Source organism: Delphinapterus leucas, chromosome 4, assembly GCF_059928025.1.
Source record: "Delphinapterus leucas isolate spDelLeu-1000000601 "Yukka" chromosome 4, BTC_Dleu_Yukka2, whole genome shotgun sequence".
Classification (NCBI taxonomy): Eukaryota; Metazoa; Chordata; class Mammalia; order Artiodactyla; family Monodontidae; genus Delphinapterus; species Delphinapterus leucas.
Window position 1 is genome coordinate 139,743,685 of NC_143132.1, and position 107,595 is coordinate 139,851,279.

Consider the following 107,595-nt stretch of genomic DNA (forward strand, 5'->3'; position numbering starts at 1 on the left):
GAAAGATCCCATTTATAAAGCAGGCAGTCAGTGGACAGTGCTCCTGGACTAATCTGATCTTTGTTCAGACTGACCTCTGCTGGTCAGTCTATTAACCTGCCAACTTTTTTTCTCTCTTGAGATAATATGACTAGAGAAGGAGCCTTTTCCCCAAATTACATCTAGTATCCAGATTTATATAGTTCAACCCACAAATGTTCATCAAGCCCTCAACCTTTCAGCAAAATCTTATGTAGCACTTGGCCGCCAGAGGCCAGTGTCCACGGGCAGAGTAGGACACTGATGAGATTACATAAGCCGCCCACTCTCTGCCCTCCTTGGATATTCCCTACTTCCGCAGCCCAGGCTCTCTAGTCTGTATCTCAGAATACATAAGAGAACCTGCCAGGGGGCCTGATCTCAAGGGCCTGTCAGGCAAAGCCACAGCTCCCTGCAAGTATCTCCTGGGTTCCCACCTCGAAGCTGGAGTCCACGACATTGTGGAGGTCACTCAGGCCCCTAACTAGCCAACGGATATAAGTCTGATATGTACGGTACAGTCAAACTAGCTGAACTTGGATATAAAGTCCTATACTCCAACTCATCTATAAAACTGCAGATAATAAACAAGAATGACCCTGAAAGTAGGTGATACTTTTCCATTTCTAATGTTTTCTTAAAACAATGTCTGTTTCTGGTAATACAATTACATAATTATTTTTACTTTAAAATCTTATAAAAGTAGGAAAAACATGAGGGAAATAAAAATTACTTAAATCCCATCACCAAGTTATATTAAAACTTTGGTTTATTTTGTGCCCACCTTTTTTCTCTAAGTATGTATTTGTGTATGAGTAAAGATGTATATCCTGACCTGGACCCATCCATTTTTGTAGCTGTGATTATTTTTCCATTAATAAATATTCATTCTTTAACACAATTTTTATTTTATGATGTTGACAGATCATAATTTACATAACCAATGTCTTATTATTAAACATTGTGGTTGTTCCTAAATAAAACTATGCTGAATGTCCTTATATATAAATATTTGACCAAATGTTTTATTATTTCTTTAAAATACATTTTTGAAATAGGCCCACTGGGTCAAAAGTTATGGGGTATGAACATTTTATGATTGCAAATACAAGCAACGCTAGAATTCCTCTATGGAATTTGTACCAATTTCATCTTCCGCCCCAGCACAGCACTCCTCTCCTCACTTCACCCTCACCAAACATTGAAAATTATAATTTAAAAAGTTCTTTGCTAAGTGGCTGGGGTAAAAAAAAGGTTTTTCTATTTAACTTACCTACTCATTTGTATTCATACTCATACTTTTATTGATCATTTGTGTTTTTCTGTTAATTATGCATTCATGCCCTTTCCCCATTTTTCTACTAGTGCATTAATATTTTTCTTATTTATAAGAGTTCTTTACATATTAAGGCTGTTGATTCTGTTGGTCTCAATGTGGTACACATAAACTAAGGTTGATAATCCAAATATACCCTGAAATTATTACTTTGGGTGTGGTGTGACTTCTCCTTTGGCTTAATAAGTTCTTTCCTGAAAAACTAAACAGAACAAAAACCTAGCTCATAAGATGTAGAACAAGCCCCATTAAATACTGGGTAGACTAAGGTTGGGTAGACTAAGGTATGAAGTGGTCAACGGATAAACTATGAAGGAGAGATAGTCTAGATACTCCAACTTACTGAACATGCCTCTACATTGCATAGTTCTGAAGCTTTTTTCTTCGAAGATGTTATTAAAAGATATGTGACTTTAAGAATGGATTTCCTTAGAAGAATACTGATGTGTCATTCAATAAACCAGTTATGATGCTATTTAATAAATCCCTCTTTCATCTGTAAATGGTTATTTCTGTGGTAGAATACTGGTATCTTTTTATGGTTTTAATCAATTCCTGCACTATAAAATGTCATTTAGAAATGTTTTTTATTTTTCTTTGCAGAACAATTTTAACATTATAGTAATTTTGCTGTGGAAAATAAAATTCCATCTTACAGGAAAGAGATGCCAAGTCACTCACTGGCATCTTTATTTACATATTAGAGCGGGTCAGCCAGTGAAAATCCTAGAAAAAGAAAAGACAACAAACATTCAGTCAAAAGAAATAACTGTGTCAAACTATATCCTGTTTTGCTTGCTCTAAAATCTAAAAGTCCCATTATAACCACACTAGCCACAGTGGTGGTAAAGTGAAGTTTGTCTTTGGTCTAGAGCTTTTCCCAAAAAGGAGCTAAAAATCCATTAATGAATCTTGCTGTCTTGTCCTACAAAACAACCTAACATCACTTTCTGGATCTTCCCTCATTAACAATAATCAGGGCACAAAAAAACTAGCGTCTGAAAGAACCAGAAGTACATGCAAAAGAAGAGAGGAATTTACAAAACAGAAATTAGAGTCACAGATGTAGAAAAAAAACTTATGGTTACCAAAGCAGAAAAGGGGGAGAGGGATAAACTGGGAGATTGGAATTAACATATATACACACTATTATATATAAAATAGATAACTAATAAGAACCTACTGTATAGCACAGGGAACTCTACTCAATACTCTGTAATGTCCTATATGGGAATAGAATCTAAAAAAAGAGTGGATATAAGTATATGTATAACTGATTCACTTTGCTGTACAGTAGAAACTAACACAACATTGTAAATCAACTATACTCCAAAAAAAATTAATAAAAAAAAAAAAAAAGAGAGAGAGGGAATGAAGGAGGCCCAAAGACGACCACGAGCTCCCATGTCTAAGAAGAGCTTGAGGAGAAAAAGCAGTGCATGGAAGCCTTGCCCAGGACTAAAACCATCCTACCCACGTGGCCTGGACACAGGCAACTGCAGAGATTAGGTCTTCCCTGTATTTATAGCAGGAAGCAGCCAGCTACACCATGAATTGATGACAAATGGTAACCATTTATAGTTTGTTCTCTATATCTGTGAGTCTGTTTCTCTTCTGTTATATTCATTTGTTTTATTTTACATGCCACATATAAGTGATAATATACAGTGTTTTTCTTTCTCTGTCTGACTTATTTCACTAAGCATAATATCCTCTAGGTCTATCCGTGTTGTTGCAGATCACGGAATTTCCTTCTTTTTATGACTGAGTAGTATTCCATTGTATACCTATACCACATCTTCTTTATCCATTCCTCTGTCGATGGACATTTATGTTGCTTCCATACCTTGGCTATCGTAAATAACGTTGCTATGAACACTAGGGTGCATGTATCTTTTCAGACTCACAGATACAGACAACAAATTAGTGGTCACCAGTGGGGAGAGGAACAAGATACGGGTATGAGATTAAGAGACGCAAATTACTATGTATAAAATAAATAAGCTACAAGGATATATTGCACAGCAGAGAATATAGCCAATATTTTATAATAACTTTATGAATAATTTTATAAAAGTATAATCTATAAAAATATTGAATCACTATGCTGTACACCTAAAACATGATATTGCAAAATCAACTATACTTCATTTTTAAAAAATGACAAATGGTAATGGACACACAATCAATCAATGAAAAATAAACAGTTTAGAAACTATAATATATGGGGAATTCTACTGGAATGAAGATAAATAATGTTGAAGTGGTAGATGCAAAAAATACAAGGATAATCCTCATGGAATTATACAAGAGGAAATAAGAACTTGTATTCTCCAGCAATAGCCCCCAAATTCAGAGAATTCAGAGAATAGACCATTAGAAGCAGATCATTTAGACAGGCATTAGCAGAGAAGGGACAATCAATTAGGGCCCTTCCGTGACTAACACAGGTCTCAAGTCTATTTTGTCTGTGTGTTCTGAATGTGCTTACCAAGACCCTTGTGGCTTTAGTTTCCTTAGTGCTCTGATGCCCTGATGCCAGGAGGAGGGCATTCTGGTTGCAAAACTGACATCCCAGCTATTGAAAAGCATATACTCAGCTACAGATAAAATGACATGCGATTTTAAAACCTATCTATTGGGTGTCTAGCTTGCAGAAATCATTTCAACAAATAGTTTCTTTTTTTTTCAAGGCAATCAGTAAACCTACAAAGGTACTGAGTAGGTTCTGAAAGTTGTTAATCCTACCTGAAAACAGTCTGCCTGCTTGCTCCACATAAATCCCTGCTAATGCCACCTACGCCATCACCTTTCTGGCCTAGCCTTTCTGTGCTCATCATCCCCATCACCATGCTTCTTCTTAAGTATCTCTTCTCTCTGCTATGAGAAGAGCCTGAGAGGCTATGCCAGAGCCTCTCTCTTTCTCTCTTTCTAAATTTTAACTGAAGTATAATAGGCATACAACCTTATATTAGTTTCAGGTATACAACATAATGATTTGATATTTGTACACTTCGAGAAATGATCACTACAATAAACCTAGTTAACATCCATCACCATATATAGTCACAGAAATTTTTCTTGTAATGAGAACTTTTAATATCTATTGTCTTAGTAACTTTCAAATATGCAACACAGTATTATTAACTAAAGTCACTATGCTGTGCATTACATCTCCAATGACTTTATAACTGGAAGCTTATACATTTTGACCCCCATCACCCATTTTGCCCACTCCCCACCCCCCAACTCTGGCAACCACCAATCTGTTTTCTGTATCTATGAGCTTGGTTTTTTTGTTTGTTCTAGGTTCCATAAGAGAGATTATATGATACTTGTCTTTCTCTGTCTGACTTAAGTCATACAGCATAACGCCCTCGAGGCCCATCCATGTTGCTGTAATGCTAAGATTTCATTATTTTTTTATGGCTAAATAATAATCCATTGCGTATATATACAACACATTTTCTTTATCCAGTCATCCATTGTAGACTGTTTCATATCTTGGCTACTGTAAATAATGCTGCAATAAACAAGGAAGTGCATGTATCTTTTAGAGCTAGTGTTTTAATTTTCTTCCCATAAATACACAGAAGTGGAATTGCTGGATAACATGGTAGTTTTGCATTTAATTTTTTGAGGAAACTCCATATTGCTTTCCATAATGGCTGCATGTATTTATATTGCCACCAAGAGAGCACAAGGATTCCCTTTTTCTCTACATCCTTGCCAACACTTATTTCTTGTCTTTTGATAACAGCCATTCTAACATGTATGAGGTGATACCTCACTGTAGTTTTGATTTGCATTTCCCTGATGATTAGTGATGCTGAGCATCTTTTCATGTACCTGTTGACTATCTGTATGTCTTCTTTGGAAAAATGTCAATTCATATTTTCTGCCCAGTTTTTAATTGGATTGTTCTTTGCTATTAAGCTAAATGAGCTCTTTATATTTTTTGGATATTAAACCCTTATCAGACAATATGATTTCAAATATTTTCTCCCATTCAATAGGTTGCCTTTTTGTTTTGTTGATGATTCCCTTTACTATGCAGAAGCTTTTTAGTTTGAGGTAGTCCCGCTTTATTTTTGCTTTTGTTGCCTTAGCTTTTGGGTCAAATTCAAAAAATTATCTCCAAGACCAGCGTCAAGGAGCTTACTGTCAGTTTTCCTCTAGGAATTTTATTGTTTCAGGTCTTATATTCAAATCTTTCATCCATTTTAAGTTAATTATTGTGTATAGTGTAAGATCGTGGTCCAGTTTCATTCTTTTGCATGTGGCTACCTAGTTTTCTCAACACCATTTAATGAAGAGATTGTCCTTACCCCACTGTATATTCTTTTCTCCTTTGTCATAAATTAATTGATCATATATGCATGGCTTTATTTCTGGGGTCTCTGTTCTATTGATCTATATGTCTGTTTTAATGCCAATACCATATTGTTTTGATTAATAAAATTTTGTATTAATTTTGTATTTTTGTATTGAAATCAAGTAATTTAATGCCTCCAGCTTTGTTCTTTCTAAGATTGCTCTATTTGAGGTCTTTTGTGGTTCCACACAAATTTTAGGATTGTTTGTTCTATTTCTGTGAAAAATGCCATTAAAATTCTGATAAGAGATTGCACTGAATCTGCATATTGTTTTGGGTAGTATGGACAGCTTAACAATATGAATTCTTCCAATCTGAGAGCATGGAATAGTTTCCATTTCTTTGTGCCTTCTTCAATTTTTTTCATTAATGTCTTATAGTTTTCAGTGTACAGATCTTTCATCTCCTTGGTTAAATTTATTCCTAGGTATTTTATTCTTTTTTTTTTTTTTTTGCGGTACGCGGGACTCTCACTGTTGTGGCCTCTCCCGTTGCGGAGCACAGGGTCTGGACGCACAGGCTCAACGGCCATCGCTCACGGGCCCAGCCGCTCCGCGGCATGTGGGATCTTCCCGGACCGGGACACGAATCCATGTCCCCTGCATTGGCAGGGGACTCTCAACCACTGCGCCACCAGGAAAGCTCTATGCTTTGTGATGCAGTTGTAAATGAAGTCGTTTTCTTAATTTCTCTGATAGTTTGTTGTTACTGTATAGAAACACAACAGAACTCTGTGTGTTAATTTTGTATCCTACAACTTTACTGAATTTATTATAATAGTTTCTCAGTGGAGTTTTTAGGGTTTTCTATATATAATGTCACACCATCTGCAAATAGTAACACTTCTACTTCTTTGCTTCCAATTTGTATGCTTTTCATATCTTTTTCTTGCCTAATTGCTCTGGATAGGACCTCCAATACCATGTTGAATAAAAGTGGTAAGACTGAGCACCCTTGTCTTGGTCCTGATCTTAGAGGAAGCTCTAGCTTTTCACTGTTAAATATGATCTTAGCTGTGGGCTTGTGACACATGTCCTTGATTATGTTGAGGTATGTTCCCTCTATAACCACTTTGTTGAGATTTTTTTATCATAAATGTTGGATTTTGTCAAATGCTTTTTTCTGTATCTGTTGAGATGATCATATGATTTTTATCCTTCATTTTGTTAACGAAGTGTACCACTTTGATTGATTTGTAGTTATCGAACCATCTTTGCATACCTGGAATAAATCTCACTTGATCACAGTATATAATCCTTTTAATGTATTGTTGAATTTGGTTCGCTAATGTTTTATTAAGGATTTTTACATCTACGTTCATCAGGGATACTGGCCTGTAATTTTCTTTTCTTGTGGTATCTTTGTCTGGTCTTGGTTATCAGGGTAAGGCTGGCCTTGTAAAAATGAGTTTGGAAGTGTCCCTTCCTCCTTTAATTTTTGGAAGAATTTGAGAGGAATTGATATTAATTCTGCTTTTAATGTTTGGTAGAATTCACCAATGAAGCCATCTGGTCCTGAACTTTTGTTTGAGAGGTTCTGATTCAATCTCCTAACTTGTAATCGGTCCGTTCATATTTTCTATTTCTTCATGACTCAGTCTTGGTAGGTTATATGTTTCTGGGAATTTATCCATTTATTCTAGGCTGTCAAATTTATTGGTATATAATTATTCATAGTAGTCTGTATGAAATTTTGTATTTACATGGTATCAGTTGTAATGGCTCATCTTTCATTTCTGATTTTATTTATTTGAGTCCTCTCTCTTTTTTTCTTGGTGAGTCTAGCAAAAGCTTTGTCAATTTTATCTTTTTAAAGAATCAGCTCTTAGGTCCAGTGGTCTTTTCTATTGTCTTTTTAGGCTCTATGTCATTTATTTGTGCTCTGATCTTTGTTATTTCCTTCCTTCTACTAACTTTGGGCTTTGTTTTTTTCCCTAGTTCCCTCAGGTGTAAAGTTAGGTTGTTTGATTTTTGTTGTTGTTGTTTTTTGAGGTAGGCTTTTACTGCTATGAACCTCCTTCTTAGAATTGCTTCTGCTGTGTCCCATAAATTTTGATATGTTGTATTTCCATTTTCATTTGTCTCAAAGACATTTAAAATTTTTTCTTTTGATTTCTTTTTCGACCCCTCAGTTGTTCAGTGGCATGCTGTTTTATCTCCACATATTTGTGAATTTTCTAGTTTTCTTCTTGTAATTCATTTCTAGTTTCACACCACTGTGGTTGGAAAAGATGCTTTTAATCTTTTTAAATATATGAAGATTTGTTTTGTGGCCTAACATATGATCTATCTTGCAGAACATTCCATGTGCACTTGAAGAATGTGTATTCTGCTGCTTTTGGATGGAATGTTCTGAGTATATCTGTTAAGGCCATCTGTTCTAATGTGTCATTTAAGGCGAATGTTTCCTAACTGATTTTCTGTCTGGATGAGCTATCCATTGATGTAAGTGGGTATTAAAGTCTCCTACTATTATTGTATTGCTGTCTATTTCTCCTCTTAGGTCTGTTAATATTTGCATATATATATGCACTCCTATGTTTTGTGCATAAATATTTACAAATGTTATGTCCTATTGTTGGACTGACCCCTTTATCATTGTGCAATGCCCTTCTTTGTCCCTTATTACAGTCTTTGTTTTAAAGTCTATTTTATCTGATATAAGTATAGCTACCCCAGCTTTCTTTTGGTTTCCATTTGTATGAATTATCTTTTTCCATCTCTTCACTTTCAGTCTCTTTGTGTCCTTATATCTGAAGTGAGTCTCTTATAGGCAGCATATAGATATGCCTCATTTTTATGCACTCAGCCACTCTATTTATTTTGATTCAAGAATCTAATCCATTAATACTTAAAGTTATTATTGATAGGTATGTACTTATTGCCATTTTGCTGTTTTCTGGCTGTTTTGTAGTTACCCTTTGTTTCTTTCACCAACGTCCTTGATATCTGTCTTATAGAAACAGAACTTCAGTAGAATTCTATATATTTCATAGTTTCCAAATTAATTTATATTTCATTGATTGTCCAGGTATCTGTTCTGCCCATTTGTCCACTGCCTTGTTCAAAAAAGAAAAGAAATCTAACAGCAGATACATGTATAAAGAACCAAGACAGAAAATACTTGAAAAAAAGTAAAACACTGAAAACAGCAGCTGATATGTAAGGTGCAGGCATGGAGGCCAGGTATATAAGAGAAAGCAAAAGTAGCTGGATCAGAATCAGAGTACAAAGTATGAAAAGCAACTTAATCTGGGATGGGAGAGGAACATACTACACACTTTGTCATTTATTTTACTGCTATAGTCTACCCCGTAGTTTTGCTTTAGAGGCCAAAGTAACTAACTCTGAATATAATTGCATAAGTTACTCTATTATAGTCTCATATCCCATTGTGCTTCCTCCTCCACTCTCTGTCTTCCAGCCACTTTGGCTTTCTTTCAATTCCTTGGACTTGCCGTGTTCCCTCCTGCCAAAAAGCCTTTGCACATCTTTTCCCTCATTTCTTTGCTGAATTTGTCCCTACTTATCCTTCAGCTCTCGGTTTAAGCATCACTTCTGAGAAGTCTTCCTTGTGACTCCAATATAAATTGAATTCCTTTGTGGGGTTTTTTGTTTGTTTGTTTAAATTTATTTTATTGAAGTATAGTTGATTTACAATGTTGTGTTAATTTCTGCTATACAGCAAAGTGATTCAGTTATATATGTGTGTGTGTGTGTGTGTGTATACACACACACATTCTTTTTCATATTCTTTTCCATTATGGTTTATAATAGAATTTTGAATATAGTTTCCTGTGTTATACAGTAGGACCTTGTTGTTTACCCATTTTATATATAATAGTTTGCACCTGCTAATCCTAAACTCCCAATCCATCCCTCCCCCACTCCCTCTCCACCTTGGCAACCATAAGTCTGTTCTCTATATCTGTCTGTTTCTGTTTCATAGATAAGTTCATTTGTCATATTTTAGATTCCACATACAAGTGATATCATATGGTATTTGTCTTTCACTTTCTTACTTCACTTAGTATGATACTATCTAGGTCCATCCATGTTGCTGCAAATGGCATTATTTCATCCTTTTTTATGGCTGAGTAGTATTCCACTGTATGTATATGTATATATATATATATATATATATATATATATATACATACTACATCTTCATCTGTCATTGGACATTTAGGTTGATTCCATGTCTTGGCTGCTGTAAATAGTGCTGCAGTGAACAATGAGGTGTGTGTATCTTTCCAAATTATGTTTTTTTCCAGATATATGCCCAGCAGCAGGACTGCTAGATCATGTGGCAAATCTGTTTTTAGTTTTTTGAGGAACCTCCATACTGTTTTCCACAGTACGGAAATTTATATTCCCATCAACAGTGTAGGAGGGTTCCCTTTCTCCACACACCTCCTGGGTTCCTTTGTTTTATGTTCATTCAGAACTGGGTTTCTTTAATTCAGAGGAATTGCCTCACTCTATTGTGATACATTCAGTTGAGAGGTGACTGCACTGCACTCTCCTTCTGGACAGTAAACTCCATGAAGTGAGGTCCGAGCCTGGTTTGCTCACTATGCTATTCTTAGCACCTGACACAGCACAACTAACACATACCTCAACAAATATTCATTGAACAAACAAATGAAAGTGACAAGCTCAGAAACAGTTTAGACAGAACTCAGTAAATGACAGGGTGTTCTATTTGGTAGATACTTTTGGGGGTGGGAGGGGAGATGCATTTCTGCTTTCTGCTTAGCAATCATCTTTACCTGGGCTTTCCGCATGGCTTGCGGCTCAATCATGATGTTGATAAGAGAGGGTTTAGTTGTGTCTGCCAGGCTCTGCCTCAGGGATTTCTGGAGTTCTTCTGGTGTTTGTACAAAATACCCTTTGCCTCCAAATGCAATCATGACATGCTCGTAATGTGAGTGTGGCAGAAGACACATTGGAGGGGCCCTGAAAAAGAAGGTCACAAGTCAATAGAAAAAATTCTCTAAAATAATTTGTGGAAAAATTTCATCTAAAATGAAGGCATGCTTTTACGTAAACTGAGATGCCAGTATATTAAACTTTCCATACACTTTTTATTGTATGTATAGCAATGTGCAACAGAACTTTCTGTGATGATGGAAATTTTTATATCTGTGCTGCCCAGCACAGTAGTTACTAGTGACCTGTTGCAGTGAGCACTTGAAATGTGACTAGTTAAAAAGAGGAAGTGAATTTTTAACTTAAACAGCCACATGTGGCTAGTGGCTACTATACTGGGCAGTGAAGGCTACACCATCAACTATTATGAATCCCCCCTCCAAAAAAAAAGAGAAGAAAAGGAATGGTTACTACAAAACAGCAAATAACAACAAAACAACAAACAGAGTCAGCGAGGCATAGCAAACATACCCACAGCCTCTCCCCTGGGGCTGACTAACAGATTCACAACTTCCTCATCCCACAGCCAGCCACAAAACTGTCTCAGTTTGGCTCTGTCATCAAATGACCAAGATTTAGCTAAGTGGTAAAAGGAAGGAAGACCTCTATATCATAAACAATATGTAAGCATCTATATTCCTACATGGTGTAGTAGGAATAGTAGGACTGGCAGCATTTGCAATAAGCCTTTTCATTAACAAGGCTCAGACATGAAACTGATTCACCTGAGCCTTCAGTGGCTCCCTGATCATAAACTATTCATTGAAGTGCCAGTCAAGGATGGTTGTGCAAAAAGGAACCATGCACACAGGGTTCCTGTCCTTTAGAGCAGCTGACCATGAAAACAAGCAATACTGACACCACAGAAGCAGGTTTCCAGTATAGCAGACTTTTTAAAGAGAGATTAAAATAGATGAGAAAACATAAATATACACTGTTCTGGGTTACTTACACTGTAGTAGCATCTCCAAATTTTAACATTTCCTTCCAAGTATCTGTATCAAAACCTTGGTAAATTCCATTATTATTCACCACCAAAAGTATGATTGGCAAGTTGTACCTAAAATTGACAGCAAAATATAAAGGAAATCATTTTTCATTCTGAAGCAATTTCTTTTCATTGGATTGAAATTTTAACTTGAAAATGGATAGTTTTCTATAAGCTTTTTTGTAATATTATGGTAAGACCAAAAATTAAGCATTTGCTATCCTAATAAAGACTATCAAATTATTAACAGAAACATCATGGAGCAGTAGAAAGAATGCAAGGTTAGTGGTTGGCAGACCTGGTCCCACCACTATGCAGCTACGGACCTCAGGCAAATGACTGAGCTTTTCTGACCCTTGGTTTTCACAGATCTGGGAGTTAATAAGAATGACACCTTCCACACTTAATTCCCTCTGAAGCACTTGTTCCTCACAACTGTCCTATAAGGTAGGAACTAGTACGACTCCTATTCCTACTTTAGAGGAGACTTAGGTTTGGTTAAGAGACTTAACCCTAGTCACCTGGGTCTGATGTGGTCAAGCCAGTATTTAAATCCAGGCCAACTGACCCAGAGGCCGTTCTTTTAACCACCAAGCTCTGCTATCTCCCTGCAGAAAACAAGCTTTTATCAGACCAGAACTTTTTTTTCAGTGACCTAAAAACTACTCCCCAGTTTTGCAGGTTTGGGGCATATGGTAGAGAGATCATGAACATGCTGTCCTGGATGAGACAGACCCCACGGTATTTATACTAGTATTCTCAGGACACAGCACAGTGCTGTGCACGGGGCACCTGGCACATGGTGAACGCTTGGTAACTATTTGTTAGGCAAGTGGGTCTTGGGTATAATTTTTCATATTTTGGAGAAAGAAATGCTGACTCAAGATGCTGTTTTACCTGCAGATGGTTTCCACTTCCATGCCAGAAAATCCAAATGCACTGTCTCCTTCCACACAGATGACCTGCTGCCCTGGGTTTCTATCTTTAGCCACTAGAGCAGATGCAATGGCAAAACCCAAACCGACTCCCATTGTTCCAAAAGTACCAGCATCAAGCCTGTTGGGGAACAGAGCTACAATGAAACCCTCTGGGGCATATCACAGATGGTGGAGTTGGCACAAAATCTAGTCATTTTTACATGGCTCATGGAAAAATAAAGAACAATAAAACATTCTCCTTAATATTAAGTTTTTAGACTGTGAGGAACTAATTTGTTAAGGATAAGCAAATGAACAGGAGAAATCGCTCATGATTTCTTGGAAGACTGTGAATATATCCTCCGAACACCGCGTCTACAAATTACCACATGATCTCGGACATACCAAGCATAGAAACACTACAAAACGTTACCTACGAATACTTTTATGAAGTATGTCCTTACACTGGCTGTGTATAATTTTCAAATATTTTCTCAATCTGCTTTTTGTAGTTTCTAATTTAACACGTTCCAATTCATTATAATTGCCTTTACCTGTGACGAGGAAGGTAGTTTTGAAGCACAGTGCGCCCAATATCCATAGTATTTGCTCCTTCGCTCACCACAAAACAGTCTCTGGGCAGTTGTTCTTGAATGTGGTAGAATACTGTGTAATAATTCATAGGCAGGGATTTTTTGAAAGCTAATTCCTAAAATATCAGAGGGAAATAGAATCAAATTAAATTAATATACAGTGAAAATAAACAGCATCAATAAGCTACTTTCAAACTTACTTGCAACAGCCAAAGGCTATGAAATTCCCAAATGGCCACTAGATGATGACTCTGAGAAGCTAATTGATCTGTCAACAGTCCTAGGGGACAGGCTATGAAAAACGGGTCCCAGTCCCAATTTGGGACACAATCAAATAAGGCAGGAAATATCCCTCTTCCTGGAGATCCACAACGCACACTAGCATATTAAAGACTAAGACGTCCTATAGTAAAGATAGCTGAAGACACTAGGTTAAGCAAAACTAAACAGTCTTATTTGAGCACTTTCAGGGAAACACTGCCTTAGAAAAAGTGAAAATTTTATTCTAGAATATTTTCATCTAAAATATGACCCTACATTTAAAATTAAAAGTGAAGTCGGGGTTTTAGAAAATCTAATCTTTCCCCACATATACTGGAAAGGGGATATGCTTCACCCACTATTCTGGAGGGTCTCTAAATGGAGGGGAAACAGAAAGGTTACTGTCCTTGTCTAGCCAAATGCCTTTTAGAGCTTCAGCAGCAAAGCCCCACTGCCTCTTCACCTGTACTACTTTGGTCTGCTGGAGATTATACCCAAGATGGATGAGGGACCCTCCTATACTCATGCACCAGAGAAGAGAGGCAAGATCCTTCCATCTTAAACTAAGGTGATTCCTACGGAAAAGAAGGAATTAATCACTATACCATTCAGGAAAGAGAACAGAGACTGGCTCCTGATAGGAGAAAGTCATTGATTAAACTTCCAAAAAAGAAAGAATCATATAGAGACAACTCTACTTGTTTGGAAAATGCAAATTTATTCCAAGACGACTGATATATTAGGGAACAATATGAATATAGCTGGAATTTCGTATTTGCTTATGCATGATTCCATCAGTTAGAAACACTACATGAACACAGAAAACTACACCCAGCTGAACCAAGATACAGAGGAATACACAAAACAGCAAAAAAAAAAAAAAAAATCCGAACAGCTGAAGAGGAACTTCAAGACGGCAGAAGAGTAAGACGTGGAGATCACCTTCCTCCCCACAAATACATCAGAAATACATCTGCATGTGGATCAACCCCTACAGAACACCTACTGAACGATGGCAGAAGACCTCAGACCTCCCAAAAGGCAAGAATCTCCCCACGTACCTGGGTAGGACAAAAGAAAAAAGAAAAAACAGAGACAAAAGAATGGGGATGGAACCTGAACCTCGGGGAGGCAGCTGTGAAGGAGGAAAGGTTTCCACACACTAGGAAGCCCCTTCGTGGGCGGAGACTGCAGGTGGCAGAGGGGGAAGCTTCGGAGCCACGGAGGACAGCACAGCAACAGGGGTGCGGAGGCAATTCCCGCACAGAGGATCGGTGCCGGCCAGCACTCACCAGCCGGAGAGGCTTGTCTGCTCACCCGCTGGGACGGGCAGGGCTGGGAGGTGAGGCTCGGGCTTCAGTCGGATCACAGGGAGAGGACTGGGGTTGGCTGCATGAACACAGCCTGAAGGGGGCTAGTGCGCCACAGCTAGCTGGGAGGGAGTCCAGGAAAATGTCTGGAGCTGCCAAAGAGGCAAGAGACTTTTTCTTGCCTCTTTGTTTCCCGGTGCGTGAGGAGAGGGGATTAAGAGCGCTGCTTAAATTAAATTAAATTAAGAGCGCCAGAGACGGGTGCGAGCCGCGGCTAAAAGCGCGGACCCCAGAGCCGGGCATGAGACGCTAAGGCTGCTGCTGCCGCCACCAAGAAGCCTGTGTGCGAGGACAGGTCACTATCCACACCTCCCCTTCTGGGGAGCCTGTGCAGCCCGCCACTGCCAGGATCCCGGGATCCAGGGACAACTTCCCCGGGAGAATGCACGGCGCGCCTCAGGCTGGTGCAACGTCACGCCGGCCTCTGCCGCCGCAGGCTCGCCCCGCACTCCGTGCCCCTCCCTCCCCCTGGCCTGAGTGAGCCAGAGCCCCCGAATCAGCGGCTCCTTTAACCCCATTCTGCCTGAGTGAAGAACAGATGCCCTCAGGCGACCTGCACGCAGAGGTGGGTCCAAATCCAAAGCTGAACCCCAGGAGCTGTGCGAACAAAGAAGAGAAAGGGAAATCTCTACAGGCAGCCTCAGGAGCCACAGATCAAATCTCTACAAGCAACTTGATGTACCCTGCATCTGTGGAATACCTGAAGAGATAACGAATCATCCCAAATTGAGGAGGTGGACTTTGGGAGCAATGATATATTTTTTCCCTTTTTCTCTTTTCGTGAGTGTGTATGTGTATGCTTCTGTGTGTGATTTTGTCTGTATACCTTTGCTTTTACCATTTGTCCTAGGGTTCTGTCCGTTTTCTTTTTTTTTTTTAGCATCGTTTTTAGCACTTGTTATCATTGGTGCATTTGTTTTTTGGTTTCATTGCTCTCTTCTTTCTCTCTTTTTTTTATTACTTAAAAAATTTTTTTTAATAATTATTATTTTAATAATTTTACTTTATTTTATTTTATCTTCTTCTTTCTTTTTTTCCTCCCTTTTATTCTGAGCTGTGTGGATGACAGGCTCTTGGTGCTCCAGCCAGGCATCAAGGCTGTGCCTCTGAGGTGGGAGAGCCAAGTTCAGGACACTGGTCCACAAGAGACCTCCCAGCTCCATGTAATATCAAACGGCAAAAATCTCCCAGAGATGTCCATCTCAACAACAAGACCCAGTTCCACTCAATGACTAGCAAGCTACAGTACTGGACACCCTATGCCAAACAACTGCAAGACAGGAACACAACCCCATCCATTAGCAGAGAGGCTGCCTAAAATCATAATAAGGCCACAGACACCCCAAAACACTCCACCAGATGTGGACCTGCCCACCAGAAAGACAAGATCCAGCCTCATCCACCAGAACACAGGCACTAGTCCCCTCCACCAGGAAGCCTACACAACCCACTGAAACAACCTTAGCCACTGGGGACAGACACCAAAAACAACAGGAACTACGAACATACAGCCTGTGAAAAGGAGACCCCAAACACAGTAAGTTAAGCAAAATGAGAAGACAGAGAAACTCACAGCAGATGAAGGAGCAAGATAAAAACCCACCAGACCTAACAAATGAAGAGGAAATAGGCAGTCTACCTGAAAAATAATTCAGAGTAATGATAGTAAAGATGATCCAAAATCTTGGAAATAGAATGAAGAAGATACAAGAAACGTTTAACAAGGACCTAGAAGAACTAAAGAGCAAACAACAGTGATGAACAACTCAATAAATGAAATTAAAAATTCTCTAGAAGGGATCAATAGCAGAATAACTGAGGCAGAATAACGGATAAGTGACCTGGAAGATAAAATAGTGGAAATAACTACTGCAGAGCAGGATAAAGAAAAAAGAATGAAAAGAATTGAGGACAGTCTCAGAGACCTCTGGGACAACATTAAACGCACCAATATTCGAATTATAGGGGTTCCAGAAAAAGAAGAGAAAAAGAAAAGGACTGACAAAATATTTGAAGAGATTATAGTTGAAAACTTCCCTAATATGGGAAAGGAAATAGTTAATCAAGTCCAGGAAGCACAGAGAGTCCCATAAATCCAAGGAGAAACATGCCAAGACACATATTAATCAAACTATCAAAAACTAAATACAATGAAAAAATATTAAAAGCAGCAAGGGAAAAACAACAAATAACACACAAGGGAATCCCCATAAGGTTAATAGCTGATCTTTCAGCAGAAACTCTGCAAGCCAGAAGGGAGTGGCAGGACATATTTAAAGTGATGAAGGAGAAAAACCCACAACCAAGATTACCCAGCAAGGATCTCATTCAGATTTGATGGAAAAACTAAAACCTTTACAGAGAAGCAAAAGCTAAGAGAATTCAGCACCACCAAACCAGCCTTACAACAAATGCTAAAGGAACTTCTCTCGGCAGGAAACACAAGAGAAGGAAATGACCTACAATAACAAACCCAAAACAATTAAGAAAATGGGAATAGGAACATACATATCGATAATTACCTTAAGTGTAAATGGATTAAATGATCCAACCAAAAGAAATAGACTGGCTGAATGGATACAAAAACAAGACCTGTATATATGCTGTCTACAACAGACCTAGGGACACATACAGACTGAAAGTGAGGGGATGGAAAAAGATATTCCATGCAAATGGAGATCAAAAGAAAGCTGGAGGAGCAATTCTCATATCAGACAAAATAGACTTTAAAATAAAGACTATTACAAGAGACAAAGAAGGACACTACATAATGATGAAGGGATCTACCCAAGAAGAAGATATAACAATTGTAAATATTTATGCAACCAACATAGGAGCACCTCAATACACAAGGCAAATGCTAACAGCCATAATAGGGGAAATCGACAGTAACACAATAATAGTAGTGGACATAAACACCCCACTTTCACTAATGGACAGATCATCCAAAATGAAAATAAATAAGGAAACACAAGCTTTAAATGATACCTTAAATACAATGGACTTAATTGATATTTATAGGACATTCCATCCAAAAACAACAGAATACACTTTCTTCTCAAGTGCTCATGGAATATTCTCCAGGATAGATCATATCTTGGGTCACAAATCAAGCTTGGTAAATTTAAGAAAACTGAAATCGTATCAAGTATCTTTTTTGACAACGTTATGAGACTAGATATCAATTCCAGGAAAACATCTGTAAAAAATACAAACACATGGAGGGTAAACAATATACTACTAAATAACCAAGAGATCATTGAAAAAATCAGAGAGAAAATTAAAAAAATACCTAGGGACAAATGACAATGAAAACACAACCACACAAAACCTATGGGATGCAGCAAAAGCAGTTTTAAGAGGGAAGTTTATAGCAATACAATCTTACCTCAAGAAACAAGAAACATCTCAAATAAACAACCTAACCTTACACCTAAAGCAATTAGAGACAGAAGAACAAATAACCCCAAAGTTAGCAGAAGGAAAGAAATCATAAAGATCAGATCAGAAATCAAAGAAAAAAGAAATAAAGGAAATGATAGCAAAGATCAATAAAAATAAAAGTTGGTTCTTTGAGAAGATAAACAAAATTGATAAGCCATTAGCCAGACTCATGAAGAAAAAAAGGGAGAAGACTCAAATCAACAGAATTAGAAATGAAAAAGGAGAAGAAACAACTGACACTGCAGAAATACAAAGGATCATGAGAGATTACTACAAGCAACTCTATGCCAATAAAATGGACAAACTGCAAGAAATGGACAAATTCTTAGAAATGCACAACCTGTGGAGACTGAACCAGGAAGAAATAGAAAATATGAGCAGACCAATCACAAGCACTGAAATTGAAACTGTGATTAAAAATCTTCCAACAAACAAAAGCCCAGGACCAGATGGCTTCACAGGCGAATTCTATCAAACATTTAGAGAAGAGCTAACACCTATTCTTCTCAAACTCTTCCAAATATAGCAGAGGGAGAAACACTCTCAGACTCATTCTACGAGGCCACCATCACCTTGATATCAAAACCAGACAAAGACTTCACAAATAAAGAGAACTGCAGGCCAATATCACTGATGAACATAGATGCAAAATCCTCAACAAAATACTAGCAAACAGAATCCAACAGCACATTAAAAGGATCATACACCATGATCAAGTGGGGTTTATCCCAGGAATCTTCAATATATGCAAATCAATCAATGTGATACACCATATTAACAAATTGAAGGAGAAAAAACATATGATCATCTCAATAGATGCAGAAAAAGCTTGTGACAAAATTCAACGCCCATTTATGATAAAAACCCTTCAGAAAGCAGGCATACAGGGAACTTTCCTCAACATAATAAAGGCCATATATGACAAACCCACAGCCAACACCGTCCTCAATGGTGAAAAACTGAAAGCATTTCCACTAAGATCAGGAAAAAGACAAGGTTGCCCACTCTCACCACTCTTATTCAACATATTTTGGAAGTTTTAGCCACAGCAATCAGAGAAGAAAAAGAAACAAAAGGAATCCAAATAGGAAAAGAAGAAGTAAAGCTGTCACTGTTTGCAGATGACATGATACTATACATAGAGAATCCTACAGATGCTACCAGAAAACTACTACAGCTAATCAATGAATTTGGTAAAGTAGCAGGATACAAAATTAATGCACAGAAATCTCTGGCATTCCTATACACTAATGATGAAAAATCTGAAAGTGAAATTAAGAAAACACTCCCATTTACCACTGCAACAAAAAGAATAAAATATCTAGGAATAAACCTACCTAAGGAGACAAAAGACCTGTATGCAGAAAATCATAAGACACTGATAAAATAAATTAAAGATGATACAAAGAGATGGAGAGATATACCACGTTCTTGGATTGGAAGAATCAACATTGTGAAAATGACTATATTACCCAAAGCAAACTACAGATTCAATGCAATCCCTATCAAACTACCACTGGCATTTTTCACAGAACTAGAACAAAAAATTTCACAATTTGTATGGAAACACAAAATACCTCGAATAGCCAAAGCAATCTTGAGAATGAAAAACGGAGCTGGAGGAATCAGGCTCCCTGACTTCAGACTATACTACAAAGCTACAGTAATCAAGACAGTATGGTACTGGCACAAAATCAGAAATATAGATCAATGGAACAGGATAGAAAGCCCAGAGATAAACCCACACACATATGGTCACCTTATCTTTGATAAAGGAGGCAGGAATGTACAGTGGAGAAAAGACAGCCTCTTCAATAAGTGGTGCTGGGAAAATTGGACAGCTACATGTAAAAGAATGACATTAGAACACTCCCTAACACCATACACAAAAATAAGCTCAAAATGGATTAAAGACTGAAATGTAATGCCAGACACTATCAAACTCTTAGAGGAAAACATAAGCAGAACACTCTGTGACATAAATCACAGCAAGATCCTTTTTGACCCACCTGCTAGAGAAACGGAAATAAAAGCAAAAATAAACAAATGGGACCTAATGAAACTTAAAAGGTTTTGCACAGCAAAGGAAACCATAAACAAGAATGAAAAGACAACCTTCAGAATGGGAGAAAATATTTGCATATGAAGCAACTGACAAAGGATTAATCTCCAAAATTTACAAGCAGCTCATGCAGCTCAATATGAAAAAAAATCAACCCAATCCAAAAATGGGCAGAAGACCTAAACAGACATTTCTCCAAAGAAGATATACAGATTGCCAACAAACACATGAAAGAATGCTCAACATCATGAATTATTAGAGAAATGTAAATCAAAACTACAGTGAGATATCATCTCACACCGGTCAGAATAGCCACCATCCAAAAATCTACAAACAATAAATGCTGGAGAGGGTGTGGAGAAAAGGGAACCCTCTTGCACTTTCAGTGGGAATGTAAATTGATACAGCCACCATGGAGAACAGTATGGAGGTTCCTTAAAAAACTAAAAATAGAACTACCATACAACCCAGTAATCCCACTACTGGGCATATACCCTGAGAAAACCATAATTCAAAAAGAGTCATGTACCACAATGTTCATTGCAGCTCTATTTACAATAGCCATGACGTGGAAGTAACCTAAGTGTCCATCAACAGATGAAGGGATAAAGAAGATGTGGCACATATATACAATGGAATATTACTCAGCCATAAAAAGAAACGAAATTGAGTTATTTGTAGTGAGGTGGTTGGACCTAGAGTCTGTCATAGAGAGTGAAGTAAGTCAGAAAGAGAAAGACAAATACCGTATGCTAACACATATACATGGAATCTAAAAAAGGAAAAAAAAATGGTCATGAAGAACCTAGGGGCAAGATGGGAATAAAGACACAAACCTACTAGAGAATGGACTTGAGGATATGGGAGGGGGAAGGTTAAGCTGGGACAAAGTGAGAGAGTGGCATGGACATATATACACTACCAAACGTAAAGTAGATTGCTAGTGGGAAGCAGCCGCATAGCACGGGGAGATCAGCTCGGTGCTTTGTGACCACCTAGAGGGGTGAGATAGGGAGGGCTGGAGGGAGGGAGACACAAGAGGGAAGAGATACGGAGATATATGTATATGTATAATTGATTCACTTTGTTATAAAGAAGAAACTAACACACCACTGTAAAGCAATTATACTCCAATAAAGATGTTAAAAAAAAAACAGGAACAACTTTCTCACAAAGAGAAAACACTATCCATATACAAAGACTTTAAACAAAAATTGCCAAATCCTGCAGAAGTGGCTCATTTTAGTGCTAACAGTGGATGGTTTGGTAGTTTCATACATTACTATAAATTTCAAAGCCTTCAGCTATCAGGCAGAGCCATGAGTGCAGATAAGGAAGTTGCAAAAGAATTTCCAGCAGTGATACAAAAGTTAATTGAAAAAGAAAGCTACAAATGGTCTCACTAACATAAAATGAAATGAAATGAAATGAAATAAATGTGAGGGGATGGATGTGTTAATTAACTAGATGGGGCGAACTCTTTCACAGTGTGTTTATCAATGCACCATGATGTACCTTTAAATATCTTACAATTTTATATGTCAATTACACCTCCACAGGGACTTCCCTGGTGGCTCAGTGCTTAAGAATCTGCCTGCCAATGCAGGTAACACGGCTCTGAGCCCTGGTCCGGGAAGATCCCACATGTCGCAGAGCAACTAAGACCGTGCATCACAACTACTGAGCCTGCGCTCTAGAGTCCATGAGCCACAACTACTGAGCCCACATGCCACAACTACTGAAGCCCAAGCACCTAGAGCCTTGCTCCGCAACAAAGAGAAGCCACCACAATGAGAAGCTCGTGCACCACAACGAAGAGTAGCCCCCACTCACCGCAACTAGAGAAACCCCACGCACAGCAACAAAGACCCAATGTGGCCAAAAATAAATAAATTAATTAATTAAAAAAATTATACCTCAATAAAGTGGAAATTAAAAATAAACGAAAAAGGTGGCTATACATTAGATCAAATTTTCAGTTTTGATGAAACATCTATTATAAATGCATGCCTTGGTGGACTTATATCTTACAGGACAAACATGCCCCAACATGCCCCAGGATTTAAAGTTCCAAAAGATCTCTTGTGATTTGGTGCCAAGGTCAAACTGAGGACAAGGAGCCACATCCATCCACATTGGCTCTTACGACTCTCTGTCCAATGTCAGATCCCCTCTTTCCACGGCTTCACGGTAACTCACGAGCTATAACCTTCCCAATGCCCACTTCCACAAGAAACTTCAGGTGCCATATTTATTGTAATACATATATGAATGTGTGTGTATCTTACATGTTATGATTTTAGGAATGCAAATGTCATGCTATGACAGAACTAACTGAACCATGGCCCTGAAGTATTCTTGAGTTTCAGTGGGTCCCATATTACCTTGGATAAAGCTTCATTGCTCTTCATTTTTTCTCTCAGAATTTTCCACCACTTGCTCTCAGGAGGATACTGCCATGGTGTTTTATCAAATTGTTCTAAAAGCTAAAAAGCAGAAACTTTTTCTTTCCTTTTTGAAAATAAATCATATTAGCATAAAAATCTCTTCTAAAAAAGACAACACAGCTACAGTATCCTACCTTTCACATCACTCATACTCTGTTTTTCCTCTGGGCAGTAAACAACTGATAGAAGATAAATAGGTACCACAGAAAGCTTCTGCTTGGTTCAGTGACGACTTCTACCAGAAATTGGGATCCCACAAGACAAAGCAGAACTGTAACCCCCTCCATACTTCACAGGCAAGGGGGCTTGTAAGCCTTCCTCTGCCTCTGACAACAGAAGGAAAATCACCCTGCCAAAGAACCCCTGCAAGAAGACTCATAGCCCCAATACCTAGGGATTCCCATGATACAGATACCAAATGCTCCAGAGTGTTTTAATATTGGGGATTACATCCTAATTTTGTATAATCATGATAATGATACCAATTTGTATCCAAAGTCATGTAACAAATGTGCCTATATTTTATCTGTCACAGTGAAATGTATAAATTATATACAAATAATAAGAATCTGGATAAGTCACTGATTACAGTTTGAAGAGTAAAAATCTCTTTATTGCCTAAAGAAATACTAAGTTAGATTTTTTCCAGTACATAAAGCCATTTCTTGGCTGTAAGTTCAGTTCCTCTGGAAGCTGTATTATAATCTTTCAGACAGCTGAAATCAGTTTGCCGACTGAATGCCTTTAAATTTTCGATCACCTTTCAAAAATGCTTAACTTACCCACATACAAATTATCTATACATAAAGGAGTTGAATTTACCAAGTTCCATAGTTATATTTAAGAATAGCTTTACATCATAAATTTTATTTAAAATAGATATTAATAGACCTGTCACCAAGTGAATCAAGATTTAAACATTTTCAAGAACTGACTTCCCTAAAGACCAAGCCACATAAACTAAAACCCAGGCAAAATCTCTCACCTGTTTAGTGACAGCATTTATGTCTCCTAGCAAGGTCACCGCAGGTCTTACATTATTCCCCAACTCTTCTGCACAGATATCAACCTAAAAAAGAGGCAAGGCTAAAGAACAAACTGTGTTTATTCTTAAAAATCTTTGAGAGTTAAGACAGTAAATGGACTGCGCGTGTTACACATAAGCATATGATTAAGATTTGATATTCAAGAAGTTCCTTGATAAAAGTATAAATCCGCGGAACTATATGAGTATCATAGCTAGTATAGAAACCTCACTATCATCACTTCAAGAAGTAAAATGGCTGTGTGTCAGTTAGGCTTGAACATTTAAAATTTTATTAAACCTTGTGTAATTGTTCATTAAAAACAAAGAAACCTCACTATCTTCTTTCATTTTAAAATCTACTCTGGGGACTTTCCTGGTGGCACAGTGGTTAAGAATCCACCTGCCAATGCAGGGGGATGTGGGTTCGAGCCCTGGTCTGGGAAGATCCCACATGCCAAGGAGCAACTAAGCCCGTGGGGCACAACTACTGATCCTGCGCTCTAGAGCCCGTGAGCCACAACTACTGAGCCCACGTGCCACAACTACTGAGCCTGCGTGCCACACCTACTGAAGCCCGCGCGCCTAGAGCCCGTGCTCTGCAGTGAGAAGCCACCGCAGTGAGAAGCCCGCACACCGCAACGAAGAGTAGCCCCCGCTCGCCGCAACTAGAGAAAGCCCGTGTGCAGCAACGAAGACCCAACACAGCCAAAAATAAATAAATAAAAATTAAAAAAAAAATCTACTCTGTAGAACTTTACTATTGTTCCACTATACTCACAGGAATGCATTTGACCTGATCAATTACAGTTTTGAATGTAATGAATAATAAGGTTCTACTTAATTACCCTGGAATTCTTATTCAGAGCAGGAGTTCTCAAATTTCAGCATATATCAGAACCTCCCGGTAGGCCTGTTAAGCCACAGACTGCAAGAATCCACCTCAGAGTTTCTGACCTCAAGAGGTCTGGGGTGGGGCCCAAAAATATACATTTCTAACAGGTTTCCCAGGAGGTGCTGATGCTGCTGGTCCAGGAACCACATTTTGAGACCCACTCCCAGGGAACGGCATGATTTCATCCTATTTACTCAGAAGCTCCATTTCTGGATGGCCATGGGCAAGTGAAAACAGCTTCTTGAGGAAAAGTAATTTAGGCACCCCAAAGGGGATGCACTTCATTCTGTAATCAAGAGGCAGCATCCTCCAGTACAATCCAGGTCTTGCTTGTTTGTGGTTTTAGTTTTCAATGGCCCCTATTAGAAGTTGATTTAGGAAGTAAAAGGTAAGCAGGGAGAAGACAGCAATTGCAGTGAGGCCATTAAAATACCTTTACACAATCTGTGTAGGGCAAACAGGTTTCTGGGAAGTACCTTTCACATCAGTAAGGAAACTGGTTTATAAAGAGGGGTCATAAAGATACAAGAGCTTATTCCAAACACATAGTTTTAGCACCATTGTTTAGATATTTCCATCCAAAGGGTGTTTGACGGTTTTGGAATCTAAAAGAATAACTTGATGCCTAACAATGCTGAATGTTTTGTTCTAATCTACCTCCTACTTGAACCTCTTTTGTCTACCTTTAAATATACTTGAACTATGAAGAAGAGCCAAATTATGCTTTTCAAACTATTGAAAACTTGATTTTGAAAGGTTTTCTGGTAAGCAGTAAAGTGGTACATTATGTTTCATAGGCTTGAAAAGGCAGCTTACTTTGGTACCTGTAATTATGCCAGACAATTTATAAAATTCTACTTTTGTAAAAAGAGAAACAGTTCTTTACAAAAGCCGAGAAGAAAGTGGAGCTGATAATGGCTGAGAGAACAATAAACTACACATAGCTCTGATTTTAAATCTCTCCTCTTAGGACTTCCCTGGTGGCACAGTGGTTAAGAATCCGCCTGCCAATACAGGGGACGTGGGTTTGAGCCCTGGTCCGGGAAGATCCCACATGCCAAGGAGCAACTAAGCCCATGTGCCACAACTAATGAGCCTGAGCTCTAGAGCCTGCAAGCCACAACTACTGAGCCTGCGTACAACAACTCCTGAAGCCTGTGCGCCTAGAGCCTGTGCTCCACGACAAGAGAAGCCACTGCAATGAGAAGCCTGCGCACCACAATGAAGAGTAGCCCGCGCACCGCAATGAAGAATAGCCCCCGCTCACCACAACTAGAGAAAGCCCAAGTGCAGCAATGAAGACCCAAAAATCAATCAATCAATCAATTAATCTCTCCTCTTTGAGTACCTGGATAAACTTCACATCCGGCTGATATCTTGGAGGCAATCCAAAATGTAAAATCCAATTTAATCTGGCACCAAATAACACAATTACATCAGCAAATTGCAAAGCCCTATTAAAAAGAAAAATCTGATATAACAAAAGGGATATCTACATTCTTATTTGAATTATTCTAAAGTATTTGGAAAAGTCTAAATAATTTGGATCTTGCACTGTTCTTGAGAATCAGCTTATACGGTAAATTTGATCTTTCAAACTGAAATAATTTATGAAGCCATTCTATTTAAATGGTAATCCAAAAGATGAAATAAGTAGAAAATACTACCATAAGACTTTATCTATACTCTATAACATTTATTACTTTTTTATCATTAGAAAAATTAATATAAGTATACTGTAGATAATCTGGAAAAAGCAGAAAAGTATAAAGAAAAAGCCAAAATTTCCCAATAATACTACCAACTTATAAACTATTATTAATATCCTGGCATAATTTCATCTAGTCTTTCTATGCATGTGTATTTTTATATAGTTGAGCTTATACACTAAATGTCTCATGCGCTTTTGCTTATCATAAATGTTTTCCTTTATCATTAAGTTCTTCTTAAATACAAATTTTAAAGGCTACACATTTTGTTGAACACAAATTTATTTCACCTCTTCTCAAATGCTGGATATTTTTCTTTGTTATTAACAGTACTGGGTTGCACATCTTTATTTGAATCTTAATATATACTTCATATTGATTCCTTGAAGCAGGTATTTTTATGATGATTGATTCACTTTCCCCAACTGCTTTAAAAAAATACTACACCAAGTATATTTCTAAGAGTTTTATATATCTTAGTATTTTTGTCAATATAACTTCAAGTTTTTGATATTTACTTTGATATCTACTCTGATATTAATAACCCTTGCTTTCCTTTTGTTTACCTCATACATCTTTGCTTGCTTTTACACTGTATCATTTTGTTTCAGATGTGGCTCTAATGATGCATACAACTGTCATTATTATTGATCCAATTGAAATGTCATGCCTTTTTCCAGGATAATTTTTATTATAATAACTGCCGTGGGTTTTCTTTTTTCTACTTCTTGGCTATTTCCCATTTTTCTTATCTTTTGCCCAAAGAGGATCTGTTTTGGTTTTTTTTTTTTTTGCTTTTATCTTCTGCAGTGGCTTATGCTATTTTTCACAGAAATTCAGTTATTATTTCAACTATATAGTCAAAAAAGCTATCCTCATACTGTTTTGGTCCTGTGGGACCCAATTTAATTAACAGATAAAAACTGAAAATGGAGGCTTCCCTGGTGGCAGTGGTTGAGAGTCCGCCTGCCAATGCAGGGGACATGGGTTCGTGCCCCGGTCCGGGAAGATCCTACATGCTGCGGAGCGGCTGGGCCTGTGAGCCATGGCCACTGAGCCTGTGCATCCGGAGACTGTGCTCTGCAACGGGAGAGGCCACAACAGTGAGAGGCCTGCGTACCACAAAAAAACCCACAAAAAAACAAAAAAAAACTGAAAATGGAAGGACAGATTTGCTTATAGATACTCCAAAACCCTTGAAATTGTTGATACAATTATTTACAGCCCCTTACAACCTTTTTTATATTATTAATGTCATCAATATTATCTTCTTAAAATTCAACAGGAATGAAGATAAACTTCATCTCAACCCAAGTTAAAGTATATTAAAAGAAAAAAACAGTGTAATAATTAATTTGGCTACTGTACAATGTATACTAATATGAAAAAAGTAAACATATAAGCTTATTAAAATAGCATTAAATGAGCAACATTAAAGATTGAACAGCAAACATGACATTTAAAAACCCCTCAAAATTAATTTAGTGTGTGCATGACAACATGAAAATTACCAAATGTAGAACAGTGGTAAACTGTGGAGAGGGAGGGAGGCAGTGGGATCAGGTAAGATATGCAGGGACTACAAACAAATCTGTAATTTTTTGTTTCTTAAAAAAAAAACCTTAAAGCAACAACATATTACTTAATATTATATTTGATAAAGTTGAGTGGTGGTTACATAGTGCTCATTGAATTACTCTCTCATTTGTATATTTATAATATTTCATAATAAAGAAATTAAAAGAAAAAAATACATGGTTTATCAGGAAGTGTGTTTTAAAAATTTAAAAAGAAGAGGGGCTTCCCTGGCAGTCCAGTGGATAAGACTCCAAGCTCCCACTGCAGGGGGTGTGGGTTTGATCCCTGCTTGGGGACTAAGATGCCGCATGTGGCAGGGCAAAAAAAAAAAAAACAACAGTAAAAAGAATGAGGTGAAGTCAATTAGAAAAAAAAATCTAAGAAGAGACTTCCAGTGCCAGCCAAGGCTGGGTAATCCCACTCCAGCCAAGCTCTCCCACTGATACAGTGGAAACTCTGAACCAAGCATAAAAAGCAACTACCTGAGGCTTCTGAAAAGTAAACAACAGTAGGTGGACTGGGATGAGATCAAAGAAGTGACCCATGCAGGCGGTGAGTTTTTAAGGTTTTCCCCTCTTTTATCTCTTCGCTTTGATTCAGAGCAGTCCTAGTTGCAGAACTAAAGGAAAGCAAAAACTTGGAGAGAAACCGTGTCTTTCTGGCCAGAAGATCAGGAAAAGGGACCGTGCATGTCTGAGAGCATGGGGGGAAAGCTCCAAAATTTTCTTTTTCTCTATTTCTCTCTCACAGCTGTGCTCTGACGGCAGCACAGTGGCATTGTGGTAAGTCCTAAGCAGCTAAAATCCCAAGAGAAACTTCATTTTTCAGGCAAGAGGAACTGGGAAAAGGGGCCCCTGTGGTCTGGAGAGTATGGTGGCATCCCCCTTATCTTTCATCTTTCTTTTTTTTCCTGCCACTTTGCCTCAAAGGCAGCACCTGTTGTGTGGTATGATAAGGTAGCAGCAAGGGCCAGGAAAAGGGACTCTGGGAAATGGGTGGGCTATGTCTTAAGAAAGAAAAGGAATCCCTAGTTCTGGATATGAACCAGCATGTTTGTATCCAGAACTGGGGCTGGGGCTCACCCCTGGGCTGGGCATGTGTGGACAGATCCAAAGGAGCATAGCAAAGGCTTTGGAAATCAACTGACCCTGGAACCATGCTCACAGTGAGTGAGTCAGAACCTGCACTCTGAATCTAACCAAGCTAACTGCTTGCTAAAACAAACAAACAAAATCAGCATTCTACAGAGGATTTTGGTATGACCTAGAATCTCACAACACAGTATTCAAAATTCTAGGATACAATCCAAAACTACTCAAAACACAAAGAACCAGAAAAATTCCAATTTCAAAAGAGAATATAATGAATAGATGCCAATTGTACTGATGACCCAGATGTTAGAATCAGTAAACACATACTTTAAATCAGCTATTATAACTATGTTCCATAAGGTAAACAAAAATACTCTTGAAATAAATGGGAAGATAAACGTTCTCAGCAGAGAAATAGAACATATAAAGTAGACAAAAGGAGTAAAAAGAATTAAACAGTTATTCAGGGACCTATGGGAGAATATCAACATGCCTAATATTTGTGTTACTCCAGAAGGAGAAAGAGATTGGTGTAGAAAAAAATATTTGAAGAAATAATGGCCAGAAACTTTCCAAATTTGGTGAAAGGTATCAATGTACAGATTCAAGAAGATTAGAGAAACCCAAACAGGATAAACTAAAAGTAAACCGTGTCCAGACACATCATAATCAAACTGAGAAACAAAGATAAAAAAAAATTCTGGAAGGAGCCACAGAAAGACAACTACATCGGCGGACAGAGATTCTCATGACTACAGATTTCTCATCTGAAACCATGAGAGTCAGGAGATAGAGGACAACATCTTTAAAGTGTTGAAAAGTCTGAAAAGAAACAGATGTACTTAAAATTATGTGATTCTTTCAGAACTTCTCCTAGATTCATTAAAGTCACAAAACAATTTAAATTAGCCTGGAATCTGCCAAGCCATTGTATTTAAAATCTGGAGCGCCACGTACCTGGATCTGGCAGCACCTACACAGTTTGGATGGTTGTCAGGGATAACACCCTTTCCCATGGGGGTGGGCAGAAATGGCAATTTACATTGCTCCACCAACTTCCTGATACTCTCCTCTGCACGGGCATAAGCAGCACCTACAAGAAATTGAAATGTATTGGACAAGTCAGTTAAGCTCCAGACACTGTGACCCTTAAAATAGTTCATGTGAAATTGCTTTTAGAACTTCTCAAACATTCTCCTGCTCAGGGCTTAAACTCAAAACAAATTGTGACTATGGTTTTTGTTTGTTTTTTGGCCATGCTGCGCGGCATGTGGGATCTTAGCTCCCCGACCAGGGATCAAACCTGTGCCCCTGCAGTGGAAGCACAGAGTCTTAACCACTGGACCACCAGGGAAGTCCTGTGACTATGGTTTTTATCTTTGGTATTTTAAAATGTTTAAGAAGGCGCTTTCTAACCTCACCTCTCTTTCAGAGAGGTGTACGGCGCTGTACGGCGGCGGAGGTTCAGACAGTCCCAGGCCTGTGGCCGCTTGGCCTCCAACGGCTGGGGCGCAGGGCAGGAGCGCGCGGCCGCCCTGAGTGTAGTGAGGCTGGCGCCGCGGCTGGGCCGGTTCCGAGGCTCCCGGTTCCTGAACGCGTGTAGGACAGCGGCCTGGTCTGGCCTCCGCCATGTGTCGGTGAAAGATGGACGCTTGAAGCATAGACTGCTGCTAGCTGACTACTTACTATCTGGGAGCACAAAGATGACCTAAGGATGTCCTCGGTGAGGAACTTGACAACTTGATCTTCGGGAGTTGCTTAGAGTATTTAAAATTCCCAGGATTGCTAAAAAAAATACTGCTTTTGGATAGTCCATAAATGTACATCTGAAACAGTGGGACTATAAATAAAATAATTTAATGTGCAAAAAAAAAAATGTTTAAGAAGGCAATAGTTCTAATTTCCCCCCCAAGTAATATTATCAATTATTCTGAAAGATGTCTACCCCTAAACAAAAGTTGCACTTCACACCTCTTGCTGCTCTTAATTGTCAGTTCTATGCTACCTTCCTACTGGATTACTACTCACAGTTCCCCGGACACACATCTACTGGTAGGTGCAGGTAGGAGAGGAAGGACTCTGCCCTGACAGGGAAGAGCAACCTCACACTTTGCTCCCCACCACCAGCTAACCAGGACTGCACCGTCATCTAGTCTGTGTATGGAAATTCTAACAAGGGGTCTACGTTTCTAAAGCTCTGTAGATCGCTTCATAGGCTCTCTAATCCTGTGATCACAACCGGACTAACTCGAATGGGTCACATCATTTGTTTTTACAGTTGTGTGCCTGTAGAATAACCATATACTTTATGCCCTCAATGGCACTGAAAACAACTTACTGTTTGAATATAGAAATGATTTCGAGGGAGATGCAAGAGGGAAGAGATATGGAACATATGTATATGTATAACTGATTCACTTTGTTATAAAGCAGAAACTAACACACCATTGTAAAGCAATTATACTCCAATAAATATGTTTTAAAAAAAAAGAAATGATTTCGTTTCTAATGTCATCAAGGCCATCGTTTTAGCTATTTAACTTTATGCTCTTTCTCAAGATTAGTAGAATATTACTCCGTATCCAGAAGTTATAATTCTCTACTGAGTCTCAGTAAATAGTATAGTATGTTCAGATTCAATTTAATGCTCCCCACTATAAAACTACCTTAGAATCTTTTGTCATCCATGTAGGATGAAAAATAATCCCTTTTTTTTAATCCAGAAAGTTTCCTTATATTCTCCTTCTTGCCTCAATATTTGTCCATTCAGTTCCCTCTTCCTGGAATGCGTGGGTTCTCTGTGTCCACTCAGTGACCGGTCACCCATTATTTCAAGGGGTGGCTACAGCATCATCTCTTCTGAATGGTCTTTCCACACCACCTACACAAGAACATTGTTGCTGCTTCCCCTGGGAATCCACCTCAGCTCTCTACACACACCCCACTTATTTGTGACCAGGTCTGTCTACTTATAAGTAGGAACCATTATTTCTCTATATATCCCACAAATGTTTTCTATAATCCCTGCCTTATCATAAGGACTCATTAAATGGTGGTTAAAGGAAGTACAAAAACTAGCATCCACTGAGCTCTTTCTATTATTTTGTTGTTTAATTTTAACAGTACTGTTGAGGTAGCTAACCTCTATTTTACAAGTGAGGTAACTGAGACTCAAAGCAGTTTTTGCCAAGGTCACAGAGCTAATATATCACATAGCTGTACACAACTCAGCTCTGACTTCAATTTTTTTCTGTTGTCCACCATTTTTACTAAAACTGTTTTTAGTTTCTATGTAGTTATCTCCTAAGTAGTTGACAACTGACTAGCATGGTCATAGATGATTCATAGCCCCTTTAGGTCTAGAACATATAATGGATACTATAATAAATTGCTGACATGCGTATAAATTGGTACAATACCTTGGAGAAAGCAATTGGACAATATGTTCCAAAGGCCTTAAAATATGAATACATTTTAACTTAATTAATTTTCTTTCTGGGAATCTATCTTATATCCTAAATATGGAAAAAGCTTTAAGTACAAACGAGTCTGTTGCAGCTATTCTAAACACAAACAAAAACTGGCAAAAATTTAAATATTTGCCAGTAAAGTATTAGTATATACATGAATGGACATTAAAAATTATATTTGGGAAAAAAATTTAAGACCATGAGAACATGTTATTCTAACATTAAATGAATTAAGTATAATACGAAACTGTCTAATAGAGTGGCCATTTGACCCAGCAATCCCACTCCTAAGTACGTACTGAAGAGAACTGAAAACATACATCCACACAAACATTTGTACATGAATGTTCATAGCAACATTTTTCACAGTAGTTCAAAAGTGGAAACATCCCGAATGTCCATCAATTATGAATGGATTAAATTAAATGTGGTATGTCCATACAATGGAATAATAATAATAATAACTATGAATTATATTTATTATATTATATATAATTATAGTAACTATATTATCATTATTATTCAGCAATAAAAAGAAATGATGTACTGATACATGCTACAACGTGGATGAACCTTGAAAACATTACGCTAAATCAAAAAGGTCAGTCACAAAGGACCATACATTATACGATTCTATTTAAAAGAAGTGTCCAAATAGGCAAATCTATAGAGACAGAAAATAGATTCACGGTTGCCTGGGGCAGAGGGCTAAGGAGGTTTGGGGTGACAGCTAAGGGATGTGGGATTTGGGGGAGGGTAATAACAATATTCTAAAATTGACTGTGGTGATGGATGCACAACTTTGTAAATATACCAAAAGATATTAGATTGTATACTTTAAAAAAAACTGTCTAGGGCTTCCCTGGTGGCGCAGTGGTTGAGAGTCCATCTGCCGATGCAGGGGACACTGGTTCGTGCCCCGGTCCGGGAAGATCCCACATGCCGCGGAGCGGCTAGGCCCGTGAGCCATGGCCGCTGAGCCTGCGTGTCCGGAGCCTGTGCTCCACAACGGGAGAGCCCACAACAGTGAGAGGCCTGCATACCGCAAAAAAAAAATAAATAAAAAACTGTCTATACAGTATGATCACAAGGTATAAAATATACATGCAAAAAGGAATACAAAAGTACTACATGTTAAAATGATCTTCTTTGGATGAAGGGATTTCTTCTTTCTAATCTACTGGATTTTCCAAATTTTTTATAATATTCATGTGTAATCTTCATAATGGAAAGAAACACATTTTACTCATAAGAAATGTAATAGGGACTTCCCTGGTGGTGCAGTGGTTAAGAATCCGCCTGCCAATGCAGGGGACACGGGTTCGATCCCTGGTCTAGGAAGATCCCACATGCCAAGGAGCAACTAAGCCCGTGTGCCACAATCACTTAAGCCTGTGTGCCTAGAGCCCACGAGCCACAACTACTGAGCCCACGTGCCAGAACTACTGAAGCCCGTGCACCAAGAGCCCATGATCTGCAACTAGAGAAGCCACCACAATGAGAAGCCTGTACACCACAACGAAGAGTAGCCCCCACTCGACACAACTAGAGAAAGCCCACGTTCAGCAACGAAGACCCAATGCAGCCAAAAATAAATAAAATAAATAAAATAAATAAATTTACAAAAAAAGAAAGAAATGTAATAGGTGATATTCCAGGCATTCTAGAATAATTCTATGATTTCAAAACTAATAAATAATGCTAAATGAATAAAGAGAATTTTTATTTCAATTTCAAACATTAGAGCCAATGCTAATAAATAATGAAGACAATTTCTAAACAGAATCAGCATTCTTTTGAAAGCCTAGCAAGATTTAGAGTTCCATTCAATGCTACCTTTCCCGATGATAAGAAGGGGCTGTTTGGCATTCCTAATAACAGATGCTGCCATACATACAGCAGAGCTTTCTGCCATACTAACAGGAGGTGGCATGCAGCACTCCACGTACCTGGAAGTAAAGAGCTCTGTTAATTAGGAGGCCAACTTTTAAACTTTTTTATTGTGAAAATATCAAATACACAAAAAGGTAGAAAAAATAGTATAATAAACTCCATATGCCCACCCTGTAAATTCAACTACTAATATTTTACCACATTTGCTTCACACATACACACATAAATATACATATACATTTCTTCCTAAACCATTTGACAGTAGATTACCACAGCAAGACTTAAAAATTAAAAGATAAGGACTTTCTCCCATATAACCATAATATCCTTATCATACCTGGTAAATTAATATTTATTCCCTAAGATCATCTAACAACCAAAGGAGCAATTCACTGACAGGAAATCTGAATTAATGGCTTCACACTGTGGTAGTAGTTGTTGTTGTAGTAATAATAAAAAAACATACTAAAAGTTAATATTTCATACCTACTATGTGCCATTTATCCGTATTTAATTTTCAAAATAATGAGATTAGGTATTACCATTATCTCTGTTTCACTACTGTGAAAAAAAAAAAACTCAAAAAGTAGGTAACTTGCCTGGGGTCCCCAGATGGCATGTGGCAAAGGCTGGATTGAAATCGGTTTTTCTGTCTCCAAAGTCCATGCTTTTAACTACCTCACTATATTTCCACTCATTGAGTAAGTCAATGTTTTAGTATCACAATATGCATTAGTAAAATAAATATTAAATATTAAAACTGTCATAGTTAAGTATTTCTAGACACCAACTCCTCAGTGTTTTAGTTCATTTATCCTAATTAATAAACATCATACTGTATAAAACTTGGACATATAATACCAAAAAAGGACATCCAAATCTTTACAAAAATTTTAAAGAAGGCTTACAGAGTTAACTTACCTAAGGCACATCTCCCCCCAACCCCAATAATATTATTTTGATTGTCATGTTCAGGTATTATGAAGAATAGATGTCCTTTTTGTCTGACTCTCCCAAATAGAAACCTCTACTTGGTATCCTGAGTGAACAGAAATGCCCACTGTCTCTCTGCAGTCACTAGGTCCATGACAGCAGGAATGCGCTAAATGGTACTCAGGGTGATGCAGTAACCCAAGTACCCATCCTTACCAGGAGAGACTTAGATACCAGTTTGTTGTACTTATTGTTCACTCAGTGTTTATTTATGGAATAAGGGAATTTGGCAAATCATAGTAACATCTGGTGTTTAAATATTTTTAAATCACAGAGACAGGCTGAAATTTTTTATGCTGAGTTCTTACTAGAACTATTTGAAAATTACTATTTTTCAATAGTCACTTCAACTCTTGGTTTATACCATGAAGACTCTAAGTAACCATACTACATGAGGATTAGTTTTTTATGGTTACTGAAAGAATAATTTCAAATGAGGAGTTTGGGAAGCTCCAAGTATTTGATTTAGTAATTAAACCCCAAAATAATTCCTAAATAATGCCATTTTAATTAAGAGAGTTAAGCCCTTTGGCCAGGATTCAGTTTAATTACTAAATCTTCAAAAGTTAAGACAAATTGAAGATTAACTTATAAACTGCTAGGTAAATTCTTTTTAAAAGGTAAGCATTATGGTAACACAATTAAGAAAGAACTCCAGTTAACTATTACTCACCTTACAGAGTTCACATTCACCTGGAGGTTCACAAAATCTGCAGGTATGTCAACATAGCAAGCACCTGGACGACCATAAATACTGCTTCTCACTGCCTAAGTTCATTACAAATGGAAGAAAATATTTAAAAAATCTCAATCCTTATTATCACATTCCACTCAAAGATAATTTAAAATTGTGAAATGAACACTATTTTGATTTTTCTCAACATCCTTAGTTGATGCAACATCCTTAGAAGTAACCAATTTTAATTACATTGAAATGCCCTCTATTGATTCTATACATTTTAAAAGATATTTTTGTTTAAAAGGGGAGAGATAAGAAAAAAATACACACTTAGGGCTTTAAAATCCATTTTCTATTACACTTTAGTCCTAGAAATTATCTACTAGGTTCTGCCTTCCAAGTCTTTACTTTATAACATTACTTTCACCTGCTTCCTAATCCTAATGATTTAGCAAAGGTTTCAGAAACTGTGATGTCGTAACATGTATCAAATGGTTTCTATAACACATGGTTTTTGAAACAGCTTAAAAGTAACTTCACATATAAAACTAACTTATAATATGCTGTTTAATCAACTAAGAGATGGTCTTACATTAATACTAATATAAGTACTAATTTTCAAAAACTTAAAGTAAATTTAAGTAATAATACTTAAATAATTTAAGTAATAAGTACTAATTTTCAAAAATTTAAGTAATAATACTTAATAATATAAGTATTATTTTCAAAAATAATCTTGCAAAAGTATAAGAGAAAGGGTACCCAGGGTTTCAATATATCCTTCTTTTTATTTTTCCATAATTTAAAAAAATTTTAAAAACTAAAGTAGAGGGGAAATTTTTTCCAAAATAATTTATTTTATCGGTTTCTTTAATTAAGTTAATGACAGTGAATATTAAAATGTACATAGCTATTTATCAATATCATTGCTAACTGCCTGAATATATTCCAAATTGCTACTCATTCTATGGAGAATAAAAGTAACACAGGTAATAAGCAACTGAGAAAAACCAGCTGACTTGGAGAGCTTGTAATTAAATACTGTACCTTTTCGATAATAGAGGGAATAGCTTCTATGCTACTTGGCCGGGCAGAGAACTTGCTATATAATCTACAAGCTTCAACCTATATGCGAAAAGAAAATCACTTAAAATTCAGCTCATGTATCATATTACTCTTCTGAAAGATGACAAAATGTTAAGCCATTACTTTCTATTATGTTTAGAGGCAAGATGGAGAAAAATGCATTACCTAGATTGCTTCTTAAAAGCCTATTCAGGGGCTTCCCTGGTGGCGCAGTGGTTGAGAATCTGCCTGCTAATACAGGGGACACGGGTTCGAGCCCTAATCTGGGAGGATCCCACATGCCGCAGAGCAACTAGGCCTGTAAGCCACAACTACTGAGCCTGCACGTCTGGAGCCTGTGCTCCACAACAAGAGAGGCCGCGATAGTGAGAGGCCCACGCACCGCGATGAAAAGTGGCCCCCGCTCACCACAACTAGAGAAAGCCCTCGCACAGAAACGAAGACCCAACACAGCCAAAAATAAATAAATTAATAAACTCCTACCCCCAACAACTTCTTAAAAAAAAAAAAAAAAGCCTATTCAAAGTACAACCAAATCTCTGCCTTGGTGTGATTCAGGAAGAAAAACAAAACAAGCCACAATTTTCATTTCTTAGATTGGCAAACATAAAAAAGTTAGATAATACCCAGCATCTATCATAATACAAGAAAACAGGCACTCTCATAAACTCTGGTGAGAATATAAATAGGAAGGGGAGTTGACAATGTCTCCTAAAAATGTAAGTAAGTATATCCTTGGACCCAGAAATTCTAAAGCCAGGAATACACAACTTCATCTGTTATATCTCATTACAATAATAATCTATTTTTACATTTCTGCCAATTTTCCTGTTATATATTTTGTTGTTATGCTGTTTGACATAAATTCAGTAGTGTTAATTTTTCACTGTTTAATGTACTTTGAAGCACTGTATATTCAATAGAAACTGTTTCTCTTAATACTTTTTGATATAAAATCTACTTAACAGTTGGTAGTCTTAGTCCCATAGGTATGAGTAGGAGTTTTCCTCTCAACTTTTCTCTTCCTCAAAGTCTGATAGTCCCAAACCATTTTTATTCCTGCATTTTCTTGACTCTTTGAAGAGATTATTTTCAGAGTTTAAATTTCTGTCAAAAAGGTGTATTTCTTGGAAGATTGCTCCTAAACAGAGCCTAAGCTTTCTTAATAACCACACTGAGAGTTTCTTGTAGTTGAGGAAAATTACCTTTAAAATATCTCAGGTACTTTTATTTTAATTGTTTATTTTGCAGACAGGAGTTTTAATTTCTTCTCCATAAATCTTAATGGAGTATACTTACGTTACTAAAATGATAGAGGGATGATCTTAGAGTTGGGTACCTGAGGAAACTCCTGGAAGGCCCCCATTGTTTCCTGACTTCTTTCAGAGGAACCACCAATCACAATCAAGGGCCTGAAATATTAATTTTTTTAAAAGAGAATTACAAATGAGATCAACATGTAAAGTACTCAGCAAGTACCCAATAAATAATAAACACTCAATGAATGTTAAAAAAGAGAGAAAGAGAGAGAATTACATTTTCCCTTAAAAACTGCCAATTTAGAAGGATTTAGGAAACAACTTGGTGTGAGAGAACACTTCCTCAATTTTGGAAAAATCTGTAATTTGTGGTAAATATTTTTCCTCCATGCCCCTCTCTCCCCTGCCTCTTTTGGATACTGATACCTCTGGGTGTGATGATGTAAAATGAATTGTTATGCCCTTCCTATTATTCTTGAAATTAAGAGAAGAAAAAAACTTTTGTCACACTTTCCTAAATGAGTCTATTTGGAAATGGCAGAATGAAAAAAATTCCTCAGCAATAAAATTCTTATGCTTTGGGGAGAAAAAAAAAAAAGATACAGCAAAGTTAAAGTTACTCAAAAATTATCAGACACTAAAGTAGATAAGAAAGAGAAAGTGTAGGAAGGATGAAAGAAAAGAAGTCAAACCCTAAAAAGTAGGAAACACATGGCAAGAAAGAAAACAATGTCCTTCCCACAGGAAATTTAAACATTTTATGAACTGATCAAAACATATCCCCCTTTAACATGATCTTATGAGTAAAGAACCAGAGATGGGATTAAGGGCAAGAGCGACTAATCTGCTTATAAAGCCAACTCAATAAATGTAAGATTTCAATTGTCCTGCTAGTTATGCAAGACAAGGTGAAAAATTAAATACATTCTTGCATATTGAACTGGGATCTTTGATAAACAGTTCTTCACTTAAAGAGACTTATACACACATTCACACATATATATATATAGATAGATAGATATGGAATATACACATATTTATTCCAAAATATTAATAGTCTTTTTTTCTAGGTAAAAGAGCTGTTGATGTTTTTTTTCTTATTTTCTTCCTAACTCTCTTAATTTTTCACTAAGCCATTTCCTTAAGCACCTGACCCCTGGTCTTCCCACCACAGATCAGTGGTTGCTCCACTAGGTAAAATCATGCATTGAGATTTTTAAGAAAATGTTTTAAGTAATTACCAACAGTTCATGTTTGCATTTGCCATACCACCCAAAGCATGGATGAGACCTGGGCCAGAAACAACAAGGCAAACTCCCGGCCTAAAAGCAAAACAGAATTAATTTTATTAAAAGCAGGTCAAATGCAACACTTGATTCATATCACTTTAGGGTGAAATGTCACCTTCTTGAACTTCAAAGGCAGGATATATAGATCTTTACTACAACTGTAAAACAATTATTAGAATATTTTTTTAATTAGAATAAAAAAGGTTATATCAGTCTTCCTGCAAGAAATAAGGTACCTACCATCCTCACACTGTATTTCACTAACCTCTTTATACTTTGCTCCTATTATATTTGGGCTAAATCAAGTTGACTGCATACAGAAGCAAATTTTTGGCTACTGAGTACATTTCTATATGGAAAAAAAGTGTTTTTAAAAATTTTCTTAACAAATATATAATGTAAATTGGTCTTTGCCAGGAAGTAATTCTGAAATGTAGTGCTCTGCCCCAATTTTTTAAATTGAACTTGAAAGCTTTACCTTAGATGACTTTCTAAGCTTAAAGCACTGAAAAAAAGGTATCTCCATATAATTCAACTTGCCATTTTCAATTTATACAGTAATTTCTTAAGAACCTCTATTTAAGACAGCCTTTAAATTGGTGCAGCCACTGTGAAAAACAGTATGGAGGTTCCTCAAAAAACTAAAAATAGAACTACCATACAATCCAGCAATTCCACTCTGGGTATTTATCAGAAGAAAACAAAAACACTAATTCCGAAAGATATATGTACCCCTATGTTCATGCAGCACTATTTACAACAGCCAAGATATGGAAGCAACCTCAGTGCCCATCCATGGATGAATGGATAGAGAAGATGTGATTGATACACACACACACTGAAATATTACTCAGCCATAAAAAAGAATGAAATCTTGCCATCTGTGTTGACATGGATGGACTCGGAGGATATTATGCTTAGTGAAATAAGTTAGATAGAGAAAACCAAATACCATATGATTTCACTTATATGTGGACTCTTAAAAACAAAACAATGAACAGAAAATAAACTCAGAGACAGAGAAAAAACTGGTGGTTGCCAGAGGGGAGGTGTGTAGAGGAATGGATAAAATAGGTGAAGGGGATTAAGAGGTACAGACTGCCAGCTATAAAATACGTAAGTCATCGGGATGAAATGTACAGCATAGGAACACAGTTAATAATATTTTAACAACTTTATACGGTGATAGATGGGAACTGGTCTTATGGTGGTGACCATTTCATAATGTATAAAAATACTGAATCACTATGCTGTACACCTAAAACTAATATAATACTGTATGTTAATTATAACTCAGTTTAAAAAAAGAAGTTGAGATAAAACATAGACTTGAGTTTACCTGCCTGTCAGATATCCAACCGCAGAGGCAGCATAACAAGCCTACAAAGAAAAAACACTGGGACTTAAGCATTTTGGGACTCTTATAGTATTAAATTGTATTAAGTATTATTATTATACATGTATAAAGTATGTATATAATAATTCACTCTCAAGTAAGGGGGAATTGGAACATTTTTCATTCTAACAAGTAATGTTCTACCTGTAAATTTTAAACAATGGTTTAAGCATCTAATTCTAATTTTGAGTTTTTCAAGGAATTTGTCCATATCATCTAGTTTATTCATAACATCATCTTATAATTGCTTAAACGTCTACAGGATCAATAGGACTGTCCTCTTTTTTATTCCTAACATTGATAATTTGTATTTTTTCTCTTTTATTCTTCATCAGTCTTGCTAGGGATTTACCAAATTTATTAATCTTTTCAAAGAACCAATTTTTGGATTTGTTGATTTTTTTCTGTTGTTTCTTTGTTTTCTCTTCCATTGATTTCTGCTTTTTTTAAAAAAATAAATTTATTTATTTTTGGCTGTGTTGGGTCTTCATTGCCATGCGTGGGCTTTTTCTAGTTGCGGTGAGCGGGGGCTACTCTTCCTTGCAGCGCGTGGGCTTCTCATTGTCGTGGCTTCTCTTGTTGCAGAGCACGGGCTGTAGGCACACAGGCTTCAGTAGTTGTGTCACGTGGGCTCAGTAGCTGTGGCTTCCAGGCTCTAGAGCTCAGGCTCAGTAGTTGTGGCACATGGGCTTACTTGCTCTGCAGCATGTGGGATCTTTCTGGGCCAGGGCTCAAACCCGTGTCCCTTGCATTGGCAGGCAGATTCTTAACCACTGTGCCACCAGGGAAGCCCAATTCCTGCTTTTGTACTTATTATTTTACTACTTTCAGTTTGGGTTTACCTTGGTTTTCTTTTTCTAGCTTCTTAATATGTAAGCTTAGAGCACTGATTTTTGATCTTCTTTACTAAGTATAGATTCATTTAAAACTATTTCCTCTAAGTACTGCTTTAGCTATAGCTTACATGTTTGAGATCTCATCTTCTCATCATCATTCAATTCAAAATGTTTTCCATTTTCCATTGTGATTTCTTCTTCACCCCACTGGTTATTTAGGGTCCATGGTGACATCCCCTTTTTCACCCCTGACACTGGTAATTTGTATTTTTTCTCTTTTATTCTTAATCAGTCTGCCGTGAAGGTTATTGATTTTATTAATCTTTTCAAATATTTACAAAGGATTCAAACATACTGAATTTCCAAATGTTTGGGGGATTTTCTATCTTTCTGTAATTGAATTCCAGTTTATTTCCATATGGTCAGGTCACATATACTGTTTGTTTCCAATCCTTAGAGATTTGTTGAAATTTCCTTCATGGCCTTCATATGGTTAGTTTTTATTTTTAAACTGCACTTCAGCTCACTATAGGAAGACAAGGAAGGTGCTAAATTAAATACAAGATAATCTGGAAAAATGCTAAATGCCCTTTAGGAAGAAATGAGACTGGGTTGGCAAAATGTCCTAACTTCCTTTCTTGTGCTTCCAAATAAGCCTCCGAGAAGGGTGGCAAGGTAATGAGGTGGAATGAGCACTGGACTGGGGCTTAGGACACCTCTGGAGTCCAATCACGGCTTTACCATTTGTGATACCTGTCACTTTGCAGAGCCACCTACTATACAACATGAGACTTGGCCTTCACCCATTCACCTTGCAGGTACTACCGGACCTCCTATCAAGTGCAGGCTCTACCTACGCACTGGAGATACAGATGTGTCAAGAAAAAATAATATCCGTGACCCCCTGAAGCTCAGAGCCTACTAGGGAAGTCAGACCGGACAAATAATACACAGACACATAATAATAGTTAGTTACAGAGTGAAGATCAGAGGACAGGATTCAGACCAGGTAAATGTCCCTGCCAATTCTGACACTCTAGACTGGGCAGAGTACAATACTGTATACTGTAAGAGCATGGACTCCAGACCCAGAATACCTAAGTTCAAATCCTGGCTCTGCCAATACCAGCTGCCTCCTTGAGCAAGTTTCTTAACCCCTCTGGGTCTCACTTTTCTCATTTGTAACTAGGATTAACAATGGTTCTTGCCTCCTAGGATTGTTGTGATTGATACGTGTGAAGTATTAGAGGCGAGATAAGCGGCGACTGTCCACAGTGAAAATTTGCCATTATTATTACTCATCCCCAATGCTGCATTCGGCTCTCCAAGTCCATACTTACCGCCTGCTCGTTCCTCATCCCGATGTATCTGATGCCCACCTCCTGGGCAGCAAGGGCGATTTCGGTCACCGGGATGCCTACGATGCCAAACATGTAATTCACATCCTGTGGGCCAAGAACAGAGAAATGAGGCCGCTAAAAGGAAAGCCTCCAGCAAAGCTCCCCCCTGCCCTCCCCGCCGCTCTCCCGTTTCCAAGACAACGTCTCGGCCCCCGTCGGCCGCCGTAGGAGCCTTTCAATCAGGAAGGTCCAGCACACCTGTGTTTTCAGGGCCTGGGCGACGACTTTAGCACCAGACACCAGCCTCTCGCCTCCGTCGCTGCGCTCTGCCAAGTTACTTTCCGACATCTTGCACCTGAAGTGCGAGGCCCTCTCGCAGTGGACAGCAGGCTAACGCGAAGTCACCCAGCCAAACCAACGCCGGAGACACCAACAGTGGGGCCGCTTCTCTGAGTGAGGAGGAGGGCGACCCACCGCTTTAAACGGCGGAGAGGAGAAGGCGGGGCTGAAACCAGCCCGCTCGGGGTGAGGTGAGATGTAAACACACTCTCTCTCCTGCCACAACCAGGCCCTTTCCCCGGGCCCTCCATTAGCGGCCGGCAGAGTGTCAGGAGGAGGCGGGACTAGCTGGAGGCGGAGGCCTGTGCCGAGCAGGTGAGAGGTCGAACCGCGGAGGCCTGTCGCCTTAGTCCACCACCCGGAGCCATTTCGAGACTGCGTAAGGCGGGTGGTACTTACGCAGAGTCCGGGCGGAAGGGGGCTAGGGGCTTGGGCAGAAGGGGACGTTGCGCGCGCTCCCGGCCCCGCCCCCGGCCTCGGGGCTCTGGGGGCTGCGGGCTGGTTTCGCAAAGGCTGCTGGGATGCGGGTGGCTGGAAGGTTCCGGTTGTACGGCGAGGTCGTTTTTGGGTTGCGTGGTCATTCTTCCGCGTCCCTTAGGTTCGAGGATTTGACTTACACGCTTTCTGATTTGTACGCTCATATCTTTGTGGCTTTGCAGTCCGTGAAGATTAATACCCGTCAGTTAAATCCGTAAGCGGATGTGTACTCTACGTCGTGTCTTAGAGGAGGACACGGAATCTCCCAAGCGAGAGATAAAAGTAACTTACCCAGAGCCATTGGACCAGACCGTGCTTCAGACTAACAATCTTGGGCTCTATTCACTGATAAGCCCTTTGGCCACAGGAGATAAGAGGAGCCCCTTGAGCCTAGTTACTTTTGACCGTTATTTTCTCTAACCCTAGCCAATAACCCTCCACTCTTGTCTTTACAGTCAGGAAATGGGGGGTGGGTTGTGATTCTTAAGAGTCAGTCCCGCACCACAACCAGCTCCTGCAGCTCAGAACCTTTTTTTAAAAAAAAAGTTTGATTAAAAAAAGAAAATCAGTAGTTGATTTACAATGTGTTAATTTTTTCTGTACAGCAAAGTGATTCAGTTATACATATATATGAATTCTTTTTCTTTTCCATATTCTTTTCCATTGTGGTTTATCACAGGACGAGAACCTTTTAAAACACATTTTTGAGTGAAAAAATGGCCTTACAATGTGTGATTTATGAGGCTATGGCCTCAGGGTCATTAGACCATCTGCTCGGTAGCAAACAAAATCGCCAATGGTAAGGAAGAGTGGAACTTTAAATTTTTGACGATCTGGAGTGTTTTAAAGCAAAAAGACCAGTAATATGTGGAAAGTAAAAAAACAAGAAGAGAGAGGAGTGGGTCATGGGTAGTAAAATGAATGAAAAGCATTAGAAGTGAAAGGATTTCTAAAGCCAGTGGGACCTTCCAAAAAGGTTTCCCCTCGAATTTCAAGCCCTAATGCCCACCCTGGCCCCCTTGGATATGGGGGCCTAGCCTAAGGTAGTCCATTTAAGAGGGAGATTTCTTTGAAGTCTCAGAGTTCATCTGGAAAATAAATGCAGATCTTGCATTGTATTCCAGAATCTATCCATATTTTAATATAAAAGTGATCTTTTTATTGAGGTAAACATACACGTAAATGTACAGATCTTAAATGAGTTTTGACAATTGTATATACCTATGTAACCACCACCCAAAATACAAATGACATTTTAAAATATTTACCTGTGAAATAAAATTGACATTCCAGAAAGATGCACAGTGCTCTTTGTGTGGCTTTGAATAGTCCTTGGTACAGTGTCTCCTGTCCCTGTTTGAGAAGCATAGACCCTATACCTCTCTACCATGTGGGATTGTTTATATCAGTACCTGTATGACAGTTTCTATCCCCAAGCATCAGAATCACTAGGAAAGCTTTTTAAACAAACAGTTGCTTGGGCACTACCCCACATCTTCTGAATCAGCATCTTAAGACAAATTAGGCACCTGTATTTTTTTTAAAGCTGCTACCTAAATTTGATTTGCAGCCTGACTTGAGGACCACTAGCTCTGTACTCATGCTAGAGGCATGAGTTAATAATTAAATGTGTGATTGCATTTTACCAAAAACTGTTGCTTAATTTGGATTTATGGGTTCAAGGCTGGTTTGACATCAGTAGCACAGACCATGTAGATGGCAGTTAGTCAGTTCATGTGGACTTGTGTTCAAAGAAGAACTGTGTTCTTCTGTCCCAAAAGAATCACTGACAGAATCACTCAGTATAAAGTGAGAAAACTAAACTATGAATTGGAACAAATCCCCTGAATTCAGAATAACCAATTGTGCAAAGGGACAAATTCTCAACTGACTGGACTCTGCCCTTTAGCAGAGGGAGTCGGTGAGACTGTTGAAATTTGCTTCACCTTACAGCTTTGAGTTCAGGGCCCAACATTCCATGGTTCACTTGGGTCTGATGATTCAGCAAAAGTGCTGAGAGTCTCACCCCAAGATTTGCAGGCACTTGGAGCAACTGCTTTCAATCCAACAGCAATGACAGGATTCCAGGATTCTTTTGTAACTTACCCAAGGCCTTTTGTGCAGACATTGTAAGCGTTAACCACATTCTTTATTACTTTCATTGGTGGTAGGCATGGAATTTTATTTGTTTTGCCTTGTTTGTTTATTCGTGGAAAGAGGTCAAAGGAGGAGTAAGTCTAGGGTTTTTTTTTAACAGAAAAGGCTAAAGTAATGATTACATGCTCTCCAGAGAGCATACTGGTTACTGTATTTGTGGGCTCTGGACCTGAGATTATGAGGGAGATATTTGGTGGCTTTCTTACATCTGGGCGAAGAGAACATCTAGGCAACCAGGTCATTTCCTTAGAGTTGCAAAATAATACCTGGAGAAAATATACTTGCTAAAGATTTAAAATAGGCAGCTTCTACAGTAACTTCTTAGGCCCCAGAATTATGTTTTAATGGGTAAACTAACTGCTATGAGGACATAAGTGACTTATGTCAAATGGCTTAGAAGTCATAACGTAGTATTTCTTCATATGCAAGTACTCCACACTCGGAGGTGGCCTGTGGCCCAGGGGTTGGTCAACCATCACATATGAAACATGGTATCAGTTTTTAAATGTTTTCTGTTTTCATTTGTTTCTTCTGTTTTGCCATCAGCTTTCATTACAGCCCCTTCCTTTAGCTTTTTTTTAAAAATAAATCTATTTATTTATTTATTGGCTGTGTTGGGTCTTTGTTGCTGCCTGAGAGCTTTCTCTAGTTATGGCAAGCGGGGGCTACTTTTCATTGCGGTGCGCGGGCTTCTCATTGCGGTGGCTTCTCGTTGCGGAGCATGGGCTCTAGGCACACGGGCTTCAGTAGTTGTAGCATGCGGGCTCAGTAGTTGTGGCTCATGGGCTCTAGAGCGCAGGCTCAGTAGTTGTGGCGCACGGGCTTAGTTGCTCCGTGACATGTGGGATCTTCCCAGACCAGGGCTCGAACCTATGTCCCCTGCATTGACAGGTAGTTTCTCAACCACTGCACCACCAGGGAAGTCCCGATATTTTTTTAAATATATTTTTTATATACTTAAAGATGTCATTTATGACATCTTTCAGACACATGAATAAGAACAGAGATTAACACACACCCATGTGTCCAGCGCTAGCTTAAGAAACACTTAACAAATAGAACGAAACCCCTATTGTTTCCTTCCCCCATCACATCTCCTGCCCTGTGCCATAGAGGTAACCACTATCTTGAATTTGGTGTTTATAATTCCCACCTGTGCATTCTTTAGGTGATTGGCATTTAGGTTGTTTTAAGCTTTTTAGTGTTATAAACAGTTTTCTTTGAATATTCTTGCATGTCTCCTTGTGCACTTGTGTGAGTTTTTATGTATATGTATCTAGCAGTGTTATCAGAGGGTAGGTTCTTATCTCATAGCAGAAAGAATTCAGAGATGAGACAGGGAGGTCAAGAAAGCAAAGTGAGGATTTATTTAAGAGAAAGTATGCTCTCAAGGGGAGAGCAGCCAGTCTCAGGTGAGTAGCTGCACTGAGTTTCTTCAGCAAGCTGCTTTGTGGGGCATAGAAATGAAGGGGTGGAATATTCACTGGGGAGGGAAGGGGTGGGTTCATATTCCCTGATTTTCCTCCCAGCTCCACCTTCCCGAGGGGAGGAGGGATTTCTGTCCTTATTTAGCCTTGATCAGAAGTGTCATGACATTGGTGCATGATGAGTACTTCTTATCTGTGAGGCTAATTTTATTGTAATGAGGGCACCGCCTTTCCCCACCTTTCTTTGTCTACAGGACACTTATCACCCCCCAAATGTGTAGTTTCCTGTCAGTCTGGAGATTCCTGCTTTTCTTTGTCTGACCAGGGACCCCCATTGTTTACAAGATATGTGGTTTCCTGCCATTTGACCCCTGCCCCTCCTTCTCTGCTCGTATCTAGCTAACTGCCTGCTTTAACAGGGGTGGGTCATCATCAATTTTATTAGATATTACCAAATTGGTCTCAAAAGTTATTGTACCAATTTATACCCCTAACTTCTGTATATAAGAACTCCCCTTTCTCTGCACCCTCAATTGTGGAATTTAAAATTTTTTGCCAATTTGATGGTTGTAAAATGGATTTTCATTTCCATTTCTCTGACTACTAATGAAGATATCTAGGTATAGATTATATAGTTATATATTTGGATTTACCATTGGGATTTCTGCTGTGAGTTACCTGTTTATATCTTTTGTCCTTTATTGGATTGTTTATCTTATTTATCTTTACATGTTCTTTATATATCCTTGATACTTATTCTTCGTCTTTTACCTTTGTTTATAGTTACTTTTGAGGTACAAAATTTTGTGTCTTTTCGGTGTGTGGTCACAACTGACAATTTTGTTTTTTGGCTGTGGCGCACAGCTTGTGGGATCTTAGTTCCCCAACCAGGAATTGAACCCACGTCCCCTGCAGTGGAAGTGTGGAGTCCTAACCACTGGACCACCAGGGAATTCCCACAACTGACAATTCTTTTCCTTTATTTTATACTCTTTGTATCTTGCTTGAGAAAACTTTCCCTAAACTGAGGTTATATGGAGTTTTTTTTCTATATTTTCATTAAAAAGTTTAGTTTTTTTTATATTTAAGCCTCTTGGTCTACCTGAAATTGATTTATATATATGATGAGAAGTAGCAATCCAGGGTTTTTTCCATATAATATATATATCAATTAGATTTTGATGTGTAACTAACCACTCTAAAACTCAGTGACCTAAAGCAACCACCATTTATTTAATTTATAATCCTGTGAGGCTGGGCTCAGCTGGGCTCCTTCATGTGTCTGTGATCAGTTGCTAGTCAGCTAGGTCACTCTGCCACTGGAAGTTGACCCCCGGTCCCCAGCGGTGGCAGGCTTATCCCCACTGTGCCATATATCTTTCATCATTCAGCAGGCTTCCCTGGGCTTCTTTTATTGGCAGCAGGTTGCAAAAGGGGACAAATCCTATGGCAGAAGCCTTTGTGTGCCCATGTTTGCTAACATCGCATTAGCCAAAGTAAGTTATAGGTAGAGCTCAGTCTCTGAGTGGGATGGCATTAATGTTACATGATAAAGGAAAATGAACACACAGAGAGGAATAATTGCTAGCCATTTTTATAGTCAATTTACTAAACTACTTGTTGTCCAAGCACCTTTGATGGTATAGTTCATTCTTATCCCACTGATCCATGTTATCTATCAAGTTGCCATATATGTGTGGTCTGTCTCTGGACTCTGTTCTTTTCCTGTCCCAACACCAGTCCTACACTATCTTAATTTCTATATTTTTAAAATAAGTCTTTATTTTAGGACAAGTCCTTCTACTTCGTTCTTTTGAAACCATCTTATCTATTGTAATTAGTTTCCTATCACTGCTGTAAAAAATTACTACAAAATTAATGGCTTAAAACAACATAAATTTATTATTTTAACAGTTTTGTAGTTCAGAAATCTGAAATGGGGTTCACTGGGATAACAGCAAGGTGTTGGCAGGAGCACGTTCCTTTCTGGAGGCTCTGGGAGAGAATCCATGCCTTTCTCCTTCTAGCTTCTAGAGGCCTCTCAAGTTCTTGACTCCATCTTCAAAGTGAGCAGTATCACGCCAAGTCCTTCTCATGCTGCCATCCCTTCTTCTGCCTCCCTCTTTCACTCCCAAGGATACTGGTGATTACATTAAGTTTACCGGGATAATCTCCCTATCTCAGAGTCAGCTAATTAGCACCTTAATTCCCCTTTGCCATGTAACCTAACATACTCACAGATTCTGGGGATTAGGATGTGAACATCTTTGCGGGGCCATTATTCCGCCTCTAGGTTTATTCTTAGCCTTTTTCTCTTTCGTACATATTATAGAATCAGTTTCTCGAATTCCATGAAATACTCATTGGAATTACATTGTTCGTAAATTAATTTGGATAGAACAATATCTTTATATTGAGTCTATCTTGCCATGAGCATTATATATCTCTCCATTTATTTTACTCTTCCTTAATCTTTTAATTGAAATCTTTCCTTATGTTTATTTCTAAGTATCTTACTGTTTAGTTATTTGCATTTTCTAGTTTTGGGGGGCCAATGTATTAGAATGCAATTAATTTTCTTATGCTTGTCTTAAATTTAACTACTGTATTTTCTTATTAATTATAATTTGCTTATAGATGCTCTTGGGTTTCTTTGTAGATAATCATATCATTAATGAAAGTTTTGTTTCTTCTTTTCCTATTCTTATATCTTTTATACTTCTTTTTCTTTTTTTAACATTCCTAAATTTATTTCATTTTATTTTTTGAAGGTTAGACTCCATTTATAGTTATTATAAAATATTGGCTATATTCCCTATGTTATACAATATATCCTTGTAGCTTACTTTATACATAATAGTTTGCACCTCTTAATGCCCCTTCCCTCTTCCCTCTCCCCACTGGTAACCACTAGTTTGTCCTCTACATCTCTGAGTTTTACTTCTTTTTTGTTATATTCACTAGTTTGTTGTATTTTTTAGATTCCACATATAAGTTATATCACACAGTATTTGTCTTTCTCTGACTTATTTCACTTGACATAATACTCTCCAAGTCCATCCATGTTGTTGCAAATGGCAAAACTGCATTCTTTTATATGGCTGAGTAGTATTCCATTGTGTGTGTTTGTATGTGTGTATATACATACACACACACACCACATCTTCTCTGCCTGTTCATCTGTTGGACACTTAGGTTGCTTCCATATCTTAGCAACTGTAAATAGTGCTGCTGTGAACACTGGGGTGCTTGTATCTTTTTGAAATTAGCGTTTTTGGGTTTTTTAGATATATACCCAGGAGTGGAATTGCTGGGTCATGTGGTAGTTTTATTTTTATTTTTTTGAGGAACCTCCCTACTGTTTTCCACAGTGGCTATACCAATTAACATTCCCGCCAACAGTGTACAAGGATTCCCTTTCTCCACATCCTCACCACATTTGTTATTTGTGTTCTTTTTGATGATAGCCATTCTGACAGGTGTAAAGTGATATCTTATTATGGTTTTGATTTGCATTTTCCTGATGATTAGTGATGTTGAACATCTTTTCACGTGCCTGTTGGCCATCTACATTTCTTCTTTGGATATACTTCTTTTTCTTATCTTATTGCACTGGCTAAGACCTCCTGTACAATATAGATAAGAAGCGCTGATAAGTCACATTTTAATTTCCTTTAATTTATTAATGTGGTGAATTAAGTTGATACACTTTCTCATATTAAATGATCCATCATTCTTGTGATAAACCCAACTTGGTCACGATGATTTTCTTCTTAGACATTGCTTAGTTAGTTTGCTTTTGTTTTTTTTGCAGTACGCGGGCCTCTCACTGTTGTGGCCTCTCCCGTTGCGGAGCACAGGCTCCGGACGCGCAGGCTCAGTGGCCATGGCTCACAGGCCCAGCCGCTCTGCGGCATGTGGGATCCTCCCGGACCGGGGCAAGAACCCGTGTGCCCTGCGTTGGCAGGCGGTGTTTGCTATTATTTTTATTTAGGCTTTCTGCATTTGTGTTTAAGAGTGAGAGTCAACCATTATTTTCCTTTTTTTTTTTTTTTTTTTTGCTGTACGCGGGCCTCTCACTGTTGTGGCCTCTCCCGTTGCAGAGCACAGACTCCGGACGTGCAGACTTAGCGGCCATGGCTCACGGGCCTAGCCACTCTGCGGCATGTGGGAACTTCCCGGACCGGGGCACGAACCCATGTCCCCTGCATCGACAGGCGGACTCTCAATGACTGCGCCACCAGGGAAGCCCATGTCTGTGAATTTGAATCCTAAACCCACATAAGGAAACCTTTGTTATAACTTCTCAGGGGATACGTTTTCCCCCCTTCAAAACCCAAGATGAGATGTACAAGTTTCTATGTCAGATAGTTACTTTTGCTGGCAGGCAGGTGTTTATATGTTTGTCTGACATATCATTATTGCATTAGTGCACTGGGTATTGCATTATTATTTGGATAATATCATTATTACCCAAAGGTTGTAGTTTACATTAGGATTCACTTAGTGTTATATGTACATTTTGTGGGGTTTGACAAATGTATAATGAAATGTATCCCCCACTATAGTATCATACAGAATGGCTTCACTGCCCTAAAAATCCTCTGTGCTCCACCTGTTTAGCCCTCCCTTCTGAACTTTTTACTGTCTCCACAGTTTTGCCTTTTCCAGAATGTCATATAGTTGAAGTCACACATATATACCCTTTTCAGATTGGCTTCTTTCACTTAGTAAAATGCATCTAAGTTTCCTCCATGTCTTTTCATGGCTTAATAGCTCCTTTCTTCTTAGTGCTGAACAATATTCCATTGTTTGGATGGACCATGGTTTATCCATTCACTTACTCTCAGTTGCTTCCAAGTATTGGCACTTATGAATAAAGTGGGTGTAAACACTTGCGTGCGGGTTTTTGCATGGACATAAGTTTTCAACTCATTTGGGGAAATACAGGTGTATGGCTGCTGGATCACATGGTAAGAGAACTGTATGTTTAGGTTTTAAGGAACTACCAGTTTTTTTCCCAAAGTGGCTGTACCTTTGTATTCCCACCAGCAGTGAATGAGAGTTCATGTTGCTCCACATCCTTGCCAGCATTTGGTGTTGTCAGGGTTCTCAATTCTCAGTTTTGGCCATTTATTAGGTGTTTAGTGGTATCTGTCATTGTTTTAACTTGCAGTTCCCTAATGATACATGATGTGAAGCATCTTTTCATATGCTTATTTGTCATCTATATATCTTCTTTGGTGAGGTAATTGTTCAGATCTTTTGCCTATTTTAAATTGATTTGTTTGTTTTCTTATTGTTAAATTTAAGAGATCTTTTTTTTTTTTTTTTTTTTTTGCGGTACGCGGGCCTCTCACTGTTGTGGCCTCTCCCGTTGTGGAGCACAGGCTCCGGACGCGCAGGCTTAGCGGCCATGGCTCACGGGCCTAGCCACTCCGTGGCATATGGGATCTTCCCGGACCGGGGCACGAACCCGTGTCCCCTTCATCGGCAGGCGGACTCTCAACCACTGAACCACCAGGGAAGCCCTAAGAGATCTTTTTATATTTTGGGTAACCATCTTTTATCTTTTGCAGATATTTTCTCCTAGTCTGTGGCTTGTCTTATTCTCTTGACATTGTCTTACACAGAGCAGAAGTTGTTGTTTTTTTTTTGTTTTGTTTTTAATTTGAGGTATAGTTGATTTACAATGTTGTGTTAATTTCTGGTGTACAGCAAAGTGATTCAGTTATACATATGTATACATTCTTTTTCAATATGGTTTATTACAGGATATTGAGTATAGTTTCCTGTGCTATACAGAAGGACCTTGTTGTTTATCTATTTTATATAGAGTAGTTTGTATCTGCTAATCCCAAACTCCTAATTTATCCCTCCCCTACCCCCTTTTCCCTTTGGTATTCATAAGTTTGTTTTCTATTTCTGAGTCTGTTTCCTAAATAAGTTCATTTGTGTCATATTTTAGATTCCACATACAAGTGATATCATATACTATTTGTCTTTCTCTGACTTACTTCACTTAGTATGATAATCTCTAGGTCCATCCATGTTGCTGCAAATGACATTATTTCATTCTTTTTTATGGCTGAGTAGTATTCCATTGTGTGTGTGAATATATATATATATATATATATGTTTGTATGTATGTATATATATGACATCTTCTTTATCCATTCATCTGTTGATGGACATTTAGGTTGCTTCCATGTTTGGCTGCTGTAAAAAGTGCTGCTATGAACATAAGAGTGCATGTATCTTTTTGAATTAGTGTTTTCTTTGGATCTATACCCAAGAATGGGATTGCTGGATCATATGGCAACTCTGTTTTTAGTTTTTTGTGGAATCTCCGTACTGTTCTCCATAGTGGCTGCACCCATTTACATTCCCACCCGCAGTGTAGGAGGGTTCCCTTTTCTCCACACCCTCTCCGGCATTTATTTTTAGACTTTTTAATGATGGGCATTCTGACCGGTGTGAGGTGATACCTCACTGTAGTTTTGATTTGCATTTCTCTAATAATTAGCAATGTTGAGCATCTTTTCATGTGCCTGTTGGCCATCTATATGTCTTCTTTGGAGAAATGTCTATTTAGATCTTCTGCCCACTTTTTGATTGAGTTATTTGGGTTTTTTTGTTATTGAGTTGTATGAGCTGTTTGTATATTTTGGAAATTAAGCCCTTGTCAGTCGCATCATTTGCAAATACTTTCTCCCAGTCCATAGGTTGTCTTTTCATTTTGTTTATGGTTTCCTTTGCTGTACAAAAGCTTATGAGTTTGATTAGGTCCCGTTTATTTTTGCTTTTATTTCTATTGCCTTGGGAGACTGACCTAAGAAAACATTGGTATGATTCACGTCAGAGAATGTTTTGCCTATGTTCTCTTCTAGGAGTTTTGTGGTGTCATGTCTTATATTTAAGTCTTAAACACTTTTGAATTTATTTTTGTGTATGGTGTGAGGGTATGTTGTGACTTCATTGATTTACATGCGGCTGTCCAGCTTTCTTAACACCATTTGCTGAAGAGACTGACTTTTCTCCATTGTAAATTCTTGCCTCCTTTATCGAAGATTAATTGACCATAGATGTGAAACTGCACACCTCAGATTGGGACTCGAACCCAGCCAAAACCCAAATTGGGACTTGAACCCACTCTCTTTTAATTGCGATCACACACCTGGTCCCAGGACTTAAGCTCAGGTTCTTTATGTCTCATCGCAGAAAGAATTCAGTGAGAGACTTTCAGTGAAAGTGATAGGTAAGAAATGGAATTATTTAGAGAGATACACATTCCATAGACAGAATATGGTCCATCTCAAAAGGCGAGAATGGCCCTGGGAGAAACACACTACACAAAGTGTGGGCCATCTCAGAAGGCAAGAGACCCCAAAATATGGGGTGGTTAGTTTTTATGGGATGGGTAATTTCATAGGCTAGCAAGTGGAAGGATTACTCCAACTATTTTGGAGAAGGAGTGGGGATTTCCAGGAATTGAGCAACTGCCCACTTTTTGACCTTATATGGTTAACCTTGGAACTGTCATGGTGCTGGTGGGTGTGTCATTTAGCTTATGCTGATGTATACAATGAACATATAATTAGGCTCAAGGTCCCCTGGAAGTGGAATCTTTCTCCATCTTGGACCTAGTTGGTTCTAACCGGTTTATTTTTTATCCAATAGCTATGTCATTCTTTTACAGGTTGTACCCTGCCCCCTTCCCTCCTGTTTCAGGTGTGTGAGTTTATTTCTGGGCACAGGGCAGAGGTTTTTAATTTTAATGAAGTCCAGCTTATCATTTATTTCTTTCATGGATCATGCCTTTGGTGTTGTATCTAAGAAGTCATCACCATACTCAAGGTTATCTAGGTTCTCTCCCATGTTATCTTCTAGGAGTTTTGTAGTTTTACACTTTACATTTAGGTCTGTGATCCATTTTGAGTTAATTTTTGTGAAGGGTGTATGTGATGAAATTTATAATAACAAATATATGTTTAGTATTCATCCCCATTTCTATCACAGCGCTCCTAAAACCCTTGGAATTTCCGAAGTGATAAGGGCAATATGTGTCTTTTGATATTCATAACAAGCCCCTATCAACCACACCTGAGTTTATGTTAATGTGTTAAATTTTGGAAAGCCCCTAAGTATGGGGTCTGATTGCCGGGGTAATCAACCATGTGATTGAAGGGTTGTAATTTAGCCCCTGACCTCCTGGGAGAGGGGAGGGGATGGAGTTTGAGTTCAGTCACCAATGGCCAGTGATTTAATCAAGGATACCCAAAAAGACAGGATTCAGAGAGCTTCTGGGTTGGTGAACATTTAGAGATACAGGGAGAGGGCACCCCTTCCCATATACCTTGCCCCTATATACCTCTTCATCTGGCTTTTTTATCTGTATCTTTTATCGTGTCTTTTATAATTAACTGTTAATGTAAATAAATGTTTCTGAGTTCTGTGAGTTGCTCTAGCAAATTACCAAACAGGAGGAGAGGGTTGTGGGAATCTCTATAACTAGTCAGTCAGAAGCACAGATAACCTGGATTTGCAATTATCATCTAAAGTGGGGAAGGAGTGAGCCCTTAGGCTGTGGGATCTGACACTACCTTTAAGTAGATAGTGTCAGAACTGAGTTAATTGTTTGGTGGTATTGGACAAAACACATAGGGGGTAAGAGCTCTGTCTAGACTGATTTTCTTGCATGTAATGTCTACTTGTTCCAGCACTATTTGTTGAAAAGACTGTCTTTGCTTCAGTGTATTGCCTTTGCTCCTGTCAGAGATCAGTTGACTGTATTTATGTAGATCTGTTTCTGTGCTCTCTGTTTTATTTTATTATTGATGTATTTGTTTATTCTTTTGCCAATACCACACTGACTTGATTACTGTAGTTTTATAGTAAGTCTTGAAGTTGGATAGTGTCAGTTCTCAGACTTTGTTCTTCTCCTTCAGTAGTGTATTGGCTATTCTGGGTCTTTCGTTTCTCCATATAAACTTTTGAATCAGTTTATCGATATCCACAAAATAACTTGCTGGGATTTTATTTGGGATTGGATTCAATCTGTAGATCAAGTAGGGAAGAACTGACATCTTGACGATATTGATTCTTCCTCTCCATGAACATGGAATCCTTTCATTTCATTCTTCAGAGTTTGGTGATTTCTCTTATAGATCTCTTACATATTTCATTAGATTTATACCTAAGTATTTCATTTTTGGGGTGCTAATGTAAATGGTATTGTGTTTTTCATTTCAAATTCTACTTGTTAATTGCTGGTATATAGAAAAGCAATCGACTTTTTAAAAAAAATATTTATTTTATTTTTGGCTGCATCGGGTCTTAGTTGCAGCATGTGGGATCTTTTGTTGCGGTTCATGGGCTTCTCTCTAGTTGTGGCACATGGACTGCAGAGCACGTGGGCTCTGTCGTTGTGGTGCACGGGCTCCAGAGCACATGGGTTCTGTAGTTGCAGCACATGGGCTCACTAGTTGTGGCGTGTGGACTCAGTAGTTGTGGCGTGTGGGCTTAGTTGCCCCGTGGCATGTGGGATCCCAGTTCCCCGACCAGGGATCGAACCCACATCCCCTGCATTGGATCCCTGCATCCTCTTAACCACTGGACCACCAGGGAAGTCCCTAGGAAAGCAATAGACTTTTGTATATTAACATTTTATCCTGTAACCTTGCTATAATCACTTATTAGTTCCAGGAGGGTTTATTTTTATCAGTTCTTTCAGATTTTCTACGTAGATAATCATGTCATCTGCAAAGAAAGACAGGTTTATATCTTCTTTCTCAATCTGTATGTCTTTTATTTCCTTTAATTGTCTTATTGCATTAGCTAGAACTTCTAGTACAATGTTGAAAAAGAATGGCAAGAGGGAGCATCCTTGTTTTATACCTGATCTTAGTAGGAAAACTTAGTTTTTCTCACCATTAAGTATGATGCTAACTGTAGGTTTTTCGGTAGATGCTCTTGATCATGTTGAGGAAGGTCCCCCCTCTATTCCTAGTTTACTGAGAGTTTTTATCATGAAGGTTTTGGATTTTATCAAATGCTTTTTCTTTTTTTTTAATTTAATTTTATTTATTTATTTTTTATACAGCAGATTCTTATTAGTTATCTATTTTATACATATTAGTGTATTCAAATGCTTTTTCTGCATCCAAGTTTTCTTTTTTAGTCCATTGTTGTGATGGATTACACGAACTTATTTTCAAATGTTGAATCAGCCTAGCATGCCTGGAATAAATCTCATTTGGTCATGGTGTATAGTCCTTTTTATAAATTATTGGATTGGATTTGCTAATATTTTGTTGAGGATTTTTGCAGTTTTATTTTCTTGTAATGTCTTTGTCTGGTTTTTGCATTAGGGTAATGCAAGCCTCATAGAATGAGTTTGGAAGTACAGTTGATCCTTGAACAACACGGGTTTAAATTGCATGAGTCCACTTATACGTGGATTTTTTTTTCAATAAATACTACAGTACCACACAATCTGCAGTTGGTTGAATCCACAGATGTGGAACCTTGTGTACTGAGGGCTGGCTCTGGGACTGGAGCATCCGTGGATTTAGTATCTGCAGCAGATCCTGGAACCATGGATACCAAGGGATGACTGTATGCTCTCTGATTCTGTCTTCTAGAAGAGATTGTTAAGAATTAGTATAATTTCTTCCTTAAGTGTTTGGTAGAATTTACCAGTGAACCTATCTGGGCCTGTTTTACATGTTTTGGAAGGCCTGCTGTTGGACAGGGCTGGGTCCCAGGGTGGCTGGCTGTGTGGCCCTGGGGGATACAGGGCTGGTGCCCATCTGCTGATGGGCAGCTAAGCCCCCAGCACTAATAGGGTAGAGGGAGGACTCCGGAATGGTGCTTGCTAGCACTAGTGTCCTCGTGGTAGAACAAGTACCTCAAAATGGCTGCCATCAGTATCTATGTGCCCTGGGGGACCCCATTTGCCTCTTGCCTCTCTAGGACTCTCTAAGATCAGCAAGTGGGTCTGACCCAGGGTCCTTTCAAATTATGCCTCTGCCCTGGGTCTAGGAGCCTGTGAGATTTTGCTTGTGCCCTTTAAGAGCAGAGTCTGTATTTCCTTCAGCCCTCTGGATCTCCCCTATGCAATCCGCACTGACTTTCAAAGCAAAACTTTCTGTGGGCTCATCTTCTCTATGCAGGACCCCTGGGCTGGAGCCCAGTGTAGGACTCAGACCCTTCACTCCTTGGGGAGAACCTCCACAATTGTAATTACCCTCCAGTTTGTGGGTGTTGACTAAACTGCATCTTTGCCCCTCCTACCAGCTTCCTGTGGCTCCTTCTTTATATCTTTAGTTGTAGAAAATCTTTTCTGCTAGCCTTCAGCTTGTTCTCATATAGTTGTTTTGTAAATAGGTGTAATTTTGGTGTACCCAAAATGGGAGGAGGTGAGCTCAGAGCCTTCCTACTCTACCACCTTGGTCACACCAAAGCTTAGATTATTGATCTTAGATCTCTTTTCTTTCCTAATATATGTATTCAATACTGTTCAAAATATCCCTCTTTACACTCCTATCACTGCATCTCACAAGTTTTCATAAGTTGTATTTTCATTTAGTTCAAAATATTTTAAAATTTCTCTTGAGATTTCCTCTTTGACCCATGTGTTATCATAGAAGCAAGTTGTTCAATCTCCAAGTATTTGAGGATTTCCCAGTTACCTTTCTGTTATTGATTTCTAGTTTAATTCCATTGCAGTTTGAATGCAGACATTGCATGATCTCTGTTCTTTAGAATTTGTTAAGGTATGTTTTATGGCCCATAATGTTTTCTATCTTGATGAATACAGCATATTTCATGCAAGCTTGAGAAGAATGTGTATTCTGGTGTTATTGGATGAAGTAGTCTATAATTATATCCAATTATTTTTTTGAATTTTTGAAATTTATTTAATTTATTTTTTTATACAGCAGTTTCTTATTAGTTATCCATTTTATACATATTAGTGTATACATGTCAATCCCAATCTCCCAATGCATCACACCACAACCACCCCCCTGCCACTTCCCCCCTTGGTGTCCATACGTTTGTTCTCTACATCTGTGTGTCTATTTCTGCCTTGCAAACCGGTTCATCTGTACCATTTTTCTAGGTTCCACATATATGCGTTAATATACGGTATTTGTTTTTCTCTTTCTGACTTACTTCACTCTGTATGACAGTCTCTAGATCCATCAACGCCTCTACAAATGACTCGATTTCGTTCCTTTTTCTGGCTGAGTAATATTCCATTGTATATATGTACAACATCTTCTTTATCCATTCTTCTGTCGATGGGCATTTAGGTTGCTTCCATGTCCTGGCTATTGTAAATAGTGCTGCAGTGAACATTGGGGTGCATGTGTCTTTTTGGATTATGGTTTTCTCTGGGTATATGCGCAGTAGTGGGATTGCTGTGTCATATGGTAGTTCTATTTTTAGTTTTTTAAGAAACCTCCATACTGTTCTCCATAGTGGCTGTATCAATTTACATTCCCACCAACAGTGCAAGAGGGTTCTCTTTTCTCCACACCCTCTCCAGCATTTATTGTTTGTGGATTTTCTGATGATGCCCATTCTAACTAGTATGAGGTGATACCTCATTGTCATTTTGATTTGCATTTCTCTAATGGTTAGTGATGTTGAGCAGCTTTTCATGTGCTTCTTGGCCATCTGTATGTCTTCTTTGGAGAAATGTCTATTTAGGTCTTCTGCCCATTTTTGGATTGGGTTGTTTGTTTTTATAAAAATTGAGCTGCACGAGCTGTTTATATATTTTGGAGATTAATCCTTTGTCCGCTGATTCATTTGCATATATTTTCTCCCACTCTGAGGGTTGTCTTTTTGTCTTGTTTGTAGTTTCCTTTGCTTTGCAAAAGCTTTTAAGTTTCATAAGGTCCCATTTAATTTTGTTTTTATTTCCATTACTCTAGGAGGTGGATCAAAAAAGATCTTGCTGTGATTTATGTCATAGAGTGTTCTTCCTATGTTTTCCTCTAAGAGTTTTATAGTGTCTCATTTTACATTTAGGTCTCTAATCCATTTTGAGTTTATTTTTGTGTATGGTGTTAGGGAGTGTTCTAATTTCATTCTTTTACATGTAGCTGTCCAGTTTTCCCAGCACCACTTATTGAAGAGACTGTCTTTTCTCCATTGTATATCCTTCCCTCTTCTGTCATAGATTAGTTGACTATATGTGCGTGGGTTTATCTCTGGGCTTTCTATCCAGTTCCATTGATCTATATTTCTGTTTTTGTGCCAGTACCATATTGTCTTGATTACTGTAGCTTTGTGGTATAGTCTGAAGTCAGGGAGTCTGATTCCTCCAGCTCCATTTTTTTCCCCTCAAGATTGCATTTCTATTCAGGGTCTTTTGTGTCTCCATACAAATTTTAAGATTTTTTGTTCCAGTTCTGTAAAAAATGCCATTAGTAATTTGATAGGGATTGCATTGACTCTGTAGATTGCTTTGGGTACTATAGTCATTTTCACAATATTGGTTCTTCCAATCCAAGAACATGGTATATCTCTCCATCTGTTCACATCATCTTTGATTTCTTTCATCAGTGTCTTATAATTTTCTGAGTGCAGGTCTTTTACCTTCTTAGGTAGATTTATTCCTAGATATTTTGTTCTATTTGTTGCGATGATGAATGGAATTGTTTCCTTAATTTCTCTTTTTGATCTTTTGTTGTTAGTGTGTGGGAATGCAAGAGATTTCTGTGCACTAATTTTGTATCCTGCAACTTTACCAAATTCATTGATTAGCTCTAGTAGTTTTCTGGTGACATCTGTAGGATTCTCTATGTATAGTATCATGTCATCTGCAAACAGTGACAGTTTTACTTCTTCTTTTCCAATTTGTATTCCTTTTATTTCTTTTTCTTCTCTGATTGCTGTGGCTAGGACTTCCAAAACTATGTTGAATAATAGTGGCGAGAGTGGACATCCTTGTCTTGTTCCTGATCTTAGAGAAAATGCTTTCAGTTTTTCACCACTGAGAATGATGTTTGCTGTGGGTTTGTTGTATATGGCCTTTATTATGTTGAGGTAGGTTCCCTCTATGCCCACTTTCTGGAGAGTTTTTTTTTATCATAAATGGGTGTTGAATTTTGTCAGAAGATTTTTCTGCGTCTATTGAGATGATCATGTGGGTTTTATTCTTCACTTTTGTGGGGGGGCATTAAAGGTCACCAGGCTTTTTATTGCCATTAAAGCAGACTCGGACAGGGTGGTCCCAGCCTCGAGAGGGGACAGCCTGGCGGTCATGGGAACACTCATCACAGAAGCCCTGTCTGCAGGCCCAGCAGTGGTACTTGGAAAGCTTGACGCTGAACTCCTTCTGGCAGTTGTGGTAGTGCAGGACCTCATGGTCTGGTACCCAGTACACCGGCCTGGCCTCATCCTTCACCAAACCTAGTGGTATGTCATTGGCCGTCACCACGGCTCCCAAAGTGTCCTGCACGGACTTGCCCACCTTCCAAACAATCAGCATTCCACCCTCACTGAGGTACCCTGTGCCTCAGTGGCATCTAACTGAGAATTCCTGGCTTCATAGCAGTTGTCACACACCCGCACGGGTGCAGGGCCCCAGCCCCACTCCGGCACTGGCCGGGTCATGGGTGAACAGCTGTCTCAGAAGCCCTCCCCCCAGGCCCGGCAGTGATGCTTGATGTCATTATCTTTAAAGGATGTAGCACACTTGTTGCAGCTTAGGATCTGGGAGTTGGGCCTCCAGTAGGCAGGGGCGATCTGGTATGTCAGCCAGGATGTCACAACCTTGGTGGGCCCAAGGCTATAAGCTCAGACACCGACTGAGCCATGAAGTTCATCCCATCCAAGAGGCGCTGGGCAGCATTGTTGTTGTCCTTCTGAAATCCATTAGTTCCAGGCCACACATGCACAATCTCTGTCTGCACCACTGTGTCCACAGGATATTGGTTCCCAAACCAGTACTGCCGGCTACAATAGACCACGCTGCAGTTGGGACATTCGATTACGTACCCAGACCAGGCATATTTTGCGAGACCCATCCAGGGGGAGTCGGTTGAAGCAGCCGTCTTGGGCACCACGCTGACTTCATTGCCTCTCTCGTAGCAGGCCTTGCAGGTAAAAACCCGGTTGTCATACTGGTGAGAGTATCTGCAGTGGCTTTTGGCTTCATGAGGTACTCCTTCTTTCCCGTGATTCATGCTGTTCTTACATCCAGCCCCACAGCTGAGGCACAGGACGGAGCAGGTGAAGTACTCATCTGGAAAAAGGGAGCTGTGTGCCATCTCATCATCGGGGATCTCACCGCTGAAGCGGTCGCTGAGGGCCTTCAGAGCTTTGAAGATGATCCCCAGGTGCCGGGGAGAACGGGTGGTGTTATTCTCTAGTTGTTGCTCCAAAGCACGCCGAAGACCAGAAAAGTCTGTGGGAGGATTGTATGTCCTCGTTCCCTTGTAACGAATAGAACTGGAGACTTCAGGGAAGCGGCCCAGCTTTTGGAACCGGTCCTGGATGAGCTTCTCGGGCACCTCGGAGGGGTGATCAGAGCCCAGCAGCTGAGTGTGCACAGTCTCGTGGAAAACGATAACAGCAGGGCCCAGGGTGGACAGGGGGACATCCAGGCCACAGCGGGCAGTGGTAGCCTTGAGCTCCTTGGTGAAATGCTTCAGATAAGCTTCTGAGGCGTCCCCAAGGAACTTGAAGAGGTCATTGTGCAGTCGGTCTGCATGAGTTCGATAGATGACGAGGCCTAATGGCCAGGACCTTAAGCAGTACCCGTGTTCTCTGGCTTATATTCACTGTAGCCCCCAAGAGCCCTTCTGTGTCTATCACTGCTACTTTGTGGACTGGGTCATATGCCGCCCACACTCCAACAGTGCAGGACTCCTGGGCAGGGGAGGTTTTGAAGACTTCCTGGCCACAAAAGAAAGTGTGGTTGAGGGTATGAGACTTCTCATCCCCAGTATTTCCAAAAATGGAAACCACTTTCAGATGCTGATAGGGTTTGCAGTCCAATTTCCTAATAAAGTCCTCTTCATTCGTTACCTGAATTTCTTCATTCTCATCTACTAGGAGGAAACTCACAACCTTCTCAGTCATCTTCTTCGTCTTGGTGTCCTCATCCATCCCTTCTTCCTCCAGCAACGCCTGTACCTTAGCCACATGGTACACAGTAACAGGTTGCCTCCTTTTGTTACCCCCAGAATGAGTCCTCTCTGGCACTCCAGGAACAAGTTGATTTTACAGGTCTGGCACCTCACGTCTGCCATCTGCTTCATACCTGGAGAACGCCCACTGGGGCCCTTGCAGGGGTCACAGTAAGGGACGTGGCCAGCTTTGAGTCTGATCCGCTCATGGTTTCTCAGGCGCTCCTGCCGCTGGAGCTTCTCCTCGCAGTGGAGACACTGCAGGCTGCAGCACTCATCACACTTGGAGACGGCTTCGTCAGTCCCGCTGCAGGTGTAACTCTCCTGGCACAACAGCCCAGGGTTCAGGCCCTTCTCTGCTGGGGAAGTCTGCGCACTCATATTCAGACTGAGAAGGAAAGCATCTACAATATAACGGTACCTGGGCTTTCCCCAGAAGTGAAGACAAAGGCGTTGAGTCTGAAGACTGAGCACAGCCTCCACAGGGTTCTGAACACCCTTAAAAAAATGTTTTTAAAAAAACATTCGATGTCCTATCAGAATTCTTCACACATTTACAAACGTTCGGATGTTTAATTTTCTGCTGCCAAGCCTCCTGGATCAGCAGCAATGTTGACTTGGCTTGATAGTTTCATCCTCCATAAAGTGCAGGCAAATATATGGTTAAAATTAACTTGAGAGGGTCTGTTATGGCTATCTGAGAGAGATCTGATGGGTTCACTGAGGTGGGCGCATGCATGGGGCCTCAGACACAAGGTTTTGGTAATGAAAGAGAGTGGTCAGGAACTTTTCAATATTATCCAGCTTAAGTCAGTATTTCAGAGGATACCTCGACGCCTCTCTCCAGCCGGGGATTCCTCACCCTTCCTTCTTTCCGGACAACACCACCACAACCCGAGGGGCAGCAGCAAGGTCTAAGAACAAAGAAGGGCACCCCAAATCCCCCCCACGCTGGCAGAGGCCAGAGCCGCATCCATTGTTTATACCACGCCCACCGCCTCCGCCCCCCCCTTCCTTCCCGGGGGCAGAGGGAGCTCCAGGGCTATCACTCGTCCGGTGCAGGGCTATGCCCTTCCCTCCCCGACCGCAGCATCCCGGGAACCCTACCAAGAAGCAGCTCTGCTGTGGCGAGGAAGTGTCAGGGGATCCCGGGGCCCCGGTGGAGGTGTGGGCTGTTCCTCAGGGCACCAGTGGATCTATCCTCATCTCCATTTCCATCCCCCTCCTCCTTCACTGCCTCCTGGGGTTCCTCCTCTCCTGTTGTCAGTTAGGATCAGCTGATGTGAGTGAACTTCTCCCTGCTCCCAATTTGTTAATATGGTGTATCACACTGATTGATTTGTGTATATTGATGCGCAATATAAATATTTTGCATCCCTGGGATAAATCCCACTTGATTATGGTGTATGATCCTTTTAATGTGTTGTTGGATTCTGTTTGCTAGTATTCTGTTGAGGAATTTTGCATCTATATTCATCAGTGATACTGGTCTGTAATTTTCTTTTTTTGTAGTATCTTTGTCTGGTTTTGGTATCAGGGTGATGGTGGCCTCATAGAATGAGTTTGGGAGTGTTCCTTCCTCTGCAATTTTTTGGAAGAGTTTGAGAAGGATAGGTGTTAGCTCTTCTCTAAATGTTTGGTAGAATTCACCTGTGAAGCCATCTGGTCCTGGACTTTTGTTTGTTGGAAGATTTTTAATCACAGTTTCAATTTCATCACTTGTGATTTGTCTGTTCATATTTTCTGTTTCTTTCTGGTTCAGTCTTGGAAGCTTATACCTTTCTAAGACTTTGTCCATTTCTTCCAGGTTGTCCATTTTATTGGCATACAGTTGCTTGTAGTAGTCTCTTAGGATGCTTTGTATTTCTGTGGCGTCTGTTGTAACTTCTCCTTTTTCATTTCTGATTTTATTGATTTGAGTCCTCTCCCTGTTTTTCTTGATGAGTCTGGCTAATGGTTTATCAATTTTGTTGTTTATCTTCTCAAAGAACCAGCTTTTAGTTTTATTGATCTTTACTATTGTTTTCTTTGTTTCTATTTCATTTATTTCTGCTCTGATCTTTATGATTTCTTTTCTTCTACTAACTTTGGGTTTTGTTTGTTCTTCTTTCTCTAGTTCCTTTAGGTGTAAGGTTAGATTGTTTATTTGACATTTTTCTTGTTTCTTGAGGTAGGCTTGTATTGCTATAAACTTCCCTCTTCATCCCATAGGTTTTGGATCATCGTGTTTTCGTTGTCATTTGTCTCAAGGTTATTTTTTTATTTCCTCTTTGATTTCTTCAGTGATCTCTTGGTTATTTAGTAATATATTGTTTAACCTCCATGTGTCTGTGTTTTTTAGGATTTTTTCTCTATAATTGATTTCTAATCTCATAGCATTGTGGTCAGAAAAGATGCTTGATATGATTTCAATTTTCTTAAATTTACTGAGGCTTAATTTGTGACCCAAGATGTGATCTATCCTGGAGAATGTTCCTTGCACACTTGAGAAGAAAGTGTAATCTGTTTTTGGATGGAGTGTCCTATAAATACCAATTAAATCTATCTGGTCTATTGTGTCATTTAAAGCTGTGTTTCCTTATTAATTTTCTGTTTGGATAATCTGTCCACTGGTGTAAGTGAAGTGTTAAAGTCCCCCACTATTATTGTGTTACTGTTGATTTCCTCTTTTATAGCTGTTAGCAGTTGCCTTAGATATTGAGGTGCTCCTATGTTGGATGCATATATATTTATAATTGTTATATCTTCTTCTTGGATTGATCCCTTCATCATTATGTAGTGTCCTTCCTTGTCTCTTTATTTAACATTCTTTATTTTAAAGTCTATTTTATCTGATATGAGTATTGCTACTCCAGCTTTCTTTTGATTTCCATTTGCATGGAATATCTTTTTCCACCCCCTCACTTTCAGTCTGTATGTGTCCCTAGGTCTGAAGTAGGTTTCTTGTAGACAGCATATATATGGGTCTTGTTTTTGTATCCATTCAGCGAGCCTGTGTCTTTTGGTTGGCACATTTAATCCATTCACTTTTAATGTAATTATCGATATGTATGTTCCTATTACCATTTTCTTAATTGTTTTGGGTTTGTTTTTGTAGGTCCTTTTCTTCTCTTGTGTTTCCCACTTAGAGAAGTTCCTTTAGCATTTGTTGTAGAGCTGGTTTGGTGGTGCTGAACTCTCTCAGCTTTTGCTTGTCTGTAAAGCTTTTGATTTCTCCGTTGAATCTGAATGAGATCCTTGCTGGGTAGAGTAATCTTGGTTGTAGGTTCTTCCCTTTCATCACTTTAAACATATCATGCCACTCCCTTCTGGCTTACAGAGTTTCTGCTGAGAAACCAGCTTTTAACCTTATGGGAGTTGCCTTTTATGTTATTTGTTGTTTTTCCCTTGTTGCTTTCAAAAATTTTTCTTTGTCTTTAATTTTTGTCAATTTGATTACTGTGTGTCTCGGCATGTTTCTCCTTGAGTTTATCCTGCCTGGAGCTCTCTGTGCTTCCTGGACTTGGGTGGCTATTTCCTTTTCCATGTTAGGGAAGTTTTTGACTATAATCTCTTCAAATATTTTTGGGTCTTTTCTCTCTCTCTTCTCCTTCTAGGACCCCTGTAATGCGAATGTTGTTGCATTTAATGTTGTCCCAGAGGTCTGTTAGGCTGTCTTCATTTCTTTTCATTCTTTTTTCTTTATTCTGTTCCATGGCAGTGAATTCCACCATTGTGTCTTCCAGGTCACTTATCCGTTCTTCTGCCTCAGTTATTCTGCTATTGATTCCTTCTAGTGTATTTTTCATTTCAGTTATTGTATTGTTCATCTCTGTTTGTTTGTTCTTTAATTCTTCTAGGTGTTTTTTCTTTAATTTTTCTAGGTCTTTGTTAAACATTTCTTGCATCTTCTCGATCTTTGCCTCCATTCTTTTTCCGAGATCCTGGATCATCTTCACTATCATTATTCTGAATTCTTTTTCTGGAAGGTTTCCTATCTCCATTTCATTTAGTTGTTTTTCTGGGGTTTTATCTTTTTCCTTCATCTGGTACTTAGCCCTCTGCCTTTTCATCTTGTCTATCTTTTTGTGAATGTGGTTTTAGTTCCACAGGTTGCAGGATTGTAGTTCTTCTTGCTTCTGCTCTCTGCCCTTTGGTGGATGAGGCTATCTGAGAGGCTTGTGCAAGTTTCCTGATGGGAGGGACTGGTGGTGGGTAGAGCTGGCTGTTGCTCTGGTGGGCAGAGCTCAGTAAAACTTTAATCTGCTTATCTGCTGATGGGTGGGGCTGGGTTCCCTCCCTGTTGGTTGTTTGGCCTGAGGCGACCCAACACTGGAGCCTACCTGGCTCTTTGGTGGGGCTAATGGTGGACTCCGGGAGGGCTCACACCAAGGAGTACTTCCCAGAACTTCTGCTGCCAGTGTCCTTGCCCCCACGTTGAGACACAGCCACCCCCCACCTCTGCAGGAGACCATCCAACACTAGCAGGTAGGTCTGGTTCAGTCTCCTGTGGGGTCACTGCTCCTCCTCCTGGGTCCCAATGTGCACACTACTTTGTGTGTGCCCTGCAAGGGTGGAGTCTCTGGTTTCCCCAGTCCTGTCAAAGTCCTGCAATCAAATCCCCCTAGCCTTCAAAGTTTGATTCTCTAGGAATTCCTCCTCCTGTTGCCAGACCCCCAGGTTGGGAAGCCTGACGTGGGGCTCAGAACCTTCACTCCAGCGGGTGGACTTCTGTGGTATAAGTGTTCTCCAGTTTGTGAGTCAACCACCCTGCGGTTATGGGGTTTGATTTCATTGTGATTGTGCCCCTCCTACCGTCTCACTGTGGCTTCTCCTTTGTCTTTGGTTGTGGGGTATCTTTTTTGGTGAGTTCCAGTGTCTTCCTGTCAATGATTGTTCAGCAGTTAGTTGTGATTCCGGTGCTCTCGCAAGAAGGAGTGAGCGCACATCCTTCTACTCTGCCATCTTGAACCAATCTTCACTATTTTTTTAAATGGTAACTTTATAATATATATATATATTCTTAATTATATTATTTATTTTTGGCTGCGTTGGGTCTTCATTGCTGCGTGCGGGCTTCCTCTAGTTGCGGCAAGCGAGGGCTGCTCTTCATTGCGGTGTGTGGGCTTCTGATAGCAGTGGCTTCTCTTGTTGTGGATCACAGGCTCTAGGTGCATGGGCTTCTGTCGTTGTGGCACACGGGGTCAGTAGTTATGGCTCATGGGCTGTAGAGTGCAGGCTCAGTAGTTGTGGCGCACGGGCTTAGTTGCTCTGTGGCATGTGGGATCTTCCCAGGCCAGGGCTCAAACCCATGTCCCCTCCATTGGCAGATGGACTCTTAACCACTGTGCCACCAGGGAAGTCCAAATCATAGTTATTTTTAATTGCTGGTCTGATCATTCCAACATGTCTGCCACATCTGACTCTGGTTCTGTTGCTTGATGTGTCTCTTCAAAATTTTTTTTTTTTTTGCCTTCTAGTATGCCTAGTAATTCTTTTTTGAAAGCTGGATATGAGACATGAGGTACTGGGTAGAGGAACTGTAATAAATAGGCATTTAGTGGTGCTGGCCAGGTGTGGAAAGTGAGAAGTGCTCTTTTGTCCTGTGGTCTATCTTTTAGTGAACTTGACAAGTTCACGCTGCCCAGTCTAGCCCACCTCTCTGGTGGGACAGGATGGCTAGAGGGGGCTGGAGTTGGGTGTCTCCCTCCCCCTAGGTCGTTTAGGTTCTATAAAGCCCCAATAGGTTCACTGTGCTAAAACAGTTTCTTTTGAGGGCAGGCCTCCTGAGGAACAGTGCACTCTGGCTGCTTTTCCGCTCTTTCTAGCCGCAGAGATTATCTCCAGCTGCACTGCGAGGACCGGGTACAGCTCCTAGAGGAAGAACTCAGAACTGTGGGCACACCCTGCCAAAGCCGGGCTCCCCCGAAGTTCTTCACTCTTGGACCTGTCCACCCTGAGCCTCCAGCAACTGGTCAGTTACAGTTTAGCTTTTCCTGTACTGGTACTGGCTCCACTGAGGTTTCTGCTCACAGGTTTCTACTCAGTTAGGTTGTGATTTTTTGTATTCACCTGTCTGTCTCTCTAAATTTTGGAGGCAGCAGTTTGCCCTGTGGTCTCAGTTCTCAGATGTATCTAAGAAGAGCAGTTGGTTTTCAGTGTGTTCACATTTTTACTTGTTAACATATAAGAAGAGCTGTTGGTTTTCAGTTTGTTCACATTTTTACTTGTTAACATAGAATGGCTGCTTCCAAGCTCCTTATATGCCAGACTGGAAACCAGAAGTCTCAACTGTTTATTTTTTTCCTTATGTTTTTCATTTAGTAGAAAAACAGTGTGACATTAAGAAAACATTTTAAATCTCCATAAGATGACCTGTCATGTTTTCAGTTATTCACATTCTTTTCCAGTCTTTGTTCACATGTATGCATGTTTTACTTCGCTATTACCACTGTAAACAGAGAAAAGTTTTCACAATGTTTGTTGAGCATAGCTATCTTTAAAATTTTTACTTAATATTTCACCTGGTTTGTATATATTTTCATAGCTTTCTTCATATTGGATGTTAGATATTGTTTGTTTCCAGCTTTCATCTACTGGGACTTATTCTTCAATTTTAGCTAGCATCCACTTATTAAACATTAAGTGCTTTACATCAGGTATTTTCACTTCCAGTTTGTAGTTGAAGAAGTTGAAGCTTCTTTGTGTTAAATAACTTATCCGAGCTTATATAATGAGTAAGTATCAGAGCCAGGATTTACTTTTTTTTTTTTGGCTGCGCCACACGACATGAAGAATCTTACTTCCCCAACCGGGGATCAAACCCGTGTCCCCTGCGGTGGAAGTGTGGGGTCCTAACCACTGGACCACCAGGGAATTCCCAGATCCAGGATTTCAAATCAGACATTTTAAAACTCAAAAGCCCATGTTCTTTACTTCCATAGTATGCTGTCATTTCAACTGACTTTTTTCTTTTTTAAATGACTTCCTAAGATAAAGTCCCAGAAGAATACTGTTTGTGATTTATAATATGAATTATTAAACTTTTTTCCCAATAAGAAAGTACTATTATTATCACTTTACTAGTTTATTTTTTTCCAAATTTAATATTTTAAAATAGTACAAGTTAATGTTTATTTTGTATGTAAGTTGAGTTTTTCAAAGTGTTTGTTTATGATTTGTTTTCTTCTTTAAATCTGTTCTTGTTTATTGCCTATTTATAAGTGTTATCTTGATGTTTATATTTTGCATGTAAATTTTAATTTATCAATCTGTTTCTTCTATTATTTTAACTGCTTCAGATTTTAGAAAGTTGTTTCATCAAACCCTTGATAGCCAATTATAATTTATTCTAGTTTTCCTAACATTCAACATGTAACTCCTGATTTTGAGTTTGTTTTTGTATATGGTGTAAGGTGTTTAATCTTATTTCCAAATTGTTGTTCAGTTATCCCAATATCACTTATTCAATCAAACTTTTCCTCTTGTTGTTCTGAGTGTGGTGGCATACAGAGAACTACCAGTAAGGCACACAAATAATTACCAGTCTGTCCAAAGCAGAAGAAAACAAAAATGCTCAGTGCCTCTAGGAAGAGAGGCGAAAGCAGAGATACTGACCATTTCTCTGCCATTTACCATGCCCTGCGTGGAGTCGGCCACGTTTGTGAGTAGGGCTAAGGTCACTCTCATTCTTGATCATGTGCTGCCCTCTAACTGCACTGCGGGTCACCTACAGCTTGCCACCATGCTTGTGTCGAGAGCATCCTCCACAGGTACTCAGAGGGACAGCATCTGGACCCATTTGCCTGCCTTTTGCTGTTTCTCTCTTGGTGAGCTTGACTGTGCCTCTCCCCAGCAGATACTTCCTGGACCCTCCATAGGAGAAGGTGGCCTTTGGCATGTTTTCTCTAGTGCTGTGTTTTACCTTAGATTTTTTTGTTGTTTCTTTTACTCTTCCTACTATTATTCATTCTCAGTGTTTCCAGACTATCCTATTAGGGATTGTTCTTTTGACTTGGGGACCACGGTTTCCTGGCTCTAATACCCATTCCATTGTCCTCCACACTCTGCATGCAGGGCATCCTCACCATCTTGCTGGTCCTGTGATCTGGGTGTTTCAGTCCCGAGCACTGGCAGACAAGAGCACAGAGGTGATGGGACGTGGTGTCGTGATGTTTGGCCCACCATGCCCTTAGAGATGTTTTATCCACCATACATTTAATTCACAAAGAACCTTTGCATTGCCCCCACTTCTGAGCACATCTTCCCTGAAAAATTTGACCTGTGGTTCTAGGGCATCATATTTTCCATGTGCTGATTGTGTTTCTCCATGTCCAGTCTTCAGGTCCTCATTCCCTAGAAGGTGCTTCTTCTGATGACTCTAATTGAAGGTAGTCCAACAAAGAAATGGGGGAGAAATTTCCCAAGGGCTTTTTTTTTTTTTTTTTTTGTGGTATGCGGGTCTCTCACTGTTGTGGCCTCTCCCGTTGTGGGGCACAGGCTCAGGACGTGCAGGCTCAGCGGCCATGGCTCACGGGCCCAGCTGCTCCGCAGCACGCGGGATCCTCCTGGACCGGGACACAAACCTGCGTCCCCTGCATCGGCAGGCAGACTCCCAACCACTGCGCCACCAGGGAAGCCCCAGATAAGCTTTTGAGAAGAAATCTGATACACTTCTGCAGAATATAATTGGAAGATTTTTCAGATTACCTATAAATGTATAATTATATTTATAAATAATTATGTTAAAATTTTTAAATTAAAATTTATTTAAATTTATAAATATATTATACATTATTTACTTATTCATTTAATTCCTACATATTTCTTTATTCATCTTATGTAATTACCTAATGGAATATCTATCTCTTACCCCTGTTCGAGTCTTTTAAAATCAGGAACCTTATTTAAACAAATGAAAACCAGTAACAACCTGGTTCTACAGTGATGTTCCTGTCAAGGCAAAGACAAGCACTTAATCCTTTAACCGACCTGGACCAGATTGTTTTGGGGACTTTTTTCCCCCCAGTTTGAGTATTTAAATACTTTGCTGGTCATTTCCACTAATGTGGTGGGAGCACTTTGAAATCTGCCCACATTCTCTCAGCCCTTTTGTTGGAGAAGCACCTGGGAAATAAAGGTGATGGTTCTGACTCATGTCGTTCTTTGAGGTGAGGGGAAGATAGTGTCAGAATGTACCTGCCTTTACCCTCCAGCCCAGTGGCTCTGCAGGTGACCCCAGGCCAGGAGTATCAGCACCACCATCACCTGGGAACTCATTAGAAAATGCATATTCTAGGGCCCTACCCTAGGTCTGCGGAGTGAAAACTTCTGGGCAAGGGGTCCAGGGAACTGCATGTTCAAGCCTTTCAGGTGCCTCAGCGTCAGCATCCCCATTTGAGAACCACTGCTCTGGTCTGACCAACCAGTCTCTCCCTTGTGAGGGTACTTTGAATTTCTGTTGAATTCTGCTGCAGCTGCAATGAAGACACCACAGTGGTCTTTGAAGGTCTGACTGATAAATTACCCCCATCTTGAACATGTACTGGGAGGGTTGGACCAGGAGACAGGAGAGTTGCTTTCCATTCTGTTCTCACCACTAACTAGTCCTGGAGGATTCCCTCTTCATGAAAATGGAATTTTACCATCTGCTTCCATTGCTTTATGTGACAGGAAGATAAAATCAAGCAGTGGATGTTAAAGTGGTTTGAAAACATTAACATGTAACATAAAATGCAACGTGGCAGCCATGTAAACATTTGTCCCTTTGGATCCTTTACCTCAACTAGATTTCCCTGTGAAGAGCGCTGTGCATCTATGGATGGGTTGCATTGCTTTGCACACCCACTCACATCTATGGGGTGTACTGCTGTAAGAAATCACAGCAAATTTAGAACCTGTGAATATAGAAGATGAAATAGGTCCTAGGAACATGGCAAATAAAAAAATAGCTTTCATGAGACCCAAATCTTGGAAAGTCAAATGTTGTCTAGTTTTTTCACTGTAAAAGAGTTAGGTGGGGAAAAAAGAGATAGATAAAGTGTTAGGAATGGAAAGGAGGAAAAAGCATCCATTTACTTCTTAAGAATGACCCACTCTTGCGGCACTTCAGCGCAAATCCCCACGTGGGTAAGTGGTACTCCGTTGGCCCACAGGGTGGCAGTAGCGGACCTGGAGGGGTCTCTTCTTTGGAGCAGAGTCTCGTGGGCGCTCTTTTCTGTCTGCACAACAAAGTGAAGAAAAGAGACTTCTTCCATTAAACACCTGTGCATTTCAGGGGGAAGTTTTGTCTTAAATAATGAAGGTGATTTCCCATTTGAGGAAAAGAAAGGTGACATATTTAGGTTCAAGTGCCACGATTGCTCATTCGGTGTTCTAAGAGAAATTACTCCCGTCACCAGAAAGGGGCCCCAGTCCAAGGCCTGGTCCACGGTTACACTTTAGTTAATGTCACTCGCTTTTTGGAGGTAACAGCTGGAATGTTTTATAATAGTGTTTATTTTTACTTGTTGACAGTTTGCTTTATTTATTTATTTATGGCTGTGTTGGGCCTTCGTTTCTGTGCGAGGGCTTTCTCTAGTTGTGGCAAGCGGGGGCCACTCTTCATCGCGGTGCATGGGCCTAGCACTATCGTGGCCTCTCTTGTTGCAGAGCACAGGTTCCAGACGCGCAGGCTCAGTAGCTGTGGCTCACGGGCCCAGTTGCTCCATGGCATATGGGATCTTCCCAGACCAGGGCTTGAACCCATGTCCCCTGCATTGGCAGGCGGACTCTCAACCACTGGGCCACCAGGGAAGCCCCTGGAATGTTTTTAAAAGAAAAATGACAATTTACCAGTTCAGCCAGGAGTTCCTGGTAATTTACTCACTGTTTCATGTAAGTTCAGCCTTGAACCTCAGCATCACCCTCACTCAGTTGCCACCTGACACACACCCCTGAGGCATCAGAGTCTTGGTGGTGGATGGTTTGCACGAAGCTGTTCAAGCTACAACACTGTGGGGTTTTACATTGTTCCAGGGCTGGTCATGGACCAGGTCACTAGGCACAGAGGCAGAGAACAAGAGGCTTTCTGGGAAATGAAGGTCTCTTTGGGGTTTCTTTAAATTCAGATTATGTAAGTTAGATGCAGATGAGCATTTCTCCTGCTTATGTAAAAGGATTTAGACAAGGAAATCACAAAACTCATGAGAATGGGTTTAGAACTGTTTGGAACTTAACAGTATTTTTCATGGCATCCTGTCAGATACACGTAGAAGTGTATACTGTGCTCGCTCATAATGACTTAGCTGGTCCCTCAGCTTTGTTCCACAGGATATGACATTTCCTCTGCCAACTTCCCAATCATGGGGCTGTCATTCTCCTTCACAAGAGTGACAAGATCTTTTATTAAAATGATCAGTATGTCTATATATAAAATTTTAAGTGTATATACCTGCCTCTGAAATTATCTTATTAAGAATACCTTCATAATAATCCTTTCATTTTATTGCAAAAGACACTATTGTAATAGCATGGCTAGGAAGGAAACACAGCTAATTTTCAAGGTGACTCATTTAGCAAGATGGAAAACAAAAGTTCCTTGTGTGTAAAAATATCTAGTGATTGACATGTTACCAAATTTCCACAAAACAGATTTCCATGTAATTTAAGACTTTGATTTTTTTTCCTCATAGATCATAAGAACCCTCCTGACCAGGATTAGTGTCAAGGGAGCATGTTTCTTTATGAACTGAGAAGCAGAGGCTTCTGTAGGGCGGTGAGAAGACCAGGATGCTTTTGCATGAAGATGTCACTCCAGCAGTGCTGTCCCCACCCCAGCAATGATTTCCTGGCTCAGCTCTCACTCTGCAGGCAGCGGGGAATTCTGAGCAGAGGAGCGTCTTGATTGACCCAGGCTTTAACTGGATCTCCACGGAGATGAGGCTGGAAGAGAGTGGGGCGCTGTGGGAGCTGCCGGTTATCTCCCTCTGACTTCATTTTCTGCCGCCTTCCGTGGTCCCTGGTCCCTGGTCCCAGCCCACCGCTCTCCTGGCTGCTTCTTGAACCACCCGAAAGCTCCCAGTCGGGCCTTTAGAGCGAGCAGCCCGCTGCCTGGAACCCTCTTCCCCCGGCACCTACGGGCCTCCTCTCGCACCTTCTTCGGACGCCGGCTTCTCCTGGAGCCCGTCCAGGTCTAAAACCTACCTCCACCCACGCCAGGCCCTCCCTGCCCCCTCCTCGTCTTTATGGCTCCTTCGTACTTATTGCCAAATGACACGTTAGGTGCAGTCAGTTGGCAATGACAATGGGGTTAATGTCCCAATAAACCCATCGTAAGTTGAAAATATCATGGGTCAAAAATGCATTTGATACACGCAGCCTCCCGGACATCCCAGCTCAGCCCCGCCCACCTCACACGTTCTCAGAACACTCACATTAGCCTGCACGTGGGCAGAACCCTCTAATGCAAGGCCTAGTTTATAATAAAGGGTTGACTATTTCACGGAGTTTATGGAATACTGCACTGAAAGGGAAGAACTGAATGGAGTGCGGGTCTGGATGGTTGTCAGTGTATCAGTTGCTCACCCCCGTGACTGGGGGCTGCAGCTGCCCTGCCCAGGATCAGAGAGAGGGTCGTACTGCATGCCGGACCCCCAGGGAAAGTCCACATTCTGAATTCTGAGCACGGTTTCCACTGAACGCATATGGCTTTCGCACCATCGTAAAGTCGAACCATCACGAGTAGGGGGACGATCTGTGTTGATTGTGGCAGTTTCCTCATACATGGGGAGGGTCCACTCTGAAGGGCTAGGCGCCTTCACCGCTGGGTCCCCGACGCCTGCACCTCCGCGGGTATCACGTGGATGTTGAAGTGAGCGCGGTCCCGGCCCTGCCGTCTCCCGCCCCCGCCTCAGTGGAGCTCAGGAAGCAGGATGTGGGAGCACACTGTCACCTCAGTGGTGCCTTCACGCTGGGCCCTTCCTGGATTTTAGACTCCCGTCAAATGCCTACGATGGAAGGAGGTTCGAAGCTAGCTTTTCAGACTGAGCACACATCTCCAGCCACCATTCTGTTTATGGTCCAGGCCCTGCCCTGCTCAGCAGGTGGATCTGTTGCTGGATCACCAAGAACCTCGTGACTCCCGGGGAGACCCCGGCCCCTCAGCCACTCGGTGAGCGCCATCCTGAGCCAGCACCGGGCCACCTGTGCCCTTGCATCCTGTCGCCTGCCAGCACCTGCTGCTGCCATCCAGGCCTTTCACAGCCCCTGCCACGTAGAGAGGGAGAACCAGAACGCCACTCTTCAGCAAGGGTGCACTGTGGTGCCTATTTTTATTTTAATGACTCATTCTCTCCTACCTCATTAGGCTTGCTTCTTTCAAGGGGGAATACCTGGCTGAATCTGCATAACCCCTTATTATTGACCTACCTCTGTTCACGCAGAAATGATTGCCACTCACGGCTCTCCTACCAGGCTCTTTTTGTAAATAATCTAAATTTATTTTCTCAAAATAGAAAGGGGATATCTTGCTGGTTCCGCAATTTCCTTGTTTTGCTGGACTGCAAGGCCCTGAGATTTTATTTATTTATGGCTGCCTTGGGTCTTCATTGCTGTGCGTGGGCTTCAGTAGTTGTGGCACGCAGGCTCAGTAGCTGTGGCGTACGGGCTTAGTTGCTCCACGGCATGTGAGATCTTCCCAGACCAGGGCTCGAATTCGTGTCCCCTGCATTGGCAGGCGGACTCTCAGCCACTGCGCCACCAGGGAAGCCCAGTCCCTGAGATTTAAACGAATGTTTTTTGTCCCCACATCAGCGGCATGCAGCTCTCAGCTGAGGAAGGAGGACCCCGCAAACGCCGCTTTCAGCTCCAGGACCTCCTGACCTAACCCCACCGGGTCCTGGTTCATGTGCTCCCCCCACCACCCGGCCTTGTTTCCCCCCTCTTAGTGAGGCCATGACCTTATACTTTAGAAATATTGCGAATTTGACTTTGAAGATGAAAGCTTTCCCCTCAAACCACTCCCCATTATCATCATTCTGAAACCAGAGCTGGAATGGGAAACCGATTTTGAGACTTTAAAAATTATTCCCTGCTGGGACGTAGAGACTGTCATACAGAGTGAAGGAAGTCAGAAAGAGAGAAACAAATACCATATATTAACGCATATATGTGGAACCTAGAAAAATGGTACAGATGAACCGGTTTGCAGGGCAGAAATAGAGACACAGATGTAGAGAACAAACGTATGGACACCAAGGGGGGAAAGCGGGGCTGGGGGGGATGAATTGGGAGATTGGGATTGACATATATACATTAATAGGTATAAAATAGATACCTAATAAGAACTTGCTGTATAAAAAAAATAAAATTCAAAAAAAATTATTCATTGCTGGTCTTCAGAGGCAAAATTCAGATAAGAGAGCTTATCAGTTATACTTCCGTTTCTACTCAAAAGCTCATGGCCGCTCACTCAAAGGCCTCTTGATCTGATCTTCCAACACTGCTTACAGTGCCCCAGACTGACGGCAGCACGCCCTGGAGCCTGGCATTTGGATGGAACATTTCTTCCCTGAGGAGAGAAGTGACAGTTTGAGACAGGGCGGGGTTGGGATGGAGAGCGCTGCTCACCCTGAGAAGTATCTGAGTTTGCGAGGATTCTGACTGAGCACCCCGCGTCCGTGGTCTGCTGCTGAAAATACTTATGGTTGCTTTTGTTTCTGGAACTTTGAGAGAAAAAGAAATTTGTGGCGGCCTGGGGGGTCTGGTTTTGAAATGCAAACACGGGGGTTCTGAGTCAGACTTGGGCAGGGTGGCATTTTGTCTTTAAAGAGCAGCAATGTGGTTCCTCGATTTGTCTCTGCTGTCTTGACATTTAGTTGGATTCCTGGGCAATTGGTTGGCCCAGGCACATCTCCACGGAGCACGGGGCCTGGCCTTGGCACTGCCTGGCAAGTCTGTGTGCTTGGGGAGGGACTGTGGCTGGGAGGCCAAGCCAATTTTCAAGGCAGAACTGTGTGTAAAAACACCCAGTGACACATAACTTTTAGAAATTAAAATGCCTATTCTTGGGAAAAAAAGGCACACAGAAGTGTCATTGAAAGTTTACTTCTAATCTCTTACGGTAGGAGCTACAAAGCTGAGTTTACTTTCTAGAAAATTCTAGTTTATTTTCTAGAAAGTTGCATTTTATTACTGCAAAGGGATTTTATTTCCAAATGAGTATGGTTTTTTTGAGCAGGAGTTTTGGAGTCCCAGAAACAGAGGTTGAGAAGGTGATGGTGTGCAATGGCAATTCTCAAGTTCAAGGAGGGGGAAAAAGTCATGCTTTGATGGGGAGACTTCTTTTTGACTGTCCATAACCTGGCATTTAAGTAGAAGTCAGCAGTTTCTCTGCACCAAGTTAAAGAATGTGGTGCTGGGTAAAGGGAGGCTTACGCTTTATATTCATCACTAACCAAAGAAAGGCAGGGAGAATTGTGATCCATCAGGTTTCTGTGGCTAAGATAGCCGAGCTGTATTATTAGGATCATGACAGTCCCAGCTGGTATAGATGGCTGACCTGTAGTATGTTTGTGTGTACTGAGGGCAGGCGGTGGGGTGTGGAGTATGTCACAGAGTTATCTAAAATAATTAGAATAGTTATTATTGCCTAAATCTGAAGTGTGCAACTAGAAGAGTCCTGCTGGGGAAGCAAATCGTGGCAAACATTGGGTCTGTTGTGGAAATGTTCTAAAACCAGACTGTTAACACAGTGAGCCATTTTAAAAGTAACTCGCTGCGTGTTTGGAGAGAAACACATACCCTCTTATTAGGAACCTGAAACTCTTTGAGCTGCAGCATCACAGCCGGTGAGTCTGATTGCCGGGATTAATCAATCACAGCTGCGCAAGTCCCAATCTTGGTGGGATTCTGGATTCAGCTGTTTTCTCCTTGCCCCATTGCGTTCTAGATTGATGGTCTGCATTATGTCTGGAGCCAGCCGTCAGCTCGCTCTTCTCCTCTGCGGCTGTTGCGTGGCTGCCCTGGGGGCCCAGGCCGAGGAGCGCTGCCCGGCTGAGCGTCACCAGGCTGCCCAATACGTGGCTGCCGTGTACGAGCACCGGTCCATCCTGAGCCCGAACCCGCTGGCCCTCACCAGCCGCAAGCAGGCCTTGGAGCTCATGAACCAGAACCTCGACATCTATGAACAGCAAGTGACGATCGCAGCCCAAAAGGCAAGAAGCGCTCCCGGGTCAGCTTGTTTGCAGAGCAGGGCAGATTAGCCCTTGGTGTTGCGTTTCCCTCTGGGAATTCAGCCCAGCCAGTAAAGACGAGCTGAATGAGTCCATTGGCTGGAGTCCCGCTACTGAGAGGGTGGCCTGCATCATCAGACCCTCCAGGGCTGGGAGGAGTGCAGAATTTGGGGCCCGCCCTAGACTTGCTGAGTCAGAATGTACATTTTAGCAAGATTCCCCAGGTGATGCTTCCCCTCCAGCCTGGGAAGCCCAGAGCCAGGCACGTGGCAGTGCCAGAAGAATCGCTCGGTTGCTTGTAAACAAATGTGTGTGCCCGGCTCCCACGCCTGCAGAGTCAGCTGGGGAGCACGTCGGGGCGCTGGGATTTTTTAAGGTTCCCTGGTGGATTCAGATGTGCAGAAACATCTGAAAGCCAGCAGGCACGACGGCCTCTCATGCTCTCGGAGGCTTTCAAGGATAACTAAAGTAGTAAGCGGCCCCAGAGCTGTGTTTGCTGCCTCCCGATGACGTGGGGCTCCTTTCTGGTCCCCGCGCCAGACCCCGAAGCCTGAGAGCTCAGTCCAGACAGAACCTAGCCCAGCGGACAAAGGACGCCGGTGCCGCCTTTGTGAAGGCTTCCTGCGCGGCCCCTTTTCCGCTCCTGCTGGGAAGGGTGGGGCAGACGGGGAGGGGTGGGAGCCAGAAGTCTCTGTAGGAAAATGGCCTGCTGGGAGGGCAGTCTGGCCTTGAGCCCCGGCAGGGGTTGGGGGGGGAACCTGCCCGGCTGCTTGAGGAAGCCCTGCTCCGCCCTGCCTGGGCAGCAGGCGGGCTTCCTGCGAGCAGAACGGCTGTGTCTGTGAGTTAAGCGGGCAGACCTGTGGTGCCTGCAGGTCCTGCCCAAACAGCCCCTGTCTCTGTTCAGGGTGGTCAGCACTGCCTGGACAACCACTGGCCGTCGCTACCTTTTAAAATGTAGCCTGTAGTACCTATATATGTAACACACAGATGTTGGAAGGGCGCTTAAAGGCCCGGTCCAGCTGTTCTGATGGGTGACACTGCTCTTTTTTTCCCAGCCCGACGTCCAGCTTCCCCTGGACGCCTCCAGTGGCCCAGGACTCACTGTCCACTTGAGGACAGTGGGAACTTCTGGAAAGGGCTTCCTTCCCATGAGCAACAATCAGCCTCCCTGTAACTGCCACCCATCGTCCTGTCCTCCTAGCCAAACAGAACAGACTGAATCCCATCCCACACACGCCATCTTTCCCAGATCTGAGGACGGCCCCAGCATGTCTCCCAGGCTGTGTCTCTCCAGTCCCATCCACAGTTCCCTGAGGGTTGCGGTTCCAGCCCTGTCCCCCAAGACTTTCCGGGTTACGTCTGTGCCCTGAGCTGCACGCGGTTTTGTCGAGGGCAGGGCGGAGGAAACCTGCCACCGTTCTCACCCTACGTGTTGTCCCCAGAAGGAAAGCTTTTGGCAGCCACACCTTGCTGTGGGTTCATCAGGGGCTTGCTGTCAGCCAAAGCCCCTGAGCCCTTTTCACACAGACCCACACGCTGCCGTGGCTGTCCTGTACTTGTGAGGTTAATTTATTTAACCCGAGAGCAAAGCCTCACATTTATGCCATTAAATTTCATCCTGGTGGGCTATTTGGGGATCTTCACTGACAGACATCCTGCATATCAGTTACCTTCACGTCACTCACGCTTCTGGGACATACCTCATTTGTGTCTGCACCGTAGCCGGTGTAAAAACATCCCAGCCCGTGCCCGCAGGCCGCCTCCTGACACAGGTCCGTTCTCTGCACGGAGGTGTTGGCTCACAGGCAGCTGAAATGTCACCCCCTTCTTCTTCATCCTGTCCACAAGACCATGCTAAGACACTTGGCAGATGCCGTACTGAAACCCAGAGACTGTGACTGCAGTTTTCCCCTGCATTTTAATCACCTGCCCCCAAATGAAACATGTTTTTCTTGAACCCATGATGCCAGCAGGCACCATTCCTTCTCTGTTTGTGGCCCAGGAGCAGGTACAAAGCTGTTGATCCAGTCATTTTTTAGGGCTTACAGACATCTCGGCTCCCCTACGTGGTTATATGTGTTAAAGTAACCTCTAACACAGGTTGATGCCATGCGTGTGTCAAAGTTTTCTATCAAACTTGCTATAAGGGCAGAGGTTCCTGCAGGCCAATTAAATGAGTTCTCGCTTGAGTCCTCTCATTTACAGGGAAGAAAAGGAGTTGCGCTTAAAGATATTAGGCTGGGTGGTCAGCTGGGTTGGCACCCGGAATTCCCCAGGAGTTCTTGAGCTCACTGGTCTGTCAGAAAATTGCTCAAGCCCTTTATCAGGAATGCAAATTCCTTCCTAGAATGGATGAGTAATCACATCAGACCCAAAGTTCTGTCCCGGCTCAAGTCTGAGTCCTCATTCTGGGCAGATGTATATTCAGGAAATGCAATTTAATTTGAATATTAATCTAATATGTATCCATAACTGTTAATGTCCATAGGAAACCATTCAGTGCTTTCAAAGTTGTGTTTTTAATAAAGGAAAACATGTGTCCAAGTATAATTTTCAGAAAGTTAGAAACATGACTCTTACACATAGAGAAGAATGGACATGTGTCAAAGCTCTTATTTAACTCATTAATTAACTCAGGAACCAGCAAGACGGTAAAGCTGGTTCAAAAGATAACTTGAGGAACAGATGTGAGTGTGTCCCTCACTCAAATGAATGTTGAGATGAATCTGCTAATAGATACGAAACAGGCTAATGTCGTACAGGGCAATAAAACTGTCATGTTTAGGGTGTTTTATTAAATAGCGAAGTCAAACAGTGATACATTCACTAGATGAGTAATCCTCGAGTGTGCTTGTCAGTACCCTGGTATATTGTAGAAAGATATACGTATACAAAGAATGTATACATAAATTCTTCGTCTTGCTTTATTTCCAAGTTTGTGATCATTTTTCTTTCTAATGTGCAATAAGATGACCAGCCTCGTATTCTGCTGGAGGGAGTGTACATTGCTGTAAACTTTCTGGAAAGCTACTTGGCAAAGTATATTAAGAATTTAAAATTTTTCATACACTTGACTCAGTATTTTCACTTATAAGGCTTTATTCTAAAGAAATAATCAGAGCTCCAATCAAAGATTTGTGTACAACGCTCATTCAGAAAGTGTTTTGAGCACCCTGTACACAGATGGTCACCACAGTTTTTTTATTACGAAAAGTTGGGAACAATTCAAATGCCCAATAACAGAGGATAAACTGCGGTGTCCTCTTAAATATAATCCAGCATATAATACAAGCGATATTTCTGAAGGTATCTTTGTAGTCTTGATGCTCTGTAGTGAGAGAGTCAAGGTGGAAAACCGTATGTTTATTATTGTCTCAATTATACACGCACACACCTATACAGAGAGGGGGAAAAAATGAAAAGAGGCAAGATGTTAACAATAAGTATCTTCATGATATAGGATTATGAATTCTTCCTTTATGTTGTGTTTTCCAAATTTTCTACACTTAAACTTTTGAAAAATTTTTTATAACCAGGAAAAAAATTATAAGGAGTTTGCAGTGCATTCCAGAAATAGTGACTCAAATTGCCTGTGATTTTAGATTATTCATGCCTGCTCTGCCATCCTCCTCCACCTTTCACTGTGGGGTGACACTGCTCCAGGCTTAACATTTTCAGCCGAGCAAGTGCAGAGCGGCAGCCGAAGGGGCCCTGGCGCTGGGAGCTGAGGGCTGCTCTGTTTGGGTTTCCTCAGGTTGCTGCCACTGTCACAGGGAGCCTCGGGCTGTCACAGGCAAGGACCCCCAGTGTCTCCAGGTATGGGAGAAGGCCTGTAGGGCGGTCAGGGCTCTGACGGGAGTCTCCTAACTCCCAGTGGGAGAAATGCAAGATAGAGCAAGTCCTGGTTCCTATGCTAAAATCAATGCACTTGACTTTCACCCACCAGCCCACTGGGGCCCATTAGAATCATGTGGGGACCTGTTGCCGGGACCGCACCCACAGTTGATTGAAGCAGACTTTTTAGGGATGGGCCCAAGCATCACTGCTGAGCAAAGATTGTGTTTTCAGAAGTCCCCTGTCTGATTTAGAAGCACAACGAAGGTTGAAAACCACCCACCGGACTAGAGGTAGCACATCTGCTAAGCCTGATACTCAGGCCTGTTACAGTCGCCGCTCCATCTCCCATGGCACCGCCACCAACTCCAAACCCATCCAAACTCACTTGTAACCTTCTTCCCTGGCCAGCCCTCGGTACAGTGCTGGTCCCTAGAAGACTTGGTCTTTCTTCCCTCAGAGTTAGGCCAAGTGAGACGGCTCCCCCAAGGCTCAGATCCCTGCCGAGCCCAGCTACCACGTCTGGACCTTTGTGGTTCCTGGTTCAGAGCAGCTGCAGGACAGCTGTCAGAGGAATGAAGGGGTGCTTCCCATTATCTGTTAACGGACTATTTCTGATGTTTTGACTTGCAGGGTGTACAGATTATAGTGTTTCCAGAAGATGGCATCCATGGATTCAACTTTACAAGAACATCCATTTACCCGTTTTTGGACTTCCTGCCTTCTCCCTACTTGGTCAGGTGGAACCCATGCCTGGAGCCCCACCGATTCCATGACACGGAAGTATGTAAGGGGACCAGCCTTCCTCCTCAGGAGGTGGGAGGCTCACGGAGATGAACCAAGCCAAGGGCCAAGAGCCAGGACATGTTGAATGAGAGTGACAGGAGCCTTTAGGGGCCTGAGAACCAAACCCGAGCTCCCTGTGCCAGTCATTCACTTAAAAATGTCTGCTACTATGAGGCATTTACTCATCTGTGGATCGTTCTGTTTGTTGATCACACAAGAAATGCATGAATATATGCTTCTACAACAAATCAAAGTTAATAAAATGAAAGCCCACCTTCACCACACCCCATCCCTCAGCCACCTCCCTTTCTAGACAAACTGCCGTCAGTGCATCCACCTATATTCTTTTCTATGCATCTCATAGATACTGACATCTTTTTTTTTTAATTTTATTATTTTTACTGAAGTACAGTTGATTTACAATGTTGTGTTAATTTCTGCTGTACAGCAAAGTGATTCAGTTATACTTACATATATTCACTATTTTTTATATTCTTTTCCATGATGGTTTATCACAGGATATTGAATATGGTTCCCTGTGCTGTACAGTAGGACCTTGTTTATCTATTTTATATATAGTAGCTGGCATCTGCTAATCCCAAACTCTCAATTCATCCCTCCCCAGCCCCACTTGGCAACCAAAAGTCTGTTCTTTATATCTGTGAGTCTCTTTCTGTTTCATAGATAAGTTCATTTGTGTATATTTTAGATTCCCCATATAAATGATATCAAAGGTATTTGTCTTTCTCTTTCTGACTTAACGTCACTTAGTACGATAATCTCTAAGTCCATCCATGTTGCTGCAGATGGCATTATTTCATTCTTTTTATGGTTGAGTAGTATTCCATTGTGTGTATGTATATATGTATATGTGTATATATCTATACATACATACCACATCTTCTTTATCCATTCATCTGTCGATGGACATTTAGATTGTTTCCATGTCTTGGCTACTGTGAATAGTCTGCTGTGAACACAGGGATGCATGTTTCTTTTTGAATTATAGTTTTGTCTGGTTATATTCCCAGGAATGGGGTTGCTAGATCATGTGGTAGTTCTGTTTTTAGTTTTTTGAGGAACCTCCACACTGTTTTCCACAGTGGATGCACCAATTTACCTTCCCACTAACAGTGTAAGAGGGTTCCTCTTCCTCCACACTCTCTCCCGCATTTGTTATTTGTAGACTTTTTAATGATGGCCATTCTGACCGCTGTGAGGTGCTACCTCATTGTAGTCTTGGTTTGCATTTCTCTAATAACTAGAAATGTTGAGCATCTTTTGATGTGCCTGTTGGCCATCTGTATGTCTTCTTTGGAGAAATGTCTGTTTAGGTCTTCTGCCCATTTTTCGATTGGGTTTTTTTTTGTTGTTGAGTTGTGTGAGCTGTTTGTATATGTTGGAAATTGAGCCCTTGTCAGTCACATCATTTGCAAATATTTTATCCTCGTCTGTAGGTTGTCTTCTCGTTTTGTTTATGGTTTCCTTTGCTGTAGAAAAGCTTATAAAGTTTGAATAGGTCCCATTTGTTTATTTTTGCTTTTATTTCTGTTGCCTTGAGAGATTGACCTAAGAAAACAGTGGTACAATTTCTATCAGAGAATGTTTTGCCTATGTTCTCTTTTAGGAGTTTTATGGTGTCATGTCTTATATTTAAGTCCTTAAGCCATTTTGAGTTTATTTTTGTGTATGGTGTGAGGATGTGTTCTAACTTCATTGATTTACATGTGGCTGTCCAGCTTTCCTAACACCACTTGCTGAAGAGACTGTCTTTTCTCCATTGTATATTCTTGCCTCCTTTGTTGAAGATTAACTCACTGTAGATGTGTGGGTTTATTACTGGGCTCCCTGTTCTGTCCCATTGATCCATATGTTTGTTTTTGTGCCAAGACCACACTGTTTTGATTACCGTGGCTTTGTAGTATTGTCTGAAGTCTGGGAGGGTTATGCCTCCAGCTTTGTTCTTTTTCCTCAGGATTGCTTTGGCAATTCTGGGTCTTTTATGGTTCTATATAAATTTTAGGCTTATCTGTTCTAGTTCTGTGAAAAAATGTCATGGGTAATTTGATAGGGATTGCATTAAATCTGTAGATTGCTTTGGGTGGTATGGCCATTTTAACAATATTAATTCTTCCAATCCAAGAGCATGGGATATCTTTCCATTTCTTTATTTTTTTAAATTATTTTTTAAAATTATTTATTTTTGGCTGTGTTTGGTCTTCGTTGCTGCACATGGGCTTTCTCTAGTTATGGCGAGCGGGGGCTACTCTTCGTTGTGCACGGGCTTCTCATTGTAGTGGCTTCTCTTGTTGCAGAGCAAGGGCTCTAGGCATGCAGGCTTCAGTAGTTGCAGCTCATGGGCTCAGTAGCTGTGGCTTGCAGGCTCTAGAGCGCAGGCTCAGTAGTTATGACTCATGGGCTTAGTTGCTCCGCAGCGTGTGGGATCTTCCCGGACCAGGGCTCGAACGCATGTCCCCTGCATTGGCAGGTGGATTCTTAACCACTGCGCCACCTGGGAAGTCCCTCCATTTCTTTAAATCATCTTCAATTTCCTTTATTAATATTTTATAGTTCTCACCATATAAGTCTTTCACCTCCTTGGTCAGGTTTATTTCTAAGTTTTTTTTTTTTTTTGATGCACTTTTAAAAGGGATTGTTTTTTTTACATTCCCTTTCTGATAATTTATTTTTAGTGTACAGAAATGAAACTGATTTCTGTATGTTAATCTTGTATCCTGCTACCTGGCTAAATTCATTTATCAGTTCTAGTAGTTTTTGTGTGGAGTCTTTAGTGTTACTATAGACTATATATATATAGTATGTCATCTGCACATAACGACAGTTTTACCTCTTACCTTCCAATTCGGATACTTTTTATTTCTTTTTCCTGTCTGATTGCTGTGGCTAGGACTTCCAGTACTGTGTTGACTACAGGTGGTGAGAGTGGGCATCCCTGTCTTGTTCCAGATTTTAGCGGGAAGGCTTTCAGCTTTTCACCTTTGAGTATTATATTGGCTGTGGGTTTGTCATAAAAAGCTTTTATTAGTTGAGATATATTCCCTCTATACCAACTTTAGTGAGAGTTTTTTTCATGAATGGATGTTGAATTTTATCAAATGCTTTTTCTGCATCTATTGAGATGATCATGTGCTTTTTGTCTTTTGTTGATTTGTGTATACTGAACCATCCTTGTGACCCTGGGATGAAGCCAGCTTGGTTGTGGTGCATGATCTTTTTTATGTGTTGCTGGATTCAGTTTGCTAATACTTTGTTGAGAATTTTTGCATCTATATTCCTCAAAGATAATGCCTGTAATTTTCTTACTTGGTAGTGGTTTCGTCTGGTTTTGGTATCAGGGTGATGGTGGCTTCATGGAATGTCTTTGTTAGTGGCCCCTCCTCTTCAATCTTTTGGAAGAGTTTGAGAAGGATCAGTATAGGTTATTTTTTGTATGTTTGGCAGAATTCCCCAGTGAAGCCATCTGGTCCTGGACTTTTGTTTGTAGGAAGTTTTCTTTTCTTTTTATTACAGATTCTATTTCACTTGTAGTGATCAGTCTGTTCAAATTATCTATTTCTTCTTGATTCAGTTTTGGTGGCCTGTATGATTCTAGAAACTTGTCCATTTCTTCTAAGTTGTCCAATTTGTTGGCGTATAATTGTTCATAGTATTCTCTTATGGTTTTCTGTATTTCAGCAGTATTGATTGTTATTTCTCCTTTTTCATTTCATATTTTGTTTATTTGGGTCCCCTCTCTTTTCTTCTTGGTGAGCCTGAGCAGAGGTTTGTTGATTTTGTTTACCCTTTCAAAGAACCAGCTCTTGGTTTTATTGATTTTTTTTCTATTGTTTTTTAATCTCCATTTTATTCATTTTCCTCTCTGATCTTTACTATTTGCTTCCTTCTGCTGACTTTAGGTTTTGTTTGCCCTTCTTTTCCTAATTCTTTTAGGTGGTAGGTTAGGTTGTTTGAGATTTTTCTTGTTTTTTGAGGAAGGCCTGTATCACTATGAACTTCCCTCTAAGAACTGCTTTTGCTGCATCCCATATTTTTTTTTTTTTTGCGGTACGCAGGCCTCTCACCGTTGTGGCCTCTCCCGTTGCGGAGCACAGGCTCCGGATGCACAGGCTCAGCGGCCGTGGCTCACAGGCCCAGCCGCTCCGCGGCATGTGGGATCTTCCTGGACTGGGGCACGAACCTGTGTCCCCTGCATCGGCAGGTGGACTCTCAACTGCTGCACCACCAGGGAAGCCCATCCCATAGATTTTGTATGGTTGTGTTTTTATTGTCATTTGCCTCAAGGTATTTTTTAATTTCTTCTTTGATTTCGTTGTTGACCCATTGGCTTTTTAGTAGCATGTTGTTTAGTCTCCATGTAATTGTCTTTTCTCATTTTTTTTTCTGGGGTTGATTTCTAGTTTCATGCCATTGTGGTCAGAAAAGATGCTTGAAATAATTTCTATCCTCTTAAATTTGTTGAGGCTTATTTTGTACCCTAGTATGGTGTCAATCCTAGAGAGTGTTCCATGTGCACTTGAAAAGAATGCATTTTTAAAAAATTTAATGTCCTGAAAATATCAATTAAGTCCAACTTTTCGATTGTTATCATTTAGGATCTCTGTTGCCATATTGATTTTCTGTCTAGAAGATCTGTCCATTGATGTGAGTGGGGTGTTAAAGTCTCCTATTATTGAGCTCCTGTCAGTTTCTCCCTTTATGTCTGTATTTGTTTTATGTATTTGGCTGCTCCTGTATTGGGTGCATATATGTTGATGAGTGTAGTATCTTCTTCTTGTATTGATCCTTTTGTCATTATATAGAGTCCTTCTTTATCTTTCTTTATGGCCCTTGTTTTAAAATCTGTTTTGTCTGATATGAGTATTGTGACCCTTGTTTTCCTGTCATTTCTGTCTGCATGAAATATTTTTCCACCCCCTCACTTTCAACCTGTGTGTCCTTTGCCCTAAAGAAAGCAGCATATTGTAGGCTCTTGTTTTTTAACCCAATCTTCCACTCTGTGTCTTTTGATTGGAGCATTTAGTCCACTGACATTTAAGGTAATTATTGATAGATATGTATTTATTGCCACTTTAGAACTTGTTTTCTACTTGATTTTTTAATTTCTTCTTTGTTCCTTTTTCTTTTCCCTTTTGCAGTTTGATGATTTTTTTTTGTATTATGCTTATGTTCTCTTCTTTTTGGTTTTTTTTGAATATATTGTATGTTTTTGATTTGTGGTTACCCTGTATTTCAAGCACATTAACCCCTTCCTATATCTAATTGCTTTAGACTGGTAGTCATACAGACTGAAACACGTTCTAGAAAAATAATCTACGTTTTCATACTCTCCTCTTTCACATTTTATGATTTTAATTATTTTATGATTTTACACCTTCATATTCATCTGTTCGCTGTTCATTGTGGTTATCATTTTTATTTTAATCTGTGTACTGGCTTATTTAAGTGATTTATTTTCCAATTGTGATTTTCCTCTTTCCTATAGATTCCTTCTTCTTTTCTATTTAGAGAAGACCTTTCAATATTTCCCTTCGGATAGGTTTACTACTGCTGTATTCTTTTAGCTTTTGCTTGTCTGGGAAAGTGTTTCTCTCTCCTTCTATTCTAGATGATAATCTTGCTAGGTAGAGTATCCTAGGTTGCAGCTTGCCACTCCCTTCTGGCCTGCAGCTTTTCTGTAGAGAAATCAGCTGGTAGCCTTTTAGGGGTTCCCTTGTAAGGAACTCTGTTTTTCTCTTGCTGCCTTTAGAATCCTCTATCTTTAACTTTTGCCTTTTTACTTATAGTATGTCTTGGTGTAGGTCTGTTTTGGTTCACCTTGTTTGGGACCCTCTGTGCTTCCTGTGCCTGGATATCTGTTTCTTTCTTTAGGTTTGGGAAGTTTTCAGCCGTAATTTCTTCAAATACATTTTCGATCCCCTTTTCTCTTTCTTTTCCTTTAGACTCCCTATTATGTGTAGATTGGCATGTTTTACATTATCCTATAGGTCTTTTATATTGCTTGCATTTTTTCTAATCTGGCTTTCTGTCTGCTGTTCTGATTGGGTGATTTCCATTATTCTACCTTCTGGATCATTTACTTGTTCTTCTGAATTATTCAATCTGCTGTTCATTGCCTTTAGCTCAGCTTTTGTCTGGGCAAATGAGTTTTCTAATTTTTCTTAGCTCCTCTTTATTGTTTCTAGTTCCTTTTTACAGTAATCTGCATTTCTATCAATAGTCCTTCTTAATTCCTTTAGTATTTTCATTATCTCCTTTTTGAACTTGGTGTCTGTTAAAGAGATCTGTTTTATTGTTTGTTCTTTCAGGGGAATTCTCTTGATCTTTTAATTGGGAGTGGCTCCTCTGCTTCTTTATTTTACTTATGTTTCTCTTACTCTGTGAGTTTGGGAGAAACAATTATCTACTGTGGTCCCGGAAGGCTATTTTTATGTGGGAGTGTCCCTGTGTAGCCTGTGTGGGTTTAATATTTTTTGGTATGAGGGCTGTTTTCACTATGAATGCCTGCGACCTCTTTCCTCAGTGTGTGCTGACCGTTATGCCCTTGATAGGAGGTGTGGTGGTGTTGTGGTGACCAGAGCCTGCACTGGGTATTGAGCAGGGTCTTCTCCCTAGTTGTTGGAGTAGAAGCCCCTAGGATCCATTTCTGAGCTGGGGTACGAAGTAGGCAGGATTGGAGCGCTCCCACTGGGAGAGGACCCACTGAATATTCCTCTGCCAGAGCTGTTCACCCGTAAGGGTGCTCTGTGGTGTCACCTATTGTATGCTTACAAAGTACACTGTTGTTGGCACTGCCTTCAGCCCCATCTCAACCTTGGGAATGCTGGCAGTCAGCCCTGATGTCCCTCAGGCATTGTTTTCACAAGGCTACCAGTGCAAATCCATTGAAGTCAGGTACCAAGACTGCAGTAGTCACACACCTGGACCTGCTGTGGGAGCTATGGAAGCAGCCCAGACCCTGGCCCAGCCTCTATGTACATGCACCCACAAAGCCCACAGATGCTAAGGCCAGTCCTGTTCCAGCCACAGGAACACCCATTGTCCACTTGGGTGTCCCTCAGGCGCTGAGTTTACAAAGCAGGCCCCAGTAGGGTAAATCTGCACAGCCACAGGGAGAGGGCTCAGATTTCAGCCCTACCTCTGCATGTGGGCAACCCACTAGCGCGCTCCCAGAGCTCGTAGAGGAGCGCATGGAGAAAGAGGCTGCTGTGCTGGGCCCCATCCCTCGCTTTGCTGACATGCGTGTTGACAATGGGGTTTCAGTGGCGGCGCACACCTGCCATGAGCATGCCGAAAGTGGAGGCTACTGTGGCAGGCTCGCGCCTCCCTCCCGCGCTCCTTAACAAAGGCCCTTTGCTTCTATGGAGGACCCGGGCTTCCTCCATGTATACCGCTGGTTGCAGCCCGTACCACACTCCAGCCCCTTCAGGCTGTCTCTGCAGCCAGCCGCAGTGCTCTCCCCAGGTCTGTCCTCTGAAGCCTGAGTTTCAGCACCCAGCCCCAGCACATACCAGTGGATGCACGTCTCAGGCTGAGGAGTGCAGGGCAGTGGCCTGGCTGATTCTCGTGCCCAGTGAAGGGGCTTCCCAGAGTGTGGGAACCTTTTCTCTTTCACAACTACCTCCCAGGGGCACAAGTCCTGTCCCAATTCCCTTTTTTTTTTTTTCCACTCTACCCAGTTGTGTGGAGATCCTTCTTGTGATTTTGGGTGTTGGAGATATTCTGCCAGGGTTCAGTAGGTATTTTGTGAGAATTGTTCCAGATGTAGATGTATTTTTGATGTATTTGTGGGAGGAGGTAAGCTCCATGTCCTTCTGCTCCACCATATTGATTGCAGCCCCCCAAGATAAGCACTTTTAAAAATTATTTTTTAAAGAGCACCAAGTTTTCCCTTTAAAAGATTTTGATTGCACTTTGCATCCCCAGTAATAGTGCATGAGTGCCTGTTTGCCCATCCTTTGGTCAATGCAAGATAGAATAGTCTTTTTAATTTTTGCCAATCTTACAGAGGTGAAAAATGATATCTCATTATCATTTTAATTTGTATCTCCTTACTACTAATGAGACTGAGCATCTTGTCAATGTTTGTTGGCCATTTGTATTTGTTCATCTGTGAACCACCTGTTCATATCCTTTGCACGCTTTCAGTAGTGGTTACTTTTTTCTTATTGATTTATGATAGCTATTTATATATTATCAATACAATACAGGTACTATTTTAAAATTGTAAGAAAAAGGCAGGGTTTAAAAATTTCCTTTATTTACACTTTTATTTTTTCCCTCTAGGTCCTCCAGCGCCTGAGTTGTATGGCTGTCAAGGGAGAGATGTTCCTGGTGGCCAATCTTGGGACAAAGCAGCCTTGTCATAGCAGTGACCCAGGGTGCCCAAATGATGGCAGATACCAGTATAACACGAACGTGGTGTTCAGCAGTAATGGAACCCTGGTTGACAGCTACCGCAAACAAAACCTCTACTTTGAAGCAGCGTTCAATACCCCCCTGGAAGTGGATCGCATCACCTTTGATACCCCCTTTGCTGGCAAGTTTGGCATCTTCACTTGCTTTGACATATTGTTCTTCGACCCTGCTGTCAGGCTCCTCAGAGACTCGGAGGTGAAGCATGTCGTGTATCCGACCGCCTGGATGAACCAGCTCCCACTCTTGGCAGCCATTCAGATTCAGAGAGGTTTCGCCATCGCCTTTGGCGTCAACTTTCTGGCTGCGAACATCCACCATCCATCTCTGGGGATGACGGGAAGTGGCATACACACCCCTCTGAAGTCCTTTTGGCACCATGACATGGAAAGCCCCGAAGGTCACCTTATAATTGCCCAGGTAGCCAAAAATCCACAGGGTCTCATTGGCACAGGGAATGCCACAGGGAAAATGGACCCATCCCACAGTAAGTTTTTAAAAATCTTGGCAGGGGATCCATACTCTGAGAAGGATGCTCAGGACGTCCACTGTGATGGAGCCCCCAAATGGAATACGAATGCCCCTCCCACGTTTAACTCTGAGATGATGTATGACAATTTCACCCTGGTTCCCGTGTGGGGCAAGGAAGGCTACCTCCAAGTCTGTGCAAATAGCCTTTGCTGTCATTTGCTTTACCAGAGGCCCACTCTGTCCAAGGAGCTGTATGCCCTGGGGGTCTTTGACGGCCTTCACACTGTGCACGGCACTTACTACGTTCAAGTCTGTGCCCTGGTCAAGTGTGGCGGTCTTGGCTTTGAGACCTGTGGGCAGGAGGTCACAGAGGCTGCGGGGATATTTGAGTTTCACCTGTGGGGGAACTTCAGTACCTCCTATATCTTTCCAATGCTTCTGACCTCAGGGATGACCCTGGAAACCCCTGACCAGCTGGGCTGGGAGAATGATCACTATTTCCTGAGGAAGAGCGAACTGTCCTCCGGCCTGGTGACGGCAGCTCTGTACGGGCGGTTGCATGAGAAGGACTAGGGGGTGTGGGGTGGGCTCCCCCTGCACTGGCACAGGCCAAAGCTCACAGCACCGGGACCACTTCTTCGCTCCAGAGCCCATCCTGGGAGCCATGGGAAGAGGTAGGGAGACAGATTTCGCCAGTGTCTTTTCCTCTTAAGCACAAATTCGTGAGACATTTTCTGGTATTTTCTACTCACATTTCTATTATTCAAGCCACGTCTTCTTCCAGCAGATCTTCCATTACACAATTGTTTTAAGAGCGCAAACAAAAATAAACGTCAGTTTATATTTTACACGTCCACAAAACAGCAGGTTTCGTGTGTGTTCTTGCTGTTGATCAAGTGACACCCAGGATATACAGGTATTTCAGAAGCCTCAAACATTTTCTGGGGTAAGAAACAAACTCTCAGAGCAAAAGCCGTGTTAGAAATGGCTGCCATGGGGACATTTCCATTCTGGTTGGCCAGAATTCATCCCCCAGGACTGATCGTGCCAGAGCCGCCAGCAGCATCAGCAATGTGGAGCCTGAGGCAGCTTTTAAAAATAGAAGGGAAGCTTTTCTCACATCTGCCTTTCTGTCAGTGATTGGAATGTGTCAGGCAGGACTCAGAATAACTGGAAAGAAAGAGTGCAGTGCGCCGGAGAGAGAGGGAGGCTGGAAAAAAGTGCTGAAGAGAGGGCAGCGATGGGAACAGATGAGTCATAGGGTTCTTGTGCACAGCGTGTCTCATCCAGGGATTCCAGGCACCTTAATAAATCACACTAGCCCTGGGCAAGAGCCTTCTGGCTGCCCAACTGTGCAGGGTGGAACAATGCTGGGAATTCATTCCCAGTCCGCTGGCAGGGCCTTCTCTTTGCAGACGGGTTGCAGGAACGGTGTGGGGTTTGGCCCGCTTAGTCTTTATTCAGTCACTCAACAGGTGTCTTTGGAAAGCCCACCAGGGACAGAGCGAGGACCTCCCAAAATATGAACTGCACGTGCAAAATCACATTCAGCGTGTGAAGACATTCTTTAGGCCACTGGTCTGTATTATTCGTATCCAACATTTCAAAGTCACTTTGACTCTATGCCTAGTAACTGTTTCAGATCATTTTTAAGGTGGAAAATCTGCAGCTTTTAAAGAAAATGGATAGTTAGCTTTCCATGATTTGCCTCTTCAATGTGTGGCTATATTTAGTTTCATCTCCTTTATAAATTAGGTTTTTAAAAACAGTATGTGCATATATCTATACATAATTACATGAAGTAAAAACTGAAATTCTTTCCCCATTCCCCCCACAGTGTGGCTTTCCAGACCCCTTCCTGGCTTTTAGGCAGGATACTAAAGAGCATAGATCCTAGGGTCAGACTGACCAGCTTTACTTTCTTGGCCTCCCTGTTTGCTCTTCACTACGTAGACCTTGACTATTTATTTGAACCTTGGCTGTGCCCCAGTTTTCTCATTTGTGGGATGTGTATTGAATCATCCATGTGGGAAAGAAGCAAAGACCCGCTGACTCACTGCCCGCTTGCAAAGGCCTAGAATGAGTCAAGCCGGCCTTCAGGGAATTTGCAGGAACAGCTCAGGATTCCTGAGGAAACCCAGGAGGTCCCCCCGGAACGGGACGGCGACCTCTCCCACCAGATGCTGGCGCAGACCCGGGAGGGGCGAGCTGGAGGGGGCACACGGCTCCGGATGTGGTCGCCCCTGCTCCAGGGAAACAGAAATCATCTCAGAAATGCATATTGTTGCTTCCTGCCAAGATGATTCAAATCATCCAGAGAGAGACAGAGGCCAGGCCAAAACACAGACTTGGTGGAGCTACTTCACCCAGCAGACATTTTTGAAGCACCTGCTGGATGCACATTTTGCTCTTCTGAGCAGAGTACTGAGAACTTTCCCCGAGTTACTATCTACTGACAATTTAGAACTAACTTACTGCTCATGAAGTAGAAATGAGGGGGACAAGAAATTATGATTTTTATGATGAAAAGTAGTTGCCAGATGGCAGAACAAAGTGGAGGGTAGGGGGGAAATGAATAAAATAAATCATTTTCAGGAAAAAAAAAAGGCACGTATGACTCACGGTTGTGATACGCTTCTGTCAGCTATGATCCTGCAACTCAGGAAGCAGATGGCGATCTTGACCATAACACAGGGGCAGACACCCAGTGTATTTTTGGTGGAATGAGGCCTGGGGAAGCGGCTGTCCATGTGGTTTCTCATGGGGGTGCAGCTGCGCCTCTCTGTGGTCTTCTGCACAGAGGGGGTGAGAGACAACGATGGGCTTAAAAAGTCCTGTTATTAGAGAAGGTAAAGCCACAGCCTGCTGGCAGCCTGTCCGCCCCAGTGCCCACCATGGGCTCTCGAGAAGAGGGCCTGCCCACAGCCCTGCTGAGGGAAACCCACCTGGGCCAGTGCTGACCCACAGGCGGCCGGCTCAGTGCCCTCAAAAGAAACCCTGTACCCACGAGCAGTCATGTCCATTCTCCCTCCCCCCATCCCATGGCAACTACTAATACACTTTCTATCTCTACGGATTTGCCCATTCTGAACATTTTATATAAATGGAATCATACACTATGTGGCCTTTCGTTCCTGCCCTCTTCCACTTAGTGTAATGTTTTCAAGGTTTATCCTTGTGTAGTATGTATAAGTTCTCCCTTCTTATGGTTGAATAGTATTTCATTGTATAGATATACCACATTTGTTTATCCATTAAGTTAGTGGACATTGCGTTGTTTCCACTTTTTGGCTATTAGGAATAAATAATGCTGCCATGAATATTCATGTACAAGTTTATATGTGAATATACGTTTTTCAATTCCTTGGGTATATATCTAGGAGTGTAATTGCTGGGTTATACCAGTCAATGTTTAATTATTTGAGGAACTGTCAGACAGACTGTTTTCCAAAGGGGCTGCATCATTTTGCATCCCTATTAGCAATGTATAAGAATTCAAATTTCTCCACATCCTTGCTAATGCTTGTTATTGTCTGTTTGTTAAAATCACAGCCATCTCAGTGGTTGTGGTTTCTCATCGTGGTTGTGATTTCATTGTCCTAGTTGCTAATAACGCTGAACATCTTTCCAAGTGCTTATTGGCCACCCACATATCTTCTCTGAATAAATTATTAAAATCTTACACCCATTTAAAAAATTGGATTGTCTTTTTATTATTTAGTTGTAAGAGTTCTTTGTCTATTTTGGATATTAGACCCTTATCAGATAAGTGATCTGCAAATATTTTCTCCATTTGTTGGTTGTCTTTTCACTTTTTGATACCATTTTTTGGTACACAAAAGTTTTTAATTTTGTGATGAAAATTTTAAGATGAAGCCGAATTTATCTTCTTTCTTTGGTTGCTTGTGCTTTAGGTGTCATACCTAATTAAAGGTCATAGGCTTACAGCTATGTTTTCCTCTAAGAGTTTTATTGTTTGAGCTCTTACACTTAGATCTACGATCCACTGAAGTTAATTTTTCTGTGTGTTGTGAGATAGGGGTGCAAATTCATTCTTTTGCAAGTGAGCATCTAGCTGTCCCAGCGCCATTTGTTGACATTATTCTTCCCCATTGTATTGTCTTGGTGACCTTATTGAAATCTATCGACCATAAATATACAGGTTTATTTCTAGACTCAGTTTTATTCCATTGATCTGTATGTCTGTCCTAAAGCAAGTACCACACTTGTCCTTATTACAGTAGCATTGTAGTAAGTTTTTAAATTGGGAAGCGTTGAGTCCTCTTTGTTCTTTATCAAAATTGTTTTGGCTATTTTGCGTCCTTTGCAGTTCCATATGAACGTTTTAGGGTCACTTGTTCAATTTCTGTCAAAAAAAATCAGTGGAATTTTGATAGGTATTGCATTAAATCTGGAGATTAATTTGGGGAATGCCATTTTAATAATATTAAATCTTCCAGTTCATGAACACAGGATGTCTTCCCATTTAGTTTTGTCATTTTTAGTGTACAAATTTTTATACTCCTTTTATTTTTATTCCCAGGTATTTTTTGGATGCTATTATAAATGGAATTGTTTTCTTAATTTCATTTTTGGATTGTTAATTGCAAGTATATAAAAATAGAGTTGGTTTTTTATATTGATCTTGTGTCCGGTAAGCTTGCTGAACTTACCAGCACTAATAATGTACTGGTGGAGTTTTTAGGATTTTCTATATACCAGATCATGTCATCTACAAATTAACTTTTTATATGAATGCCTTTTTTTTTTCCCCCCTTCCTAATTGTTCTGGCTAGAACCTCTAGTACAGTGTTGAGTAGATGTGGTGAGAGTGGACATACTTGCCTCATTTCTGATCTTAGGGGAAAAGCTTTCAGTCATTCATCATTAAGTATGATGTTAGCTGTGGGCTTTTCATAGATGAAGAAGTTTCCTTCTATGCCTAGTGTTTAGTGTTTTTATCATGAAAGGGTTTCAAATTCTTTTTCTCCATTAATAGTGATAATCAAGTGTTTACCCCCTTTATTATACAGTGTATTACATTGGCTTATTTTTTTTTTAACATTGGCTTATTTTTATTTGTTGAAAATATCTTGCATTCCTGGGATAAATCCCACTTGGTCATGGTATATATTACTTTTTAAGCATTGATAGATTTGGGTTGATAGTATTTTTTTTGATGACTTTTGCATCTGTATTCATAAGGGATATTCATGGTGTATAAGACTTTCTAGATGGTGATAGATTTGGTTCAATATTATTTTGTTGATAATTTTTGCATCCACATTCATAAAGGATATTGGGTCTGTAGTGTTCTTTTCTTGAGATGCCTTTGGCTGGTTTTGGTATGAGGTTAATACTTCACAGAGCGAGTTGGGATGTGTTTCCCCCCTCTTCAGTTTTTTAAGAGTTTGTGAAAGACTGGTGTTAATTCTTCAAATGTTTTGTAGAATCCACCAGTGAAGTCACCTGGTCCTGAGCTTTTCTTTCTGGGGAGTTTTTTTTATTACAAATTCAATGTCTTTACGTGTTATAGGCCTACTCATATTTTCTATTTCTTCTTGAAACAGTTTTGATGGTTTATCTTTCTAGGATTTTGTTCATTTCATCTGGGTTAGCAGATCTGTTGGTATGTAATTATTCATAGTGCTCTAATAAATTTTTTATTTCTGTGAGGTTAGAATTCCCCCCTCTTCATTCCTGATTTTCAGTCGTCTTTTTTTCTTGGTCATTCTAGCTACAAGTTTGTCAATTTTGTTGATTTTTGTAAATGAACTTTGTTTTGTTGATTTTTCTCTATTTTTTTTTGAATCCCTACTTCATTTATTTCTGCTCTAATTTCTATTGTTTTCTTCTGCCTGCTTTGGATTTTAGTCTGCACTTCTTTTGTCTAGTTTCTTAAACTGCAAGATTATAGACTTGAGACCTTTCTTCCTTTTTACTGTGTTTACAGCTTAATTTCCTTCTAAGCACTGCTTTCACTGCAGTGAAATGGAATGTTATACTTTTGCTTTCATTAATCTCAAAATATTTCTCATTTATTTAGTAGTACAGCCATTACAGCTCTCTTTTGGATGCTGTTGCCATGGTATTTCTCTTCATCCTCTGACTTTCAACTTATTTGTGTCTTTGAATCTAAAGCACATGTTTTATAGACAGTATATAATTGGATGTTTTATATTCATTCTGTTACTCTCTGCCTTATAATTAGAGTTTAATCTATTTACATTCAATGTATTACCGATAATGTAGATTTTACACCTGCCATTTTGCGATTTGTTTTGTATCTGTTCTTTTTTGTTTCTCTAGGCCTCCATCACTGCCTTCTTTTGTGTTAGATATTTTCTAGTGTACCATTTTAATTCTCGTCATTTCTTTTTTGTTTGTTTTGTTTTGTTTTGCGGTACGCGGGCCTCTCACTGCTGTGGCCTCTCCCGTTGCGGAGCACAGGCTCCGGACGCGCAGGCTCAGCGGCCTTGGCTCATGGGCCCAGCCGCTCCGTGGCATGTGGGATCTTCCCGGACCGGGGCACGAACCCGTGTCCCCTGCATCGGCAGGCAGACTCTCAACCACTGCGCCACCGGGGAAGCCCTGTCATTTCTTTTATAATTTATAGTTATCTTCTTAGTGTTTGTCCTGGGTATTCCAACTAACATGTTAACTTATAACAATTTAGTTCATATTAATAAAGCTAAATTTCAATACAGATACAGCTTGAAGATACTGCAGGTTCAGTTCCAGACCACTGCAGTAAAGCAAATATCACAAAGTGAGTTACACAAATTTTTTTTGGTTTCCCAGTGAATATAAAAGTTATGTTTACAATATACTGTAGTCTACTAGGTGTGCAATAGCATTATCTCTAAAAAACTGTACATGCCCTAATTAAAAAACACTTTATTGCTGAAAAATGCTAACCATCATCTGAGCTTTCAGTGAGTTGTAATCTTTTTGTTGGTGGAGGGCCTCGCCTCAGTGTTGACGGCTGCTGACTGATCAGGGTGGTGGTGCTGAAGGCCGGGGTGACTGGCAGCTTCTTAAAATAAGACAACAGTGCAGTCTGCCCCATCAACTGACTCTTCATTCATGAACGATTTCTCTGTAGCATGCAGTGCTGTTTGATAGCATCTTACCCCCAGGAGACCTTTCAAAATTGGAGTCAATCCTCTCAAAGCCTGTCAGTGCTTTATCAATTAAGTTTATGTAATATTCTAAACCTTTGTCATTTCAACCGTCTTCACAGCATGTTCACCAGGAGTAGATTCCATCTCAAGAAACCACTTTCTTTGTTCATCCATAAGCAGCAACTCCTCATCTGTTAAACTTCTATCATGAGATTGTAGCAATTCACATCTTCAGGCTCCACGTCTAATTCTAGTTCTCTTGCTGTTTCCGCCACATCTACAGTTGTTTCCTCTACCCTCACAGTCATCCAGGACGGTTGGAATCAACTTCTTCCAAACTCCTGTTTATGTTGATATTTTGACCTCCTCCCATGAATCACGAATGTGTCATGGCATCTAGAATGGTGAATCCTTTCCAGAAGGTTTTCAGTTGACTTTGCCTAGATCCATCAGAGGGATCACTCTCTATGGTAGCTATAGCCTTAGGAAATGTAGTTCTTAAATAATAAGGCTTGAAAGTCAGAATTACTCCTTCATCCATAGACCGCAGAATGGATGTTGTGTTGGCAAGTATGGAAACATGCATCTCATTGTGCATCTCCCTCAGAGCTCTTGGGTGACCAGGTGCATTCTCAATGAGCAGTTGTCTTGAAAGGAATCTTATTTTCTGAGCAACAGGTCTCAACAGTGGGCTTAAAATATTCAGTAAGCCATGTTATCAACAGATGTGCTGTCATCCAGGCTTTGTTGTTATGGAGGACAGGCAGAATAGATAGCATAATTCTTAAGGGTCCCAGGATTTTCAGAATCCGAGTATTGGCTTCAATGTTAGCTGCATTGTTAACTGCAATGTTAGCCCCTAACAGCAGAGTCAGCCTGTCCTTTGAAGCCAGGCATTGACTTCTCCTCTCTAGCTATGAAAGTCCTAGATGGCATCTTCTTCCCACAGAAGGCAGTCCATGTACATTGAAAATTTGTTGTTTAGTGTGGCCACCTTCATTAATGATCTTGGCTGGATCTTCTGGATAACTTGCTGTAGCTTCTACATCAGCACTCACTGCTTCGCCTTGCACTCTGATGTCACAGAGATGGATTCTTGCCTTAAACCTCATGAACCAACCTCTGCTAAGTTTCGCACTTTTCTTCTGCAGCTTCCCCCTCTCTCAGCCTTCACAGAATTGAAGAGAGTTAAGGTCTTGCTCTGGATTAGGCTTTGGTTTAAGGGAATGTGGTGGCTGGTTTGATCTTCTATCCAGACTACTAAAACTTTCTACATATCAGCAATAAGGCTGTTTTGCTTTCTTATCATTCATGTGTTCCCTGGAGTAGCACTTTCAATTTCCTTCAGGAACTTTTCCTTTGCATCCATTCACAATGTGGCTAACTGTTTGGTGCACTGGGCCTAGCTGTTGGCCTATCTGGGCTTTTGACATGCTTTCCTCACTAAGCTTAACCATACCTAGCTTTTGATTTAAAGTGAGAGACGTGAGACTCTTCACTTAAAGTACTTAGAGGCCATTATAGGGTTATTAATAGGCCTAATTTCAGTATTGTTGTGTCACAGGGAAGAGGGAGGTCTGAGGAGAGGGAGAGAGATGAGGAAATAAATGGCTGGTTGGTGGAGCAGTCAGAATACACACATTTACTAAATTCGCCATCTTATATGAGTGTGGTTCGTGACACCCCCAAATAATCACAATAGGAACATCACAGATCAAGGATCACACATCACCGTAACAAATATAATAAGAATAAAATTCCAAATATTGCAACAATTACCAAAACGTGACAGATAAGAAGTGAGCATACATTGCTGGAAAAGTTCAGCATTGCCACAAACCTTTAATTTGTAAAAAATGCATTATCTGTGAAGTGCAATAAAGTGAAGCCCAATAAAACAAGGTATGCCTGTACTATACAAAACCTTCTTCTACAGGAGCTAGCTCCATTTCCCCTGTTCCTTTGTGTTGTTATTGTCACAAACTACATTTTCATACATTGTGTGCCCATCAACACAGATTTATAATTACAGCTTTATGTAGTTGACTTTTAAATCAGATAAGAGAAATAAAGATTTACAAAAAATAGATTTGTACTGTCTTTAAATTTACTTAGCTGTTATATTTACTGTTGCTCTTTATTTCTGTTTTTGTTTATTTTAGTAACAAACAGGTAAAATAAATAGGATTATCTTAATTTGTCTGTCATTTTTGAAAGACAGTTGTGCTGGATATAGAGTTCTTGACTGACAGTATTTTTCTTTCAGCGCCTTGAGTGCCATGCCCCTGCCTTCTGACTCCCTTGACTCTGATGAGAAACCAGCTGTTACTCTTATTAGTAAGATTTCTTTTACATGATGAACTGCTTCTCTCTTTCTGCTTTCAAGAGTCTTGTTTTGTCTTTTGATAGTTTGATTATAATGTGTGTAGGCTGGATCTCTTTGAGTTTATATTCTATGTGGAGTTCTTTGAGCTTTCTGAGTTTGTAGATTAACGTTTTTGAAATTGTTTAAGTTTTCAGCCATTATTTCTTCAAATATTCTTTCTGCCTCCTCTTCTTTCTCTTCTCCTTCTGGGACTTGCCTGGTGTGTATGTTGCTATGTTTATTGGGATCTCACAGGTCTCTGAGGCTACGATTTCTTTTCATTTTTTCCCCCTGTTCCTCAAGACTAGGAACTGACCTATTTTCAAGCTCACTGATTCTTCTGCCTACTCAAATCTAACACTGAGGCCCTCTATTCCAGTTACTATAATTTCCAAATACAGAATTTCCATTTGCTTTTAAAAATATTATCTCTGTATATTTATCGATATTCTCTATTTGATGAAGCATTTAAAAAAAAACTTTCTCTTAATTCTTTAGACATGGTTTCTGTTAGCCCCTTGAACATGTTTAAAATAAATGATTTATGGGCTTCCCTGGTGGTGCAGTGGTTAACAATCCGCCTGCCAGTGCAGGGGACACAGGTTTGATCCCTGGTCCGGGAAGATCCCACATGCTGTGGAGCAACTAGGCCTGTACGCCACAACTACTGAGGCTGCGCTCTAAAGCCTGTGAGCCACAACTACTGAGCCTGTGTGCCACAACTACTGAAGCCTGCATGCCTAGAGCTCGTGCTCTGCAACAAGAGAAGCCACCGCAATGAGAAGCCCTCGCACCACAACGAAGAGTAGCCCCTGCTCGCCACAACTAGAGAAAGCCCGCATGCAGCAACGAAGACCCAATGCGGCCAAAAATAAAGTGAATAAAATAAAATAAATAAAATTTAAAAAATAAAATAAATGATTTACATTCTTTGTGTAGTAAACCCAATGTCTCAGCTTCTTCAAGGATAGTTTCTATTGATTGTTTTTCCTGTGTATGGACCATACATTGTTTCTCTGCATATCTCAATCTTTTGTTGAAAACTGGACTTTTAAAATAATATAACATGGCAATTCTGGAAATCAGATTCATCTCCCTCCCCAGGGTTTGTTGTTATTGCTGCTTGTTATACTGGTTCAGTGACTTTTCTGAACATGTTCTGTAAAGTCTGTATCTTTTGCCATGTGTGGCCAATGAAGTCTCTACTCATTTAGCTTAGCTGTCAGCTAACGACTGGACAGAGATTTCCTTAAACACCTGGGACCAAAAGAATTCCCTGGTCTTTGCCAAGGGGCTGTGTACGTAAGGGCACATCTTTAGAACACAGCCTGGCAGTTGAAAATTGGCTTTCACTTCCTGTTTGTGCAGAGCCTCAAAATTAGGCACAGGCAAGAATTTCAGGTAGCCTCGGGTCTTCCACAAGCATGCACACAACTCCACGTATGTGTGGCATTCTAGAATTCCTAGAACCATGTCTTACGGATATCTATTCCCCTAGCTTTTCCTTTTAAGCTTTTTGGTTGTCTGTTGCTTGCCTCAGCTCTTATCCACCTGCTAAGGCAAGTGCAACATTAAAACTCTTGCCTGGTGCTGGGAAAACTGGAGAGCTACATGTAAAAGAATGAAATTAGAACATTCTCTAACACCATACACAAAAATAAATTCAAAATGGATTAAATACCTAAATGTAAGACCGGATACTATAAAGCTCCTAGAGGAAATCACAGGCAGAGCACCCTTTGACATAAATCACAGCAGTATCTTTTTGGATCCATCACCTGGAGTAATGGAAATAAAAACAAAAATAAAATGGGACCTAATTAAACTTAAAAGCTTTTGCACAGCAAAGGAAATCATAAACAAAATGAAAAGACAATCTACGGACTGGGAGAAAATATTTGCGAACAATGTGACCAACAAGGGATTAATCTCCAAAATATACAAACAGCTCATATAGCTCAATATGAAGAAAACAAACAACCCAATAAAAAAATGTGCAGAAGATCTAAACAGACATTTTTCTAAAGAAGACATTCAGATGGCCAACAGGCACATGAAAAGATATTCAACATCGCTAATTATTAGAGAAATGCAAATCAAAACTCACAGAGTGGCCATCATTAAAAAGTCTACAAACAATAAATGCTGGAGAGGGTGTGGAGAAAAGGGAACCCTCTTGCACTGTTGGTGGGAATGTAAATTGGTGCAGCCACTATGGAGAACAGTATGGAGGTTCCTTAAAAAACTAAAAATAGAGCTACCACATGATCCTGCAATCCCACTCCTGGGCATATATCCGGAGAAAACCGTAATTTGAAAAGATACATACACCCCAATGTTCATAGCAGCACTATTCACAATAGCCAAGACATGGAAGCAATGTAAATGTCCATCAACAGATGAATGAATAAAGAAGATATGGTGTATACACACACACACTGGAATATTATTCAGTCATAAAAAAGAATGAAATAATGCTATTTGCAGCAACGGATGGACCTAGAGATTATCACAGTAAGTGAAGTAAGCCAGACAGAGAAAGACAAATATCATATCACTTATATGTGGAATCTAAAATATAACACAAATGAACTTATCTACAAAACAGAAATAGACCCACAGACACAGAAAACAAACTTATGGTTACCAAAGGGGAAAGGGGAGGGGAAGGATAAATCAGGAGTTTGGGATTAACATATATACACTACTATATATAAAATATATAACCAATGAGGACCTACTACATAGCACAGGGAACTATACTCAGTATTTTGTAATAACCTGTAAGGGAAAAGAATCTGAAATATATATATATATATATATATATATATATATATATATATATATATATATATATATATATATATGTAACCGATCGCCTTGCTGTATACCTGAAACTAACATGACATTGTAAATCAACTACATTTCAATTAAAAAAAAAAACCCAAAATTCTCTCCTGTAATTGTTTTCAACAAATACCTCTCCAGGGAGAGTAACTTTCACACTGGGTCAACTTTGAGTTAGCTCAACTACAGGCAGTGTGGTAAGTGGGATCTTCCAGGGAACCATCAGACAGGCAAAATAATGAGAATTCTTGGGAATGAAGCTTTGGAAGAGCTCTAGTTTTGTTTTGCTTCTTTTGGTGGGTGCTTGTCTGCACCAAGAATGTGGGCTTAGTGGGCTTCCCTGGTGGCGCAGTGGTTGAGAGTCTGCCTGCCGATGCAGGGGTGACGGGTTCGTGCCCCGGTCCGGGAAGATCCCACGTGCCACGGAGCGGCTGGGCCCGTGAGCCATGGCCGCTGAGCCTGCGCGTCCGGAGCCTGTACTCCACAACGGGAGAGGCCATAACAGTGAGAGGCCCACGTACCGCAAAAAAAACACCAAAAACCAAAAAAAATGTGGGCTTAGTTGTTAAGGCTCCTGCAGAGCTGGAATGAGGAATGCAACTTGAGCAAATTGAAACGCCACAAAGGTCAATGATCTTATCGAGACTCAGTGGTCCTTGCTCTGCCATTTTCACTGACATCACTTGGAAAAAGCTTTTGGACCATTTGCAATGTCTTAGGTCCTATTTCTACTAGTCACCTAACTGCAGGCAACAAATGGCCTTTCTTCCCATGCCCCTACACACTTATGGCCACCTAGATGTGAGGAGAGACAAAGCTCTTCTCAAGCCCCTTTACCTTGAATTCTTTTCATTCACATTCTCTTTGACTTTGCCATCTCTTACCATGAGTGAGTATCAGAACCATGAGAAACTTTCCTCTCATGTATACTGGGTCCTACCATCTTTGTGGCAGGCATGATAAGAGTTCAAACCAGGTTACACAAGAAGTAAGATGTTAAGTGAAAAATTTACTGTCAACACAAAAAATGCATTTTGATTGTTTCTACTAGGTCTGAGGCAATATAACAGTGCCTGCTGTTACTTTGGGTACCAGAAATGAACCAACTTCCCATTTTTTTGGGGTGGCCAACATTACCGAAAAGTCTGTTTTAGAGCTTAGTGGTAACCTAACCCCAAGCACTGTGCCATGTTCATTTCTAACTGAAGGTTTAAGCAAGTTACATGTCATGGACTAGGGATGGCAGAGCTAGGAGACATCTGAGAAACACTTTCAATCAACCCAGATCCCCTCTATTTAAATGACAATTGATGCCTGGGTTAACCTATGACATGCTTTGGGTTAGTTTAACCTCAGGTTTGCTTTTGGGGATTAGCTCACCATCTTTCTCTATCCTTTTCCTGCTTTTATTAGTTTGTTGCTTCAACATTCTTCCACTTTCTCAGCAAAACCTTATGGTGTCTCACATCAGAAATTGTTTGTGTAGGGACTTCCCTGGTGGTGCAGTGATTAAGACTCTGCGCTCCCAATGCAGGGGGCCGGGGTTCGATCCCTGGTCAGGGAACTAGATCCCATGTGCATGCCACAATTAAGAGTTTGCATGCCACAACCAAGAAGCCCGCCTGCCGCAACTAAGGAGCCCACCTGCTGCAACTAAGACCCAGTGCAACCAAAATAAATAAATTTTTAAAAAGGTTATCCCATTAAAAAATAAAAT

At 40.6% G+C, this 107,595-nt stretch overlaps 2 protein-coding genes and 1 pseudogene across 11 annotated transcripts; 1 reads left to right on the top strand and 2 right to left on the bottom strand.

Annotated features, from left to right (window-relative positions):
• Positions 1-1,924: 1,924 nt before the first annotated feature.
• On the bottom strand, positions 1,925-44,046 carry HACL1 (2-hydroxyacyl-CoA lyase 1). Of its 2 annotated transcripts, XM_022561731.2 has the most exons (17): positions 43,539-44,046; positions 43,281-43,385; positions 41,048-41,088; positions 39,661-39,741; positions 38,500-38,572; positions 37,122-37,199; positions 36,069-36,163; positions 34,346-34,458; positions 29,997-30,132; positions 26,010-26,115; positions 23,728-23,811; positions 22,680-22,781; positions 13,120-13,274; positions 12,546-12,704; positions 11,613-11,720; positions 10,501-10,687; positions 1,925-2,080 (listed from the first exon to the last, which is right to left on the bottom strand). In XM_022561731.2, exons 1-17 carry the CDS (start codon positions 43,626-43,628, stop codon positions 2,048-2,050), a joined length of 1,746 nt encoding a protein of 581 aa, XP_022417439.1. In that variant the 5' UTR covers positions 43,629-44,046; the 3' UTR covers positions 1,925-2,047. The 2 variants fall into 2 exon arrangements, with proteins under 2 accessions (XP_022417439.1, XP_089767291.1); XM_089911165.1 differs by lacking the exon at positions 39,661-39,741.
• On the top strand, positions 43,612-105,830 carry BTD (biotinidase). 9 transcript variants are annotated; one of them, XM_089911169.1, is made up of 6 exons: positions 50,221-62,800; positions 62,901-68,295; positions 75,480-79,634; positions 79,736-80,000; positions 84,486-84,635; positions 92,943-105,830. In XM_089911169.1, exons 4-6 carry the CDS (start codon positions 79,740-79,742, stop codon positions 94,113-94,115), a joined length of 1,584 nt encoding a protein of 527 aa, XP_089767295.1. In that variant the 5' UTR covers positions 50,221-62,800; positions 62,901-68,295; positions 75,480-79,634; positions 79,736-79,739; the 3' UTR covers positions 94,116-105,830. The 9 variants fall into 9 exon arrangements, with proteins under 9 accessions (XP_089767293.1, XP_089767292.1, XP_022417444.1 ...); XM_089911167.1 differs by lacking the exons at positions 50,221-62,800; positions 62,901-68,295 and adding an exon at positions 43,612-43,998; XM_089911166.1 differs by lacking the exons at positions 50,221-62,800; positions 62,901-68,295 and adding an exon at positions 43,612-43,934.
• On the bottom strand, positions 61,182-64,320 carry LOC111168156 (zinc finger FYVE domain-containing protein 1 pseudogene; annotated as a pseudogene).
• Positions 105,831-107,595: the final 1,765 nt, after the last annotated feature.

What these genes read in the sequence shown, in the direction of transcription:
- HACL1 (XM_022561731.2), bottom strand. Translation starts at nt 43,628, where the DNA reads ATGTCGGAAAGTAACTTGGCAGAGCGCAGCGACGGAGGCGAGAGGCTG. An exon ending in GGATGAGGAACGAGCAGGCG is followed by an intron (nt 41,089 to 43,280) that starts GTAAGTATGGAC and finishes TTTTCTTTGTAG; the next exon opens with GCTTGTTATGCTGCCTCTGC. An exon ending in GAAGTGGAAACCATCTGCAG is followed by an intron (nt 11,721 to 12,545) that starts GTAAAACAGCAT and finishes TGTCAATTTTAG; the next exon opens with GTACAACTTGCCAATCATAC.
- BTD (XM_089911167.1), top strand. Translation starts at nt 79,740, where the DNA reads ATGGTCTGCATTATGTCTGGAGCCAGCCGTCAGCTCGCTCTTCTCCTC. An exon ending in TGACGATCGCAGCCCAAAAG is followed by an intron (nt 80,001 to 84,485) that starts GCAAGAAGCGCT and finishes TTTGACTTGCAG; the next exon opens with GGTGTACAGATTATAGTGTT. An exon ending in ACCGATTCCATGACACGGAA is followed by an intron (nt 84,636 to 92,942) that starts GTATGTAAGGGG and finishes TTTTCCCTCTAG; the next exon opens with GTCCTCCAGCGCCTGAGTTG.